General features: G+C 40.3%; 3 protein-coding genes and 1 long non-coding RNA gene across 7 annotated transcripts; 3 read left to right on the forward strand and 1 right to left on the reverse strand.

Moving 5' to 3' along the window:
* The first annotated feature begins 6273 nt into the window (after positions 1-6273).
* SLC38A1 (solute carrier family 38 member 1) lies at positions 6274-56866 on the forward strand. The gene is made up of 16 exons (XM_072146853.1): positions 6274-6473; positions 20337-20517; positions 25943-26021; positions 27161-27276; positions 34922-34995; positions 35290-35382; positions 35772-35850; positions 37601-37683; positions 41737-41795; positions 41888-42004; positions 46681-46760; positions 48027-48127; positions 49718-49836; positions 51151-51292; positions 51662-51759; positions 52935-56866. Exons 2-16 carry the CDS (start codon positions 20399-20401, stop codon positions 53022-53024), a joined length of 1449 nt encoding a protein of 482 aa, XP_072002954.1. The 5' UTR covers positions 6274-6473; positions 20337-20398; the 3' UTR covers positions 53025-56866.
* Positions 56566-60539, reverse strand: LOC140126883 (uncharacterized). The gene is made up of 2 exons (XR_011854918.1): positions 58229-60539; positions 56566-58100 (listed from the first exon to the last, which is right to left on the reverse strand). It is a non-coding gene; the product is annotated as an uncharacterized lncRNA (long non-coding RNA).
* Positions 60540-60604: 65 nt separating this feature from the next.
* Positions 60605-121459, forward strand: SCAF11 (SR-related CTD associated factor 11). 3 transcript variants are annotated; one of them, XM_072146844.1, is made up of 15 exons: positions 60606-60867; positions 68960-69031; positions 71058-71212; positions 83034-83111; positions 86862-86953; positions 88846-88898; positions 89782-89816; positions 92826-92920; positions 106401-106490; positions 110236-110330; positions 112648-115500; positions 115889-116235; positions 117875-118093; positions 120069-120188; positions 120747-121459. In XM_072146844.1, exons 2-15 carry the CDS (start codon positions 68971-68973, stop codon positions 120858-120860), a joined length of 4407 nt encoding a protein of 1468 aa, XP_072002945.1. In that variant the 5' UTR covers positions 60606-60867; positions 68960-68970; the 3' UTR covers positions 120861-121459. The 3 variants fall into 3 exon arrangements, with proteins under 3 accessions (XP_072002946.1, XP_072002945.1, XP_072002947.1); XM_072146845.1 differs by lacking the exon at positions 117875-118093 and having other exon boundaries at positions 60605-60867; XM_072146846.1 differs by lacking the exons at positions 60606-60867; positions 68960-69031; positions 71058-71212; ... (3 more) ...; positions 89782-89816; positions 92826-92920 and adding an exon at positions 100239-100398.
* Positions 77608-81042, forward strand: LOC140126879 (uncharacterized). Of its 2 annotated transcripts, XM_072146848.1 has the most exons (3): positions 77608-79873; positions 80160-80255; positions 80334-80528. In XM_072146848.1, exons 1-3 carry the CDS (start codon positions 77760-77762, stop codon positions 80383-80385), a joined length of 2262 nt encoding a protein of 753 aa, XP_072002949.1. In that variant the 5' UTR covers positions 77608-77759; the 3' UTR covers positions 80386-80528. The 2 variants fall into 2 exon arrangements, with proteins under 2 accessions (XP_072002949.1, XP_072002948.1); XM_072146847.1 differs by having other exon boundaries at positions 77608-80255; positions 80334-81042.
* Positions 121460-142724: the final 21265 nt, after the last annotated feature.

Consider the following 142724-nt stretch of genomic DNA (forward strand, 5'->3'; position numbering starts at 1 on the left):
TAATTTTGAAAAATATGGAATTACAAAAATATGCTTTGAGTATTTGTGATGATGCAGGTGAAATTCAATGTAATATTTAGTTTTACCACAAATTACTACATTTCTTTATGAGTGTGTGAAATTTTGAATAAAAAGCACAGAATCAAAACAGAATCACACATCCCAAAAATGATATGATAAAAACTTAACATGAAGGGTTAATACACGCTTAGACCTGAGATCTATCAGCAAGTGAGTTCAGCATCTCAGTTCAGTCCAGTGACATAAAGTCTGGGAAATCCCACTAACACACTGAGAGTTCTTCTGAGAACAAACCCGCTAACCGAACTTAGGGAGTGTGGGGAGAATGGAAAATCCACATCTTTAGGAAGTTTTGAAATGTCCTTGCAGAGATAGATGCAGATCACCTGAGTGTTTATATTCTCTGGGCAACATGTAACTGGTTAAGAGAAGCACAAGGGTTTGGTAATGGGAGAAGTAACTGGGCCTCCAAATTTATGAAATGCAGCAAAAGTGCAATCTGTCGAACAATAACAGGCTGGTCAAAATATAATAATAATAATTCCTTTATTTATATAGCGCACACTGATTACACAGCGATACACAGAGCTTGCCAGATCAGTCCCTGTCCCAAATGGGGCTCACAATCTAATTAACCTACCAGCATGTTTATGGAAGGTGGGAGGAAACCGGAGGACACAGAGAAAACCCATGCAAACACGGAGAGAACATACAAACTCTTTGCAGATGTTGACCAAGCAGTAAAACCTTACCAACAGAATAAAATGTATGAAATTGCATGCAAGACTGGATAATAAAAAATAACTTATTTAGAAAAAAAATGACCCACGAACAGTCAATTGCCCAAATTTATCAGCGAACTGCCTCTTTGTATTTCACATCACTCATGTGCAGGTTGTGCCTGCAGTGGCACACAGTGTTCCATTATCTAGCGCAGTCGGTGCTACTATGGAAATTGTGGACACAGTTGCACCTTTTTCTTTTTGATAATCTTTCATTATACAGCGCAATTGTGTTGAGACACAGTAATAAATGTGCCGCAAACTAGGAACACACACTACCATGCCCCTTTAGGTGAACAGTTTTTAAAGTGGCAGACAAAGTACAACTGCGACACAATTGTGGCGCAAACAATATATACATGTGCAAGCTCAAAAGACGTTCTTTTTAGTGCAAACTTAGACTTTTGCTTTCCCTATTCAGGTTTTTTTTAAAGATTTTTCCTACAATAGTGCTTTTCTATTGCCCTTAATGGCTCATTAGTTCTAAGACTAAATTCATAAGGAAGAAATGTAAGTGTAATCTTAATTCTGCAGAATGTTTTTCAGTGTAAATAAAGAGCACCTTTATTTTAATACAGTTACATTACTTTGTACATGTTTCAAAACTTTGTCTCTATTAGGACAGAAAAAATGTCTTTTCTTTGTGGAAAATGAAAGACTGATTCTAGCTGCTTCTAGTATAACTACAAAAGGGTTCTTACAGAATGGTTAACAGCTTCTTGAGAACTATATTGTAATGGAACATATGAATCATACCACTGGTAGCTCTCAAATGAAACAATAAAGGTCTTAAACTGGCAATGAAATATTTTTTTTTACTTTGGTGCCATTGTCTATAACAAACAGCCTTGCAGCCACAGAAAGAAAGATGAATTCTAAGATAGAAAGCAGACATTTTTGTAAATAGACATGATTCATTGATTTTTATAGGAGGAGGGACAATTCATCAGAAGTTGCAAATCTGATAAAACTACTCAAATGGATTGCCTTAGCACATTCTCTGTCTCTGGATGGGGTTTGTTATTGGATTACAGCAAATGGGGCTAAGTTGTCATAAAATAGACTGCCTGTGGACATCTGGGGTATTGCTTTAAATAGTTGAGAAAATGTTATACCACTATCCTCTCCATGGGTTATCTAACTGCTCCTGATCTGCTGTAAAAATCAGGAACGTTAAATCTACATAATATTTAAGATTTCTTAGATATAGTTTTGTCAGAGAGATTTTTATCTACAATATAATATTTAACTATAATATAATATATATATATATATATATATATATTTATATCTATGTCTCCTTAAAATTGTAATAGTAAACATTCCCCTATTTAAAAGCATGTCTATGCCCAATTATTTTCACTGACTGGTATGCACACATTTTATTGCAAATAAAGGTAGAGAATCCTCCAGAAACATTTACAAACCTAAGTCAAAGGTTTTTATAACAGCAATACATATTGACAGTGTTATTCTTGATGTTCTGGATTGGAAATTAGAAAACCTATATCGTATTTGTAGCCAAGTTTCTTGCCTCATTGACTTCACAGGAAAAATCTAATACAGTGAAAACACACGCATTGAATTTATATTAGGTACATTTCATACATGCACATAAATATACACACAGCAAAACAATATGATATGGCTGTGATGAATTCACTATGTATTTTATTACAGGGTCTCATCTTCTTTTATCTCTCTTTGGAAGTTCTGAGAACATTTTATTCTTTAAATATTAAACATTGTTAAATGTACTAGAGAAAGAGAGCAATATCCTGGCGGTGTAATTATAATCATTTTATTTTTATTATATTTATATCTGTATTTGTATTATTTCTCATTATCTGTGTAGACCCATAGGGATCAATTTCAACCTAGTTTTCTTCGCATGTATAAGGAAATGTAGTACCCAAGAAAGTTAGTCAGCTGCAAAACCATGATGCAAAATGACACTCCAATTTATAATGTTCATAGTTAGAATTATTTTACAGCAAACCTCGGATGTTATAATGATTTTTACCAAATTGTCATATGTGATTCTCCTTTTTCAAACAAACAGAAATATGCCCATAAAGTGCTGCTCGCCCTTTTCTTTCCAGAGTTTAGCAGCAGTTAAGTGGGTGGAGACTAAACTCTTCCTGTATCTTCCCCAAAGTCAAATTTAGGTTATCAACATGATGCATTGTGTTCTCTCATTAAAGGGCACCTACCACCACAAATCTACCTATAAAGGTAGATTGGGTGGTAGGTGGATCAATGGGACGTGAGGATAGCCCTTTTAAGGGCTAATCCACACGTCCCTGCACTTTTTTGATAACTTAAACTTGATATTTATTCAAATTTACTTATGCGGCTACCGGGGCGTGGAGTAGCCGCATATGAGATTACACGAGGTGGCTACTCCACTCCCCGGTAGCCACTTTACCCCTCCTACTCACCCATCTTCGGCGCGCAGCTCCGCGTAGCTGCACGCCCTCGTCCGGCGATCCTGCCGTCTGCGCATGCGCAGAAGAGCAGGCCCGCGCCTGCGCGGTCACAACTCTGAAACAGGCGCGGGCCTGCTCTTCTGCGCATGTGCAGACAGCAGGATCGCCGGACGAGGGCGCGCAGCTACGCGGAGCTGCGCGCCGAAGATGGGTGAGTAGGAGGGGTAAAGTGGCTACCGGGGCGTGGAGTAGCCGCCTCGTGTAATCTCATATGCGGCTACTCCACGCCCCGGTAGCCGCATAAGTAAATTTGAATAAATATCAAATAAAAGTTATCAAAAAAGTGCAGGGAATTGAGGATTAGCCCTTAAAAGGGCTATCCTCACGTCCCATTGATCCACCTACCACCCAATCTACCTTTATAGGTAGATTTGTGGTGGTAGGTTCCCTTTAAGTAATTTAGCACAAATAAATTCTTGCTATTCAGTGCAATAAACACTGCTTAGTGTTCAGTACTATAATCTATTCTAAACTGGCAGCTTTCATCACATGGAGGCATATACAGCATACAATAAGCAGTAGAAACCAGCAGTAAAACTCTTACATGAAGTGTATTGCCTGTGCTGTGTGAGCACTAAGGGTTAATAGCTCCGCTGTGCAAAAAGTGCTGGAAAGCAGAAGTAGAGGAAGAGGCTGCAGAGGAGTGCATAACACAGCATGAGGTGCAGAGAGAGAGACAGCAAAAGTTCTACAGAATCACAAACCTGAATGGAGGGAGTAAGAGGGGTAATCTTTTACTTCCCTATTCTGTGTAGGAGACTTCTGCATCTACAGCACTGAGTAGACTCAGAGTGCATTGTCACATGACCTCCCCCTCCTCCCTCCTGTGTGAGCAGGGAGAAGCAGCCCCTCCTCTTTGTGAAGCCATAACTCTCAACAACTCTACAGAATCACAGGAGAAATCAGCACAGCACAGAGATACAGCTAGTGCATAGCCAGGCTAAACTGTCGAGGATAACAACAGCCCTTCTGTACATAGGTAATTAAGTTAAAAAGCAAAGTTTAAAAGTTTAAATAGTTACCTTTCACAGTACACTTAAAGAAAATCAAGCATGATTAACCAAGGGCATACTCATAGATCAAAAAATATAACTCTAGTAATCTTCTTATATTTGTTATCCATGGCCTTTTTTATTCTACAATCAACTTTTATAACTATGCTAAGGAGCCAGAAGCACTCTGGGGGCATTAACAGAGCCCCTTTCTGCTACAGGCTGTGACAGTGTTATGGGGGAATAGGCTGAATCTGATCAAGAGGAAGTATATTTACCGCACAAGGAGACAATACAGGTTGTGTATGGTCAACCCTGTGGTATTCCTTATTAAGATCCAAGATTTCTTTCTTAAGATGAATATTTAAAAACTCTGGAAAGAATAGGCTCCTCTTTGGGTATACTCCTGTTGGGGATGGTTTCAGCCTTTCTTCCAGCAGTTAGTGATAGAACGGAAAGTAAAGCTACACCGGTCCTAAATGTGATTTGCCACTGGGGTCTGGGAATATGGGCGATTAGGACCAACTGTGATGGACAATCTGAAGTGTAGAAGCTTTGAGGAAAGGAGTTGTCCCCAGCAGGAGTGCAGTGGGCTGCTGGAAAGCATGCATTACTGCCTGCTTTATTGTACTTTTAATACAGAGGTATACAACAGAGTGGGTGGTGGGTGCTTCCATCCATTGGCCTGGTTCGCCGGCCTCTCCAAATTGGAGTGGGCCTTTGAGGCATTCAGAAGCCTGGGTGGCAGGCACTGCTGTACATTACTTCTAATTAAATGGGGCTATGCGGGGGGATGAGCAAGTGATTTGTAAATATTTTGTATATATTGCATTCTGTATTGTAACACCCTCCAGAGCCCATCAGGCTCATAAGCATAATTTTAAAAGTTGAATTTTAGAAGGAATGAGGCCATGGAAAACACAGTTCCTGGATCTATGAAAAAGTGTCACTGGTTTATTATGCTTGATTTTGATGTTAGATTTCCTTTAACATACAGTTTTATTGTATTATTTATTATTGTATTATTCCTTAATTTTCTGTGTACGCAATGCTTCATCAGCTGCAAAGTTATAATTATGGATAAATATTCCAATCAATAATAATAAAAAGGAGTCCTTCTCACATTTTCTATTCTCATACTAATATGCTGTGTAGTGGGAGACACATGTATTAATATTATGAACAATGGTTTTAGCACCTAACCTGTCATGGCAATTAATTAACAAAATACAGAAAAACATCCAACCACCGCCTTCCCGGGTAGGAATACCAAACATTCCAGTAGGTATACAAGGCATAGGGAATCTTGGACCCAAAAACCCAACGACATCTCAAGCACCTTTTCTATTCTGTTTTTTCCATTTGTTCTTTATTTAGTAATACTCACTCTGCTGAAAATGACAGCATACTATGACATAATATGTCTTTGTAAAATTTTGATATGTCAACATGTAAAATACCTTATTGAACGCATGGTAATTTTTTGAAAACCAAGAGTAAACTATGTACTGCCAGTTTTGATATTTTTCCATCTTACTTACACATACATAAAGTGGATGAGTAAAGCTTACTACACCTTACTACACCTATGAGTGATCTTTGAAAAAAATGGTTCTGACTAGGACATGCTGTATTTAACAAATCGGTTACACAGTACGTTAAAATTACAGCAGTGGGCAATGATCCATTGAAAAGTTTTGCTTTTAGTTCAACTGTATGTCAACCCTTAAAAAAACTAATGGGACACAATTTAACAGGGTAGAAAGGCTACTTTTACTTTACTGTTTTAGTTCATTTTTCATCCTGAAAACACTTTGAATTAGGCATAAAATATGCTGTATATTGTACGATTCAGATGAACGATTTTGAGAAAGTAAATACATAAGACTTTTCATACGAGACAAATTGGCAAATCATTAAAGGGCTTCCAATTCTGTTCATTATAGCTACCAGTATGGGGAGCTCTAACGTGCTAGCTGCCAGAATGCTTCATCCTTCTACTCACTCCCCTGCACACATGCTTTAAGTCTGATGCAATCCTTTGTCTGTTCAGTAGAGTACACACATCCACTTGGCCAGCTGGCTCTGACTCTTCTCCTCATCCACATCAGATTGTGATACAGGAATCTACCTTTGGATGTACTGCCCGGTCATCTCTGTTGGACTAGCTACACTGCTCCAGGATCCAGGTAACACCCTATCTCATCCTAAGCATCTAACATCCTAAGGTCTCTATCTTGTGCTGTATAAGAAATAGAGATTACTAGCATGTACCATTTGGTGTTTGACTGGTTTATTAACCTGATGAGTAGAGATGAGACGTTGATGCCTTTTTTTCTGTGTGTGTATTATTTTATATTTTTGTTACAGGTTGCTTTAGAGTTATATTTCCTCTACTAAGACAATAAGGCGGCAAATGTTCATGTGAGGTGCCTTAGCCTTGCTGTCAGCTCTATGTAAACAGCAGCACGTTTACATCCCATGATATCTTCATTGCACGGATGCTGGACTGATCCGTCCTTCAGTGATCCATTTTAGTGTACCAAGACAAATCCTTTATACATTGCAGATTTTATGATCTGTAGCTGATCTCGATTTATTGCATTTCCTTCAATGTTATAGCTATTATTTCGTATAAAGGTACTGCTTACATAATGGGATTATATCCATTGACCCAGAATACAGACTTATATGTTGTGACGACGTCTCACGTTCTATTTGTAATGATGATGATGATGACAACACATGTCATGGAGGGAAGTGCCCTCATCCTGAAACATACAATACATATACACAGGCACATTAATTGATACAGGTTATGATTGTTTTTCAGGGGGGGTTATTTGAGATGGTGATGTTTCATTCATTTGCGTCAGATAATAAGGCTTTATGTGGTGATAATGGAAGGTGCCCTTTAACAATGTGCTGCTATCACATGATACTGTGCAGTCACAATGTATTCATCACGACTGAAGGTGAGACTGACGTCACAGGCACAATGCTATGAATATGCACATGTCCCCAGGCGATTTCCACCTCCAGTCTGGACACTACGCATGCATAGAGGAGCAGTTGTGGTGTACTATATATATGTGACTTTGGGTATATTTTATAAAGCTTTTGGTCCCTTGGTTGTATTATATATGAAACCAGCAATAGCCTTTAGTAGTCATTTCTAGATTCTCTTTCACTGTTAGGAAGTGACGTTTCAGGAAGCCAAGTTTCTATCCACCATAATCCCCCTAGATCACACATAATAATCCATGGTACAGATCTGTGAGGCAAAGCAGTATATACTGTACATAATGACTTCAGTGATTTGTATGTTGAGCTGTATTCCCATATGAGAAAGCAACATATATCTTTGTGTGTCTGTGTATATGTGTATGTTCATATTTATATACAGTACACAGATCGGCTACAATACAGGCCTTTATTTGATATTATTAAATGTTTTAATTGCAAACAAATTATCTTACTGTCTGATATTCTATCAGATATTCAGTGTTTATTAATCTAGCCATAACTGGTCACCAGCATTTTCACGAAAAGAACCCACATGACCCTCAGTAGGATATTAAATATTCCATTTCAGCTTTGTTTTCTTTTACGCTATAAATTTCTATAAAATTTCCTTTAAAGAGAACCCGTCATGCAAAATAACCCCCCTAAACTAAATATATTTTCATAAACTGCCATTAGAAAGCATTGCCTCTATCCCTTCATTGTCCCTCTATATGCCTGTAAACCTAAGCAATGAGGTCCTAAAGCTGTATGCAAATGACCTGTGAAATGTCCAATGAAGCATTAACATATTCAAGCTGTCCACTCTATTCATGAGTGGGAGGTACAGCCACACCCCCAGTGCTTGACTGACAGCCTGTGTAATGATGTGAGGCTGTATAATGATGTGCTTCCTGGTGCTGGTGGCCACGCCCCCTGCAGCCTGTGTGTGCATGTGTGTGTTTAGGAGAGATACAGCAGATCCAGGCAGCCATGTTACCACAGATTCATGTGTAGCTGATGTCTGTGTATCACACATTTGTATTAGGAGGATGCAGCATGTCAGCAGATGCACTAACTATGCTTTACTATACATTACACACAGACATGAGCAGGGGGAGGAGAGGGGAGGGGGAACAGGGGTGACATCACTGCCTCTGACCATGTGACCAGCCTCATTTACATAATAAAAAATAGATGATTTTACAATGATTAATGTATGAAATAACTAGATAAAGGCTGGGATGGGATCCTTGTGAGCTGCTCCAACAGGTAGTAGTGACAGGGCAAGTGACACAGACCTGATGACAGGTGTCCTTTAAATAAATATGCAAATGAGAGTTGTCATATTGTGTCAGTTATCTGAGACATAAATCAAGCTGAGAGGCTACAGCTGGAGGTCCACTTCATTATCTTGGGCTCCATAGCACCATACAACCATCTTTCTGATGTAATTTTAAAGATGAGAATCTCAGTTCCATAAACATATTAGGATTGCAATGCAATAAAACCCCATCGCAAAACTTAGGTTTGGTCCACCTGCCTAAAAGAAATATTTACAGTTCCCCCTTAGTGAATCCCTCCTTTAATAAATATATATGTAATTTTGCTTTATAAATAAAGCTTTTGCTTTACAATAAACCTCAGATTCTTACCTTCTCCTATGGTCCTGCTCAGCCACAGAACAACCTGTTACCACCGGCCTCTGTTCCTAGTAGTTGCGTTTATAGGCTGGCACACAGTTGACGTTACCACCAACTTCTATGTGTAAATCGAGGCCGACAATAATAGGAGGTGCCGCAACAGCATGGGAGAACTAGTGAGTATGAGCTATTCCTCTATTCATACCTCCTACTGGCATATACTAACCGTTTTCTGAAGCTGGATAACCCCTTTAATGGATTTATATAAAGTGTCCCCCTAATTAATTCGCATACACCATATACTGCTTTGATGCAGGTCTGTTCCTTTGGTTGTGGATACCAATGGGGCCGCAGGTTCAGATGTACGCCACTGATATATTTTCAACATGCATAACCAAAATTGTAATGTTGAGATCTTAAATAACCCCAGGGGTACAGTTCTAGGTGCCATATATCCAAAGTTAGCAGCATCCTCTTCTAGCCTCTCAGCCTCAACATGACTCCTTCCCAAAGTAACATTTTTAGCTAATTTGCATATTTGATTTCATTTCGTTTAATGTCCAATTTTAAAAATAAAAGAGGGAATTATTAAAATGATGTATCACAACCTACCTGATGCACTGTCAGTTTAGTGTAGCATTTCAATTTGTACTAGAGCTTTTTTATTGAATTTCATTATGTTATTTACATTTTTGCAGCTAAACACACATTGGGAAAAGAAATCTCTTTAAATTTAGGATAAAACATATCTGTTCCTTAAAAGGTTCAATAATAGGTAAATATAATATGTTAACCCTTTAAGGACGCAACCATTTTATAGCTTAAGGCTCAGTCCCATTTTTTGGATTCTGACATGTGTCACTTTATATGGTTATAATTTTTGAACACTGTTACTTATCAAAACAATTCTGAGATTGTTCCTCACATGTTGTACTTCATTTTAGTGGTAGATTGTGGCTGATAAGTTTTGCGTTTATTTACAAAAAAAAAGAAAAATTATGAATTTTTTGGGAAAAATGTCAAAATTGGAAATCATCGGGTTTTCAGGCAGATAGATTTACCACCTAAATAACTTGCTGAATAACATTTCCCATTTGTCTACTTTACATTTTCAGAATTTTTGAAATGTCTGGATAATTTATTTTGATGTCACGCGGCTTACAAATTGAATAGCGATTTTCTGTATTTTCAGAATTGACTATTTTTGGGATAAATACAGTTTTGAATGAAATTTTACATATTTAACAATTAAAAAAAAACCCTATATAATCAATTTTCAAATCTGCACCCCTCAAACTGTCAGAAACATATTTTAGGAAGATTGTTAACCCAATGAGATCTTCATAGTAATTGAGTCAAAATTGAGGTGAAATTTAGAATGGTCAAATTTTGTCAGTTATACGTTCATTTAGGCCTAAAATTAACACATTTCCAAAAGATAAAAAGAGAAAACCCACCTTACAATTTTTTTATGTAATTTCTGCCGAGTACAGCGACCCCCCACATGTGGCTGTGACTTGTTTTAGGGGCGCACAGCGAGCCACAGAAGGGAAGGAGCACCCTGCAGCTGCCAGGATTTTAGCTTTTTGTTACTAGGGCCGTGTAATGGCAATTTTTTGCAGGATGAGAAGCTATTTCCAGTGTTACCATTTTGGAGTTGGTATCTCCTATTGCTGAAAAATTAGGAACATTTTTTTTTGAGGCCAGGAGTAGAAAAGCATCAATTCTGTACTGGATTTTTACTCTCTTTTTTTTGTGTTCACCGTTGAGCCTAAAAATCATGTTATCTTTATTCTATTGGTCGATACTATTTTGGGGATACCAGATTTGAATATTTTTTCTTATGTTTTACTAAATTTGCCAAATAAAACCCTAATGTGGAGCTGGTTTATGGCTTGATTTTTGAGGGACATGTTGTACTTTGCAACAGTATTCTGGAGTACATATGTTTTTGGATCACTTTTTATTGCATTTCTTGTGGGATTCAATAGGTAAAAATCATAATTTTTGGCTTTTTTTTTACGGTGTTCATTGTGTGGGTTCAATAATGATTTACTTTTATTCTACGGGTTGTGACGGACGTGGCAATAGTATATATGTGGGGTTTGTGTTATGATTTAGACTTTTTTATGTTATATGTTTCTTTATATGTTGTGGGGATTATGGACATTTTTTTTAAACTTTTTTACTGTTTCCACCATGGGACATGAACAAGCAATCATCTGATTGCTTTTTCATGATAATATCCTGCAATACTAATCTATTGCTGATCGGACCCCAGGGCTGCCATAGCAACCATCGGCACCCCCTGAAGACGGCGTGGGGGGTGGGGATCGTGGGGGAAAGACCCCCAAAGCAGGTTAAATGACACGGTAGCGCTGACCACGTCAGTTAGCAGGTTAAACACCCGTGATCGGAGCCCATTCCGACCGGGGGTGTTACACTGGGGTGTCGGCTATTAGTTACATACGGCACCCAGTGTATCCCAATGCCAAAGATCTGAGCCGAACCGGCATGAGCTCTGCGGGTGATATATATCGGCCGCTGAGTGCTAAGTCACTGCACTCAGCGTCTGATTTATCAGACGCACAGCGGGAAGGGGTTAGAAAGGGGATGTACCACTGCAGAAAATAGCCTGTGCGCCACAAAACTCCATATTGTGCTGCAGTAAACTAGACCAATGACCAACTAATAGTAGGAGCAAAGTACAACTCTCCAGTCTTGCACTGCACCAGATTAATCATCCAGCATGATTCTACTCTGCACTGGTCCAAAGACCAACACATTAATACATCGCCCCATATGTCTTTAACCCCTACGGGACACAGCATCTTTTGGCCTAAAGGACGCGGCCCCATTTTTCAAATCTGGCCTGTGTCACTATAAGTGGTTATAGCTTTGGAACGCTGTGAGATATCCAGGGGATTTTGAGATTGTTTTCTCGTGACACATTGTACTTCAAATTAGTTTAAAAATTTGGATGAAATCTTTTGCGTTTAGTTATGAAAAAAAACAAAATTTGGCAAAAATGTTGAAAAATTCTTTATTTTCAACGTTCTAAATTCTCTACTTTTGATTCAGAAAGTCATAGCACCCAAATAAATTCATAACTTACATTTCCCAAATGTCTGCTTTATGTTGGCATGGTTTTTTCAGATTCCACATATTTTACTAGAATGTTATGAAGCTCAGAATTTGGGAGCCATTTTTCACATTTTTTGTAAAATCGCCAAAACCTGTATTTAGATGGACCTGCACAGTTTCTAATTGACACTGAGAGGCCTAAATAATAGCGAGACTCGTAAATTACCCCGTTGTGGAAACTACACCCCTCAACGTATGAAAAACCACTTTTAAGAAGTTTGTTAACCCTTTACGTGTTTTATAGGGGTTAAAACAAAATGGAGGTGGAGTCTGCAAATTGTAATATTTTTTCACAATACACTCATTTTGGGTGGAAAATTAAACATTTGTAATGGATAAAATGAAAAAAGGCTCCACAAAGTTTGATACGCAATTTCTCCCGAGTACACCGATACCCTACATGTGGTGGTAACCTGCTGTATGGGCGCACGGCCGGGCATAGAAGGGAAGGAGGCGCCATCCGGAGCAGATTTGCTGTCACATTGTACAGGCTATAATTTTTTTCTTTTTTTTAATGAGGACCTATAGGGGCTTATTTCTTTTGCCACATGAGATGCACTTTTCTAATACATAATTTTGGGGCATCTATAGCTAATTGGTGAGATTTAATTAACTCTTTGTTGGTGGAGGAAATGAAAATCATCAATTTTTAGGAAAATTTTTATGTGTTTTTTTTTTTGGCCGTTAACCATACCATGAAAATAGTATATTATTTTTATTCTTTGGGTCGCCACGTTTATGAAAATACTTCATTTATATATATTTTTTTATTTTTTCCCATTTTTACTGAATAAAAAGTAATTTGGCAAAATTGTTGTTAATTTTAGCATCACCGACTTACATATGCATAACTTTTTTATTTTTCACCTCAAAAATCTGTTTAAGGGCTTATTTTTTGCAAGAATGATAGCTCTTTTTAGTGGTCTTATTTTAGATTGCGTAACTTTTTAAAATCACTTTTTTAGAGCATTTTTAAAGGGCATTAATAAAAAATCATCTTTATCAGAGAGAGTTTTTTTAGGTTGTTTTTTACGGGGTTCACTTTGCGGATCTAATAACGATTCTGTTTTATTATACAGATTGTTACGGACGCAGGGATACCAAATATGTGGGGGTTTTGTGTATTTTATTCAATTGTACTGAATAAAAACTAATTTGGAGAAAATCTTATTCATTTTAGCATCACCATCTTTTTATATGCATAACTTTTTTATTTTTTGGCAGATAAATCTTGTTAGGGGCTTATTTTTTGCGGGAACAGTTGTTCTTTTTAGTGGGCTTATTTTGGAGTGCATAACATTTTTTAAATCACTTTTTAGAGCATTTTTTATAGGGTATTAATTAAAAATTATCTTTTTTCGGAACGTTTTTTGCGTTTTTTTCCTCCGGCGTTTACCGTGCGGGTCCAGTAACAATTCTGTTTTATTATGCAGATTGTTACGGACGCGGCAATACCAAATATGCGGGTTTTTTTTGTGTTTTTATGTTTTTTATACTTTATTAAGTTTTTTTATGGGAAAGTGACATTTTAGGGGCTTATATTTTTATGTATTAATTTTTTATTTATTATAATGTGTAGTGTTAACTGTTTTTGCATATTTTTACTTATACATACTTGAACTTAAACCAGTGATGCTCTGATCACTGGTTTAAGTTCAATACACTGCTCTACAATACTATTTTATTGTAGAGCAGTGTAAACTGTCTGAGCAAGCTTGCGCATGCTCAGACAGTTTACAGCCAGACCCGGAAGGGGTCTGGCTGCCATGGAGACCGGGCAGCTCCGGGGCACATGCCAGTCCTCGGAGCTGCCCGGCAGAGGATCGGATCCCCCGGTAAGCGGCACGGGGGATCCGATCCACAGCGCTTACACCCTTACACGCCGCGGTCATGTTTGACCGCGGCGTGTAAGGGGTTAACACCCGCGATCGGAGCCGGCTCCGATCGCGGGTGTTAGCGCAGGCTGTCAGCTGTACTAGACAGCTGACAGCCGCTGCTTCTGGTACCGGCTCCGTTCGTGAGCCGGTGCCAGAAGCAGGACGTTATAGAACGTCCCCGTGCGCTAAGCATCTAGCCCCGGGGACGTACTATAACGTCCTGGTGCGCCTAGGGGTTAACTATCTATATCTCTGATTTTGTACCACAAAGAATAACAACCCTAATGCAAATTAAAAGATGAGATTATTGGCTCTGGGTACTATAGAGTTCAAGATATGGGCATCTGACATTATGCTCTCATTTCAGCCTTTAAAAGTGACTAAAAGTGACTCTTCTCACTGATGTGCAATCATTGCGCGAGTCTAAAATGACAGCAGCACATATAGGGCTTTCCCAATGCAATACATCATTATTGCAGTATATTAGTCTGAAAAAAACATCAGATTTGCAATGCAAAAGGGCATAGAAGGAATGTAGTGCTTTTTAGCTTCTAAAGCACAGATTTGGATGTTCTATATGATCACTCTACTCCTTAAAAAATCCTTGAGAGGTTTTAATTCTAGAATGGGTCATTTGATGAGGGTTACATCTTATTCATTTTCAGTGCCCCTGTAACTACTTGCAAATCCAGTGTAAATTTCCAAATTAGGCTTCATATGTGAATGGTCGACTGTCACATTTTCTTAGATAATGGCCACATTTTGGGTGTTTCAACAACATAATAACTAGAGGAATATTTTTTTTTTTTTTTTCACTTTGTGCCAATCATATATTGACTTTTTGAAATTACCTGTCGGATCAAAAAAAACTCTAGTACAGGCAATCACATGTTACATACAGAATATGGTCTTTAATTTTGTTCTAAAGTCCAATTTGTATGTAAGTCGGAACTGGTATATTTTGTATAGTGTAAATCCTATCAGAAATTATTGTTAACTAAGCAAGTTTGCCCAATTTCACCACTACAATTTCACTACAAGTGTCCTTGGTTTCCTGCATTCTAAGGCAGCAAAGGAAAAGAAAGAAAAGACGCTGCTATCGGAGGTCACAAGTAGCCAAGGACGCTTGCACAATCTCACCAGGACATCGGCCTCTCTGTCTTCCTGGGTGACTCCTCCTGCAAGCTACTTCTATCTCATAGCCATGGAAAGATTGCACAAGCGTCTTTGGTTACCCTTAATAAGTGATAGCAGTGGTTTGCAGGAGCCAACACTAGTTGCTGGGTGGAGAAATTCTATATAAGTGGGGATCACACCAGGATTTTACCTGCCGACTGGTGAGATCCCTGTTCATAACTAGGGGGTCGCTTGTAAGTTGAAACTGCCAGTATATACAGTGGGTATTGAAATTATTCGGCCCCTTTCAATTTTTCTTTCTTTCTTTCATTGCAGCCAAGTGGCAAGATCAAAAAAGTTCTTATTTTGTTCATTAATGTACACTCTGCACACCATCTTGACAGGAAAAAAACTGAAATGTAGATATTTTTGCTAATTTATTAAACAAGAAAAACTGAAGTATAATATGGTCATAAGTATTCAGACCCTGTGCTCGTTATTGAGTAGAAGTAGCTTTTTGAGCTAGTACAACCATGAGTCTTCTTGGGATGGATGTAATAAGTGTTTCACATCTGGATTTGGGGATCCTCTGCCATTCTTCCTTGCAGATCATCTCCAGTCCTCTCAGGTAGGATGGTGAACATTGGTGAACAGCCATTTCCAAGTCTCTCCAGAAATGCTAAATTGGGTTTAGGTCAGGGCTCTGGCTGGGCTGCTTTGTTAAGTGCTTAGGGTCATTGTCTTGTCGGAAGGTGAACCTTCGGCCTAGTCTAAGGTTTAGTAAGGTTTAGAGCACTCTGGGAGAGTTTTTCATCCAGGATATCTCTGTACTTGCCTGCTTTCATCCTTCCTTCAATTACAACCAGTCGTCCCGTCCCAGCAGCTGAAAAAAAAACCCTATAGCATGATATAGCATATAGCCTCTACCATGTATCACTGCTGGGATTGTATTTGGCAGGTGATGAGCAGTGCCTGGCTTTCTCCACACATTCCACTTAGAATTAACACCAAAAAGTTCAATCTTCCTCTTATCAGACCTGAGAATCTTATGTCTCATAGTCTGGGGGTCTTTCATGTGATTTTTTTGCACACTATATGCCACTTTCAAATGTCCTGCACTGAGGAGATGCTGTCGTCGGCACACTCTGCCATAAAGCTCCAACTGGTGGAGGGCTGCAGTGACTCTGTGGAACTCTGTGGACTAAGGCTCTTCTACCACAATTTCTTAGTTTGACTGGATGGCCAGGTTGAGGAAGAGTTGTGGCCGTCCCAAAGTTCTTCCATTTAAGGATTATGGAAGCCACTGTGCTCTTAGAAAACTAGAGTGCTGCAGAAAAAAAAAATTTCCTGTTGAAGAGAAAGCCCGTCAACGTTTCCAGACGCTCCTGTCCTCCAGCGTTTCCAGACGCCTCCATGTTTCCTGTGTGTCTTCAAGCATTTCCAGACTCCTCCGTGTTTCCTGTCTCCAGCGTTTCCAGATGCTCCTGGTGGCTCCCATATTCCCGGCGTTCCCAGACGCCTTCAAGTCACCAGCTCTCCTCCAAGGACCTGTCCATTCCTGTCTGCCAGGGTCCTGTGCCAGCTGCCTGCTTGCCTGCCCTGAGTTCCAGCTCATCCTTCCAAGCCGTACCCCTGCTGTCATCATAGGTTCGGACTGTGTCCTGCTACCCCTGTTGCCCTGGCTGCCACACACCTGTGGAACGACCTGGTGGCACCCCGCCGCAGCAAGACCATCCTGCTTTTTCGGTGGGCTCTGGTGAAGACCAGGTGCCACTTAGACTCTGGTCCCGGGTGTCGGCTAGTACCATCCACATCTCCGGCCGTGGTCCAGAGGGTCCACCGGTCCACAGACTCCTCCCTTCGGACTCTTCCCAAAGAGACTCTAGTTCTGTTGTCTGTGGACCATTATAGTTGTACAGTAAATTTTGGTTATTATATTTTGCATTTATTTATATTAAACTTTATTATATTAAAAAAACATATTAGAATCAGTTTTAGGAAGAATTGTTAATCCTTTGAGAGCATCTTAGTAATTAAAATAAAATGAAGGTGAAATTGTGTTCATTTGGCTCTAAAATTTACATATTCATAAAAGATAAAAGGAAAAAACTGTTATAAAATTTGTTATGCAATTTCTCATCTGTACAGGGGCATCCCACATATGGATGTAACTGTATTGGCGCATGGCTACGTGCAGAAGGGAAGGAAACCAATACAGCAGTCAGTTTTGCCAGGCAGGATTTAGAGTTTTTTAGTTTCCTTAACAGTGTACTTTTGGGAGCCATAAATATTTGTTTTTCAGTTACTGTGCCGGTGTGAGGACTTAAGTTTTGCAGGATGAGATATATTTTTCAGTGATACTATTTTGGGCATGCTTGATTGATAAAAATGTAGTGACGTTTTTGTTGGGGGAGGTAGAAAAAGTATTAGTAATTTTGGTGTTCACTGAATACCCTAATAAACATGTTACATTTATTCTATGGGTTAGTACAATTAAAACAATGGAAAAAATGTTAATAATTTATCTTACGTTTTATTCATTTTGCAGAATAAAACCTACTATAGATAAAAATGTGTAGTTTGTGTATTGCCTTCCAAGTGGCAAACATTTTATTTTTTCATCTACAGAGCTGCTGAGGACTTGTTTTTTGTGTGACATGTACTTTATACAACATGGGGGCTTGCCAAAGCCCGATATGGCTTTTTATGGAAATGCATGCGATTTAAACAATACAAGACACCAGTGCTGGTTACCGATTGCCTTCTTTTCCATAGAAACGCATATGCGATCGGGCAGTGCCATGTCCCTGTGTCAAAGCAGTATGTGTAACTGCACCCTCAGGAGATTAGACTTTCCAGGACTGACTAAAAAGAGTTATTACACACTTTATCTATTAGCTGTAAGTGCATACAGGTCAGAACGCTGATTTACACAAGCTAAATGAAAAAGGAAACACAGAAGATTCACATTTTGAGGGAAAACTCGGCTTTCAAGTGACTTTGAGTGGCCTAAATAATGTTAAGTAAATTTTTTTTATTGCTTTTTAGAACATATTTTGTGAATGTATTTGATGAATAATTATATATTATATATATTACATGATGTTTTCGTGTTTATTTACGCCGTTCATCTCGGGGGTTCAATGTTCCTTTAGATTTATTGTACAGCTTAATACGTACACAGTGATACCAAATATGTAAAACATTTTTTTTGCTGAAAAACCCGGCTTATACTCAAGTCTATGAAAAAAAAAACCTTTTCTGTCTTCAGCTCTGACTCCATCTTCAGCTCACTGTGTGGTCCCATCACACACACTATGACGTCAGCCATGACGTCACCATGAGGTGGAGCCAAAACTGAAGAGAACCTGCGGGGGTGTTGGAAAGGTGAGTACAGAATTTTTTTTTTTTGGGGGGGAGGTTTAGGCTGGGCAGGGGGCTCCTGACTATATACTAAGGGGGCAGGCACTGGCTATATATGAGGGGCAGGCCCTGTCTATATATGAGCGGGGCAGGCACTGGCTATATACAAGGGGGATGCTGGCCATCTACTGTGGCCAGGGGGCTGCTGGCTATATACAAGGGGGCAGGCACTGGCTATATACAAGGGGACTGCTGGCTATATACTAGGGGACAGAGAGCTGGCTACATACCAGGGGGCTTATGGCTACTGGCTTTATACCCAGGGGGCAGGGGCTGGCTATAAACTGGGGTGCTGCTGGCTATATACTGGGTGGCAGGGGTTAGCTGGCTAGCTATATAATGGGTATAATGCATTTCCCACCCTAGGTTTATACTCGAGCCAATAGGTTTTCCCAGTTTTTTGTGTTAAAATGTGTTAAGCTTATACTTTGGTCGGTTATACCCGAGTATATACAGTACTTTATTTGCTTTTTACATGTAACTGGTGTCTAAGGGACTTTATTTTTTTATTTACTTTTTTATTATAAAATTATTTTCACTTTTTTTTTTTAATTTTTACATTTTTTCCATACTTGGGCTTGAACAACCGTTCGTCTAATTTAAGCCCTTACACACTGAAATTTTCTGATCCCGGGTGTTAGTGCCAGGTCTGTGCTGTGATTACACAGCCCGGCACAGGCGCTTGTCCCACAATCCCGACCCGATGTCCCACAATCTTCTTCTGATGCACATAGAAAGTTTCAGCAGTAGAGAATTATATTACTTTAAATTAGAGAGTATTAGTAGAGAATTATATATTAATATATGATTGGTTTCCAGTCTTTTGTCTCCAAAATGTGCAGTGTGTTTTTCAAAAATTGTTGTGTGTAAAATCCCCCAAACTGAGATCCTTATTCTAACATCCATGCCAGCATCATCGTCTGTCTACAGAAGACAGCTTAGAAAGTGGTGATTCTCTTCTGTGTTTTGTGTGTATGTGTGTGTGAACTGTGGCTAAGATTGCTGCTGTGTTGGGATTGATTGAGTCACACCCAGCTCCCTGCAGCCCAGCCCTGTCCGGCAAGGGTTACAAGAGTGACAGATGGCCAATCACTTGCACCAGTCCCATTGCACCTTGCTGGTTCTACTAGTTTCCTTAAATCTGTTCCCTGTGATACTATATGATATTGATTGTTTTTATTTATACATGCATCATTCCTTCTGTATATATTCATGTAAATATTGTCAATATAACTGACTATACACTTTTTATTTTGGCTTATGTCTATGGTATATTATTTACATTAAATAAATATCATAATTTTTTTATCTTGTGTAATTTTTCTGGTTATACTAAGCCTTCTTTTCCTAAAGAGCATGTCCAAGATATTTGATAAAGGGCCTTTAAACATGAAATCAAATAAAAGTAACAATCTATACTTACCAGTTAAATGTTCCACATCTCCAGGTTGTATTTGTCCATTTTATCACAGGTAATGACATTTCATTCATCTTCACTTGACTTAGTGGTCATACACGTGTAAATAGCAGATGCCACTGCTTAAACCAGTTACCATCACACATTTCAAAAGACACCACTTGAGGGATCTTCTTGATTGCAATATCCTGAAAAAGAGGTAAAACAGGTTACTCACCGACCAAGTGAAAAATCTTTATTAAAGCCAGCGGGAAATACATCTTCTTGAATAACCTAACAGCGTGAAAGTTTTCACTATTTAGTATGTTTGAATGTCATATTAGGTATAGTAGTGCAGAACATAAACATGCTATGCTAACAATGGAAAAAAAATAAACATATAAATATATTTTTTGTATCCTTATAAATCAATCTTTTTTTTTCTTAAAGGTTTGCCATTGAGAATACCTTACATATTAAGTAAAAGCTAGCGGTTGGAAAAAGGGTGCAAAATGCCGTTTAGAAATGGCTTGGAACTGACTGAACTGCAGAATATGAACACCCCAGAGGATGACAACATTAGTAATGATTCCAATGAGCTCATTGAAGCAAACAGTAATCGTATAAGCAGGTGGGTAATGATTCCTATTATAATAAAAGGATGACTGATCAGAATTTTTATGACTTTACAAGTAACTAATATATCCTGGCTGCAACATATTCGTTGCTGAACACATCTTACATATGTCAAGGGAAAGTCATGCATGGGTGATAAAGAAATAAAGCCAATGTGTTGAAGAGACTCTAACTCCAATAAACACACAGGAAACTATCCAATATGGCAGTATTTGAGGCACTTTTAACAAAAAATATTATGCCATAGGGCTTGTATGTCCTGGTATTTCTGTCACTCTGTAGCTAAGCCCAACTACACCTAACCCTTTCCCAACAGGTAGCCAATAAACCTGTGGCTAGACCAGTTTCCATGCTTGGCTATGTTTTTCCAACACCTAGATCAAGTCTGCTAAAACCTTGAGGGAAAAGTTTTGTAGTCTGACGAGACCAAAGCTGCATATTTTTTTTGAACTTAACGGACCTCAACCATCAAAATCAAACATGATAAACCTCCCACTTTGTGCTGAAAATTCCTCTGCTGCTCAGATTACATCAGCCAGAGGGAGGGGGAACTGCTGAAGGAGCAGGGGGAGTGGAGACAATGTAACAGCCTGTGAAGCTGCAGTATGGAGGGGCTCTAGTAGCACTCCTTGGAGCCTTTTGGGCTTGTTAGCATAATTCTAAGAGTTTATTTTTATTTTAGAAGAAGGGAGGACAAGTATAAGAATATTACCACGTCATGTTATCTGCATATATATATGCGTTAGTGTCCCTGGTTTACCATGCTCTATTTTGACGGTAGATATCCTTTAATTCAAAAAGTTATGTTTTGTACAAAGTGAACATTGTGCATTACCAATAGTCTACAGTGAAGTTTGGTGGAGGAAGTAGTATGCTTTCAGGCTGATATTTTACAGCTTGAAATGGGGGTTACTCGATATAGTGGGACATATGACTGTTCCAAATAACAGAGAAAAGTTCTTCAACACTTAGTTTACAGCTTCAATGATTTTGTCAGATTCGCTCCTAATCTACTTTTCACTCTGAAACTGGACTGAATTAAGTCTTGGTAGCCATTTTAAATAGAGGTTCTATGTAGGGGGAGTGGGAACAAAGGGTGCTGTCAATAGGTGCGTTCTTGGACCATTTTTAGACCCTGTTTAAGCACACTGAAAATGCATGTGTTTTTAAACGCATCCATTTTTTTATGTTTACCAAGCGTTTGGTTGGTTTGAATCACAGCTGCTTACACTTCCAGAAATGAAGAAAAACTAATTGAAACCAGTCAAACGCATAGTAAACATACTTGTATGTATTTTCAGGGCATGTAAAACGGTCCAAGAACTATCCAAGAAAGGACCAGTGACAGCGCCCTAAGTCTTCTTCAAGCAGCTTTGACACCACTATTGGAAAATAAAGATTACAAATGACACAATTACCATATACAATGTTACCAGGGGCATACCTACCAGGGTAGTAGCCATAGTGGCTGCTCTGGGGCCTTGGGGGGTAGGAGGGCTCGGGTGAGCAGGAGGACATGCAGATACCATAAGGCCACAACCAGATGAAGACATGCAGATATCATAAGGTCCCCCCCACCTGTGTAGCTGTAGCCCCTTCCCGCAACCTGACGTAACTGTATGTCCCGGGCGATCACTGTGTGATCCCAGAAATATGTGAAAGCTGGGTTCTTGCAGTAATAACCCACTGAACCTATGTATGGTAAACATTGTTAAAAAATAGTGATATTTTCACATCAAAAAGCCCTAAAACAGCTCTGTAAACAAAAAAATAAAAATGCTATGCCGATTAATACAAGTGATTTTCTCACAAAATGAGTTCTATATTCTGCAGAACAAGTCACCCATTAAAATGCTATATAAATAAGTATCACTGTAATCGTGGTGACCCATAGAATATAGATAACATATTATTTTTATGGTATGTTGAACTGCCAATAATAAAACCCTAAACGAGAATAATTTTTTTTAATCACCACCAAGAAAGAATTTATAAAATCTCATTAGCTATTGAATACCCCTAAATGGTGTACCTGAAAAGTGGATCTCATCCCATGAAAAATAATCTACTATATGTCCGAATTTAAAAATGTCCAAAAATAAAAATGTTATTGCCTGTAAAATGTGACACTGCAAATCTGCACTGAATGGCGCTCTTTTTGTGTGGCGCCACTGTAAACATATATGTATATTACTACTTGTGGTAATTCCTGGCTAACATCTTTATTATATTTAGTTTGAAACTTCTCAAAAAATTCACCATCTTTAGACCCTTCTCAAAGGGTTACACAGTACTAACTAAATTGTGTGTTAAAGGACATCTATCAGGTTTACTGATGGTAGATGTCCAAAAGTACCTGCTTTAGGGGATGGAAACATCTTTATTAATTTCAGGAACGCCCCGCTCCGTACTTCGCTGTCTGTATGAGTGCCGGTGGGCCCTGGGCATTCACATGTTGATTTTGGACCATGAAAAACACAAAGGGGGTAATTTATCTTAGGCTTTTATCTTTTTTTCTCGTATATTTGCTACTTTTTCAGCTACAATGTTCAAGGGTTTGATAGCATCATCTTGCTGGAATGTGGCCATGAAACCGGCAAATAATTGCCCCTAGCTACTAGCCATACTGTAGCTTTGAATGGTCAGGGGGACTAAAGATAAATAGCTCCCATTGTGAATTTATGCTTATAGCTGATTTTATGTCTGTTTTAGCTATTGAAAAGATAACATATTTTACTATAGAATTTAAAGTAGCTCTTGGCCACAGAATGGTTAAAAAAACTAAAACATTGTAAAACCCCAATGAAAATAGCATGAATATATGCATGTAACAGAATGTTGTGTGATCTGCTCTGTATTTGTGTAGGCTGCCATCAGATATTCTAAGTAGATGTGACTCATCATTCTCTCGTCATTTGGCAAGCACAGTCTCACATCACTACCAAGGAAAAAAATAACATTATATAAAATCTGCCATCAATATCAAGCATGATAAGCCAGGGACACCTACTCATAGACCCAGGCACTGTGACTGTAGTAATCTTCTTATATTTGCTATCCATGGTCTCCTTCCTTTTAAAATTATGGCTGTAAAGCTGCAGCACAGAGGAACTCTGGTAATACCCATCCCTCTCTCCAGACCCCGTCAGTCTTGTTAATATCATTAAAAGTGGATTTTAGAAGGGAGGAGGTTTTGGAAGAATATTACCACAGTCATAGTGCCTGAGTGCCACTGGTTTACCATGCTTGATTTTCATGGTAGATTTGAACTTGTATGTAAGTCGGAAAAGGTATACAGTATTGTGTAATCGTATCTTCTGCAAAATTTTATTTGTCCCTCTGAAGGAACAAGGAATGACATTAAAGCTTCATTGGAGACACCTAGGACTAAAAGTTTGGTGAATTATTACCTCTGGAGAACTTGACCATAGATCACAGCAGACAAAAAGAACTCCCCAGCCAATCCTCATTAGATGAGCCATTAAAACCAGTCTAATAGTAGCTAGGTTGTAGGGTCCAATGTTTGGAAAGTTAATTGTGTTCTTGGAAGAGTTGCAGTCCAACTTGAGGTCTTTTGCCATAGGAATTTGTAATATATCATGCATTTGTTTTGTTTTTTTATTAATGTAAAGGTAACGATCTAAGCCTATTATCAGTGATTAGTGCATTACATTACTATCTATATTATAAATGAATATTATAAATGAATGTGAGAGGCTGATAACAGAGGTGTATAGAAAGTATACTGTAAGTAACCTATGCCCTGATTTTGATACCTGAGCAGATGTACTATAGTCTCAAGCAGAAGGTTAATCAATGGCTGGCTTCTTATGCTGGTAAGAAGATTTCCCCATGTGATCCTGGTTATCCTGATGCACAGGATTTGTCTGTGGAGTTTTTTTCAGGTTTGACAATAAAGGGCACTGTAAACAAATGAAATAGGTAGGAATAAGGTGATACTACGGATCTCTCAGTAGAGTCAGTACTATTCTCCCTGTTACCTTCTGTGAAACACTTTACAAATATAATCATTTCTTTTAAAGGGGATAACTTTCTGCAAATAATTGAAATTGCTTGCATAAAGAAAAGTTATACAATTTTCCAATGTACTTTCTATATTAATTACTAGATCTCTGCTTGCTTACATTCTGTAGGAAGCTTCAGCACTTTCTTCCTGTAAAACTAAAATCTGTCCATGGTCATGTGATATCCACACGTGTACAGCTGGATACAGCTCTAATCACTAACTAACAAGCCGTGGACTTGTGTAAAATCACATGACCATGGATTGTTTTTTATCCAATGGAAGCAAACAATAAAGCCAAGCAGAAATCTAGAAAATTGTGAGAAATTGATACAAAAAGTATATTGACTGACAGTGGACAACCTCTTAAATACATACATAATAACTTGGAAGCAAATTGAGACTACCATTGGGGCAGTAACTAGTAAACCAACAGAAGTGTTGGCAGATATGGTAATACTCGCAAAGCCAGGCCCTTCCTTCGTCCCTAGCAAGACAAACCTGACAATACTCCTATTGGCTTCTGTGAAGTCATTAATTCCACAATTATGGAGATCCCAAGATATCCCCACACACGCTAAATTAATCAAAGTCAATGAAATCTGCAGTTTGGAGGAACTGCCTAGTAGGATTCGTAGGAAACACTCTTCCTTTCTAAGACTATGGACCCCATGGCTACATCATATGACCAGATTGTGACCCAATTACTGATGTGTGAAACTGGCCTTTTGTTCTAGTAGGTCTTATACCTATGTTGATTAATTCTTCATTTATCCAATTTATCAGTTTGCTATAAATAATGACAAAAATCCATTCACATGCATTTACATGCATATGAACCAATCAAATGAAGGGGATTTCACTTTATTTAAAGGACATCTACCACCAGGATGAAGGATTGTAAACCAAGCACACTTACATGCTGGTGTGTGCCCCCTCTGGCAGGATCCACGCTTCTTTAAGCTTCTTCTGCTCTTGTTTTTAAGAAAAACAGGCTTTAGAAAGTATGCAAATGAGCCTGATGGGCTCCGGGCTCCATTATCACCTATGGAGTCTGGAGCCCCTCAGGGTCATTTACATAATTTTAAAGCCTTTTCTTGTAAAAACAAGGGCCGAAGTAACTAACGAGCAGATCCTGCTAGAGGGGGCACACACCAGTATGTCAGTGTGCTTGTTTTACAATCTTTGGTCCTGGTGGTAGCTGTCCTTTAAAGTGTACACAGATTCTGGATCTCAAATATAGCTGAAGTGTTTTCTTGAAATGTTTTGGATCCATGTTTTTGAATATGGTTGTAATATAATTTTCAAAAAGCCCTGGGATACATCTGTGTACAATAAAGCAAATAAAAATAAAAGTAGAGACATCTATATCTAATGGTTTTCATTTTCTCAACAGTAAATTTATTGCGGATCGTGAAAGCAGAAGAAGTCTTACTAACAGTCACCTGGAAAAAAAGAAATCCTGCGATGATTATGTAAGTATCCATGTTCTTTCATGAGATCTAATGAATGCTACTGTTCATGATCGAACATTCTGACTATTAATGCCTTCTTGTAAAATAAGATGGATAACATTCTACACAAGAGATATGCTGCATTGATACAAAAATATATACAGATGCAGACTTTTAGAGCAGCATGCATTTTCTCTGAAATTCCTCATGTGAAAATCACTAGATTCTATACATGGAAAATATATACTGACCCATAAATTTCAATTGACCCTTTCACATCAGATTGCTTTATACAGACCTTCTGGGGGCTGTACAAAACTCAACACAGGTCCTATTCCTGGCTGCACAGCCTAGGCCAGTGATGGCTAACCTATGGCACTGGTGCCAGAGGTGGCACTCAGAGCCCTTTCTGTGGGCACTCAGGCCATCACCAGAGATGACTCCAGGTATCTTCCTGCAGTCCCAGACAGCCCAGGACTTGCTGTGCATAGAGCTATTTTAAAGTGACAGCTCTACCTGGGACTATTTTCTGCTTTATTGGGGTCCTCAGGTGCTGGTATTAATGAAAACTGTGACAGAGAAGGGAGTATAAATAACAAATTAAATTTCTGTGTTGGCACTTTGCGATAAATAAGTGGGTCTTTGTTGTAGTTTGGGCACTCGGTCTCTAAAAGGTTTGCCATCACTGGCCTAGGCCTTCCCATAAAAGTCTATGGGAAGGTAATAAATATCGATGTCACACAGGTGTCGTCCATGTTTTATCAGTCTTAGTTAACACAATCATGTGACCTTTCAAGCGGTTGGAAAAAGCTAGTGACATCATTTGACTGCTTTCCTTAAATTTTTGCAAATCCACAAAAAAAGAATGACATACACATGATACATAGACTGATTTTGCAGATGTATGGCTCAGCAATGGATTATACACTGATGACACATGGACCATAAAAACTAACCACGGATCCGTTGTTTGACAGCCCCAGAACTACACATGTTCATAGCCTTACTCTGTGTTCATCTCATGTATAATGTTAATAAATGCTCACACAAAATACTAACGATAGTATAGCCATGTAAATATGGGCTTAATTGGGAATAATTGTTTCACGTTTAGAATATCTGTATCATGTTATCATTCTAAACCCTTTCATTTTCTACAGAGTCCAGGAACAACATCCATTGGCATGTCTGTCTTTAACTTGAGCAATGCTATTATGGGAAGTGGGATTCTTGGCTTGGCATTTGCTCTGGCAAACACAGGGATAGTGCTATTTGTGTGAGTATCCAAAAACTTATATATTGATTATATATATCCTAACTTGGTAAGTAAAAAAAACCAGATAATTACAGATAAACATTAATCACAAATAGGTAATTTTTTTCTAAATAAGGAAGAATGGTATTCTAAATTTTCCTATTTTGGCATAGGGTAGCCCATATTTTATAAGTTATATTTTATATAAGTGTAGATAGAAAGCTGTGAAGAAACTGTATTGTCTCTTTTGATACATAATATGATAATCATAATTTTTTTTGTTATGCAATAAGGGAGTAAGTTATGCAGTAAGTAAGCTTGGATGGCCTAGAGAACTGACAGTGACAGTGAACCCTAAGGCTAAACTCTCTTGCCAGCTGTCATTACCTAATTGCCCAGCCTACTCACGTGGTAGGTCACAACTAGTTGACATTTTCTTACTGGGACAAAGTGCAAACATGACAAAGACTGGGAAATACAAAGAAGAGTTGACAAATTTGGTCAGACGTAGAAGGAAGGTCAATAAATAGGAAAATGGTCAACATATCCAAAATACAGTTGAGATAAATGCCAGCTAGCACCAAAATGAAGATTTATAGCAAGCACATGGGAAATGATTGTCAAACCTCTTATGAGATGTCAAAGTCCCGCTCCAGAAGTGATTGGACCAGATCACCCAAACAAGGCAGACCAATAGGGGAGAAATTTCAGTGGAGAAAATTTCTGTACATCTTGGCTAACTTACCTGTTTGCACCCCACAGTAAAATCAACACGAGAAAAGACGGGTGGTGTGGTAGAAATCAAGTAAGACAGTCAGTAAAGGAATAAAGCAGTGTTCAAATTTATAAGGACAGAATGTAACCTAAGAACAAAATCACAATCACCAGCACCTCAGCCATAGTTTACAGGAAGAGGATGGAGCTGAAGACCAAAAGGACACACATGTTACAATAATACAATAATTATAAACCTAACACCATCTTATTCAACGCTGTACGCTGTACAGATCATGGGGGACATATACAAATAAAATATGACATTACAGAGTAATAACATAATCAGATGAAACAATAGGAGTGAGGGCTCTGGTGGCAAGAGCTTACAGTCTATGAGGATGAAGGGGGAGACAGAGCCCGACTAATAGAGCTCCAAGCCATAATAGTACATTGATGAGTCGTGAGTTCAGCTCTTTATCGGAGCTGAACTGGCATTTTGAAACACGTGATGTGAGAGGTAATCTACCGCTGACATCCCCATGCAACACCTGCGGTAGGATCAAGCTCAGATCAGTTGTTAACCCTTTAAATGCCTGCAGGGGGATCAGCACCCCCCAATTTTCATTGGGGATCCAATCTGCGCTATACAAGTATCTGATCAGGTTTTGTGCAACCTAAAATGCTACAGCAGTTTCTACAACATTTGGCTCTTCATTTGTTCTACAAAGATGGAAGACAACCAATTTAAAGAACAGGTTCCAGAAAAAAAATGTTAATAGACAGAACAATTGCTAGAATGGCATCACAAGTGTAGCCCACAAAGGATAGTGCACCTAATTAGCGTGCTCATAGAATTCTTGGATATCACAAGACGTTATTAAAATAAATCTGTAAATTATATCTACAGACAAAAAAAATATATTCCATACATGACCAAACAAAATGAGTTCAATATTTTTAAAATATCAAAAGTGCTTATAGCTAAAACTGTAAAGTACATATTATATAGGTTCTGAAAACAAAAACAAGTCAAGAAATAATTTGAAAATATTATCCAAATTGTATACAGGCGGTCCCCTACTTAAGAACACTCGACTTACATACGACCCATAGTTACAAACGGACCTCTGGATATTGGTAATTTCTTGTACTTTAGTCCTAGGCTACAATGATCAGCTATAACAGTTATCACCGGCGTCTGTAATGAAGCTTTAGTGTTAATATTGATTCTTATGACAACCCAACATTTTTAAAATCCAATTGTCACAGAGACCAAAAAAGTTGTGGCTGGGATTACAATGATAAAATATACAGTTCCGACTTACATACAAACTCAACTTAAGAACAAACCTACAGACCCTATCTTGTATGTAACCCGGGGACTGCCTGTAATAATATTTAGATTCTGAGTGTAGTTTTATAATATAAACTAAACATAAGAATGTGAAATCTTTCTTCGTAACAAGGCCAGTACACCAGTAGCATGGAGGTGGCCATTGAAGGGCAACATCCCAGCGGCAGGACTGCTACCTTCTCCTTTGTGGTAGGAGGAACATGAGGAGCAGTGCCAGAACCCTGCAAAATAATCTCTTGCAGGCTGCTAATAACCATGTGTCTGCTCAAATTGAAAGAATCAATGAGGGTCCATGAGGTTCGTAAGAGGCGGATGAAAGCAGGTTCACACTGAACATCTATGACAGATATGATAGAGTCTGCATAATGTGGAGAACGTTCTGCTGCCTGCAACATCCTCCAGAATTGGCAATGTGTCAGTAATGATGTGGGGATGCATTCATTAGGTAACGGGATGAAATCCATAGACCCACTGTGAGACCATTTGCAGGTGTAGTGAGCTCAGGGCTCCTTCTGATGCATGATAATTCTAGACTTCATGTGATTGTAGTGTGTTAGCAGTTCCTGCACGATGAAGACATTGGGGCATATTTATCAGGACCTCTGCGCACCGCCAGTGGCGCAGAGGCCCTGAAATAATTGCAAATGCTAGCTTATTGCTAGCTTTTGCGATTATTTTCCCCAATCCGCCACCTTCACGCCAGTCGGGCGTGAAGGGGCGTGAAGGGGGGGTGCGGCCGGCCGAGCGGGGGGTGCGGGCGGACGGGAGTGGGCCGGCGCGGGGCGCCGGCGTATGATAAATATCCCCCATTGACTCTATGGACTGGTCTTCCTGTTTCCCAGACCTGAATCAAATTGAGCTGCATGAGGCACATTTACTAAGGACTTTGTGCCAGTTTTCTGGCAGATGTTGCTCGTTCTTTTAGGTGCAAAATGCTTGCACAGGTATTTAAGAAGTGTCTGCTGCATTAGGCATCATGCAACACAAATTAAGGGGCGTTCCGGTGCTCAGTCGGACCATACGCCAGATTTATCATGCAAAGCCTGTTGCATGTCCTATGTTAAATGTGCACCACAAAAAAGTTGGTGAACTCTGTCGGGGAAGTGCATGGAGTGCCGGATTCATGAAGGACAGACACCAGAAATCATGAATCTAGCGCACCCAACATTATACAAAGGCAGTTTGCACTAATCTTAGTAAATGTGCCCCCTTATGTCTCGTTCATCATGCACAGTCTTGTTCATTGATCATTTTTATGATTTATTTTTAAAGAATTGAAATTGGAATATTCATCAATTGAGATATAAGATATGGTAATTTAATAATTGAATTAATTAATTTTGAGCAGTGTATATAGTTCTCTTTTCCTATGCTGTAATGTTAGTATGAGCAATAAGTCATGTTTTCTTGAAATGTTTTACAAGATAAAAGTATATCCATCTATCTATCTTGCATATAATTAACCCAAATCCAACAGATGGGGGAGCTAAGGATATGGGCACCAAATCCAAATGCCACTGCAAAATCCTGTGCCCCAAAATGTAAGTATCAAAAAATACAAATTGGTACTATGCTCACAAGCAATTATAAATATTAAATACATTTTATTAGTTATGCAAAAAATTATTAATAACAGCAAATTTACATAGCATGGTAGTTGTACAATGGGAATACATGATTAAAAACAGTGCATAGCCACATATAGAACAAGCAAAGCGCCATAGGGAATAAAATGAATCCGTATGGAGTAGGAGACCTAGTAACTAGAGGTAGAAGACAGCTATATACAAGCCTTAGCTTGCTAACATGGACGGCTCTAAAACAATACTATAAAGTCATTACCATACCAGGATACCGGGTGTGCACTGTGTAGCCCCAACACGTGTTTCGCACTGTACTGTTTTTAATCATGTATTCCCAATGTACAACTACCATGCTATGTAAATTTGCTGTTATTAATAATTTTTTGCATAACTAATAAAATTTATTTAATATTTATAATTGCTTGTGAGCATAGTACCAATTTGTATTTTTTGATACATATAATTAACCCACTAGATTGCAGTATAAGGAAACTTTCACTTAACCCATTAAAAACCTTGCCATTTTGGGTTTCTGTTTCCGCTCTCATAGCGGCCATCTTCTATGATTTTGTATTTCATATGTTACCAGGAACACTTGATTTGTTAAGATGATGTATGCAGAAATAGGTTGTGAAGATGTGTACAACCCTATAAAGCTTGAATGCTCACAGGCAAATCTTTAAGGGATTAAATAAAAAAATAGTAACCATAAACATTCAACATGAAAGAATCTTGGAGCTGGATCCCAGCTCTTAGCCGCGCTCTTAGGCTAAGTGCACACAACCAGGCTGCAAACCGGGGGTGTAGGTAACAGTTACCTCTCAAAATATATGTTTCTGAGATGGAATTATTGTAGAATACTATAGACACACTAGGCACAATAGAATTCGGGCAGAAGACCTTTCGAAAGGAAATTCCAGTTTAGGAGTTGCTCCTCTCATTGGAGAATGCCACACTTGATATCCTAGGAGTGATATTCCCACTTTGATACTATGAGTCTGTACTATGTTAGATGTACTTTGTAAGGTTATAAACCTTGTTATGTTTTGTTTCCACCAGTTGGCTCAAGAATTATAACTAGCTGAATCTAGAGCTTGTATGTGTAGCAAAAGTGAACTATAGAGACTGTGTATTACTCGTTGTAAAAGGACTGTAGAAGCATTATGCAACCGCAACAAGTACACGTCTATAACTTATGTATGATTTATGTTCCTCCACCTACTGTTTTTTATAATGTTGGAAAAAAATTCTTATTCTTATTCTTATTATTTAAAGTAGAAAGTATGGAGGATTGTAAAAGACCAACAAAAAGCTAAGGAAATTGAGCATATACATTGATCACATATTTAGCTCAATGATTCATCAAAATATATTTCAGTCAACCATCAACCCTTATTTCCTCATAGGTGCATGAGCTCTTTAGAGCCCTCATTCTTAGTGTTGGATTGTTGGTTAGTTTGTTTCCCATAGCCTCTGATTTGTAAAAAGCTTCAAGATATGTTTCTGCTCTGTTAACTAAAATGACTATTAATAGATTGGTTTTGTATGTATGTACAAATGTATTCTAAGTAGTTTTTTATAATTGACTTAAACCACATGAGTTCCTGGAACTATTTCAACAAGAAAAACTGTTAGTTTCACAAGTCTTCTGTTTCCTTTACACAGCTTCCTCCTAGGACCACACTCTTCTCTATAAATATTTGCCAGAGACATAGGACTGTTAAATGTTCTTTCCCTTTCGATCATTTAGACTTAACATGGTTGCTGTCCTTTTAGTGTTTACCTGCTGTTGTTCGTACCTGACTGTATTATGAAAAAATCACCAATGATTTTAGATGAATTAGGGTTATGGCTATTTCTCATTGACATTAGTGCAATGTGCATTGACAACGGATCAGTTTTGTCTCTGTTTTCACTTTCATTTTGTCTCAGTGCCTGCATAAAAAAAACGAAGGTTCAATGTTAATTGCTTAGAAAACATCACACCTGATTTTTCAGCCTCAACAGTGAAAAAAACTGATGGAAATCACTGAATTATGTTGTGAAAAACAATTCCGATGTGAAAGAGCCCTAAGTATTATAAAAAATTCCCTTGAATGTTATTGTCTGTGTAAATAAACCTTTTTGTGTCAAACCATAACTTCATAATAGATAAACTCATCTTTTTAAAGCATTTTTGTATTCTGACATGCGTTGCTTTAAATGGTTTTAACTTTTGAACATTTTTACTTGTCAAAGCCATTTTGAGATTGTTTATCCGTCATATGTTGTACTTCGTTTTAGTAGTAAATTTTGGCTAATAAGTTTTGCATTTATTTAGAAAGAAATTAAAAACTGATTAATTTTTTTTTTAATCTTACATTTTCAAAATTCGAAATAGTTTTAGCACCTAAATTAGTTGCTGAATAACATTTTCCATATGTCTGCTTTACGTTTAATTTACGCCATAATTTTTGAAATGTCTGGATAATTTAGATTGGTCTGATTTTGTTGGTAATACATTCATTTAGTTCTAAAATTTACACATTTCCAAAAGTTAAAAAGAGAAAACCCATCTTAGAATTTGTTATGCAATGTCTCCTGAGTACAGAGACTCCCCACATGTGGATGTTACTTGTGATACATTTACATGTAAACAAACAAAACCAGACTTTCAGACCCCATTGATAAGACCTCATTCACATGACCGAACAGTTTCTCAGTAAATGTCTGCTGATATGAACATTCAATTTTTTATGGCTAATTTGCATCTGCTGGCATCCAATTTCCAGCAATCTGTGTATTCGTTTTTAATAGATGAGTTGCATCCATGTGGCACCTATTTCTTTTTTGTACCTGAAAAATATCAATGAATTTTGCAGTGAACTTCGTGGCTCTCAAGAGTATATGAACAATAGCAACCATCTATTTTTCCATTTTTCCCAGATGGCACTAAAATACCATTTGAGTACTGTCCATTTTATTTTCATTGTCCCATTTGACTTTCATTGTACACACAGGTCAGTGAAAATGTTTGAGATGGGGCACACGATCAATAAAAATAAAAAAACAGATATGTGAATAGCTTCATAAAAAGTATTGCATTTAGTGCAATCTTGAGCTGTTAAAAAAAGGACATTTTTTTACTGTTATATAAAAGGCTTAAGGGGAACCTGTCACCAGGGGACCCATTTTGGTGGCAGGTTCCCCCATTCTGGTTACTGCTAATGCTAGTAATGGAGTAAAAAACAGGGAGGTAGTAGTACCTATTGTATATATTTCTCTCTCATTTTTTTTCTTCAAAAACTAAATTCAAAAGCCAGCAAATGCATCCTTTTGGCAGCTGCAAATTAAAGTTGTCTATGTGCCTTCATTTTCAAAAAGAACGCCACACAGCTGCCAGCGTTTATAATGTCCATGGCCGTTATTTAAGTTCTCGTCAGAAGTGTTTTTAACAGATCAGTCAGAGACTAGAGTTTATGAGGATCTGTGAAAAAATTTATTTTGTACAGTATCGTTTGGCTGCTACGGCTACTAGCGCTTATTTATGAAATTTATGGTAGCTATTTAGAGTCGGATGCACATGACTGCGCTTTTAAATGTTTTTAAAATGCTTGGCAAATATTGTTATAAGAACTATTAATAAAGATACATTTATTCTTTATTTATTAATGTATTGCTTTAGTACCTATAGCATGTCCCACTTTTCTGGTCTTGTATGGTATATTGTTTTGCAGTGTGGTACTATTTGTGGCCAATTGTTGCCTTTTACAGTACCTTGTAATGTGGATATGCCTTCTAAAAACAAATGGGGAACTGTAAACATATAAATGCACCCTACACCATTATATTAATCAGACTAGAATGGTAAATAAAGAAAAAGAAGCTATTTTTATTTACACACTTTCAAAGTGAATATTTGAACTATCACCTTTTTTGTTTGTCAGCTACAAATTGTAATAGCATTCTGTGTATACTAATCATTCATTTAGACTAAAACATATATTATTTGTGATTTTTCTCAATTTTCTAGGCTGCTCCTAATTTCGGTGACTCTTTTGTCAATCTACTCTATCAACCTACTACTGAAATGTTCCCAGGAAACAGGTGATTTTTACATAGATTTTTATTATTCTTTAATACATTGTATTAAAAATAATCATGCAAATAGGAGTAAAATGATGGCATAATAGTTATCGATGCTATCATTATGTAAACATAGTAAAATATGCTAAAAATTACTGTAGCTTCTGTTTTAAACCAAATACTACTGCCTTCCATAACAAATTAACAAACAAAATGCACAAAATACAAAAATTAAGCCATCATATCTCACACATATACTTGTGGTCTAAGTTGACAGTTTCTATTAGTATTAAATCACATTCTTTCATGTAACAGGCTGTATGGTGTATGAGAAGTTGGGGGAACAAGTATTTGGTACTCCAGGAAGATTACTGGTCTTTGGATCAACAACACTTCAAAACACAGGAGGTTAGTCCCTGACTGTTTTTGTGGAAAAAGTACACAACTCCTTTTACATTTTTTTACTATTAGCTGTTGCAGGAAAATTTGCTATAATGGTTTTTGTAATCATAAAAAAGTTTGCAGTCTGTTTTGGTGTTGCAAAACTGTATATGAGAAGGGATTACTTTTGTGTGCTGATATATAAATAAAGTAATTATTATTATTATTATTTATTATTATTATATATTTAGATGTCCATGTTTTTTCATTGACATTGGTCTGTGCAAAAAATAAACACACAGGGATGAGCTCTATTTTGGGTGCATCAGAACCCACCCTGAATTCCTATTATAAGAACTGAAAATGTTTCAAATGCCAGATTGTAACTTCAGATTTTCTGTCTCCCTTTCTTACAGCAATGCTAAGTTATCTGTTCATAGTAAAAAATGAATTACCAAATGTTATTAAATTTCTGATTGGAATGGAAGATGCTTCGTAAGTGGACCATTGGCTTTTATTGTATTGTATAGTGAAGTCTTTGCATTAGTTGATCTTTTAATAGTATGAACATGTCTAGAAATATTGTGTGCTTAAAGTGTACTAAACCTTTGACCTAAAAAAATCAAAAATTTTGTCATATACTTATATTGCTTCTTTATGTATCTTGGTCAAATACGGAAAATCTATCCACATATCTTCCTTTATTCTGTCATTTCTCATGATCCTAAATTCAATCAGTATTGTGAGATCACCCAGCACTCAACCCCTCCTCCTATCCCGTGCGCTGACATGTGCCCGCCGTTATACGACACAGCGGGCACACATTTGTGTGAGTGTAGCCTTACAAAGGCTGCAGCCAGGACCTAAACCGAATGCTTGCTCCAACTAAGAAAACAAGCCTGGAATTTAAACTGTTTTTAAAGCTTCTTTTTCCCAGAAGACAAGTTACATCTGAGTATGCATGCTTAAGGGGTAGTGAATGCTAATAATGATAATTATATGATAATTTAGTTTGCAGCTATTTTAGGAGTATGGATAGCTTCAGGTCTTTGTAGCTGTCAGACACCCTGAAGCATCTGTATCTAAAGTAATAAGTAATCACACAATCTCTCTTCATCAGCCCAATTTTGTTGTTTTCAGATAGAGATAAACAAGACTGGCTCCCCATCTCAATAGTCATTCATATGCGAGTTCAGTGGAGCCAAACAAGCATGATAATAGCAGAATTAGTAACGTTGGACAAAAGAGGTTTTAGTTGGCGGATTTCCATTGCTTCTTTTCACTTTAATCTTTTCCATCACATGTACGATATTCTTATCACATTATTACAGCTATACAGAGAAGCGGAAGATATCTTAATGTGTTAGATGTATTAATAGTAGTTTGAAGCATCATGGGGTAAATTCAGGGGATATTTTTATATTGGTTTAACCCTTTAAAGATGTGCTGTACTATTACATAGAATGGTGGTACCGCACACTCGTTGAGTAGGGGGTGGTGTACGATCAGGATTCTCAGTCCTGAACTAGTAGAACGGCGAGAACACCGCACACACCAATGTAGATTTCACTTCATTTAATTTATTTATTAATCACGTGCAGTATAAGAACACCAATTTGCCTTCACCAGGTTATTAAAAATCACATATTTGTAAGCAATATCATGCAAATCAGAAAAGGTACTACTGTTCGGTCTATCAAGATTGATCTGAGTCTGAAAAACACTTAAACTCACCTCCCTCTTCCGTCTATCTTCTCGAGATACACTGCAAAGATGAAGTGTGGTGACGTCATCCCCCCGCGCCTCCTGCTCTCGACCAGAGGGCTGCTTGGACCAGGAGACGCAGTGCAATGATGTCACTGTCTCCTGCTCTTTGAGCTGACAGCTCTGTGCACTATTACAGTATTCATCCCTATCTGCGTCCTGAGGACACGGGTAAAGTTGAGACTAGGGAGAGCTGCCCGGAAAGCGAGACAAGAGTCCTGCTGAACCGGGGACATCCAGGGCTCCATCCAAAACATCTAGAGCACAGGCCTCGATTAATTTGACCTAGTAACGCCCCTGTCGTCATTGATCATAAACGTCTATACAGGAATTTATTTAGAAGAACAAGTTTATTATAAGACAAGATAATTTTTAGAATAAAAAAAACATTTTCTGGAAATTCCTAAAAGCAAAGACAAGTGATTCACTTGAATTTGTTTAGTAGACTAACCATCACTATTTATTTCACTTTGCTTTACAGACCATGGTATCTTGATGGACGATTACTTCTGGTTGTTGTAACTCTTGGAATTATACTTCCTTTGTGTCTTCTCAAGAATTTAGGTAAGATAGAATCTGCTACTTCAAAACTAGATAGGTTCTGCAATTTTGAGAACTGTATAGGTCAGGGACGTAAGAGTTCTCCTTAAAGCGTAACTGTAAAGTATAAAAACTTTTGCCTAGCTGTGCACTAAGCCTAAGTTTTCATCTTTTTATTCCTATGCAGCTGTTTTATAGTGTTACATGTTTTAAGGTCATTAAGATGTGGCAGTAACGCATGCATTTTTAAACACATCAGAACAGCTGAGAATAGGAGATTTGCCTGATTACATAGTTGTTAACATTGCATTAACAATGTTAGTAAACACATGCATTAACATTATGTTAACACAATGTAAATATTATAGTAACATCATGTTAGCACTATGTTGACATATGTTAACACACTGTTAATAAATGTATTAACATTTTGTAAACTGTTGTGTATTGTAAACACAATGTTAGCAGCTATGTAATAAGGCAAATCTCCCCTTCTCAGCTGTTCTGATGTGTTTGAAAACACATGTGTTAATTCCACGTGTTAATGAACCCTTCATATGTTCTTTTTCTATAGGATGTAGTAGATTACTGTAGGATGCAGAGATCCAGTATTCTGTGTCTTCCCTGCCTTGCTCTTGCTCTAGATCACCGTACAAGCACTGATTCTGTATCCTGATTGTCTGAGCTGTTTGTGCACGTTCATGTGCTACTGGCCTAATTGCACATAGCTTATGTCACAACCAGGACGTTCTGCCCACTTCAGGAAAAGCTGAGAGTGTTTTATAGATAGCCTCATATATCTATTAGCCCTATATCTCAGGTTATGAAGAAGCCAGAAGCATGATACAGGTATCATTGTAATTGGTGCCAAAGGATCTCTGCAGCTGTGCTAAAACTATTTTCTATTAACTTTATAGTTACGCTTTAAGGAGACTTTGCTAAAACTATTTTTCAATAACTTTATAGTTACACTTTAACCCCTTAATGACCGCCCTATCGGGTTTTTACGTCGGTCATTAAGGGTACTTCTTCTGATGCGACGCCTTTCTACGGCGGCGCATCAGAAGAAGTTTTCGGGACACCGGGTCTCGCTGGTGCCGGTGTCGGGCTGTGATATCACAGCCCGGACCGGCACTAACACCCGGGATCGGAAAAACTCCGATCGCGGGTGTTTAACCCCTTGCACGCCGCGGTCAAGCATGACCGCGGCGTGCAAGTGTGTCCCCCGTGGATCGGACCCCCCCGGTGTGCTTACCGGGGGATCCGATCCCTCCTGCCGCTGCCCCGGGTTCCGACGAGGACCCGGCTGTAAGTAACTGAGCATGCTCAGCATGCTCAGTTACTTTCACTAAACACTGCAATACAAGTGTATTGCAGTGTAAAGGCTTGAATAAGCGATCGGATGATCGCTTATTCAAGCCAAGAAGTAGAAAATGTAAAAAAGTAAAAAAAAAAAAATTAAATCTTTTTATAATATAATTAAATAAAATAAAAGTCCCATAATCTCCCCAGTAACACATAAAATGCAAATAAAGTAAATAAAACACAAAAACACGTACATATTTGGTATCACCGCGTCCGTATTAATCTGTACAATAAATCTAAATCAATATTGAACCCGCTCGGTGAACTACGTAAAAAAAAAAACTCGAAAAACTTCCCATAATATACAATTTTTCATCAAACACCATCACAAAAAATGTTCTAAAAAGTGATCAAAATAAGTTACGTTACCTAATATGATACGACTGAAAAGAACAACTGTTTTCGCAAAAAATAAGCCCTCAACCAGATCTGACAACAGAAAAATACAGAAGTTATGGCCCTGAAAAGTTGTCAATAGTAAAAACAATGCGATTTTCTCCAATATTGGTTTTGCTCAGGAAAATTGAGCAAAAATAAGAAAAACTATATAAATGAGGTATCACCGCAATCGTAGTGAACCAGAGAATAAAGATAAAATATTATTTTTACGTTACGGTGAGCGGGGGGAAAAAATGCTAAAAATCCAAAATAAAAATTGATGATTTTGTTTGTGTCCCCCTTGAAATAGTTAATAAAATCTCATGAATAAGCTTTAGACTCCCAAAATAATGTATTTATACATTGTATCTCATCCCATAAAAAATAAGCCCTCATATGATCGCATTACCAAAAAAAATAAAAATGTATAGGTCGTACAATGTGACAATACAAATCCGCAGTGAATGGCGCCTCCATTCATTCTATGCCCGGCCGTGCGCCCGTACAGCAGTTTACCACCACATATGTGGTATCAGTAAACTCGGGAGGAATTGGGCATCAAGCGTTGCAGTGCGTTTCATCATTTAATTTATTCTGAAAATGTCAGTTTTGGCCTAAATGAATGTATTTCCAAAAAAATTCTAGTTTCTAAATCGCAGGTCCATATTTTTTAACCCATGTGAAACACTTAAAGGGTTAATGGACTTAATAGAAGTTGTTTTACATATGTTGAGGGGTGAACTTTCTATAGTGGGGTAATTTATGGGGTGTTACTATTATTTAGGCCTCTCAAAGTCACTTGAAAGCTGAGTTGTCCCTCAAAATGTGAGTTTTGGCAATTTTCATGAAAATAAGAAAAATCGCACCTAAAGTTCTGCGCCTCATAACATCCTAGAAAAATGACCGGAAGCATAAAATATCATCCCAACATAAAGCAGATATTCTGTAAATGTTAATTATCAAACTTTTTGGGTAGTTTTACTTCCTGTCTGGAAACCAGAACATTTCAAACTTGGAAAATGAAGAATTTTTACAAACTTTTGCCAAATTTTCACTTTTTTTCAGAACGAAACGCAAAACTTATCACTTAAATTTTATAACTAACATGAAGTACAATGTGTCACGAGAAAACATTCTCAAAATCATCAGGATATGTTAAAGCGTTCCGAAGTTATAACCAATTATCGTGAGACATGTCATTGAGTCTGGTCATTGAGCTGAAAACTAGTGTCGGTGATAAGGGGTTAAGGAGACTTTGCATTAAAGGTTGCATCTGCAGGTGTGTGGAGACTTACAGACATCGAGGCTCTACTTGGAGATTCTGGGAAATGTGCAAATACATTTTCCAGGATGGGATGAGGAAAACATTGCCTCTTAGCTACCTTGTAAGGCAGCCCCCTTAGGATCAAGCATGGCTTTTTAAGGAAGTCTTATAAAGTAGCTATGGCAATGTTTTCCTTATCCCATCCTGGAAAATGTTTTTGCATATTTCCCAAGAACTATTTCATAATTATGGCATATATGTACAGTAATATACTACTGTGAACAGTATAGGGAACATTTATCATGAGTAGACTATTTGAAGTAATTGGGGGACATATCAGGGTTTGCATGTTGTATATGCCCTGAAATAATTTCAATTACTGCCAAGTGGCCAGGACTTGTGATACCCCCTTTTAATAAGTGCAATTTTCCAGACTTTGGTTAAATTCTATGCCACACTGGATCAGGTGCAGAATTATACCTGCCGCAGCCGCACGTTTATGATAAATGTCCACCAGTTTATTTCAAGTCTCTGATGTCTTTGACATGTTTAGTTATTTAATTTAAATTTAGGGGCATATATAATTTTAGTGCAAATATTCTATTGTGTAGTGTAGTTTTAAACATTAATTTTCTCTAAATTAGACTTTCAAACATAACACTCATAAATGTGCCTATTTATTACATTACAAGATCTTGGTGAGAGGTTTCTCTGGTGTTTAGAATTTTTTTTTAATAATTCTTGGTTTGTCAGCAATTTTTTTTTTTTTTGTTTTAAAAATGATAATGCATTGAACTTGATCAACATATATGAAAATAATTTATAAATACGATGGAACAGGAAAATAAAATAAGTAATAAATTAGACAAAATGTGAGTCCCCTAGCAAGTTTTTTTTTATGCAATAAGTATTCATTAGATTGCCACCTGCTGGTGTACAGTGGTACTGCTGGTTACTGGTAAAGCAACATTTGTGGAACTCAACAGAAAAATTATGTAATTACAATAATAACTTAACTTTAACAGTTTATTGGCAGCTAGAGACCTAAACATTGTATTTAATCCTCCCAGGCTACCTTGGATACACCAGTGGCTTCTCCTTGACCTGTATGTTTTTTTTCCTTGTTGTGGTAAGTTCCAAGAATTAATTACTAGATTGTTTTACAATCCTAGATGATGCTTTTCTAATCATTTTTTATAATCTGCTTTTTAAATATTCCAGGTAATCTACAACAAATTTAAAATTCCATGTCCATATATTAACGGAACCATCAGTGATCATCACAATGCAACACTAGAAGAACAATGTGCACCAAAGTATTTCACGTTTAATTCCAAGGTAAACAGAATCATTTGAATTAAGCTATTGAAAATCCAGACGTTCCAGAAGATTAGAAACAGTAAAGTGATCTTTAATAGTAAATAAGGGGACTTGTCAAGTTAAAAAGCAAAGAATGGCTGGGTCATCATTGTAGAAGGTTACCACCATGAACGTACCAACAGCTAACCCACTGTGATGTACATTACCACCTACATCTTGTGGCTAAAATCTGTAACACCTATTGAACGTACCTCCCAGGGCAGGCAAAGCAGCTACAATGGATTCCAACAACCAAGGGGGTCCATTTCAACTCAAAAGCAGTAGGTAGTGAGGTCAATTAAAATTTGAATTCAAATTTCTACTTCGTTCTCCCAAATTTACTATGCTGCTGTGTGCATCATTTTTTGGACTATTCCTGTACTATAACATCATCATGTACATGAAGAAACGGAGTGGCACTCACCGATAGTGAAAACAGTCTTCTTTATTCATGCATTCATACAGTAAGTACACAGGGGGGCACACAGTGCCGCTTAACCGACGGGCCGTTTCGCGCCAGCCGGTGCTTTCTCAAGGCAGTGATGATGCATGCGCGCACCTCACCGGATATAAGGGGGAGGAGGCGCACACGCATCATCATAGTGACAATAAACAATCTGATAAAACATACCGTGCTGACAGTAAAGTCCTTAACCGGAGCAGTAGATCCATGCAACTCTAATGCTGGGCAGAAAATAACCGCCCAGATGGACGGAGATTAGATCGAACAGCAGGGTAAAGTGACGTGTAAGTAAATGAATGAAAAATCAATATATAGACCGGTGCTACCTGTTAAAAACACGCTTAATAGAGACACGTCATCATGTTGTAGACAAAACAGCAAAATATATATAATTTTCGGACATAAAGGAAACCTACCACTTAAAAATGGTAGGTTTATACACATATACATGGCACCAGCTCAGGGTGAGCTGGTGCCAGAGCATATTTTTGTTAGGGGAACAAAGCCCCTAACGCAGAATTATAAGTTATATTAACTTATAACTCGGCGCACCGCACTTGGGCACGGCGCACCATGCGCGCGCCCATGCGTGCGCCGGATTCTAAAGTGCTGGAGAGCCGGTGACGTCACCAAGCTCTCCGGCACATGCGCGCCTGCGCAACTTAGCACGGCCTGTTTCCCTGTGCTAAGTTGCAGCTATAGCCTCTGCCTGGAAAGGCAACAGTTAAATGGGTGTAGGTAGTTATCCAATTATGTGACTGTATTGTAAACTGGAGTGTGATTGGAGAGGTGCAACCACCTGACCAGGGGGAGTATAAAAACCCCTGTGCAGTGGGAGCAGGTGGTCTTAGATCTTAGTTCTCATGTCTTACCACATGGTAACAGAGAGTCAGTGTGTCCAGAACAACTTCAGTGCTATAACAGATACCAATCCCAGGAACTGAGTCAGAAGACTCTAACCCCGTGCTGCAGCTTCCACCATTTGGACACAGCTCCACCTCAACTATCCCAGACTGCATTTACTATCAGGCTAGTGAACTATTCATGCGGACCACTCCAGTAACCAGAATCCGAATCTGCTGTTTGACCGTTTTGGCCCGTTGCCTGCGGTTCAATAAAGAACTGTGAGTTGATTTGCACAATGTTGCCTCCATCTGATCCCTGTTTACCAACGCGGGCTTCCACTACTATTCATTACCCAGGGACTCATCTTACAGACACTCAGGGGTTGCCCCAGGGAGAACCAGTACATCAGCCTCTCCCTCCATATTTCTTGCACACACCACCTGCTGAAGACTAGGCTGTAGGACAGCCCTCCGGTCCCCATACCAAGCATCGTGACAACAGTGTGCCGTAGGCCGCAATAGCCAGCCACTTGGTATTCTGGGCCCCAGGTGACTCCAGGCCCACAAGAAAAGCTAGGCCCCAGTGGGGGATGTTGCACATCGCTGTGTGTATTATCCATGTACTGTGACAACACTGTATATTTGGATAATTCCACTGACTCAATCAGATGCACAGGAGTGTATGTCTTTAGTTTAATCTTGTTTCACTGTAGTAAACATGACATTTATGAAACTAGTTTAAAACTGTGAAGTCAGAATTGGAGGGTCAGAGTCAGTGACCATTTTGGTGAAATGGACTGATTTAGCAAAAATAGATTACATTATAATTATGAAATTTCCTTTAAAAGTTTGTTCTATTCTTGATCTAAGGATTTATGCCACAGGGGGGGAACAACTTTATTGGTCCATGGGTCATTTTGTCAAACTGCTCAACTTTAAGGGGTCACATCAGTAACCAGTATTCTAGGTGCACCAACAACGCAGTACAGCACAAACTGCCACCCCAGAAATTATAAATACCACAGTACAGCAATAAACACCACACCAGAAACCAAATACTGCATTTAGAGCAGACGATAATAATGAAGACCCCGGAGCAGATAATAATGGTACTAGGGATCCAAGCAAGCAACTATAATAATGGATAGACCCCCAGAGTAGACAATAATAATACTGGAGACCCCCAAAGCATACAAATAATACTGAAGATCCCATAGCAGATAATAATACTGGTAGACCAACAATAATGGAGACCCCCCAGATCATAAAACTTCTAATACTGGAGACCCCCACAGCACACAAATACTGGAAACCCCGTAGCAGTTAACAATACTGGAGACCCTGAGACCATAAAACTACTAATACTGGAGACCCTCAGGGCACAAAACTACCAATAGCAGAGAACCCCAGAGCAGACAAAATATGGAAACCTATAGCAGTTAATAATACTGGAAAACCCAGAGGATAAAAATAGAAATACTGTAGACCCCATGAGCATAAAACTAGCTATATTAGTCCAACTTTCACTTCCTATCATGCCTCAGGAAGTCTCCAAAGTCATCTCAACATTGAAATTTAACAAGTCTCCCGGCCCAGATTGGTTTTCTAATAAATATTACAAATCCTGTAAAGCAGTATTATCTCCTTATCTGGTGAGAATGTTTAATACTTTTATGTGTACAGGGTGAATCCCAGCTGAAATATTACAAGCATTATTATTAGTTACCATACCAAAACCAGGGAAAGCCTCAGATACTCCTTCAAATTTCAGCCCAATTTGGATTTGAAGCTATATACGAAATTACAATGTGACTTATGAGACAGGCTGTGGCATGGTGGCATTAGATCAGGTGAGATTTGTCCATACCACTGATGGCACACGAAGATTCATTAATATCATCTCTTTGGTAAAGACCATTGAACACCTTCTCTGCTATATATCATGGATGCTGAGAAAGAATTCGATTTGGGTTTATTGGGGGTACTTGTGGCTGACACTTTTGAAATACAAGGCCCATTTCTTGATGCAATCCTTACGCTATATTCTGTCCCATCTGCACGTGTTTATAACTCAGGTATGTTAAACCTATAAACCATATAGGCTTTCAAAAATATACCCAACAGCATCTAATAAGTGTTGGAGGTGTCATTCTGAAATTGACTCATTACTTCACGTTTGGTGGACCTACTCCATTTTGACTCCCTCCTGGAGTATTATTCTGTCTTTGATTTAAAAAGTATTAAGATATTCTCCCCCATCTAGATAATCTTCCGAAGGGGGACAGTTACATTGAGTTCCACTTACTACTGCAAGAATTAGCATTGCAAGACTATGGTGGTCCTCTCTTATCCCTAATCAAAAGGCCGTTATTCAGGAATTTCAGCATAACTGTATCCTTGAGTGCCTAATTGCCCAGAGGACAGGCTCTATACAAGCTCACAAGAAAACTTGGGGGAATTGGTTTGATTATATGAATCTGGAGATTCCAGATTAAGTTTGGCTGCTAATGCCCTTTTCTTTACTCGTATAGTCTGGGTTAACCCCCAGTTTTCTATTTGGAATGCCTTCTTTACCCCCTAACCCCTACCCTTCTCCACCTTCCATACATGATTCCTTTCCTCTTCCCTCCTCCTGGTGTTTAGACTGTTATTATAACCCTCAGTGCTGAATACAGTTGAGGGTACATTTTTGTAACTGCACTACTTTCTGAATACAAGACATGGTTGCCTAGATCACAAGTTCCGTTTGTGCTTTATGTTTATTTTATTATTTTATGTTGGGAAAATTTCTAATCAAAAATATGTTTAAAAAATACTGGAGACCCCCATAGCAGACAATAATACTGTATCGTATTGAACTTGTTTGTGCGACCTTTCACTTAAAAAGTTGCAAATCCACTTCAACGATTAACCTGCCATATACCAGCCATATCAAGCCACTGTTACATATGACAACAAAGCTCCTTAGACATTTTAAAAACTGTCGCAAGGAGCCTGCCTAATGATAAATCCCCACTTTATCTCTAGTCTTACAAATTATTTTATAGATACTCCTAGCCACAACAAAGCACTGTATGAAGAAGTAAGTTAATGGGATTTGTTAAATCTGGTCGACAGTGTTTAAACTGTAAGTCTCCACGTTAGCTGTTGTCAAATATGCCGCCGTCAACCTGCATCGATTCCACCTTGTGTGTCCCTAGCCTTAGCAAGGCTTTTTACCAGGGGTCATCACAATCATTGGATTTATTCTCCCTCTTTATGGTAAATGTTTAAAGCTGTTTGTTCACAGAGGGTTTTACTAGATTAAATGTGACCTAATTAAATGTGTCTCTTCTTCTCATCCACAGACTGCATATGCACTGCCAACACTTGCATTTGCATTTGTGTGCCATCCATCAGTCCTACCCATATACAGCGAGCTCAGAGAGTAAGGAAAAAATTAGATGTATTAACACAACTGTTTTGTTTAAAATAATGCATATAACTATACTCAGATTAAGTTTAGAAATCTTTAACCCTTTAATACATCATTAAATAAGAAAATATCATTGTGCTGCTAAGGGTGTGGGTTATATGTCAGATGTATAATATAACATGGCCGGCGTTAGGGGGTGGCAAACTGGGCATTTGTCCAGGGCCCCCTGCATGTGGACCATGTGGGCACAGGATGCATTGATCCTGAATGCCCAGGTGAAAATACTCATCATCTATCTCCTGTCTATATATCATTCTGTCTAGTTATTTATCTCCTAGAATTTATCAATTTCCTATCTATATATCTGCCTAACGATTCTATATCTATCTAACAATTTATACATCTAGCTTTTTGTCTATTTACCTGTATATCTTCTAACTACCTATATATCTCCTATCTATTATCTATCTATCTATCTATCTATCTATCTATCAATCAATAAAAATAAAATATATATGGCTTTTAATAGTTTTCGTTCCTATGGGGCATGAAGTTTATACTGACCCGACATTGGCACTCCGGTGCAGGATGGACCCCACCTGTTTGTATACGGAAGCTCGATTGGGCGTTCCAGTTCGTGGAAGAGTTATAGGCTTTTATTGATGTTTATTATATGAATAAAAGCCTATAACTCTTTCACGTACTGGAGTGACCAATCTGATTTTTTTGGAGCGAAGTTTCAGCCCCAAGCCCTCTTTTAGATGCTACAAAAAACCCATAATTTTGGGTTATCCAAGGCTACCCTGTGAATTAAGGCTATACTAAAAATGCTATAAGTGGTTGTGGCTTGAAAACAACTCAAGAAGGTGAGTGTACATTCACATTTTCATACCTAGAAGGAAATACATAGATTACTGCACTATATTAGTGCTTTCCGTTTTTTCTATTTTACTATTTGTCGATTTCAGCAATGCCATGGTTGTGTATGTTGGGCATTCCTGGAACCTCCGAAAGTATTGATGTCATGGGACAATGCAGACAATCAGCAAGCGGGAGTAAATTTTTCTAGCTGCTGCTAACCCCTGGCTAGAGTTTTCCTGCTATCCAAATTACCATTTAGGGCAAGGATGGACAAAAATGAGTATAGGCATCTTCTAATCAGGGACAGTCTTAGGTCCCATTGTTTCTGCACAAAATATTGTGCAAAAATATTTTCCAGTGGTGTTGATGGTGTAAAAAAAAGTTACTAAGTCCTGCTATTATCACTTTCTTTTCTAGTCGTACACAGAAGAAAATGCAGCTGGTATCACATATTTCATTCTTCTCAATGTTTCTAATGTATTTTCTTACTGCCATATTTGGATATCTGACTTTTTATGGTGAGTTCTAAAGTCAAATGCATCAAATTACAGTTAGACAATTGACACTATGCAATATTATCCTGTCTGTTTCTTCTAATGGTAACTTTAATTACAATAATATTAATAACAAGAAATTATTTTGTTTGTGTGGGATTAAGAGTTTTTATACTATAAAAAATGTTATAAGGTACAAGAACTACACAGAGATATTTCTTAAAATAATAATAATATAAAACAGAGGCTACATGTCTCCCCTTTACAATTGGTACCTACTGGTGTAGATTTCCATTCCATAATTCAGTTGTGCCGATCATTAAGACTGGTGCACAAAATGCCATTCTTAATACATAATGGATCTCAGCTTGACATCCATCTTCTATTCCCCTTCGTCACTCGGCAATGGATTTTAATTGTTGGAACTTAAAGTGTAACTGTCATTCTGAGCAGTAAAAACTAAAAAACATAATTCTGCTCTAGGTGTCCCTTGGAATCATTCCTCAAAGTATTTTGCCTCTCGGTCCTCATTTAGTCCCTTTTTTGGCCCATAGCAACCAGGGTTTCCAGCTCTCAAAAAAACTACAATAAGCAAGAAGGAGGGGCGGGACCTGCCTCCTGTCACCTGCTGCTGATCAATTACATCATATCTATCTAATATCTTCCTATCTATATCATATCTAATTATCCCATATCTGTCTATCTATTAGCTACTCATATCTATCATATATCTATCTAATATCTTTTTTATCTCCTATCTATCTATGTATATTCCATCTATATATCTATTAACTATCTATCTGTGTATATCCAATCTATCTAAGTAAAAGTCCAGCACAGCACATAAGGGGACAGCTTCAAGACATGGAGAGTCTCTCCTGCCACATCCTTTTGTGGAGTGTGAGGTGATGGGGGGAGGGGGGCTGTAGTTTCTGTCTGTGTGGATTATTTGTTTATACACAAGTGTAGGGAAAGCTGAGGGAGAGATAAGAGTGTAGGTGTTATGTTTCTATATTAGTTAGGGATTCTCTCTGCACATGACAGTGCTGGAGAAGTGAGACATGAGGTAAATCAGCTGTGAGCAGAGAGGACAGGTGGGTGTGTCTCTCCCTCCGTAGTCAGCTCCACAGTGCAGATGGAATATGCCTAGCAACAGCCATATGAGAGATCACTGACATCAAGGGGAAGTCTGCAGAATACAAGAGAAAGGAGCAAGATTTGGGTAACTAATCCAATTGCAAAAGGGCTTAAAATTACCTGCCCTACAACATATCAAAAGTTTTTTGAAATGTCGGTAACACTTTAATGACCTGAGTTATCGCACCATCTTTTTTGCTTTCCAGGATCCAGGAGGCAACCGGGCCCTAGTGTATACACAATGCAATACTGAATACTGTAATTTGTTGGTAGGTTAGATACACTTTATAGAAGCCAACAAGAAGCAAAGATGGGAAGTGTCACTATGCCTTTTCGTTTAATTTGGCCAAAATTCAGCAGAAGTGCACACAATTTATCAATATATGTATATATATTGTATATTTATCAATTTTTTATTTGTATTTTTTCTTTGATTAGTTAAGCTAACTAATCATATCCAACATCTTATTTCTTTAGATAAAGTGGAATCTGAACTTCTTGGGACATATAGTGATAAGAAGGATGTTCTCCTACTGACTGTACGCCTGGCAGTTATTATTGCAGTTATACTTACTGTGCCAGTGTTATTTTTCACTGTGAGTACACATTACCTTTTCATATAAGATTATTGTCACAAAAGTATCTAACAGCATCATGAAATTTATAACCAAAGCTTTCAACGGAGTGGTTATCCCAGCTAAAAGTAGCTTTGAAGCACCATATGCAATGTACCATAAATAACATGGTCATAGTTAAAATATTGGCATTTTGATAACAAATGTTCAGGGCTATGCATTGTGCAGATTACCAGGTTACACAAAGGCAGCCTGTGGAAATAAGATGAAAATATAAGGACAATATGGACCCTTGTGAAAGCAATTTCTTCTGATAGATACAGGTCAAAATATTGAATATCAAGTAACATAGTAGTATTTTAGTAAGTTAATAATTTAGCTTTATTTTATGAATTATTCTTTCTTGGTACACAGTGATTTTTTCTGTTTTATTCAATGTTGAGTTGGTTGAGGTGGCTTGTTTTTACACAAATTTCGTTAAGTTCTTTTGTGGAGCCCATAACTTGGAAGATGAAGCCACCAATTTTGACTTTTTTTAATTTTGGGGTCCAGTAAAAGTAAAACATTTACTTCACTCATTTAGTCTTTATAATTTGGTCAGTAACTTATTTAGGCCAAGGACAGAAGGGGTGGGTTCAGACTGTGGCAGAAAATATGAGTTTTACTTGTTGTTCTGAGCCAAAACCAAAGGTGCAGACTATAGAGAGATAGGGTTATCAGAAAAATGTCCACTTGTTCTTTGTGTTTAAGCACTCCTGTTTTTAGTTCACAATAACTGATGCAAAAAACCCTGAAGAATAACTTAGATTTTAAGTTTAACCAAGACTAATTTGAGGGCTTGTTTTTTTGAGGAATGTGCCATAATTTTAATTTGTATCATTTTGGGATGTGCAATTTAAACATTCAAACATTTCTGCCACTTTTTTAATTCAGTAATATTAAAGATTAAATAATATTTAACATTAGATTCATAGTCTAGGTTCTTATAGATTTGGCAATACCAAATATGTACGGTAAATGGGAAAAGGGGTATTCTGTTTTTAAGCATTAAGTTTTTCTTTACTTCTCCAGGGAATTGAATTAACAATCCCCTAATCACTTACATAATACACTGCAGAACAAATGTATAATGATGTATTATGACATAATCTTGACAGCCAGCTCATTAGATCCTGTCGCTTTCAACAGATGAACTTAGATGGAGCACATCACAGCATAAGTTATGCTAGCAAGGCCATCAAAAAAAAATGATCTTTTCCATAGCTATGCTGAACAAGAGACTTTGAATTTAGATTATAACCATCTTTAATTTTTTTTTTTTATTATTATTCAAAGGTTCGATCCTCATTGTTCGAGTTGGCTCGGAAGACAAAATATAAATTCTGGCAGCACTTGCTAGTGACGATAATCCTGCTAATTATAATTGACCTGCTTGTTATTTTTATACCAGCAATGAAAGATATTTTTGGTGCCATAGGTAAAGTATTTTTGTTTTTTTATTTTACTTATTTTACTATAAATATAAAAACAAAACAGTGCATAGTACATGTTGTTACTTTCTAATACATGGTGGTCTGCAGCACATACCGTACATTATTCTTAGTGTTAGACCAATTGCACAGCCTGTGGGGTGGTATTTGGTGCTGGGTTATAAAGCACTGAAGCACTGCATACAGCTGTGTTTCATTGTTATGAAATTGTGCTATAAGTAAAAAGTAACTCTAGTCATAATTATATCGTATTAAAAAACAATCTGTAAAATATAGTCACTCAGCCATTTTATTTGGATGTTTAACCACATAACTATATACAGGTACACTAACTGCCATTAAAATATAATTCCCAGGTGCCACATCTGCCAATATGCTGATATTTATTCTCCCCTCAATATTATACTTGAAAATTACTAATGGAAATGATGCTTTAGCCAAAGAGAGATTTTGGGTAAGTTGTTTTCCTCCACACATACTGTTTACTATGGTACAAATGTTCTAAATGCCTTTAAAAAGCTTGAAATGGAACTAAGGCTGTTCATTTGAATTTTTTTTCTAATATATGCATTCTAAAGCCAGATTACATATTGTAAAAAAGAGTGGTCACTTTAATCCACTTTCGTGGTATTCATTTTCATGCCCATCTTGCTAAACTCCCTGCACCACTCAGGTTGCAAAAGTGCAGATATGTATAACCAGTGAGCATTCTCACTAATTCTAATTCTGTTCTAGGGTCCTAATAAATATAAAATGTAGTATATACTGTTATTTTTTTTTGCTCCCACCACACTTTATAGCAAATTTTGTACAGAATAAACCATAAAATATCTGATAAAGGCAGTTTCCACTACTAGGACTCAACTGGATATAGCTTACAGTGACCCAACATCCTGGTTATGTAAGCTGAGAATCATGGGTAGAGTGGCCATTAGAATTGCCTACTATAGGCAAATATTGATGGACTGTGAGAAGCTAATGAGATAATGGGGGTCATTTACTAAGGGCCCGATTAGCGTTTTCCCGACGTGTTACCCGAATATTTCCGATTTGCGCCGATTTCCCCTGAATTTCCCGGGGATTTTGGCACACGCGATCTGATTTTGGCGCATCGGCGCTGGCATGCACACGGCGGAAATCGGGGGCATGGTCGAACGAAAACCCGACGGATTCCGAAAAACCGCCTCATTTTTTTTTAAAAAAAATGTGTCGCGGAGCTTGCACTTACCTTCACTAAGAATAGGTCGGTGAACTTGAGTGCGTTCCGATGCTCTGCAGCGCAGCAGCGCCACCTGGTGGACGTCGGAGGAACTGCCTTAATGAATCCCGGCCAGACCCGAATTCGATGGATTGCGAATGGACCGGGTAAGTAAATCTGCCCCATTGTCTATTATAAGCTGCATGCAATCATGTTACAGAACATGTTGTCGTCCTTTTGTATAGCATTTCTCTGTTTACCAATCCATTTACAAGATTATAGATTACCTATGGTGGGTTATATATAATGAACATTAATTTTCAATTTTGCTGCTTCTCACACAACTGCCGTTTAGAATTTGTTGAATGTGTCCATTGTGATTTCCCTGTCTTCTTTGTTTAATAAGACGTCTTGTTTTATTCTCATTGCAGGCATGTGCTTTCTTTGCACTTGGGTTGCTTTTTGCCATGGTGAGCATTCCTCTTGTGATATACGACTGGGTCCATTCAGGAAATCCATAAGACAGAAGCTGAGTTGTCTACAAGGTGTCTTCTTACCACCACCACCACCACATTAAAGGGCACATATAGACAATAGTTTGGGCAGAAAGATGTTACTATACCTCATTGGATTTTCCTACTCCATGTCTTTAAGTGTCACAATTTTGTCAATCAAGCAAATATTGTACTCTGTAGTATGCCTAGTTTTACTACCTTCATCCTGTATGTTTTGTTTTCAGTAATCATCTTCTGTAACCATCATCTGATCAGTTTTTTTAGGATTAGGTCTGTAAATTTCCTCAAGTACATCAATAATGTTTTTATTCATTTTCATTTAAACCTGTTGATAACATGTAAAAAAAAATAACATTTATAAGCCATGTACCTCTGACATATTGTTGACTCATACTGCCAATAACATATTCATTAATTACTTGTCTCTAATTCTGGGTCCATCTCCAGGGGTCACATATCCCCAGGGACCACAAATTCACCTGCAATTATTTTTTTATGAAATTTAGGTAGTATGTAAATCAGCCCGGTTCCAGAACAATCAACCATACTTTTGCCATTATTGAAGAAAAATAGGTGATTGGATCTGTAATGTTAGAATCCAATAATGGCATCCAAAAAAGTAAAGTAAAATAAAAAGTTTAATATGTTAAACTAGAATTATCAACTACACCACATAAAACTACACCACATAAAAGATATGTATATTAATAATTAGCTGGGCTCAAAAAAATACTTAAATGAAAACAACCATTAAGAATAAAACAAAACAAACCAGAAACACTCACCTGTACTCCTCCTTCATTCCGATAACGGCACTGGTCTTCTTAAACGTTGACACTTCGGGATCAACTAGAAAAAAAGACAAATAATTAGCAGAGCGGAGGCAAGATGTCCGGCGCTCTGGGGTGCTAATCATGCATGCCCTCGCCACCTTTCTGTCCCATGCTGGGAGAGGCAGGTGACATCACGTGAAAGCATGGGAGATGGAAGTGATGACATGGAGGAGGCGTGAATTCATGCATAATTAGCAGTCTAAAGCGCTGGACATCTTGTCCCTGCGCACTGTGCTGCTAATTATAAATTTCTTTTCAAGGTGATCCCAGCATGTCAACATTAATGAAGACCAGTGCCAGGATCGGAATGAAGAGGAGGTATGTCTGCTTTGTTTTGTTTGATTCTTAATTTTTAATTTCCTTTAAATTTCATTTCGTATTTTACATAGAAGACGCATGTCAAGCACCAGACCTGAAAGCAGTCCCGCACCTCATTTTATGTGGCACACTAGATCTGCTGATGCAGCCTTTACTTGTAGTACACAACAGCATGGGCAGATATTCGGTGACATGTGTTACACCAAGCTCCAAATGTTCCAGCCCATGGTGAGTAAGGTTGGTTAGGAATAAACAAAAAGACACACTGAGAGAAATGGATATTTTATTGGCTAACCTAAAAGAAAATGCATTGTCCAGATTCTGTTACATGGGATCTAGTTTTTCACAAAAGCAAAATTTAAAGATGAAATATGCACAATATATGGATCATTATAAATCTGTTCATAGTTGGCCCCCAATTTTACTAAATACAGCTACCATAATAAAGACCCAGATATGTAGGAAAGAATTGTATCTGTCGACACAGATTTAATATAGCACACAACAGATTTTGTTTTTGTTTACACTGCATTACTATCGCTTATTTTTTCACTATGGAAACATAAACCAAGATCTCTATGCTAATGATGATGGGAGTATATGCTGCAGATGCTTTATTTTTAGACTTTGATATTGCTATTTGTACAATGCTGCTATCTTGTGTAGTATTTCAATGTTAAGTCCTTATTGATAAAACCATTGTCCTTATCTGAGCACAACCACAGAGCACAGAATTTAGAAGTTGAGATTTTTTATGTGTTTGTTTATTGAACAATATGTTGTTTAAGTGTATTTATTAAGAACTGAACAAGAGCACAGGTTTGTAAAAAAATGTGTGTATTAAAGTATTTAGTGGGTAAGCAAGTAGTCTAGTACAAAATATCTAACTTTCCAAATCATTTTACTGTTACAGCAGGGCATATGTTTCAGCAGATTGGCTTCTCCTATATAAGTGTAAATGTCAAGTGTATGAATATGGAACATTGGTTTATTTAAAAATAGGATAGATTATCCTATTTAATTATTAAATATACTATTAAATATATTGGATTAATGGGGTCCAATACAGTTCCCAAGGATAGGCCATCAATTTTAAAGAAGCAATGTAATCACCAATGAAACATTAGAATTTATATTAGAGAGTCTGCTTTACCTTTCCGACAATTTGTAATTCTCTGTCCTTGGTAACTGTGGATGCAGCTGCAGTTTCTGTTTCATTTCATGCTGTGAGAGGGGAGGAAAGCAGGATTATTCAACAGCTACCTAATATTTCTTGGAAGATCTCCCAATCACAAACCAAAGTCTGATACAGCAAATGAACATTTCAATGCAGCAGCAAATACAACATGTTACAAGGCTTTGTGAATGTTGCTTATATGAAATTCCTTCCCTATAGTAACTCCAGTTATTATAAGGTTTTCTACTTTATTATTATTTGTTTGTTAAACTTTGTTTTTTACACAAGCCTAGTATTGATTGTGTAAATGAATTTGTTCAACCTACGCACAATCTTATATAGATCAATACATATCTTTCTAAATAAATTAAATATTGATGGTGACAATGTTAAATGTAAAAGTCATCCAAGTCCGTAAAACAAAATCCGTTTTTCCCACATGATTATCAGCTTGTTCTTGTGCAGGTAGCCTTAAAATAATACCAGCCCCACTTCCAAAGTGTAGCAGTTTACATTCTCCACACTTTAGATCCAAATCTTTTGAATATTTAATGCAAAATAAAATCATGATGTTGGATTAGGGATAAAGAAACAGATACACAGAGGTGGAATCATGATTGTAGTACCATCATGCCCAATATTGTCACTTGATCCATCAGTCATTCTCTGTTCAGAGTTATTAATGTGTTTATATGTACATATGCTGTAAATAAATAATATGCTATATATTTTTGCAATGGTTTCTTTTTAGTTGTCAAGTTAGAATAAACATATTTTAAGTATTTTCATAGATGTAGTTAATGGGTTAGATTTCAGAGTAAAATAAATAATATTAAAATTTGCTCTTAAACTAGATGTGAAGAGGACCAATACACCATATGTTACCCTTTACCATCAATAGCTACCTGTCTACCTGTCAGTATCTGCAAAATATAGTTTGTTTTTTTTTTGTATATCATATAAGAGTATCCTGTCAAGCCTCAAAATCTTAACTCAAATAGCGGACTACAGTTTATGATCGTAATGTACCAATAGGATTGAATTTATAAAAACTACATATGGATCTTAATTCTGACAATACTGATTAACTGAGTCGCCATAGATGTGAAATGTTTTCTGTGATCTAAAATGTGATATAAATCAGTATTTATTATGATTTCACACAGTTGCGATTTTTGAGTCTACTGATAAAGGGTGTGGTTTTTTTTAGGGGAATTAAATTAAATGAAACATATTTTTAATGTGGAATTCATGCTGTAAAAACATCTTCCAGTTCCTATTGCATTGTAGTTTGAGCCATTGTTTCTTTTGTTAAAATTTGACCTATATATTTATAATATATACTTATAGATTGAAAGGCCATGCGGCCTTTGCTATTATAGATATCGCCACTTCAACATAAATTGTCATCGGTGCAGATTTGATAGACTCTGTATTTGTTACTTGATGTCAACATTAAGTGTGATGCTTCTGAAACTGACACATACTGATGTTTTTAATAAAGATATTGAGCTACAGTAGCTTTGTGTTTTAATTTTTTTTGTACCTACACTGATTCAGAAGAGGAAAAACTGCCTGATTTCATAGCTGTTTTCTATGATGTGTTACATATGCCACTGTGTTAAGCCTCTGCCTCTGCATAGTACTTACAACTGAGGGATCGATCTCCTCGAAGGCTCTGAATGGGTGTTCAAGGAATGGAGATATTTCTTGAGGGAAAACCTGCTGTATTTCGATAATGCTAAGCAAGTTCCCCCAGACAGATTTGCTGGGCACTGTTCTTTACCTGTTTTTTCTTTTGTTGTCACATATCCGCCTTAATATTCTTAGTGCCAGGGCAGTGCCCTGTCACGCAGCTTTGGTAATGACAGCACCCCAGAGGTTGTCCTATCTTATATGTCTTATATCAAGGTATTGTGATTTCCATTATTGATCCTGATCTGGTCACCTCTACTGCTACCTTTTAGGGTCTAACGCCTATAAATACTCCTGTAAGTAAATTATTTGTACCTCCCAATCTCTGCCTCAGTGTTCATTGCTCTGTTATCTGGATATCCTTGTGTTGCTGGCACTAAATATCTAGTAGAAAGGTTGTACTGGTGGTCCTAATTGTCACGTGATGTTCAGGAGTTTGTAGCAGCATGTGAAGTATGTGTAAGGTCTGAGGTGCTCCGAAGGGTACCAGAGGGACACCTCTAACCTCTCCCTCTGCCTAAAAATACCCTGGGCCCATATTTCTAAGGATTTCATTACAGATTTACCCATCTCCCAAGGTAAAACTGTCATTTATGAACTGTAGTTCATCTCTAAGTTCTGGAGAGATTTTTTGGGATAATTGGTTATTTCTATGGTCTCAGGATGTAATGCAGAAGAAAAAGACAATGGGCAGACAGAGAGACTCAATCAAAAGCTAGAGTAGTTCTTAAGGTGTTTTGATTCCGATACTCAGAAGAAAGGGAATTCCTATCTCCCTCTCGCTTCTTTTGTCCTTAACAACAGGATTAACATGTCTACCAAAATGTTGATCAGATCTTTCCATTATGCTTTTTCTCTGGTTTTATAGATAAAAGTTCAAAGAAATCCCTGCTTCAACTCCATAAATGTGTCTTCAAACTGCAGTGCAATGAAGATCAGTCTCACAAATCTTTAGGCATCAGTCTTTATAATGAGAATAGTCAATAATAGAGCTATATAGATCCTTGAAGTACTATCTTCCCGTGTTGGAGCAGATGTTCCTGGTTCAAAACTGTCCTCCTTATGCAAAGCAAAATACACAGAAGATGGTTAAAATCAAAGCAGATCCATAGTATAACATCACTCAATCAGGTAAGTATTTTAAAAAATATATTTATTATATTTATGTAACACTCCTTCAGACCAACCTCTGCATGAAGGCTTTATTGTGACTTCAAACTCAAATTCAAACATAGGTTAGCAGGTGGGTTTTCAGGCCTGGCTAAGATAATAGTGCAGAGGGGTTCCTTAAAATATTGAAGTCTGTGCGCAACAAAGGGTTAAACTAAATGTATTTTCATAAACTGCCATAAGAAAGCATTGCTCCTACATACATGTAAACTTTAAACAATCAGGTACTAAAGCTGTATGCAAATGAAACAAGAGAGGTCCAGTCAATCATTATCATATTCAGCAGTCCAGCTTATTCTTGAGTGGGAGGCACAGCCACACCCCGATTGCTTGCACTCCTGGTGCTGGATCCTCTCTATACTTCCTGGTGCTGGCGGCCCCTGCAGCCAGAGTGTGGATTCAACTGCTCCAGGATGCAGCCATGTGTATAACAGAACATGTCAGGTACTTGTGTAGCTGATGTCTGTGTCTCTCACATGTGTACAGGAGGAGAGAACATTTCAGTTTCATGTGTAGATGATGTCTGCGTCTCACACATGTATAGGAGGAGAGAGCATTCCCACGGATGCTCTTGGTGCCGCGGTCCCCACTGTCGCTGTCCCGCTCCCCGGCCCGGACTTACCTCTCCAATGTTCCTGCTTTCCAACTAGCCCGCGCGCTCCTGCTCCTAGGGCGCGCTTACGCCGGCTCTCCTGGACTTAAAGGGCCAGCGTCTTCCTGATAATCCGGCACCTCCCTTCCTGCCTCGCCGGATCTTCAGCATCATTTCCTGCTAAGTGAAAGCCCTCTAGAGTTGCTGTACTACCAGTGTTCCTCCGTGTTCCTGTGTTACCAGTGTACCTCCATGTTTCTGTGTTTCCAGTTTTCCTCTGTGTCCTGTCATCCGTTCCTGGCTGCCTGCTCCATGTACCAGTTCCTGCCTGCCTGTACCGTGTGCCAGCTCCTGTGGTCCTGCCACGAGTTCCAGCTCATCCTTCCAAGCTGTACACCTGCTATCATCCCAGGCTTGGACTGTGTCCTGCATCTCTTTCCTTACTACCTTGGCTGCCACCACGGGCCTAGTCACACCCGTGGAACAACCCAATGGCACCCCGCACAGCAAGACCATCCGCGGCGGGCTCTGGCGAAGACCAGGTGCCACTTAGACTCCCGTCCCGGGTGTCGGCTAGTACCATCATCATCTCCTACGATGGTCCACGACTCCAGAACCCTTCTGCCAGTTACACTCTCCTACTCCAGAATTGTGACAAGCAGATAAAGTACAGACACTAGCAATGCTTTACTAAACATTACCCACAAACATGAGCAGGGAGGAAAGGGGAGGGGTAACAGAGGGGACATCACTTTCTCTCTCCATGTACCCAGCCTCATTTACATAATAAAGAAAAGATGAATCCTTGTGAGCTGCTCCAACAGGTAGTGGTGATAGGACTAGTGACAGAGACCTGATGACAGGTGTCCTTTAATGCTCTCCATTCTCTCAGGAATGATTCTCTTGCAAGCTCCTTATCAACAATATAGTCTACTCACAAACCCCAGGCTTCAGCTCCAAATAGGGTTGGGAAGTGAAAGTTCTCCTTACGGAGACTGCCAATTAAGCATGCCTCACTAGAGGGATTCTGGGAAAAAATGCTAAGTTTTTCAGGTTAGGGAAAGGAAAAATATGCCTCTTTAAGCTACCTTGTAAGGCAGCTCCCTTGACATCAAGCTTGACCTACAAGAAGCCTTATGACATGATGCGTAGACATCACTGTTTTCACCTCAGTACAGCCTAGGGAACTGGTTTGAGTGAGAGGCTTGTGTGTTCGCTTCTCCTAATAAGTACTCTGGGAATCTGGAGAAATAACCTTCTTTTTGATTGTCTGCTTCTGCTTTTGGCTTTCAAATACTGAAGTGAAATACTGATCAACTACTGATTGTGTGAAAATGTCAATAGACTAGGAAGAAGTTAGATCTCATTTCTGTTTACACAAGCGAGTGCATCTGCGTTATTATTGTGTATGTTACACAATGGCACCTTCAGCCTGCTTTCGGTCAAGAACAGGCTTCCTAACGTAGTTTACCTGTAGTGAAAAGCAAAGTCTACTACATTTCTGTTTCTCTATTGGAGGGAAGGAAAACTGAATTAAAACCAAAAAGTTGTAATTCCATTTGTGACCGGTAGGAGGCGCCATGTGCACACAAACACTGCCAGGTGCCTGCAGAAATGCAAAGCAAGGGGAGAAAACAAACAAAACTTCCAGGGAGATAGCGTGACCCACTACAGCTCCCGTAGTGAGGCTTTCCGGAAGACGACGTCAGAGATCTTCCCCGTCCCGCCCCTCCCCCTGTGGCGAGTCCTGTCTATCAATCACTGAACATCGCCTAGATGGTGGATGCTGATTGGTTCTCTCCAAAAAAATTGTCCCCTCATTGGCAACCAAGATGGCGGGGGGCTGTTTTTGTGCTGTGCATTAGGCCGTCGAGCGCCGCCGTGCGGTTGTGTCGTACTCCAAAACTACTGGACCTAAGGACTGGCATGTGGCCTGTGTGAGGTTCGGCAGAGAGCGAGTGTTACCCGGAGGTAGATGAGGCCCGAGTCTGCCGCGCACTGACAAACGGAAGGCAACGGCCCTGATAAGAAGCGCGCAGCGGCCGGGACGGGCTGTCATAGCTGGTGAGTTGTGCGCGGCCTGCTCGGGGATGTCCCCTTCTGTGTGGGGATACAGCGTGGGCCGCGCGTGTCCCGCCATTCCCCGCTCCCAGCGTGTAGCCGCGTGTGTGCTGCGTGACTGGCTGTGACACTGAGCAATGTGACATTACCATTGGGCATGGCTGCGGCCTCCCGTAGCGCTCCATGCGCCGCGCTTGTTATTGTCTTCAGGACTGTTCGGCTGTGTTCACACTGGCACGGCTGTAAGTATGTAGTAATCTAGTAATGGTATGCAGGCATCGTGCATCGTGCTCTTTCACCCTGCATTGTATGGACCCCGGTAGCCTTGACACATGTCATCTCTGTGGACATCCCTATACAGTACTTTATTCTTGATGCTAATAGGGGCTGCTGCCCCTGTGGTGTTTGTATGGGCCTATGGATGACACAAGGCGGATACTATAGAAGATAGTAGAGGTATCTGTAATATTTGAGGGATTTCCCACAATGAAAATGGACCATATCCTAAAGGCTAATTAATTTTTATGGATAAATAGACTGAAGACTGACATTTGATATCACAACGGTGATCAATGGGTAACCCTTCCCTCTGACCAATCAGCTTTTCACCCTATGGACTGTTCCACAGCTCCGTCTGTTATATAGTGGGTAGTGGGTGTCCAGGCTCACTGCAGGGTCATCTCCCATTCACCTCAATAAGAGCTAGGACGATATACTAGGAACCATAGTGTAAAGCAGCTGGTCGACGGGTGTCTCGTGTCGCTAGGTTATTTAATGTTCTATAGATGGGACATTAAGGGAGCCTAAAACTCCTTTTAACCCTCTCCAGGACCAGACTCTTTTCCGTGGGTTTTTTTGCCTGTCACCTTCTGCATTCTTGTGGGCTTTGTTTTTACAATTTTCATATTATATTCTGACGCCCAAACCTTTTTCACATTTCAGCATAATGGTTTTTTTTTTTTTTGTGCTGTTTCCTCAGACTCTCCTTAGATACTATGAACAATACATTACACCTTGTCTATTAGAGCTGGAAGCAGGCCATACAAGTTGCAGGTGCCAGTGTAGCTCCTGGCTGTTATTAACCAAACAGTCCCTTAATATGGCAGCATGGATTCTGTTTAAGCACTCTTATCGTGTTTGACCAGTATAATGGTTAACAGTTGGTACAAACGGCAATTGTAATTAATGGCAGGTGTCTGCTGTATCATACACTAAGGAGAATGCACAGGTTTTCAACACTGTATACATCCTTAACTACACTACAAGGTACAGTTATGTTATGGGGTCAGGAAATGGTTAAATATGTGCATAATTAGAAAAAATACCTGCTCTTTTACCCTATCCTTTTGCACGTTACTCTGGGGTTATGGGTTGTGCCAAATATTGACAAAACATAATTGCTTGGGTATATACTGTCATTTTTCAGTCTACAAGCCACACAGAGTTGTGCAGTTCTTGCCAAGCTTCCAGCTCTCTCCCCACTTTTCTTTACCCCGGTGACTGGAAAGATAGCAGCAAGTAGCTGAAACTGGCTGATGTACGATGGGTGAATAATGCATGTAGGATCCCATGGACACTAGTTTGGTTAACAGGAGCTTATCAAATGTTGAGCTAATAAAGTTGCGTTACTAATGCAGGTATCTGGGCAAAGGGTTTGAGGGTTTAGATTTTTTATTTATGGCCTCCTGTATCAAAAATTAAGTAAAATGACCACTCTGTCTGTAGCTGCATCGGCTAATGCATACCTCACACAGCCGTACTACATGACCACCCTCCATCCTTCCTGCCACCTTCTGACGACGTGTCTTAATTCTCACTTCTGCTCCCACAGCTTCAGTGATGCAGCCACAACCAAAGCGGTTGGAGAAACAGAGCTACTGGGCAGATGTGTCGGAAGGAGGCGGCAGTGAAGTGCTCCAGGGGGGCGTGTAATACCCTGTGAAGCTAAATCCCAGAGGGGCCTTCTTTTACTCCTCCAGAGAATGCTTCTATTGTATTTGCATATTTTAAAAATGAATTTTGCATAAAGGAGGCCCTGAATAGAGATTATAAAGACAGATTCATAATCGCTGTACTCTAATACCCCCATAAGTGCTTTATCAACTCCCTATTTGATGCACAACTGGGACACATAAATGGTGGCATTCCCATATTGAAGCCTCACATGATGTTATGGGGGGAGGCTTGCTGGCTTGTCATTCAGCTGCATCTATTAGTCTTCTTGAGGCAGGATGAAATAGGTGAGCAATATATTCACAATATAGTAGAATTGCTCTATATTGTGTAATTGATCAGACCCTCTAGGATTCAACACTGTAGGGACCCTGAAAGAATCATAAAATGTGTAATTTCACATCAACCGATTCCCTAGAATTCATAAATAAATATAATAAACTTATTAGGTTCCCCAAAATGCTTGCTCTATGACAATATAAAAATGAATGGTGTAATGGAAAAGATTGAGCAAATGTCCAGATGCTGCTTTTTGTTCTCATAAAAATAAGTGATACAGAATGATACAATTTTGGAAATTGTACAATGAAATGGTCGGCTCGGCCAGCACAATTGTCCCCTTGCACAGTTCTGTACACCGAAGTAGCAAAAAGCTACTGTTGACAGAAAATGGTGCTACAAAGAAACATTTATTACTGTATATCTTCAAGTAGAAGCCAAGGCTTTCGGCACAAAAATTTGCTGAATGTCCCAAACTCTCCTTTCTGCTAGCTATATACTGGGGCGTATGGGCTGGCTATATACTGTTTCATTTCATTGCATTCCCCCATTAAATATTTAATTAAGCCACTAAAAAAGTTCCTTTGTCCTGGAGAAAACGAGCCCCACAAGTACAGTATGTATAAACAAATATGAAAAAAAAACTTATGGTTTTCGGAAAGTGGCCTGTGACACTATACAAAAAAAAGTCTCTAAAGGTTAAACTTTCTCTGTGTAGCTATCACACAAGGTTTTGATACTAAAAAAACTAAAGTAAAAAACTAACTACAGTGCACCTAGCTTTTTCAACTTTTTTCCAAAAGTAAGGAAAAAGATTTGTATTTGCATCTTATACTCTTATCCACGCTGTGGTTTGCACCAAAGACGATATAAAAATATTTCAAGGTTTGCAATGTTTATACATGCCAATCCTGAACATCCACAAGAGCTTGTGCTCTCAGAAACATTGAAGCAAAAGACCTTAAATATATGAGTATTATTCACAGCTGATACAGAGTCGGATGTGCTTTGGGATCAGTTAGACAAGTTTTTGTCGCTTTCCAAGTGAAAGGCGTAGACAGTTCTTGTAGGGCCCTGAATTGTCAAGCTTTCCTGCACAATTCTGAATTGTGATATAAATTCCACAGCACTGATTGCAGCAGGATACACGTGGATGTAAAAAAAAAAAAAACTCCAGCTGTGTGTAGGAAAAAGCAGCATTATAAGATCTCCGGCTCGCTCATAAGTATATTTTTACTTGATTTTGCCTTTTTAGTTTATAGGATAAATTTACAATTACTTCGGCAAGGCATGCAGATAGATACAAAAGGAAATGTATGCATGGATCATTATGTTACATTTAAAAGGGAATCTGTCAGCAGATTTGACCATATAAAGAAGCTGATCTCTGTAACCATACCCTAGATCAGTGATGGCAAACCTTTTAGAGACAGTGCCCAAACTACAACCAAAATCCAGTCCTTTACCGTGAAGTGCCAACATGGAATTTTAAGCAGTAACTTATGGCTACCTGTTCTTCCACATCTTTCAATTGTATCGGCCGCCTGAGGCCACCAATACAGTTGAAAGGAGAGCAAATTCAGACTCTCATTGTAGCTTCTCTCCAGGGTGTCTATGTAGAGGAAGAAGAGTGGGTCTAGCAGGAGGACCTCCAAAGATAATGCAATTCTTCTAATTCTGCTAACAGCTTCTCCCTTTTCCCACAAGTTCTAAACAGCCAAAGTGTCACTTTTAAATAACGTTGAGAGCAGCATCTCTCAAGTTGCCTGGGACTGCAGGAAGATTTGGTGTTTGAGTGCCCGCAAAAAGGGCTCAGAGTACCACCTCTGGCATCCGTGCCATAGAGTCGCCACCACTGCCCTAGAGTGTGTTCGTAGCAGAAGGACTGTGGAAAATTCATTTATATTTCAGGACTGTAGCTGGATTTGCAGTGCACTGCTGTGTGAGATCTCTACTCTATACTGTTGCAGTTCTACAACGGGTCCGGAGTTTGCAGTGACTTCTTTCCTCTACTCCCGTGCTACAAATAGGGGAAAAGTAGAAGTAAAAAAAATTGTCCCCCAAGGGTCTTTTATGAACTCACGGGGGGGGGATCTATAAAGTTAAAACTCATACAGACTTATTGCATATAAATTAAATATTTAGGAATGAGCATTTTACTGGTATTGCACAAAAAAGGAAGTTTAAGGGCTGGGCAGAACGGGGTTAAAGGAAATCTACAGGCAAACCAGGAACACTTACTGGTCGATCTAGGCACTGTGAATGTGGTAATCTTCTTATACAGTGCCTACAAGTAGTATTCAACCCCCTGCAGATTTAGCAGGTTTGATAAGCAGCAAATAAGTTAGAGCCTTCAAACAAGAGCAGGATTTATTAACAGATGCATAAATTTTACAAACCAAAAAGTTATGTTGCTCAGTTAAATTTTAATAAATTTTAAACATAAAAGTATGGGTCAATTATTATTCAACCCCTAGGTTTAATATTTTGTGGAATAACCAGCTAATAATCGTCTTTTATAAGACCTGATCAGGCCGGCACAGGTCTCTGGAGTTATCTTGGCCCACTCCTCCATGCAGATCTTCTCCAAGTTATCTAGGTTCTTTGGGTGTCTCATGTGGACTTTTGAGCTCCTTCCACAAGTTTTCAATTGGGTTAAGGTCAGGAGACTGACTAGGCCACTGCAACACCTTGATTTGTTCCTTCTTGAACCAGGCCTTGGTTTTCTTGGCTGTGTGCTTTGGGTCGTTGTCTTGTTGGAAGATGAAATGACGACGCATCTTAAGATCCTTGATGGAGGAGCGGAGGTTCTTGGCCAAAATCTCCAAGTAGGCCGTGCTATCCATCTTCCCATGGATGTGGACCAGATGGCCAGGCCCCTTGGCTGAGAAGCAGCCCCACAGCATGATGCTGCCACCACCATGCTTGACTGTAGGGATGGTATTCTTGGGGTCGTATGCAGTGCCATTCAGTCTCCAAATGTCACGTGTGTGGTTGGCACCAAAGATCTCGATCTTGGTCTCGTCAGACCAGAGAACCTTGAACCAGTCTGTCTCAGAGTCCTCCAAGTGATCATGAGCAAACTGTAAACGAGCCTTGACGTGACGCTTTGAAAGTAAAGGTACCTTGCGTGCTCGTCTGGAACTGAGACCATTGCGGTGGAGTACGTTACTTATGGTATTGACTGAAACCAATGTCCACACTGCCATGAGATCTTCCCGGAGCTCCTTCCTCGTTGTCCTTGGGTTAGCCTTGACTCTTCGGACAAGCCTGGCCTCGGCACGGGAGGAAACATTCAAAGGTTGTCCAGGCCGTGGAAGGCTAACAGTAGTTCCATAATCCTTCCACTTCCGGATGATGCTCCCAACACTGGAGACAGGTAGGCCCAACTCCTTGGAAAGGGTTTTGTACCCCTTGCCAGCCTTGTGACCCTCCACGATCTTGTCTCTAATGGCATTGGAATGCTCCTTTGTCTTTCCCATGTTGACCATGTATGAGTGCTGCTCACAAGTTTGGGGAGGATCTTAAATAGTCAGAAAAGGCTGGAAAAACAGATAATTAATCCAAACATGTGAAGCTCATTGATCTTTGTGCCTAAACTACTTCTTAATACTTTAGGGGAACCAAACAGAATTGTGGTGGTTTGAGGGGTTGAATAATAATTGACCCACACTTTTATGTTTAAAATTTATTAAAATTTAACTGAGCAACATAACTTTTTGGTTTGTAAAATTTATGCATCTGTTAATAAATCCTGCTCTTGTTTGAAGGCTCTAACTTATTTGCTTCTTATCAAACCTGCTAAATCTGCAGGGGGTTGAATACTACTTGTATATACGGCCGATATACGTCCCCCATACACTCCTATGGGCGCACGGCACCCTACGGGAGCGGTACGGTGCAGCACACGTGCGGCACCGTACCGTTCCGTACCCGGGAAAAAGATAGGACCTGTCCTTTCTTTTCCCGTAATACGGGGCCATGCGCCATAGGTTGCTATGGAGAGGGGCGGGGGTGAGCTGCGCTCACCTCCTCCTCCTCTCCCCGTACACTGCCGTTGCCCGCTACGGTGCGGGCAACGGCAGTGTGAATGTAGCCTAACAGCCTGTGAATCTGCAGCAAGTAGTGGCTCTGGCAACTACCCTAATATCCTTTCAGACTCATTAGCATAAATATAAAAGCGGATTTCAGAATGAAGGAGGCCATGGATAACTAATATAGATTACCACAGTCAGTGTCTGGATCGATGAGTAAGTGTCCCTGGTTTATCATGGTCAATTTTGATGGTAGATTTCCTTTAAAATATTAATTTGCCACTAGCTTTCCTCTGTCTCTTGAGTTTGCTGCTGTAGTTACACTGCTCCATAGAGCTTCTTTGTTATCTTGTACCTTACTGAGCTTCTATCTATCAATCTTGCTAGATATTTCAGGGAGAAAAGCAGATGAGGAAAAATAGAGGTTAAAGGACATCTATCGCCAGAAAACCAGATTTTTATCACCAAAGCAATACTTGCTACGTTAGGTGTTAAGAGCCAGTGTTTGCTACACCGAATAAAGTACTTCATAAAAATGTGCATATGAGGCGGAAGAACCCCAGAATTACAGCATAAAGAATTGTATTAAACCTCAACAAACGATATATTTTTTGAAAGCAAACATTTACCCCGTTTTCAGAATTGCAGTAAACTGTTTATAGACCTAGGCACCGTCATGTAATGTTGATTCAAATTATTAAAAATGGGCTTTGGCAAAACAAATGCCCCAAACCGAAAATAATTGGCTTCAAATCTCCTAAATATGATATAAGCATGTGTAGATTTTCACAGATTTTTCAGTCATACCTTCACATGAATAAATCATCATAAAATCAACAAAACTGAAATATGGTAGCTGAAATTTTAAGACTGTCACAACCTGCAAAATATAGCAATTAAACAGAATAAAACAAACAGGAACTCCTAAAACCTATAAATCTATTTATTTTTGAAAACGGACAACCATGAGATTGCCTTTTTCTTGATTAACAGTTGACAGCCCATACCACTATCGTGCAACTTTGTGGCAAACCTAAAACTTTGACCATTAAACAACAGGACTTCCTGTGGCATCCCATGTCCTTCTGGCGAGTGGAGGGATCTGTGTGGTCATTGTTGCCTTCACGCCCCCTTCAACATTACCACTCCCGTAACACTGGTTGGAGGTGCGTGCCGAGTATTTGTCTAGATCTTTTATGGTGTATTCCTATGCCATAAATATGCATGCCTGTTTCTCTTTTCAGTTCTCAGCTATGCATATCTAATTTATTAACTGAAGAGGAGAGGCTTTGCTCAGAGGTGCCATTGAAATGTATGTGAGCCTGAGATTGGGGGTAACCAGTTCTTAACATTTTACATGGCTCCCTAAGGACATTGTGTTAGCGTGAACATGGCTTTTCTGAATGGTAAATAGTATTTTCAGCAAATCTTTGAGCTTTTCCAGCTGTCCTGATTCCAGGGTTATGTAAACTTTGTACAAAGCAGAAGCCAAGATTCAAAGTACATTTGGGGTGTGTAGAAACAGACTTATTCCGGAAGTCCACAAACACTAAACCGTAAATGCACCCTCCTGCTTTCATCAACACATTACATGTCCTGAGAATAGAAAGTGTAACCTTGGGCCTCATGCATACAAACATATGGGGGCTGTTATTTTTATATTTAGCTGTGGGACTTTTTTGTGTTTTAGGGAGCCTAGTGGGATCATTTTATTCTTGCTTTTACTTTTACATTTTTCCTACTATTTTAAGCACCTCAAGGAGGTCTGATAACTTCAGCACTATGTTGTTGTGCTGTTTTTTTTTTTAATATACTTTTTTTTTTTTCAGATTGAGGAAAGATGAAGAACAAGAGTTTATGCTCCTCTTCTACCAGAAATGATCAGCATAAAGAAAAGGATGGTAAGGAATGGGTTCATCCTGAAAGTTGGATATTGCTGTACATACTTGTGTTGAACTAAATGGAATCCACAACTGAAAAGTGATGAATTAATGCAGGTTTAAACTACTTTATGGCGGTCTCTGCCCCACAATCGCACCCTATCCACGTGCATAGGCTGACGCAGTTTATACCATGCAATACATCAGTATTGCAGGGTATTATCATGAACAAGCAATCCGATGATTGCTTGTTCATGTCCCTTGGTGGAACTAATAATTAAAAAAAAAAGGTATTCAATTAGAAATCAATAAAAATGCCCATAAGCCCTATACCATATAAAGAGACATATAATGCTCAAAAAAATCTAAATCATAACACAAACCCCACATAAATAGTATCACCGTGTCCGTAACAACCCATAAAATTAAATAGTTAATGAACTCGCACGTTGAACGCCATGAAAAAAAAAAACAAGCCATTAACCAGCTCCGTAGCCAAAAAAGTCAAAATGTTATGCCACTTGGAAGACTGTGATATACAATAGATTTTTTCCCCAAATTAGGGTTTTATTTGGCAAATTTAGTAAAGCTTAAGAAAAAATATTCAAGTGTGGTATCCCTGTAATCTAATCGACCCATGGAATAAAGATAACATGATTATTAGGCTATTGAACACCAAAAAAAAAGTTAAAAATCCTGTGCAGAATTGATGCTTTTCTACTCCTGCCATTAAAAAAAATCATTAATTTTCAAAAATAGGGGATACCAACCCCCAAATGGTAACAATGGAAAAAGCATCTCATCCCACAAAAAGAAAATGCCATCACATGGCCCCAATAATGAAAAATTAAAATTGTATAGCCTACAAAAGGAGCAAATGAGGAAACTAAAATCCTGGCAGCTGCAGGTCCCTCCTTCTCTTCTGCGCCTCGCTGTGCGCCCATAAAACCAGTAACGACCACATGTGGGGGGGTCTCTGCACTCAAGAGAAATTGCAGAACAAATTGTAAGATGAGTTTTCTCTTTTTATCTTTTGGAAATGTGTAAGTTTTAGGGCTAAATGAACGTATAACAAACAAATTTGAAACCTCCATTTCTAAATTTCGCCACCATTTTGACTTTACTATGAAGATCCGAAGGGGTTAACAATCTTCCTAAACGCTGTTTCTGATAGTTTTAGGGTTGCAGATTTGAAAATGGGTTAAGGTAGGGTTTTTTTAATGTTTTAAAATTTCAGTCCCCGCATGCAGAAATTTTCAAGCTCCATGGAGGAACTGAAACATTGTATGTGTCTCCCTGTTGATGAGCAAACCTCCATACTTCATTGGTGTGTTGCTTTCTTGGATTCTTCATTTGTGTGCCACTGTTATAGATCTTTAGGATTGACAGGTCCTGCTGTCATGGGAACTGATCACCGCTCACCAATGATGTCACTGGTCACCACACGCAAAGCTAATATAGTTTTGCTGCTGACTGTTCACTGCCACTGGTGGCTTTACAAGCAGAAGTTTACGGGTTGAAACCCGCGTTCTGTGCCTGCACTGATCATGGGTGTTTGCTGCAATATGCATCAACTACCCAGCTTGTATGGAGAGGGCTCAGCTTGTGAGCCCTCTCCATACTCTGTTAATGGACTCCTGACATACTAGTATGTAGCAAGTTAAGGAAGTCTGTTCACTCTATATAGTCTTAGAGATGGAGCCAAGCCAACTCAACATTTATAGCATGTCCTGTGGATATCTAGTAAATGACTGGCATGGTAATAGCCCTATAAGAAGCCCTCTTATCAGTTGTGCAGAGTAATGGCAGCTGTCACACAGTACTATCTAGAACAGAGCTGCCTTTTAATGATTACTTTATACCCCAAAAATATGTCCTAAGCAAAAGGTGTTAATGCTAAACAATATCAGTACAATCTACAGTACAGTGCAATATAATGAGCAGTGAGTCAAGTACATGGCAACTTAAGATGTATAAAATGTTGACTTATTTTGAATATATTGGGTTAGATTTACAATTGATTAATGTGACTAATGTTGTTTCACAGGTGAAGAAAATGGTGATGGTGGTTGTGCCAGTCCTGAAATATTAAGTATGCCTGAGAGATGCCCTATATGTCTTAACATTCTTTCCTTAGAAGTTGGCTTTCCAGAACAGTGTTGCCATGCATTTTGCATTTCCTGCATTCTTAAGTGGTCCGAAGTAAGTTTAAAGCCAATATGACATTTTATGGCTTGCTTTTTTAATCCTGTTTTAATGCAAATACAGTTTTCCTTATTAGTTGTGGTAAAGGGCATCAATACAATCCTATTCATCATTTATGTTCATTTTTATCTATTTGATTTATTATATTTTATCTCGTGTAGATGTTTTATTGAACGTGATTTTAGCATGTGGCATTATTAAAGGGAATCTGGCACTGTTGCCAATTCTCAAAAAGGATATATGTTTTATTCTAAAATTAAAAACGGATATTCCTTTTTGAGAATTGGCTACAGTGCCAGATTTCGGCAAATTTTTATACAATTTCTCAGGGCAATTTCTCAGAGCATGTTCCAAACAAGTTGGAGCCAATATTTAGTGCCACCTCTTCTAACTACACTCACCGGCACTTTATTAGGTATACCTTTCCAACTGCTCGTTAACACTTAATTTCTAATCAGCCAATCACATGGCGGCAACTCGGTGCATGTAGACATGGTCAAGACAATCTCCTGCAGTTCAAACCGAGCATCAGTATGGGGAAGAAAGGTGATTTGAGTGCCTTTGAACGTGGCATGGTTGTTGGTGCCAGAAGGGCTGGTCTGAGTATTTCAGAAACTGCTGATCTACTGGGATTTTCATGCACATTTTCACAACCATCTCTAGGGTTTATAGAGAATGGTCCGAAAAAGAAAAAACATCCAGTGAGCGGCAGTTCTGTGGGCGGAAATGCCTTGTTGATGCCAGAGGTCAGAGGAGAATGGGAAGACTGGATCGAGCTGATAGAAAGGCAACAGTGACTTAAATCGCCACCCGTTACAACCAAGGTAGGCAGAAGAGCATCTCTGAACGCACAGTACGTCGAACTTTGAGGCAGATGGGCTACAGCAGCAGACCGGGTGCCACTCCTTTCAACTAAGAACAGGAAACTGAGGCTACAATTTGCACAAGCGCATCGAAATTGGACAGTAGAAGATTGGAAAAACGTTGCCTGGTCTGATGAGTCTCGATTTCTGCTGCGACATTCAGATAGTAGGGTCAGAATTTGGCGTCAACAACATGAAAGCATGGATCCATCCTGCCTTGTATCAACTGTGCAGGCTGGTGGTGGTGGTGTCATGGTGTGGGGAATATTTTCTTGGCACTTTTTGGACCCCTTGGTACCAATTGAGCATCGTTGCAACGCCACAGCCTACCTGAGTATTGTTGCTGACCATGTCCATCCCTTTATGACCACAATGTACCCAACATCTGATGGCTAGTTTCAGCAGGATAATGCGCCATGTCATAAAGCTGGAATCATCTCAGACTGGTTTCTTGAACATGACAATGAATTCACTGTACTCAAATGGCCTCCACAGTCACCAGATCTCAATCCAATAGAGCATCTTTGGGATGTGGTGGAACGGGAGATTCGCATCATGGATGTGCAGCCGACAAATCTGCGGCAACTGTGTGATGCCATCATGTCAATATGGACCAAAATCTCTGAGGAATGCTTCCAGCACCTTGTTGAATCTATGCCACGAAGAATTGAGGCAGTTCTGAAGGCAAAAGGGGTCCAACCCGTTACTAGCATGGTGTACCTAATAAAGTGGCCGGTGAGTGTATATTAAAGGGAATTGTTTAGTCAGTAAAGATTTCTCATATCCCCTCATTTCTCCCAGGAGTAAGTGCTGTAGCAGGATTTGGGTTGAATACTATAGTACAAAGCTGAGTTAAGGGGTTGTGAGTCATTTGACAGCTCCTCAGGCTGAAGGACCCACACAGAGCCCTTGCAGTGGCTGCAAACCTGGATTTAGAAGTTCACTTTAAAGGACACCTGTCATCAGGTCTCTGTCACTAGTCCTGTCACTACTACCTGTTGCAGCAGTTTACAAGGATCCCATCGCAGTCTTTATCTAGTCAATTCATTCATTAATCATTGTAAAATCATCTTTTCTTTATCATGTAAATGCGGTTGGTCATATGGTCAGAGGCAGTGATGTCACCCCTGTACTCCCTCCCCTCTCCTCCTCCTGCTCAGGTCTGTGTGTAATGTATAGCAAAGCATTGCTAGTGTCTGTGCTTTACCTGCTGACATGCTGCATCCTCCTAATACACATGTGAGAGACAGACATCAGCTATAACATTCTGCTATAACATGGCTGCCTGGAGCTGTTGTATCTCTCCTATACACACCTATCTTTGATTGCATGTGGCTGCCAGTCTGACAATACGATTTGGTCCTTGAAAATGCTGGATGCAGCCCTCTCCACGTTCATAAGTACAGTAGTAATATGGTGGCAGTCGTGAGTAAAACGGATTAAGGCTACCTGCACACACAACCGCTTGGTTCATGGAAAAGGCCGCTGTGCAGTCGGCCTAAGATTTTCCAAACTGTTACTCCATCACTGCTCTAGTGCCACCACCACATATGTCGAGAGGGTCGTAGCTAGTGTTTAACTCCAACGGGACTTCTTCTGACCTTAAGGACGCAGTCCCATTTTTCAAATCTGCCCTGTGTCACTATAAGTGCTTATAGCTATGGAACAATATAAGATATCCAGGGTATTTTGAGATTTTCTCGTGACACATAGTACTTCAAATTTGTTTAAAAATTTGGATGATATCTTTTGTGTTTAGTTTGAAAATAAAGAATTTTTTGCCAAATTTAGTTTTTTTTCATAAGTTCTAAATTCTACTTTTGATGCAGATAGTCATAGCACCCAAATAAATTCATAACTTGCATTTCCTAAATGTCTGCTTTATGTTGCCATGTTTTTTTAAGATTCCACATATTTTACTAGAATGTTATGAGGATCAGAATTTGGGTGCCATTTTTCAAATTTTTTGAAGCAGATGGACCTGCTGAACTTTTAATTGACTGTGAGAGGCCTAAATAATAGCAAGACTCATAAATGACCCCATTATGGAAACTACACCCCACCAACGTATAAAAAAGCACTTTTAAGAAGTTTGTTAACCCTTTAGGTGTTTTTTAGGGGGTTAAAACAAAATGGAGGTGTGGTCTCCAAATTGTAATATTTTTTGACAATTTTTAGAAAATTAAACATTTGTAATGGATTTAAATGAAAAAAGGCTCCCCCAATTTCTCCCGAGTACACTGATATGTGGTGGTAACCTGCTGTATGGGTGCACGGCCGTGCATAGAAGGGAAGGAGGCGCCATCCAGACCAGATTTGCAATGTCACATTGTACAGGCTATAATTTTTTTTTTTTTTTGACCTATAGGGGCCTATTTGTTTTGCCACATGAGATGCACTTTTATGGTATATAATTTTGTGGCACCTATAGCTAATTGGTGAGATTGTATTAACTTTGTTGGTGGAAAAAATGAAAATCATCAATTTTTGGGAACATTTTTTAGTTGTGTGGGTTTTTTTTTTTTTTTTTTTTTGGTTGTTTACCATACCGTAAAAATGGTGTATTATTTTTATTCTGTGGGTCACCATGATTACGAAAATACCTCATAGTTTTTTTTGTTTTTTTTTTTTTAAATTTTCCCATTTTTACTGAATAGAAAGTAATTTGGCAAAAATATTAGTTTTAGCATCACCGACTTTCATTTGAAGAACTTTTTTATTTTTTCGGCTTACAAATCTGGTTAGGGGCTTATTTTTTGCGAGAAGAGTCGTTCTTTTTAGTGGTCTCATTTTGGAGTGCATAACTTTTTTAATCACTTTTAAGAGCATTTTTTTTAAAGATGTTAATTAAAAATTATCTTTTTTCGGAGCATTTTTTTTTCCCCCTGGCGTTTACCGTGCAGGTCCGATTCTGTTTTATTATATAGATTGTTATGGACACGGTATTACAAATATGTGGCTTTTTTTGTGTGTTTGTGTTGTTTTTTTAGTTTATTAAGTGTTTTTATGGCAAAGTGACATTTTAGGGGCTTATATTTTAATGTATGTATTTTTTATTTATTCTTATGTGTTAACTTTACTGGTTTTTTTTCCCTTTTTTTTTTTTACTTGTACATAGTTGAACTTGAACCAGCGGTGCTCTGATTGCTGGTTCAAGCCCAATACACTCAGACTCGTGCTCAGACAGTTTACAGTCAGTACCGGAAGGGATCTGACTGCCTCGGACATCGAGCAGCCCCGGAGCATTTTTTCAGACTTTGGGGCTGCCCAGAATAGGATCGGATTCCCCGGTAAGCGGCACGGGGGATCCAATCCATAACAGAAACACCCTTACACGCCTCGCTTAACACGCCGCCGTAACGGGTTAACAACCGCGATCTGAGCTGGTGCCAGAAGCAGGATGTTATAGATACTTAGTGCGCTAAGTATCTAGCCACTGGTAACGTCCAGGTGCGCCTAGGGGTTAAGCATGCTACAATGGGTTATAAAGTAGGTAAACCATACAAAGTTCCCAGTTATCAGAGGTCGCAGAAACATTTTTCTAGAAGGCTAATAATACTCCCCTTACTGTTTTTGAGTATTTTTAGTCAAGGAGGAGTAAGTGAAAATTTCCGCTTCGTCCCCCATGACGGCCCAACCTGGAGGATGCCCCTTGACCTCTGCAGGGACAGGAAGAAGAGAGGTTAAATGCTCCCCCCCTTGCATCCTCCCGCCAGTGTTCTTCCTGTCCCTGCCGAGGCAGGACAAGAGAGGTGCCCTCTCTCCTCCAGGGGGGGGGGGGACGAAGTAAAACTTACGGGTAGTCCTGGCTGGCTAAATCCCGGCGGGCTGGGGCGTTCGGTCGGCCTTGTGTCCTCCCTTTCGCCGCCCTTCCAGTCCGTTCGTCCTGGCCGCCGCTCCGCGATCCGTGTGTGAGCGCGCGGCGGCCGAAAAAACTACAATTCCCGGCGTCCTCGAGGTCCGATGACGACTTCCGGTCGCGACCGGAAGTGGCGGCTCACAGGACCGCAATGCATCCCTGGGAACGGGAGCACGGCGCAGGCGAAGTCTACAGGGGGATGGGCTCCCCATTAAGGTATTTAAGGTCACCTGGAGCAGGTAGTCACGCTGATCTCAGGTCTAAGATCTGTGTGTGACGCTGCGGTGCTGGTTTCCTGTGCTGTGTATTTCTGAATTTTCCTGTGCGCTTCCACGGCTTTTATGATGGCTGACGAGGCAGACCCTACCTTCCTGCATCCTCCGGTTTCTGTAAGTGGGATTTTGTGCAGGTTTGGGTTTTTTACTGTGTGTAAAATAGCGGGTCATTTATTATCCTCCGCTTGCCCTTTCAGGAGAAAGACCAAGGGTCTAAAACGAAAGGCAAGGAGGATAAAGGGGATAAGACGAGCAGGTCTGAAAAACCCGAGTAAAGCCGGCTTAGAAAGTGCAACATGTGTGCCCACTCTATGTCCGACTCTTACAAAAAGCCGATTTGCAAGTCTTGCATCGACAATTTTATGAGAGAGGAAAAGACATCCTTCTTAGACGAATTAAAGGGGTTTATCGAGGAGAAAATAAGCTCTTCAGTGGCCGCTGCTACGTCCAGGCCTCCACCGTGTAAAAAACCTAGAGTGGAGCCGGATTCTTCTATATCTGAGGGGGGGGATGATTCTGAAGCTCCCTCATGCTCATACGTAGAAGAAGATGATCCTGCGGACTCACAAAAAACAGAAGATTCACGTCATCTGTTTCAGTTCGAGGAACTCGATGGTCTCTTAAAAGCAATTAGACAGACCTTGGAAATCGAGGAGATTCTTCCCCCTAGATCTAAGGAGGAGGAACTATTTGGGGGATTGAAGGCAAAACGCCAGAGGGTGTTTCCCCTGAATGACACGTTAAAGGAGCTGGTTTCTGAGGAGTGGCAAGAGCCAGAAAAAAGGGTTATCGTGTCCAAAAACTTTAAAAAGAGACTTGTTTTTGAGCCCGAGGAGTCTAAAGTATGGGACACTTGTCCAAAGATGGATGTGCAAGTTACCAAAATAGTAAAGAAGACCGACCTTCCTTTTGAGGACGCGGCCCAATTAAAGGACCCTATGGACAGGAAGTCTGACTCCCTGTTGAGAAAGGCCTGGGAGACCTCCATGCTCAGTCTGAAAACTAACTTGGCTTCCACCTCAGTCGCAAGGAACTTGCTGTACTGGCTGAATGAGTTGGAATCCCACATCAAGGAAGGGACTCCGAGATCAACAATCTTGGAGAACTTTCCTTTGCTGAAATCTGCTACAGCCTTCCTCGCAGATTCTGCTGCCGAGGGAATTCGTTTCGCTTCAAAGGAGGGAGCACTTACTAACTCTACCCGACGGGCGCTGTGGCTAAAACAGTGGAACGGGGACATCAGATCCAAGGCAAAACTGTGCAGTCTTCCCTTCTCAGGGGAGTTTGTGTTTGGCCCAGAGTTGGATGCTATACTTGAGAGAGCATCAGATAAGAAAAAGGGCTTTCCTGAGAGATCGATACCCAAGAAGCAGCCCTTTCGAGACTTCAAAAGGGATTCCTACAAGGATAAAGGGAAAAGGGGACGCTGGAGCTACCCGAAAGGAGGTAAAGGGAGAGGGTTTCTGTTCTCCACCCCAACAGACCCTAATAGAAACAAAAAACAATGATGCCATAGTAGGGGGAAGGTTGCTAAGATTCAGAGGAGAATGGACAAAGGTCACTTCAAATCCCTGGGTCTTAGATATATTACTGCATGGTTACAACATCGAATTCCTCAGACTTCCCCCTACGAAATATATGCCACCTTCACCTTCCATGTCACTTACATCCCACAGTTTAATATGGCAAGAAGTAACTTCTCTTTTGTCTTCTGGAGTGATTATACCTGTTCCACAGGATCAAGAGAAATCCGGTTTTTACTCTTCTCCTTTTTTGGTAAAGAAACCGAACGGCACAAACCGACTAATCATCAACCTGAGAGGTCTCAACGAGTTTATCGTCTACCGGAAATTCAGGATGGAGTCGGTAAGATCAGCCACACACATTATTCACCAAGATGCATTAATGTGCACTATAGACTTAAAGGATGCATATTATCACATCCCTATACACCATTTCTCACAAAGGTTTTTAAGGTTTTCTGTCTTGTCTCCAGAGGGTGCTACACTACACTTTCAATTCTGTGCACTCCCCTTCGGAATATCATCTGCACCAAGGACCTTTACAAAGGTGATGGCAGAGGTGGTGGCGTCTCTCAGACTACAGGACGTACTGATCGTCCCGTACCTAGACGACCTACTCATTGTTGGCCAAGACAGGGGGAGCTTACTCTTCTCCAGAGATCTCACCCTAGAAACCTTAAAAAGACTGGGATGGATAGTAAACTACCAGAAGTCAGAACTTTCCCCAGCTACTGTGAGGAAATTCCTGGGTGTAAACCTGAACTCAGTTTACCAAATGTCGTTCCTTCCACAGGACAAGGGAGACCACATCAAGGATCTGATAACAAGGTTCAGGAGAAAATCAGTGATCTCTATCAGAGAAGCTATGAAGATTCTGGGCTCTCTAACAGCCTGCATCTCCTCGGTAGCCTGGTGTCAGGCCCATTCCAGAATACTCCAGGGATGGATCTTAAGATCCTGGAACAGAAAACAGGAGGATCTGGACAGGAAAATCCCAATCCCACCTGCCGTCAAGGAGGACCTGCTATGGTGGTTGGAAGACGGAAATCTGAGGAAAGGGATCTTCTGGTCAAACAGCCCTTACATCCCAATCCAGACAGACGCGAGCCAGAGGGGCTGGGGGGCAGTGATGCCTCAGCAAATTTCCCAGGGTACCTGGACAGAGGAGATTACAAGAAGGTCCTCAAATTTCCGAGAGTTGCAAGCAGTATGGGAAGCACTCAGCGCGAACACTCCTCTTCTTGCCCACCAACACCTCCTAATTCTATCAGACAATACAACTACGGTCTCCTACATAAAAAGACAAGGAGGAACCAGGTCTCCTCTCCTGAGTACCCTAGCTCGGAAAATATTTTTGTGGGCAGAACAACACACTCTGTCAATATCTGCCACTCATCTAAAAGGCACGGAGAATTCAAGGGCGGACTTTCTAAGCAGAAGAAAGATCCTACCAAACGAGTGGAGCCTCAAGGAGGAGATCTTCCAGCGGCTAACATCTTTGTGGGGTTATCCTCTAGTGGACTTGTTCGCAACAAGGGAGAATACCAAATGCCTGCATTATTTTTCTCTGGAAAAAGGGGAGAACAGGGAACGGCTGGACGCCTTCTCTCACCCCTGGGACATTCCACTAGTCTACGCCTTCCCCCCAATTCCCCTGATCGCCAGGGTCCTGAGGAAAATATTTCAGGAAAATACCAGAGCCATCTTCATCTGCCCGAACTGGCCGAAGAAAAGCTGGTACCCACTCTTGAAGAAGATGTCACCAGAGAATCCAGTCATTCTTCCGCTATCAGAGGACCTACTACATCAGGGTCCAATCCATCATCCAAACCCAGGGAAATTACAGCTGTCTGCCTGGATCCTGAATCCAGCTTCTTAAGCTCTCAGGGACTCTCATCTGAAGTCATCAAGACCCTGAAGGCAAGTAGAAAACCAGTCACCTTTGCCATCTATCATAAGATATGGAAGAGGTTCTGTTCCTTCTGTAAGGACAGTCCACCTTCCCAAGCTAACCTTAATATTTTGCAGGTGCTTGAATTTCTTCAAAAGGGTTTGGAGTTGGGTTTGTCTACCAGCACCCTGAAGGTCCAGGTGTCGGCGCTTAGTGCCTTCTTCGACCAGCCTCTCATCGAGCACAGGTGGGTCAAAAGATTTATTAAAGCTGCCTCTAGGTTAAAGCCTCAGACTGTTAAAAAATCATCAGCATGGGACTTAACTCTAGTTTTGAATGCCTTAATGAAGGAACCATTTGAACCTATTGATTCCTCCAGTGTTAAAAACCTGACACTTAAGACAGTTTTCCTGATAGCCATCACTTCTGCTAGAAGGTTAGGTGAACTTCAGGCTATATCGATTAGGGAACCCTACATGAAAATTCTAGATGATAGAATTGTGTTGATGTTGGATCCAAATTTTGTTCCCAAGGTGGTTTCCGACTTTCATAGGAATCAGGAGATTATCCTACCCTCCTTCTGTGAGAACCCTTCTTCGGCAAGAGAACGCGAATGGAGTTCTTTGGATGTAAGACGTTCTGTCCTAAAATACCTACAAATTACAGAGGCCTGGCGTATTGACTCTAACCTTTTCATCCAATTCCAGGGGAAAAATAAGGGGAGGAAGGCGTCGAAGGCGACTATTGCAAGATGGCTGAGACTGGCAATTGCCTCATGTTACGACCTACAGAAAAGCCCGATACCAGCAGGAATCCGAGCTCACTCGACCAGGGCTATGTCCACATCTTGGGCGGAAAGAAGAGGAGCGTCACTAGATCAGATTTGCAGAGCTGCAACGTGGTCTTCATCCACTACATTCTCCAAGCATTATAGGCTGGACTTGCACTTGTCAAAAGATCTATCTTTTGGACGCAAGGTGTTACAGGCTGTAATCCCTCCCTAAAAAAGCTTACTAATTTTGTAAGTCTCCAGGTTGGGCCGTCATGGGGGACGAAGCGGAAATTGTGAATTAGATTACTCACCGGTAATTCTATTTCCGTTAGTCCACCATGACGGCCTATATATTTTCCCCCCCAGCTGGATTTCTTCCTTTCTTTGTATTATTATTTCCAGATAATTTTCCTTTGTATGTGGAGCAAACATACTAAATAAATCTGGTTGTATCTTCCTCAGCATGGTTATTTTGTAATCACTGGCGGGAGGATGCAAGGGGGGGAGCATTTAACCTCTCTTCTTCCTGTCCCTGCAGAGGTCAAGGGGCATCCTCCAGGTTGGGCCGTCATGGTGGACTAACGGAAATAGAATTACCGGTGAGTAATCTAATTCACAATTTCAAACTTGTAGCTTTATAAAATGTTGATAGAATCTATTTATATAAGAAAAACATGTCAGTATCTTCTGTGTTGAAAAAGCAAATTGAGCTAGTTCTAATGATCTTACATCGTGCATTGACCAGACATGAGCTGACGCTACCAACCCCCAACCAAACTGCAGCCGCTGATACCTCCCACCACCAGACTGTGGCTAACGTCGCTGACACCAAACGCCAAGGCTGCGGCTAACACAGGCGTTTAAAAAAAAAAAAAAAAAAAAAAATTAATTGAATTTGCGTCTGTCATTTTTGTACGTGTTTTTAGATACTGTTTATGCAGATCACATATAACAGTGATCTTATGGTGATCCCATAGGATCACTGTTATCAGTTCTCCAGTCACATGACCTTCTAGCGAGGCCACGGGCTGCAGGAATCTGCTGCAGCTCTGCAGGCCAGGATAAGGGGAGAGAAAAGAAAACTCTTAGGCTGATTTATACACCAGAGTTGCTCAAGTTTGTATAGGCATTAACGCGATCTCTGGGAGAGGAGATGTCATTTGCTACCCCCTTCAAGACATGCAGTCCCATGTAACATGCACCTCATGCCACCACAGCACCCGCCAGACATGCAGTCTCATGTAACATGCACCTCATGCCATCTCGGCTCCCGCCAGACATGCAGACGTATGTAACATACACCTCATGCCACCTCTGCTCCCACCAGACGTGCAGTCCCATGTAACATACACCTCATGCCACCTCAGCACCTGCCGGACGTGCAGTCTCATGTAACATACACCTCATGCCACCTCAGCACCTGCCGGACGTGCAGTCTCATGTAACATACACCTCATGCCACCTCAGCACCTGCCGGACGTGCAGTCTCATGTAACATACACCTCATGCCACCTCAGCACCTGCCGGACGTGCAGTCTCATGTAACATACACCTCATGCCACCTCAGCACCTGCCGGACGTGCAGTCTCATGTAACATACACCTCATGCCACCTCAGCACCTGCCGGACGTGCAGTCTCATGTAACATACACCTCATGCCACCTCAGCACCTGCCGGACGTGCAGTCTCATGTAACATACACCTCATGCCACCTCAGCACCTGCCGGACGTGCAGTCTCATGTAACATACACCTCATGCCACCTCAGCACCTGCCGGACGTGCAGTCTCATGTAACATACACCTCATGCCACCTCAGCACCTGCCGGACGTGCAGTCTCATGTAACATACACCTCATGCCACCTCAGCACCTGTCGGACGTGCAGTCCCATGTAACATACATGTCTTCCCTGACCCTTCTACAACCATCATATCCACTCCTATTAAGCCCAGTCACCTCCATACACATGTATACACTCAATACCCCTATGAGGTCTACTTGCAGGCAGCCATTACAGCTCTGCTTCCTGCACTGTGAGGAGACTGTGTAGAAACTTTCCTTTCCTGGAGGCTCCGCCCCTCCCTTGACATCTCTGCTACCCTGAGCAGCTCCATTCTAGACACTACCAACGATGTAGCACACTTTTACGCTTGGCAATTATTCTGGGGAGTAATGGCGCCTCATCATGCGTCTCTGACACTTGGTGAGGTAACTTCATGGATGCAAAAGCTCTTTGCTGTTTTTGAGAACCTCAAGCACCAGTGGTTGTCACTAGATGAGTTTACACTCCTGTCTCGCATTTTCTTTGCATTCCCCATTTTAGATGTTTGTAGTGGGACCATTCATCTTCCCTTCCCTTTTTTTTTTTTGTTCCATTATGAACTTCCAAAAATGGTGGTTCTAGTGCTTTTTGGAAGTGTTCCCTATAAACTTAAATTTACAGGAGGTCACGTTCCATTATACTGTATTTCCATTATTTACAATTGGGGGAGGGGGGAGCGGAGTGGAGCAGCCTTGTTCCTTTTATGAGAATGACGCTTAATGTTTTTGCTTCTGAAAAACTGTGTAAAGGATTATTACATCAGTCTTTAAAACAGCTTGACATGCTAATTGAATTTACTAATCTGTTTTCCAGACATCCACTTCTTGTCCTGTTGATCGTAAACCATTTCAAGCTATTTATAAAATGGACTCCATCGGTTCATGGATTAAAGTAGGTTTTTTTTGTTTGTTTGTTTATTCCTTGTGGTAAAAAAAAAAGTTGCTGCAATATATTAACATAAATCTACATATACCCTTTTAATGAATTAGTCTATATACAGTGGTATTAAACTCCTTTTTCCAGTTTTTTTTTTCCTGTAGTTGTGTTTGATACCATTTATTTAAAACTAATAATAATTAATTTATTAATACAGCGCACACAGATTACGCAGCTCTACAATGACTATACTCTGTAATTGATGTATTCATGCAACTATCCATGTATACTGCACAATTTACTACTATGTATATGCTTGAATAAATGAAATCTGATTTGGTTATGAGAGAGACTTACAATTGCGTTTTAAGTTTGATGGATTAGCTGCATGTATTAGGATTGTGAACTTTAAAATTTACCAGAAACTGTTAAAGGGGTATTCCGGGAATATGAACGTCTCATACAAAAACCCATGATGCTTTAACCCCTTACCGACATGTGACGTAATAGTACGTCACATGTCGGGTCCCGGTACATGGAGAGGGCTCGCGGGCCGAGCTCTCTCCATAGCCGGTAAGTCTTTGCTGCATATTGCAGCAACGGCTTACCGGTAACACCCGCGATTGGTGCCGGCACCGATCGCAGGTTTTTTTACCGCTGATTGCCGCCGCCAAAGGTGCCGGCGGCTTTAAAAAGACGGCGGCGCACGGCACCATCTTTCCGTGGATCGTCTCTCCCCGTGACGTCATCGGGGAGCGGCAATCCGTCGCCATGGTAGCTTCGGGTCTCACGAGGACCCGAAGCTACTTCGGGTTAACCCATTCATTACCATGTGCTGTCAGCACATGGTAATGTATGAGTAGTAAAATCCCCATATACTGCCATACTGTAGTATGGCAGTATATGATAGGATCGTACAGACAACCTAGGGTTAAAGTACCCTAGGGAGTCTGAAAAATAGTAAAAATAAAAGTTAAATTATAATAAACCTAAAAATTCAAATCACCCCCCTTTCCCTAGAATGGATATAAATAAACAGTAAAAATCATAAACACATTAGGTATCGCCGCGTCCGAAAATGCCCGATCTATCAAAATATGATAACGGTTTTTCACTACGTTTAACCCCGTAACGGAAAATCGCGCCTGAAGTAAAAAATGGCACTTTTTTGCCATTTTAAAAAAAAAAATTTAATTCTATAAAAAGTGATCAAAAGGTCGTACAGTCCTAAAAATTATAGCATTGTAAACGTCATCAAAATCCGCAAAAAAACGACACCACCCACAGCTCCATACACCAAAGTATGAAAAAGTTATTAGCCCCAGAAGATGGCAAAATCCCCCCCAAAAATATTTGGTATCCCGTAATCGTACCGACCCAAATAATAAAGTAGACATGTCATTTGGAGTGCACAGTGAAATCCATAAAATCCAAGCCCACAAGAATACGGCACAAATGCGTTTTTTTTTACCAATTTCACTGATTTGGAATTTTATTCCCGCTTTCCGGTACACGGCATGGAATATTAAATACCACCATTTTGAAGTGTAATTTGTTACGCAGAAAATAAGCCATCACACAGCTCTGTACATGGAAAAATAAAAAAGTTACAGATTTTTGAATGTGGGGAGTGAAAAATGAAAACGCAAAATCGAAAAAGGGCCGTGGCGGGAAGGGGTTAAATAAATGAATGTAACAAAACTCAATGTCATTAGTCACAAAATGGAGCTTAAATAGTTTGAGTTTATGATTTACTAATTTTTATGGCCTCTCTAAAGTATGCAGAGTTATCACCAAGATGGCCACCACTGGAAACTACAAATCCCAAGATTCTCAGTAACTCCTCCTACCTCTTATGCTCTGCTCCCATTGATGATCCAACAGGTTGTCTTGCTCTTTTACCATAGTAATGATACCGTGTTTCCCCGAAAATAAGACAGTGTCTTGTATTAATTTATGCTCCTAAAGAGGCGCTAGGTCTTATTTTCATGGGATGTCTTATTTTTCCATGAACACATATTCAAATTTATTGTTGAACAGAAACCCACTTCTCTAACACCCTTAACTCTCCAAACTCTGATTTTCATGCTGAATTTCTTTTGACTCCATTTCTATTGGAATCTTTGGCCCCAATCTCTCATGTTTAGCAAAAGCATTTTCCTTAAATGAGACTTTTCTGTCAGGTTAGTTGCTTGTATAGCATTTGCAGCACAATGGTCAGTGATTTTTATCCCATGAATTTTTCACCAATGTCAGCTAGGTCTTATTTTCAGGGCAGGCCTTATGTTTCTAAGCTTGAAAAAAAAAATTGTATTAGGACATCCCCCAAAAATAAGACCTATTTTAGGGGAAACAGGGTAAGTAACTGCCATCACCAAAACACTGGCCATACTGGATGCACTGCAACCAACCGACTACAGCCAAACATAGTGATGATCACATGACCTGCCCAGGCAGGTGCAGGACATGTGATGTGGACATGTGACTAGTGGCCATCTTCTGATCTGTTTCTTCTTTGCGCAGAGGAAATTAACAGACTGATTAAAGGGCCAGTAGCATTTTAATTCTTCATTACATTGTATGTCTACAGAATTTTTCTGCTAAGGGAAGCAACATTTTAAATAACAACTAATTACATATAAGCTTATATTTTAAGGACTTAAATTTTTCAAGAAGGGTAAAAATACTCCCCTTACCATTTTGAGGAGTATTTTTAGCCGAGGAGGAGTATGAAAATTTCGGTAATACATATAACTCCTAGCCGTATATAATGTTTATAGACGCTATTTGTACAAAAAAAAAATCTTCTGTTCTGCACTGCTCACCGCGATCACATAAACGCTGGCCGCCGTGGGCAGGGAGAGCTGGAGGGTGATGAGCAGCAGCTTCGCGGCCCACGTCTCCCCTGGGGCTGGCAGCCACGTAGCTTCCAAAAGATCGCTTTATCTGGCGCGTGCTGCGATCTCGCTATTGACATTTTGCAGCGCCGCACCGTTCATGATGCTAGCTACTTTACGCATGGCAATTATTTGTGGGGGGGGGGGGGGGGGGGTTAAAGGCGCCTCATCATGAGTCTATGATGCATGGTGAGGCATTAATGCATTCTCTGTTAAGGACCCATTTGTATATGAATTATTCTGATTTCTGGAATACCCTTTTAAGGCAATAACGGGCCTGAGCATTGTTGTGAGACTAGCACCTGCCAGACTTTTATGGCAGATCTAAGATGAGAATAATCCTTTTTTTTTTTTTTTTCAGCTTTCTATTGCACATGTGCCGGAGTAGTGTAACTTGGCTGTCACACATGTGCAATGTTATTTATGAGCAGTAAACCTTGTTTTATAGAGGATACATACCAACACGGAAAAGATTTGTACATCACCCGATAAATGTAATCTTCCAGTACATAAGGTGCTTGGGATGAGAGCTTGGAGCACAGCTGAGAGCAGCTGTGCCTTCAGCCTGTATGTTGGCTCTGTCCATCTCTAGACTGCTGCATTCAGATGTGCCATAGCAACAGCTACTCGCTGTGTGTATAGGGTCAGTTATTCACATGCTATTATATACATAGAGTAATGTCACAAATATTCATAAAATGACTTGCCCAGAAAAACCTTTGAATAAAACTTAAATCTCTCCACTTTGGGCTGTTGAGTCTAGACATAGCTGAAATCTATATATTTTTGTTATTCATTATAGCATGTCTACTACACTGATTTGATTTTTTTTTTTTTTCTCCCACCACCTTCCTTTTGGACTGTAAAGATTAGTGTAAAAGAAAGAAGACCCGAAGACAAGATGAATTGTGTTTGTGAGCAAACTTTATCATATTGTGCAAAAGGGAAGCTTTGTCTCAGGTCAGTGTGAATGAGCAAGTTGAAAAACCTACATTTCCATCAAATTTAACACGTTTCCCCCCTCCCTCCCCCCTCTGTCTTTTGAATAATGGTTAGCTACAGGAAAAAAATCAGCTAGGCATACATGCATAAAAACTCATATGCATGGGTATTGAACACAAAGCTATGAGCAGAATTGATCACACTTGGGAATTTTGCTTAATAATGGAGTTGTAATCTAAGTCTGGTAGTTTCTAACCTGTCTGACTTCCTTTGCCCCAATTGTCTCATTTAGGGCAAGTAATGTGGAGGAAAAGCCCATATATGTCAATTACAAATTTTTTCACAAAAATCTGAAGGTTCCCAAAATGGCATCCATGAAAATTTCAGATGTTCCTGGAAAAAAGAATCTAATTTATTAGGTTAAATTGTATTAGGTTATGGGCCTCTGAATCTGGCTATATGGAGATGTATATTTTTTTAAAAAAATTGTTAGATTTTTAAATGTTTTAATATATAATAAACTATATACATTTGTTATATTTTAGATCATAATGACCCATAGAATAAAGGTGACTTGTCACTTGGATTTCAGAGTGATAGACATAAAAGCAAAACCCATAAGAAACGGCACAACTGCCTATTTTTGGGCAATTTGAATGCATTTAGCTTTTGGGGGTTTTTTTCGAGCTGTACACTACACATAATATGATATGGTGCCATTAGGAAGTAAAAAAACAAAAACAAGCCCTTGTACAGCCAAAATAAAAGCGAAATTTAAAGGAAACCTACCACTTGAAGTGGCAGGTTTCAGAAGAAAATACCGAGCACCAGCTCAGGGTGAGCTGGTGCCGGAGCTTATTTTTGTTAGTGTTTTAAACCGCGGTATCGAGGTTTAAAACACTTTTTTAACTTTGTAGCCGGCGCAGGGAGGTACGCGCTCGGCGCTTACCATGCGCGCGGCTACATAGTGAAGGAGAGCCGCGCATGGTAAACTCAAGGGGTTAAAGACAATTGAAGTCTGAAATCGCTAATCATTAAGGACAGTGCTATGTAGGGGGCTATAATAGAGCAGAAACTAATCGGAGGCTGAGTGATACAGTTCACTAGAAAAAGCTCCATATTCGGCAGCTGTTTTGCATTATATGGTTGGAGGGCCCAGACCCCCTAGGGTTCAAATATCCTAGTGGAACTAAAAAATTGAAACAAACGGAAATTATCTGCCACTGAGGCATTGTACCTTAATCACAAAGGTTTTCCGATATGCAAATGAGCAGGCATGAGTCAATTTATGAAGAGAAGTCACGTTTTCTACAGGCTACAAATGAACCAAGCTTCTTCCTTCTGATTGACACTTCAGGCTCTCTAAAAGGGAACTTATCATCAGTAGCCCTTTTTCTGGCTCTCCCATGTCCCCATAGAGAATAGTGTACACATTGCCAAAAGAATGTGTACACTATTCTCTATGGGGACTTGGGGGAGCCAGAAAAAGGGCTACTGATGATAAGTTCCCTTTTAGAGAGCCTGAGGTGTCAATCAGAAGGAAGAGGCTTGGTTCATTTGTAGCCTGTAGAAAATGTGACTTCTCTTCATAAATTGACTCATGCCTGCTCATTTGCTTATCGGAAAACCTTTGTGATTAAGGTACAATGCCTCAGTGGCAGATAATTTCCAGTGATATGTAAAGAACTATTAATCCTTTACCAGCAACTAGTATAAAAGTCTGATTACAGATAATCTTTAATAAAACTTCTATAAAGTTGGTATCTGTGATCATACTGACTCAAACAATAAAGCTGTATTTTGGATTAAAGTGAATGCCTTAAAGACAGAACCCTAAGGGAAATGGTGGAAATGTTTTGTTTGTTTTTTAGTTGTTTGAGGAATAAATCTGAACTTTTTATTTGTTGCAGAATCTGTATGAAAGCAGAAACCAGCATGAATACAAGAACACCTAAGGACAACGGTAATGGTTTTATTTCTTTTTGTTTGTTTGTTTTTGTAGTGAATCCCAGTAATGCTGCTGCACTTACATTGTACAAATTTCCAAGTTGTTAAAGAGGACCTGTCACCAGATTTTGCCCCACCCTGACTAACAATGTCTGCTGATAAAAGGGTTAAAGTCCTCCCTATATCACCTGAAATTAGCTGCCAGTGAGGCACTGTACCTTAATTACAGCCATTTTCTTGTATGCAAATTAGCTTTTCTGACTCATCTCTGCCAGCCTGAGAGAAGAGTCAGAGATACCAGTGAACCACCATCCATCTCACTAACGGCTCTGTGTCTCTTCAAATCCCTGCTCTGTACTTGTACTTGGGGACCCTCTGCTAATGTTCAACTACAGACGTATAAACCTCTATGTGCAGATGGGAAATATTGTGTCAATTTTTTTACACAGTGCCTTGTGTTACAGCCTTCTAAGAATAGCAAAATATACACCATGTATGTGACTTCATGTGATAAGATACATGCATGGGGTACTGTTTGCTATTAAGACTAAAGGACCTGAGATGTCACATGACATGAACTGTGACCAGTAAGGAGGCATAAGACATGGGGAGGATTAGGTGGGAGGGGCCTGCTCAGCAGGACACGCCCTCCTCTGATGCAAGGTAATACACTCACAGAAATCACCTTTTGTCTTATAAGCCAAACAATTTTTAGCTAAAAGAAGGGTGTCGGGCAATTATTAGAGGTCTGGCTGTATATGTGCAAATGTGCTGACAGGTTCCCTTTAAATTTGTGATGAAACAGGACAGTTTGGCTCTATATTTAAGCCAGCTTCTGTCATGTTGGCTGCTTTATTTTCCCGGTGTGCTTCAATTTTAATTTCTTTGTTTTATTGTAGACTGTCTTGCCCATAAAGAAGAGCCTGAAATGGAGGTGAGTCTTTTAATTTTTTTTTTTTTTTTTGTAGCAGTTCTTCACCTCCCACACCTTCAAATGTAACCTGAAATATGATCTGTTTAGTATTGCCTACAACATTTAATAACTGCACTCGGCTCCCTCCCCTTGTTTCTTTCTACCTTACCACATAGATTGTGAGCCATCACAGGATGGGTCCTCCCTTCCACTTGTTCCAGATCACTGCAGTTTTATATTTTTGTTCTTCTAATGTATGTTAACCCCTTATTAAATGTAGATCACTATGGAATTTATAATATGTTGGCGTGTTTTAGGTGAATACATTTATTATAAATTGAAAATGGGGTATGAATTTATCGAATTGGCACAACGGTGCTGATATGAAAACTTATGCAAATTAAAACCCCAGTTAAAGTTGCTTAAATAGTTATTTCATTTTAACAGTAATTCATGCTTATATATATTAGTGTGTTTTTTTTGTTACAAGAAAACCCTTTTTGTGACTGAGTGGCATTGGTCTCTAAATGTGCAAGACAATTTTTGTAGTTCTGCTATTTAAAGAGGACCTGTCACCCTGTATAAGCCAGCTATTTTCTGCTTGCTAAAGTAAGCAGGTCCTAGCAGTAACCCAGATGTAGCACTGTTAAACTGCTAGCTTTGTCTGAACCTTCCAATAAAGGTAGCAAACGCTGCAGTACGTGGTGCTGTTAACGAGGGGCCCAGCTTAAAGCAGTCTGAGGTATTCATGAGGAGGCGGTGCCAGAAGATGACAAAATCCCCCAAAAAAACTTTGTACAGGAGATTTTAATTTTTGTAAATATATGAAACCATTAAAACCTATACAAATTTGTTATCCACCTGATCGTACCGACCCAAAGAATAAAGTAGACCTGTCATTTGGGGCGCACCGTAAAATCCAAGGCCACCAGAAATGTTTATTCACAATTTTCACTGCATTTGGAAATTTCTCCTGCTTCCCAGCACATGCCATGGAATATTATATACAGTCACTATGAAGTGCAATTTATTCTGCAGAAAATAAGCCATCACACAGCTCTTTGTGTAAAATGGTGGGGAGTGAAAAATGTCGTTAAGGAGTTAAATGACAATATCTTTGAAAAAAGCTTAACATGTCAAAAAAATTTTTACTTTTTCCGTGAGTTTAAATATGATAGTTTTTAGAAAAAAATTGAATAAATTAGCCGCTAAATGACACTATATATCTGGAAAAACTAAGGTTTTTTTTTTCTTTGTAATTTTTCCGATTAACTGGAGGGAGGCACATTTCAAACTCCTATATCTCCTGAACCCTGGCACCTAGAAACACAATTTGTGTGTCATTTATAATAATAAAAAAAAATACCCCTTAATAATGAGAGGTATCCACTTTTAAAGAGAACATGTCAGGGAAATTAACTCCCAAAACTCAATATATTTTCATAAACTGCCATTCGAAAGTATTGTTCCTATCCCTACATTGTCCCTCTACATGCCTGCAAACTTAAACAATGAGGTACTAAAGCTGTATGCAAATGACCTGAGAATCTTATTCCTGTTCAGCTATCCAGCTTATTCATGAGTGGGAGGCACAGCCTAAACCCTTCCCACCCTTCAGTGCTTGACTGACAGCCTGTATAATGATGGGACACTCCTTGGTGCTGGCTCCTCTATACTTTCTGGTGCTGGCAGCCTCTGCTCCAGGATGCAGCCATGTGTATAGCAGATGGTGTATGTCAGGTACTTGTGTAGCTGATGTGTATAGGAGGACACAGTATGTCAGCAGATAAAGTACAGACACCAGCAATGCTTTACTATACATCACACACATGAGCAGAGGGGAGGGGGTAACAGGTGTGACATCACTTTCTCCATGTGCACAGCCTAATTTGCATAATAAAGGAAAGATTATTTTAGAATGATTAAAGTATGAATTGACTAGATAAAGGCAAGGATGGAATCCTAGTGATCTGCTCCAACAGGTAGTGACAGAATTCGTTAGTGACCTGATGACAAGTGTCCTTTAAAGTTGCAGTATGAAAATGCGAAAATAGAAAGGTAAATGTAAAAATCAAAAACCTTTTTAGTACAACTTTAATAGTGGATATCTCCTGATTCTGTGAAGTATCCATACATAATCATGTTAAAAGAGGACCTGTCACCCTTAAAAATGGCACTAGGAGTTGCGTCATGCGACAGTCCCCCTAATCCCGCCCTTTCTAGTGTACAGCACGGCAGTGTCTGCTAGCGTTACATGCAGTCCCCGGGTTACATACAAGATAGGGTCTGTAGGTTTGTTCTTAAGTTGAATTTGTATAAGTCGGAACTGTATATTTTATAATTGTAATCCCAGACAGAACTTTTTTGGCCTCTGTGACAATTGTATTTTAAAAATGTTGTGTTGTCATAAAAATCAATATTAACACTAAATTTTCATTGCAGAAACATTTGATAACTGTTATAGCTGATCATTGTAGCCTAAGGCTAAAGTACAATAAATTACCAATATCCAGAGGTCCGTTTGTAACTAGGGGTGGTATGTAAGACGAGTGTTCTTAAGTAGGGGACCGCCTGTATTGGAGGTTTCCGATAATGCTAGCAGTGTAACACTGCTGGGACTGTTGTAGCACTTTAGTAAGCAGCTCCTAATGCCGTTTTTAAGGATGACAGGTCCTCTTTAATATGACATCTTGATTAAGTTAAAATGTGCCAGGGTTCAGAAGATATCACTGTTTGAAATTGGCCTTTTGTCATGATGTTTATAAACGTCCTTTCTGCACCAGGCATGTGCAAATAGGACATATATAGCTGTATGGCAGCCGTGAAGGGCTTAAAGGGGTTGTGTTTTCTTCCAATAATATTTCCACACACCTCCACACCTGGCCGTAGTTTGTACCAGTATTGTGTATAGAAACAAATGGAGCTTAGTTGCACTACAAAATGCTACCTATGATCTGGTATGGAGCTGTTTTTGGAAGAAAGCAGTCATGTTTACAATGTATATAATAAAATATTTTCTTATTTCAACAGACAATGCAACGTGGTTGGCGTAACTGTTTTACTGGAGATGTCATTGCTTCTTGTCCTTCCAACCTCTCTGAAACAAGTTCACCTTGGTATAACAGGTAAGCAAATTGTAAAACTTTTAAAACCATGTTAAATGAATGAACAGAAATAATTAATAGAAGAAATAATTAATAGTTTGGTTGGTACAGTATATTATACAAGTGATAAAATATTCTCATTTTCATGGCTAAAGGGTCTAATTAAAGCTAAACAAAAGTAAAATAAAAATGCAAGGGAGTTTAGCAGCAGTTTTGGCCATGCAAAACTACAGCTAGTGTTGGGTAGCAGCCATCAAGCGTTGGTTTTACCTTGTGTATTTTGGTAGCAACAGGCCCTAGAAGCTCTGTAAAGTCTCCTGTGCCAAAACACCCCATTGAGCGGCTAGCCCCCTGAGGTCTTGAAATGTCCTTTCTAGAATTGTGTGACATTTCACCCTTTTTACATGAAAATGGGCAGAGAAGGGACATATTTGGCCTGAGATGAGGTAAGTTTATAGTCTACAGGGGGCTGTCACTTTAGACGCCCCTGAGTTCTATAGTAGCTATGAATATGCAGCTTTCAGATTGCATAAGGTTTGTGGTTCTATGAGTTATAGAACCAGGGATACAGTTACAGATTTGGGGGATATTTATTATGGCGCTTCATCCAGTTTTCTGGTGGCAAAATATGACTCTCCTCCTCTGCTCATTTTCACATAACTTTTGAGGAGTTTATTTCACATAACAGGGAATTATAGTAAGTACACTTCAAACGCTACCTGAGGGGCTGCTGGTTTACTGGGGTAAGATCTAGTGGCTGGTTCCAATCAAGGGACCAGGGACTACAATGGATGTGTGGAGGAGAGGAAAGACTGAGGCTAAATTTGTTGCAGCTGGTCCTCACCAGAACTTGCCACATGTTGCTGGCAGGCTGTTGGGTAGTGCAAAATAGTGTTATAAAGTACTGAAACAATTAATAATGCTGAAAAAGGCATTTTAAAAATTATAATGGCATGGGCTATAGGAACCATTCACCTGCTAAAAATGACATTCCTGATGACAGGTTTGCTTTAAGCTACAGTGCTTCAGTGGCAGATAATCGGGTACTACTGGTGTGAGGGGTAAAATTCTGGTGACAAGTCCTCTAAGTGTAGTTTTTTGTGAGGATTTCACGTATTGCATTGACATGGACATTCGTTTGTCATGAATAAATTCACTAGTCGGTTATGACCGTAAGTGTCTTGGAGGAATAATAAGCATGAAAGAAAATAGTTGTAAAACTTCATATGCTGTTTTGGGCCTCATCACAAAGCTGCGGTGGCCCTTTCCTGCAGGAATCTGCTCCATTCCTTGTCTAATGCACTGTGCATCCTCTAGTACGCATTCAGTCTTGTGCTGACTTTTCAGTAACATATCTTTAAAATTTCAGTGTGTATATTAGGGTAAAAACTGAACTCATGACAACTAATTGTATGTTGACGCACCCGATCTTGTCCAGTTTGCAGCATTGTAGTTGGCTGCATCAAGGAAAATTGCACATTAAAAGAAAAATCCATGATCAAAGACTGGCTTGCTCCCCAGTGCAGTTTCAATTTTTTCATTTGTATGGAACAGAAGGTTATCATTGTGATCCTGTTACCATCCTCCATAGTCCCTTATGACAGCATCCTTTTTTTTTTTAATTGCAGCAATTGTTTCATAGTTGTGTTCACTTTAAGATTGTGGGGGTAAGTGGTTACACCACCTATCCTCCTATGAACACTGACTTGTTATACATTTATCATCCTGCTATTCTTGTCCTAAGATAGAACTAAGTGCACAGTAACCCTGCGCCAAAACATAAGTGTTATGGCAAACTAAAGGTGGGGTAAAATGTGCAGATCCACTAGACTGGAGTAGTGTCAAAGCATATTTGATGGCAAAGGCAGAGCCACCAGATGTGGGGAGCTTTTTTTTTTTTCACGCTTATGGTATGGTTGATCAGATGTCCACATTTTCTGACATGGGTACAGAACTGACCTATTTTCAAATCTCCTTATCTTTTGAGGTTTAAATGGTTTATTTTAATCAATTAACAAAATGCAAAGTGAATTTAGAAATGAGAGATCTGGTTCGCATCAATGCCATGTAAGCCCCTTCTTGGCTTCAAGAAGTAAGAATCTAGCTGTATTTCTCAGCATTGAGGACTTCATTACTCCTGACTAAATTACCAACTCCAGGTCCTTAAAGGGAACCACAGTTTCACATATACTGACAGGTTCCCATAGAGCCCTATTAACTGACCCTTCTGATTAGCTATCAGAGGTTAATATTCTCGGAATACCCCTTTAATATCAAATTGTCACATTTTCGACATCAATTGAGAACTCAAGCTCATGTTTTTCTACACTGCAATATTCTTGTGCATAGTCACTGGTATGGCACTTTGAATGCAATTCCTCCACTTTTTAGCCAGAATTTAGAAACCATATATAAGTGTACCCAAGTCTTGCTGGTTTTAGCAGTTCTGAGCTGATGGTAATACGAAGTCTTTCATCTGCTACACGGATTTGCCTTGATGGTGCACAGTCTAAAACCCTAAATGTTGTCTGCTTGTTTGTACCTGTAGTTTTTGGTGGAAAAAAATCGCAACCTAGCATCTAAAAACTCCAGTATGCTATGAAATATTTGTCTAGGAGAGACCTTGCTGATGCACTGTAACTACCATGCGTCTACAAAATCCCTGACTTTTGTCAAGTGTACCTAGAAAAATTGGTCAGGGGCTTGAACGTTGCTTGTGAGGTACTTGGTAGCGTGTAACACCCGTTTTGGGTAAAATTATTACTTGTACTTATTGTATAGCCCTATTTTGTATTTACCTGGAGGTCTACAGTGATGATACATGTATATTATGGATTGACAACCACCATTTTTGTTTGTTTGTTGATTTTAACATGTTCTATGTTTTTGATTGCCTTTGTGTGTACAAATAAAGATTTTCAATACTTTATTGGTACTAATTATAGGATTTATGAGCTATTCTCTTTTGGTCCTGCATACTATTGTTGGTACTGTTTTTTTTTTTTTTTTTTTTTTTTTTTTTTTTTTTTTTTTTTTTTTTGCATTTTCTTCATTTATAAAAATGAAAAGTGCACAAACCCTCTTATGTTAATGTGTATCATTTCTCCACACCGGCCTAAATCCTTTGCTTAAGGTTATATTGTACCATAAAGGGTCCGCAAAGACCTGGTAGTTTTACTATTTTTATAATAGCATTAAAGTATTCTTCAAACAAAGACCAGTTTTCGTGTGTGTGTGTGTGTACAAAAAATTAAAATAAAAAAATATATTTATTTTTTTTAACCGTGAACTCATTGGGCATTATCATTTAACAGGCTTCTTGCGCCACCTGTTTAGACTTTAAAGGGGTATTCCCACGAAGACAAGTTTATTTGTACTCGGGATAACAAATTCTCTAATTCACTGTTAGCAAAAATGCAGCATTTCACAGATATAAGTGAAACCTGTCTCTATCAGACCTGGTGTATACAATTTCAGTTTCGCCTAGACACAACCCTGTAAAACTTCTCTTGGGGTCAGGCCCCCATCTTGGATGAGACTGTGGAGCTGAGTCTGTCTATGCTCTGTGGCTGTAGCCACACCCTCTGCACGGATCTCACAGACAATCACTGATTCACAGCCTGTCAGCACATGGTGAGCAGAAAGCGGCTAAGGAGATAAGTGATCTAGGGGCAGGGGAATACAGGCACATGTCAGTGAGAATTAGCAGAGTCCAGAGTGTAACAGTGTAGTGATCTGTCAGCCTCTGTGTAATAATCTCATGCATCTCTGATCTGTCTCTTCTCTCTCTGTCAGTGTGTTAGTACAATATCAGTAGCCAGATGAAAGTGCATATACACCTTGTACTCGAATACAGGCAGTCCCCTACTTAAGGAAACCAGACTTACAGACGGATCCCTCTGCTCACTGTGACCTCTAGTAGAGCATTCAGAGGGCTTCACCAAAGTCGGTATGCAATTATCAGCTGTAAGGTGTCTGTAATGAAGCTTTATTGATAATCCTTGGTTCCATTACAGCAAAAAATGTAGGAAATCTAATTATCACTGGGACAAAAAGAAATTTGTCTGGAGCTACAATTATAAAATATACAGTTCCGACTTGCATACAACTTGCGTACCGGATAGGTTCCTTGGGTTTGTACTTAAGTTGGGGACTACCTGTAATCTAGCCACATTATCACCCCACAGAAATAGATGGATAATACAGTAATGTGTCTGCTTAGAGATGCCCCACCCTCACCCTGGGAAGCTAATGGTGGGAGCTAAAACCGCAATGCAACTGAGTAAAATTGCAAAGTAAGGGGTTAAAATTATCTTTGTGTTAACATCCCTAGGGGATTGAATTTTCTTTTGTGGGAAAACCCCTTTAATGAATTTGCCAAAATTTGTGACTTTTTGGAAAGTCACACCTGATGAAGTGATCTAACAAATCTGGATTCACTTGATGAATCTGCCGTATGTAGGCTAAAGTGGAGTCAATTGGCAAATGTCCCAAAAAAGTCACTTATTGAGAAAATTGTGCAACATGTGAAAACAAATGTAACTGCAATAACATGGTCTCCGCCACATCAGTTGTGTTGATTTACATAAAACTGAAGCAATTGCTTGTTCTCACACTCAAGCTCAGAGCTTTTGGGACACGTGAACTACAATTTTGCGCTGCCAGAAAGGTTAAAGGGTTTTCCCACCTGGGCATTCACATTTAATTGAATTCATCAACACGATCTCATAAATGTAGCCATGTTGTTTCTTAGAAATAAGATAGTTGCCCCTGGATGCGATCACAAATGCACAATTCTGGTGTCTGACCACTTGGATTCATTGTTCCCTAACACAGGATAGCTGTGGTACATGCTATAACTCTCAGCCATTTCCGTTGCAAAAACCATTTGTTTCCTTGTGCAATCACTCCAGCAGCGGTGGTCGTATGCAAGGTCAACAATCTCATTCTAAGGGACAACACAATAATTTCCCATAAATCTAATCATCTTTTTTTTTTTTTTTATATCCAAGAATATGTACACAGCAGATAAATTAAACATGAAAGCCCAGATAAGAATACGACTTCAATACTCTTCTCCGCTGGTTGTAACCCTTTACTCACCCGGGGTCAAGCATTCCGGCTACATATATTCTACTTGGGTTCTTGTAAATTTCCATCTAGAAGCAGCCTCCCTAAATACAATTGTTTAAGTCAGGTTTTTTTTTTTTTTAAAAAGACATTTAGTATCTCTGTGTTTGTAATAATCGGTACAATAAATCTGAACCTTATTGTATTTGCATGGTGAATACCATAAAAAGAAAAACTTGCCACATTTTTAATTAAAAAATAAATCACAAAAAAATATTTAAGTTGTGGCCTGTGATGATGCCACTGAACAAAACAGTTCTCTCAAATGATGACCCCTTAAAGGGAACCTTTCACCTGTGCACTCTTTGACAGGTTCCAATAGACCTAAATCCTTATCAGACATGTTTTTACATAATCTCGAAGTTAGTTTTATTAATATCTGAATATAAAATTTACCTGGCTTTCTGCCAGCTCAGGCATCAGTCATGAAAGTTCTAATCCTCCTAACTTCCTACAAAAATGAGAGCCCACATAAAAGGCCATGCTAACCTATAACAGACATGTTGGTTATCAGGCTATTTTGGTGGTATGACTGCAAAACTTAATGTTCTGCTTTTTCATATGAATAGAAAATTCTTCAGAATTTTTGCCACATTTCCGTTTGGTCTCCCAACTAACATGAGTTTTGACATGTCAGAAGAAAATAAATTGTAACCACTTTTAGTGGCACATGTCAGATTTGAATAAAGGTGCTGTCTTGGGAAGGTGCAAAATGGCCAAGTCATAACTGTAAAGTTGCTGACAAAAAATTGTGTTAGCACAGCTGGAGAGAGCCTTTGATTCCAACGATACCTGTATCATGATATTGGCTTCTTCCTAGCCCGAGATATATCTGGTGTATATAAACTAAGATTCATCTTATTCTGATGTGGGTGGGCACTTCCTGGTTGTGACATCAGCTCAACTCACTGAAACCAGAAGAGATCACGTTTGTAACTGGCCGATCTGAAGCATGTGAGGAGTCACATGCTTGTCACATAACTGCAGGTCCTTTTAATCAAACGAAGTACTTTCAAATGCAGGACAGCTTGTTTATAATAGGCCGGCCTGAAGCATGTGATGAGTAACATGCTCATGACATCACTACAGGCCCTACAGACAATCTCAACAAGCCTCCTGTCGTGTCTCTAGGTGTACTATATGGTTTCCCATGGCAAATGGAGATTAGCCTGAGGGGCAAGGTAAAACCTCTGCTAGCAGCTAAACACCTTCAGATGGCTAATTATAGTAAATTAGAGTTGCTTATTTTTGCTTACTGCAGAGTTAGGCAAAAGTTTTTATACTTTACAGTTGTACTTTAACAGGTTAAAGGACATCTACCTGCTGGATGAAGGATTGTAAACCAAACACACAGACATACTGCTGTGTCCCCCCTCAGGATCTGCTTTAAACTTCCTATGCCTTTGTTTTTAAGGGTAAAAAAGGATTTAGGAGATTTGCAAATGAGATTTTTTTTTTTTTTTTTTAAATTTAAAAACCAGGGTACAAGAGATGCTCTGAGAACTTGCATGCCTCAGTTCTTTGAATGCAGATTCTGATCAAGTTGTGGATTTAACAACCATATTCCATATAAGTTCATGGAAATGCATAAACTAGAAGTATGTTTTACATACAAACAAGTTTGTGCTTTTGCTTATTTTCATTATTTCATATAATAATTTCATTTGCTTAAAGGAATAATCAGTTGCGTTGTATTTTCCCATTTTCTTAATTAAATGTTAATATTTTGGCATGTATTATGTAAAGGCTTCTGTCCGCATCTATGTGGGAGATAACAGATTGATTTAGATTAAGAAGTTAACATCTTAACCATAAAGTGGAAGTGGTATAACTTTGGATACATTTAATTTTAAATTCCACTGTAATGTACATGTAACCATGGAGGCTGCCAGAGCCCAGTCTCACCTTGAGACATGGTGGAAATGAAAAATTCTGGTCAGTTTGGACATGCAGAATGTTTAATATGTATATTGCATGTATCTGCAATATTTTGGCATCTCTATATGTTCATTATGCCATTTTCATAATTTGGGATTTAGTAGGGCTAAGTTGCATATTGAGCCACCCGCATTTTCAGCACCTTTATTATAAAGCTATGATTATTCAGATTCTACCATAATATTGGTGTTACTTTATTATTATAGCAAGAAATTCAGATATTAAGTCTGTTACTACAGCGGGTTTTAAATCTGTTTTGCAGGCATTAACCAGGCCAACACATGAGCTTCTTGATGATAATTGAAGACTTCCTCGCACTTAACGCTCCATCGGTTGTGAGCAGATCCTCAAGAGTGTGGAAGACCTTACATGCTTTAATTTACAAGCAGCTCATTATAGCTTTTTTTTTCTCTTCTTCTCTGATAGCTGAAGTAAGAATCAACTTCTCAAGAGTTACTTTGGTTAGCCCTGGATACATTGGCAGAAGCCTTGAATTCGATCTATGCAATGCCAATATATTAACAATTGCATGTGATGCGTGTTCCTGTATATATCTTTTTTTGCAGGTGTATAAATGGCAAATGCTTGATTTCGATTGGTTGAATTATACTGTACCTGTGCTTCAGCAGACTTCCATATAGAGAATGTATGAGCATAAGCCATCAAAAGCTGTGTAAACACATAAAACTGAGCTGGGCCCACAATGTATGTAGTCTGACTTGTGTCATAATTGCAAATTCTCCAAGGATGTTGGGGGGGCGTCCACAGTACCGGAAGATTGGACACATCAACTACCCTAGTAATTTTGTGACATGAACAGGTTATATAGAAGTCATCTCGCTCCATAATAATAATTCCTTTATATAGCGCACACAGATTACGCAGCGCTGCACTGAGATTGCCAAATTGGTCCCTGTCCCCAACTGGAGGACCGGAGGAAACCCACACAAATAAGAAAAACCTGTTTCACACTCCAGGAGGAATGGGTTTAGAACAGCGGAGACCTATTGCATTGTCAGCCAGAATAGCATATTGTTACTTAAAAGTTTATAAGTATGCTTGGGGCCTGCTCACATATGTTTAAGGGGGTTTCCCACAAAGACAGGCCTAACTTGCTGATCAGTGGGGGTCTCAGTGCTGAGAACCCCCACAAATTGTGAAAATGAGGAATCTGACCGACCCCTTGCCGCTCCTAGGACTAATGGAGCAGACGGGCGCGCGTGACCATTCTGCTCCATTAATCTCTATGGAGCCAATGGAAATTGCAGAGCGCCGCATTTTCGTGGGAAAACTCCTTTAAGTCTTCATTTATTCCCTTCATTGAACCAAAACCGGGAGCTATGGAACACACAGATGAGGTGCAAGTCTTTCCTTGCTGGAAAAACTTGCACCTGTACTGTGTGTTCCTGGTTTTGGCTCAAAATATCTAAAGAACTGTGAACTGGCCCTGAGTATAATTATATTTAATTTTATAATAATTTGACTCTTTGATGTAAACAATGAATATGTTACCCTTTAAAATGTATCATTTTTATTTAAAAAAATTGTTGCATGAAACTAAAGAGAGACCCATGACAAAACACTATAGTGCCTCACATACATGGGTAAACTATTTAGCAGGTTGCTGCATCGCATGATTCCGCACAATAAAAATGGACCAATTCCTGTTTCATGGGAGGACTTTTCAATACCTCAAAGATTAGGTTGCCACCACCATCTATTATCACCTGCTCTTTGAGATTTTATACCAATTTTAGTCAGTTTTCTGACGTGTCCAGAAATGGGGCATGTCTTCTGTAACTAGGGGCCGTGACCGGACAGAAAATAGCATGAGCACAAGAAAATGCAATACTCTACATCTCCTATTAGTTGGTCTAGCTTGCTGCAAAGTACAATTAGCCAGTTTTATACTGCACCAGATTAAAGGACACCTGTCATCTGGTCTCTTTAACAAGGATCGCATACCAACCTTTTATCTAGTTAAAGAGGTATTCCCACGTAGACAAGTTTCTTATATGTACTCAAGATAACAAAATAACACATTCTCTAATTCACTGTTATTCACAAAAATACAGCATTTCCTGTGTCTGTCCTGCTGTACACAATTTTAGTTGCCCCTAGACACGACCCTGTAACTTCTGGCTTGGGGTTGGGCTGCCATCTTGGATATGTGTGAGAGATTGTGCAGATGAGGTTTCTGTCTCTGCTCTGAGCCTGTAGCCACACCCCCTGCATGGAGCTCAGAGACTCGCTGATTACTTTCTGCCAGGATAGAGAGGAGCTGCAAACTACAAGGAGATGAGTGATCCGGGGGAAGAGGGAGGCAGGCACACATCTGAGATGTAGCAGGGTTAAAAATGTAACTCTGTAACTCGTGTAAAAGTCTGTCAGCCTCTATGTAATGGGCATCATGCATCTCATCACTTTCTATGTGTCAGTGTGTTGGTACAATGTCAGAAGCCAGATGAAAGTGTATATAAACCTATGCCCTGATAATGTAACCACATTGTCACCCCACAGAACTAGATGGGTCATAATGTGTCTGCTTATAGAGTCCCTGACCACACCCTGGGAATTTGCACTAAGCAGCCTGGGGAGTAATGGGAGCTAAAACGGCGATAAAACTGAGTAACACTGTAAAGTAAGGGGTTAAAATTATCTTTTATTGCGTTGACATTACTAGGGGATTGAGATGTGAGAATTTGCTTTCCTGCATGAGAACTCCATTGCTAGTGTGCTAGAGACAGACATCCGCTACACAACTGCCTGATCTGCTCTCTCTTCTCCTTTACACGTGTGAGAGACACAGCATGTCAGGCACTTGTGTAGCTGATATCTGTGTCTCTCATGGGTATAGGAGGAGAAAGACATCAGCTACACAAGTACCCAGAGTGCCCTCTTCCAATACACATGGTGCATCCTGTAACAGTTGACACACACACGCACGCACGCACGCTGCAGGGGACATGGCTGCCAGAACCAGGAAGCGCATAGAGACGCCAGGACCAGATGTGTCACATCATTATACAGGCTATCAGTCAGGTACTGCGGGGAAGAGGCTGTGCCCTGACACTCATGAATAAACTGGACAGCTACCCTGTTTACCCTAAAATAAGACCTAGTACAATTTTGCTCCGGTTAGAAATAAAGGCCTCCCCTGAAAATAAGACCTAGTGGCGGTCATTGCAGCAGCTTCCCCCCACACCATACATTAATATTAAGAAATCTTCTAGATGCCGCAGAAGGTTGTGACATGGGGAAGAATTCATGGAATTCCAAGACTGGTTTCCAATGATTCTAATAGAAATGGAGTCACAAGAATTACAGCATAAAATTCAGAGTTTGGAGGGTCATAAGAGGATGTTGGAGAAGTAGATTTTTTGTTCAGCTGTAAATGTAAATTCTTGTTCTTGGAAAAATAAGACATCCCCTGAAAATAAGACCTATTGACTGTTTTTAGGAGCAAAAATGAATACAAGACACTGTCTTATTTTCGGGGAAAAGGGGTTAATATGAAACGTATTCATTGGACCCATCTCGGGTGATCTGCATACAGCTTTAGGACCTAAATGTTTAAATCTATAGGCATGTAGAGGGACAATGAAGGGATAGGGGCAATGCTTTATAATGACAGTTTATACAAATGTATTTAGTTTTGGGGAGTTAATTTGCCTAACTGGTTCTCTTTAATCATCCAACATCAGACACAATGGTTTCTAGTTCTAATCCGCCAGATTAATCAATCTGCTGCACCAGATTAAAGACCAACACATTAATACATCTCCCACTGTGTCTGCTTAGAAAACTAGCTGTGTGATCTTGTCAGATACATCACACTGATATCACAGTCTTCCAATTGGTGCATATGAAAGAGATAATTGGAAATTATTGTAGAACATTATGGCCGCCTTGAGACAAAAATTCACCTTTTTGAAGGAAGTTTGACCGTATATGAAAATGACTGTAAGTGGCCTACATTATTCTTCCTGAACATTTCTGGGGACTCCTGGATATGTGATATTGCTCCACATCCGGCCCAACCACTCAAGAGAAACACTGAAAAGAATAGGATAGAACATGAAAGTTGTTTCTGTAGTTGACGTTTAGGACGTTTAAATGTGATAATGGTAAACTTTGCAATACGGAGGTGGAATTTTTCTTATGCACTCTTCCCTTGTAGTGAGCAGTTACCTTAAAGGGGTATTCTTATCTGGGCACTCACATTCAGATTAATTAATCTGCCATATATAAAAATTTCTTCAATTGGATGTTAATAAAAAAAAATGTTCCTGTGTAAAGATAATTTCTCAAATGTTGCCATGTTGTCCCTTAGAAACGAGATAGCTTCCTTGGATCCGGCCACCTCTGATGGATTGAGTGTACAAAGAAACAAAAGGTTATTGTATATAAAATGTCTGGGAGTTACTGCAGGTCGCACAGCCGTCCTGTGGTAATGATTGCCGAATCCTGGTGGTCCGGCAGGACTCTACAGCGCATGTCTGGCCACTGCTGCCATAGTGTGACGTGGTCGTATCCGAGGAAGCTATCTGGTTTCTAAGGGACAACATGACTACATTTATGGGAAATTATCTTCACACAGGAACATTTTTTTAATTAACATCCAATTGAAGAAATGTTTATATAAGGCAAATGAATTCAATTAAATGTAAATGCCCAGATGGGAAAACCCCTTTAAGTCCTGTGTGGGCTGTGCACAGACTTCTTTACTTTCCTAGAGAATATATTGCTTCATTCAGCTCTAAGGAGACTAGTCGGTGTCAGCCAGCTTCTTTTATCTCTACACACTGTTATTTGTAGGGAAGGTGTCTGTGCGCAAGAGTAGGAAGAGGAGCTGCTAAGCAGTGGACCAGTGATGCTTTGAGTGGAGCTATTCTGTTTGGGGCTGCATACACGGCTTTGTCTGTGTCTCTAGTGATCTGCAGCATTCAGGTCAACATGGCAGAGAACTGTGTAGAGTCTTCTATGTTTTCAGAATATGTTCTTCTGCTTTTTAAGTTTTGTGCCTTGCGTTGATACAGTACACAGGTGATTCTGCCTCCGGTTATGGCATTCAAAAACTTGAAGGTGGAAATCCGCTCTGACTGTAATGGGTTTGCATATCAATCACATGTCTATAGCTGAAATGGAAACCCCATCCACACAAAAAGGTTTAACTTCCCTTTTTTGTGGTACAGTCTGGATCTTTAACAGCCCCACCATCCCAACCTGGATCTCAGAATGAAAGCAGTTGTTGCTGCTGCTCTTTCATTTTTATCCTTCACTGCACAAGGCTGGTGACTAGGAATTGGACACAGTCCTTTAGATTTGTAGGAAATTGCTGCAGTTCTTCAGAGTTGGTCACCTCAAGCACCACAGTTTTGGAAAAGTCTAAATGGCCATGGATGCTGTATTCTAACAATTTATGGAAAATCAGAAGAATGTGGAATGAAATGTTGTTTGTGTACTAGATGACTTCATTATTGGCTCTTAAACAATTGGAAATGTCTGCACAAATGCAGTGACCCACTGGATTTCTGTGTGCATTTCCTGAGACATCGGCATAAAGGCCCTGTGCTTCATCGATTAATGTAAGCCACACTGCAAATGTGACCAGACTTTTGCGTCTGTCAGGTTTGTTTGTTTTTTCCCCAGGAAAGAATAGTGCAGTAGACTACACTATTCTTGACATTAGGGTGACAGCAGAGGAGGAAAACAGGGCATCACCGGACAGGATATGGAGGATAGTGGATACATAAATGGAGGGGTATGCAATGTATCGTATGCAATAAAGTTTTCTACATTGGTATACTTTTATAGTTTGGCTTTCTTTTCCTGAAAGGGATTTCCCCTTTTAGGACAATTAGTTTCATGTATAGATATTTAGCCACACTCTTAGGTGCAACATCTATGGATCCACACTAGTGTTAAATAATATTGCAATGATCCTATCTTCCCTGTTCTAATATTGTGTCTTTGGATTAACTATTCTTGAAAGCAGAAAGCACCGGAAATCTGAAAAAACAAAGCCAAAATTACATCCCCCTGAAACCCAATTAGCTATGCCAGTTATATTCGGGCAGTCAATGTGTGTAGCTTGTAACTTAGTAGTAAAAATTGTCTAAATTGTATGTGGGTGTGAGAACTAGGTTAGCAAGAAACCGTTAACACTCAGTTGTTAAAGAGCGCTGCCAAGCACTGTGCCTCTTGGCTGCTTCAAAGCCACTCTAATGGCTTACTATTTACAGGGTTTTGTTGTAGCCATTTAAAGGTAACCCCCAATTCAGAGACCGGGATATCCGTGGGCACCTTACAAATACATTACTACTCTATGGGAGGGCAATTTTTTCCGCCCCGTTATTTGTTGTTATGTATTTCATTATGTTCTTGACCTTCAATATTCTACATTTGCTGATTGGTATGATATGTATTGTAGGACAGAGGAAAATGAAGTATGTTTGATACGTCAGAAGAGGGAATCGCTGAAGCACTTGAGGATTCCGCTTGGTGTGGATGCAATTACATGGTAAGCAATCTTATAATTGTTAATGTCCAAAGTTATTTTATATTCATTTTATAGCCAGTGGCACATTGTAATGAATGCTATGTAATAACTCCATATACTGCAATATAGTTGTATTGCAGTATATGGTAGGAATGATCAGACTATGTAGGGTTCAAGGGTCTAAAAAATAGTAAAAAAATAAATCAAACCACCCCCTTTTCCGTAGCCTGATTTATCAAAATATAAAACCAGTTATTGCTGGCGGTGAACTATATAACAGAAAATAGTCCCCAAATATCCAAAAAGCGGCTTTTACATAATTTTACAAAAGTTAAAACATGTTATAAGTGAGCAAAAGGTCGCACAGTCCTCAAAATGGTTTCAATAAAAACGTTATCTCCTCTCGCAAATATTGATGTCTTACGCAGCACCTGGTTATGAAAAAGTTATTAGTCTCAGAAGATGGCAAAGCCATTTTTTCCATACTTTTTCATTTTTGCAACTGTATTAAACCTGTAACAATAGATTAACACTAAAACATATGTAAATTTGGTATCACTGTGACTGTACAGAACCAAAGAATAAAGTAGACCTATCATTTGGAGCGCACAAGGAAAGTCGTAAAAATAGAGCTCACAAGAAAGTGACACAAATGCGGTTTTTCCGCCCATTTCGCCACATTTGGCATTTTTTTTTCCAGCTTCCGAGTACATGGCATAGAATAATGTCACTGAGAAGTAAAATTTGTTACGCAGAAAATAAGCCCTCACACAGCTCTGTAAAGGAAATAAAGAATGTATAGCTTTTTGAAGGTGGGGAGCAAAAACATAAACAAAAGAATACTGCGATCCGAAGGGGTTAAACGTCTGGGGAGGGCTAACGGAGTTTTTTAATTGTAAATTTTTCTTAACTTTTGGGCTCATTCCTGAATTAAATAATTTTACTTTTGCTGTCATGGCCTGTTTCAGATACAATGTGGGATTGTGTGTGTTTTTAAATTTCGACCCAACTGGTTATTCAAACTGCTTTAGACTGTTGAGAACTGACTCTCCTAAACATAGAACCTGCAATGACAGCAGAGAAATCTGACTGGAATGGGGAAAAGAACAGCCTATACCACAAATTTAACCCCTTAGCAACCCTACCTTCCAAAATCTACAACTTTTGTAAAGAGCTGCGTGATGGCATGTTTCCTGTGCAACAAATTTTACTTAATAGTGACGGTTTTTTAATATTCCATGCTGTCTACTGGAAAGCAGAAAAATTGCATGAATTTTACAGCTTTTACTGTGTGCCCCAAATGTACTTTTATCCTTTGGGTCGGTAAAGCAAATTTATATAGGTTCTATAATGTTTTAATACATTCACAAACATTAAAATAGAAAAAAAAATGTACCCCCCAAAAATTAATTTTGCCATCTTCTGGAGCTAATGATCTTTTCATACGAGATGACGTTTTCAATGCTGCCATTTTGATCACCTTTTTTATAAAATTTTTTATTTGTTGCAAAATGGCGAAGTGGAAAACTTGACTTTAACCCCGTAACGGAAAATAGTTCCCAAATGTCTGCAATGACGGTTTTATACTTTGGTCATTTTTTGACGCACAGACAGTAAAAATCGTAAACATATTTGTTGTATTGCCACTGACACATTGCAACAAATGGCCAGAAATCATACAGCCTCAGATCTTGCAAAGAACCGAGGTTGTCGTAGAGACTTATCGTCGCTTCCCACTGACATCATGGGGGCTAACAAAGCCAAGCTGGTGGTGCCCGTGAGCCCTCTCCAAATACCTGCAGCATACATGTCACGTATAGTTGCGAGGTTAATTTACTCAGTTTTAAAACTCAGTTTAAAACTTACTCAGTTAATTTACACAGTTTAAAACTCTCCAGTATGTCTACCAGCTGGCAGTCCTTGTTCAGCTCATTCTGAATTTGGGGTCTTCAGAGTATTGACAAATTTCTCCTGCTTACTTTAACCATGTTGTACTATACCAGCACAAATTTTAGCAGACTTTGGCAGATGCCACGCTGCTACAGCATGGTTTTTATATCGGTAGGGGAAGATCCAACCGTGAAAACTGCTTATGCTTGGAGTCAGTAGCATTTTGCATTTTTTCACTCACTTTTATTTTGTGTTTTCAGTGTATTTTCCACACCCAGGCAATACACACAATAAAAGACTCATCGCTGTGGTCCATCTATTATATAGCAATTGATCAGTGAAAAACGCATGTCACTTGCGTTGTACTTGTAGGTGAATGCGTGCAATGCATTTTTGATTTGTCTCCATAGACTTTGGTGCGTTTTTTCATGCGCATAACTTTCAAAAGTAGAGCATGCAGGTCTGTACAAACTTAAAGAATACAATGGGCCAGAGTGCAAAAAGTGTCAGAAGCATGCTTTAACCAATGTGTATATACACTCACCGGCCACTTTATTAGGTACACCTGTCCAACTGCTCGTTAACACTTAATTTCTAATCAGCCAATCACATGGCGACAACTCAGTGCATTTAGGCATGTAGACATGATCAAGACAATCTCCTGCAGTTCAAACCGAGCATCAGTATGGGGAAGAAAGGTGATATGAGTGCCTTTGAACGTGGCATGGTTGTTGGTGCCAGAAGGGCTGGTCTGAGTATTTCAGAAACTGCTGATCTACTCGGATTTTCACGCACAACCATCTCTAGGGTTTACAGAGAATGGTCAGAAAAAGAAAAAACATCCAGTGAGCGGCAGTTCTGTGGGCGGAAATGCCTTGTTGATGCCAGAGGTCAGAGGAGAATGGGCAGACTGGTTCGAGCTGATAGAAAGGCAACCGTGACTTAAATCGCCACCCGTTACAACCAAGGTAGGCAGAAGAGCATCTCTGAACGCACAGTACGTCGAACTTTGAGGCAGATGGGCTACAGCAGCAGAAGACCACACCGGGTGCCACTCCTTTCAGCTAAGAGCATGAAACTGAGGCTACAATTTGCACAAGCTCATAGAAATTGGACAGTAGAAGATTGGACAAACGTTGCCTGGTCTGATGAGTCTCGATTTCTGCTGCGACAATCGGATGGTAGGGTCAGAATTTGGCGTCAACAACATGAAAGCATGGATCCATCCTGCCTTGTATCAACGGTTCAGGCTGGTGGTGGTGGTGTCATGGTGTGGGGAATATTTTTTTGGCACTCTTTGGGCCCCTTGGTACCAATTGAGCATCGTTGCAACGCCACAGCCTACCTGAGTATTGTTGCTGACCATGTCCATCCCTTTATGACCACAATGTACCCAACATCTGATGGCTACTTTCAGCAGGATAATGCGCCATGTCATAAAGCTGGAATCATCTCAGACTGGTTTCTTGAACATGACAATGAGTTCACTGTACTCAAATGGCCTCCACAGTCACCAGATCTCAATCCAATAGAGCATCTTTGGGATGTGGTGGAACGGGAGATTCGCATCATGGATGTGCAGCTGACAAATCTGCGGCAACTGTGTGATGCCATCATGTCAATATGGACCAAAATCTCTGAGGAATGCTTCCAGCACCTTGTTGAATATATGCCACGAAGAATTGAGGCAGTTCTGAAGGCAAAAGGGGGTCCAATCTGTTACTAGCATGGTGTACCTAATAAAGTGGCCGGTGAGTGTATGTATGTATGTATGTATGTATGGGATTTGTGCCAGGCTGGTTACAGTTCAAAATATGATGCTATTTTTTTTTTCTATTGCTTAAACTAATTTAATTGCTTTTAACCTGTTTCCTAGCAACTCCAGTTTACCTGCTGATATACTTATTTATCAACCATTATCTTTGGATGAATATATCTTGCCATTAAGCCCAATTTCTTTAAGGAGCGAAGGTAAATATGTTTGTACTTTTTCTTCCAGGCTACTGTAACCATCAAATTCAAGCTTGATAAACCAGGGACACTTGTTTATAGACCCAGGCACAGAGACTGTGCATTGCCAGAGCCTTTCCATGTTGTAGCTTCTGTCTCCCTCTCTCCTGCTCTCCCAATACTTCTCCACTCCCTCTTTCTGATGTAATCTTTCTGTAGTAGAGGAAGTTTTGGCACACAGTGGCAGGGGGAAAGTGCTCCTGCAAAGTGTACGCTACATCTCAGATTGGACTCATTAGCGTAATTTAAAAAATTGATTTTAGAAGGAAGGAGGCCATGGATAACAAATATAAGATTACCCCAGTCACAGTGCCTGGATCTATTAGTAATTGCCCTTGTTTATCATGTTTGATTTTGGTAGATTTGTTTTTAATGTTTTATCTATTTTCCCCCAGAAGTAAAATATTCCTTCCTGCACACGTTTTCTACTGAGAATTTAAGACATTCTGTAAACAGGTGTTGTAGAAAGAGGAAAAGTAAAGAAAATTTCCTAAATCTCTTCGTTGGTAACTCTGTGACTGCAAGTTGGCATGGAAAAGTTATACAATTTTCCAATATACTTTCTGTATCTGTTCCTCAACATTTTCTAGATTTGTTTCTAGTTTACAGTGGAGATCTGTCCATGCTAATGTGATGGAGGTGCAGGTGCACAAGCCGTTAGTATCACAGAGAGTAATAGGAGTTGTGTGATTCTAACGGCTCGTGCACCTGCCAATCACATCGGCATAGACAGATTGTTACCTCAGGAAGGAAACAATGACTCTTCGTATGGAATGACGGCAAGCAGAGTTCTAGAAAACCATGAGGAATTGATATAGAAAGTATATTGAAAAAGGGTATAACTTGTCATTGCACAAATCTCAATTATTTACTGAGTGTGGCCACCCCTTTTAAGTGTACGCAGCATGTATTATACAGACTGAGAATGGATGTGATTAGAGATGAGCGAGTATACTCGTCCGAGCTTGATGCTCGTATGAGTATTAGAGTACTCGAAACGGCTCGTTGCTCAGACGCTCGTCGGCTCGAGATCGAACATTTACTTAAAGGAAACCTACCACTTGTAGTGGCAGGTTTCTGATGGAAATACCGGGCACCAGCTCAGGGTGAGCTGGTGCCGGAGCTTAGTTTTGTTAGTGTTTTAAACCGCGGTATCGCGGTTTAAAACACTTTTTAAACTTTATAGCCGGCGCAGGGAGGTACGTGCTCGGCGCTTACCATGCGCGCGGCTCTCCTTCACTTCCTATGTAGCCGCGCGCATGGTAAGCGCCAAGCGCGTACCTCCCTGCGCCGGCTATAAAGTTTAAAACGCTAACAAAAATAAGCTCCGGCACCAGCTCACCCTGAGCTGGTGCCCGTTATTTCCATCAGAAACCTGCCACTACAAGTGGTAGGTTTCCTTTAAGGAAACCGTGAAGAACAGTGAAGAATACAACTAACAGTGAACACAGGATCATTTCAAGTGAAGAACAGATTGCAGATGTTTCCGTACATCTGTTAACTTATCGGAAGACACGCGCGGCGAACGGTGTTCTTCACAATAGTATGTGAAGAACAGTATGTGTGAAGAACACATTGCAGATGTGTTGCAGTGAAGAACACATCTGCAATGTGTTCTTCATGGTGTTCTTTCAATGTGTTCTTTCAGCCATAGGTGGGAAGCTTTGTAACACCCCCCTACTTTTTGTTATAAGTGTTGAGAACATATTCTAACTTTTAAGTTGACGCCTGCTTACCAAAAGCCATTGGCCCTGTAAGGGTTCACAGAACTCTCACACTATCCCTAGAAGGAGCTGTTAGTCTGGTTCTTTATCACAATGTTTGGATATTTTTTTGCACTGAAACTTTAAGAGCTTTTCAAATACCCATTATGACTCTTTTCCCCTACAAATGAGATACTCTTTAAGGTCTCCAAATTAGTGGTAATCCTCCTACTGTTTGTTGCCGCTGTTATGTAATGCATTCAAAGTAGCAACAGCAGTAAAAAGCAATTGTTATGTTGACAAATCCTTTTTTTCCATTGCTATATTTCTAATCGTTACATGAATTTATTTAAAATGTAACTCTGCAATTCATTTGACAAGATTATTATTATTATTATTATTATTATTATTATTATTATTATTATTATTATTATATTATTATATTATTATTATTATATTATTATTATTATATTATTATTATTATTATTATTATATTATTATATTATTATATTATTATTATTATTATTATTATTATTATTATTATTATTATTATTATTATTATATTTTTTTTATAGATAATTCAAGTAGAATGTGTCCTCACACTGGTGCCCAAGAAGGCACTGAAAAAAAGCAAGCTGCATCTGGCACATCAACCAACAGAGGAACAAGAAAAAAGTCGGTACAATCAAGTACTAGACGGAGATCCACAAGAAATAGTAAATCTGATACAAGCAATCTCCAGAGCTCGCCAAAATCTAGTGGCTCAGATCACGATACTCCTGGTAATGCTACTGCTGCTGCAAACGCTCCCTCATCAGACCGCCCTGGTAAGCAAACATTAAAACAACGAAAGCAAACTCCAAAAAAGGGATCCCAAGCGAGAAAAAGACTCCGCTCAGCAACACCACTCCAAGATGAACCCAATGATGATAAAGAGTCATCTGAAAGTGAGCCAGAGCAAGAAAAGAAGTATAAAATGTCAGATGATCTATCCGAAACAGAACTGTACAAAACAAATCAGTCTCCCAACAGTAGCAACGATAAAAAATATGAGCACTCAGATCCATCCTCGCCTCTCGAACAGCCTGAGAAACCTTTGCTAAGCTCTTCACCTGCACACAATTTGTTGTCTGTCGATGAGGAAAGTTTGTCTAGTCCTGATTTGCAGAACAAGCATCAGTCTTGTATAGAACATTCATCTCCTTCACCAGTCTTTAATAACGGTCAGAATGATTTGGAAGGCTGTCAAGTGGAATCCCCAAAATCTGTAAATGAGCCAAGTAGTATGGGTTCAGCTGAAAATCAGATGGAGACAAACAAAAAATGTGTTTTGGAAGCTGAGAATGTCACTGTTTCGGGTAGAGAAAGTTCTCCTGCCTCAGCTAATCACGTCATTTCTGACGATGGAGACTTGGCACATTTGTCATGTGATAAAGAGCAGTTGCATGTTGAGGACGTTCCCTCTTCACCTTTATCTTGCACAGAAATGAAATCTCCTAGAGAAGATTTGCAAAACTTGCCTTCTGAAGAGATTACTGTTAATGAAGAAAGCCAGTTGCACTCCAGCCAAATAGATCTGCAGTCTAATGAACGTGATTGTGAAAATATGGATTCCAACACCACACAATCTACACTTCCACCTGATTTGGGAAAACCATATGATTTGGACTGTACCCCACCATCTCCAGATGCATCAGACGAACAAAGTACACGGCAACCCCCAGATCTACAACTACTCAGTCCTGATGACTCTCTAGAAACTGTGGAGCGAACACTTGAGCAGGAAAAGGTTGAAGGGAACTTACAGGTAGAAAAACCAGAAGAGTGCATTGAAGAACAAAATGCAACAACAAATACAACCCCGGAGTTAAAATGTCATAACTCTGATAGTTCTGACAATAGTTTAGAACTTTCTAAAGAGTCTTTGACTACATCAACAATTTCTGTTGCTGAGGAAAGTCTAAATACTGATACTAAAGCAAGTAATGGCAATACATTATGTATTGAGGAAGTAAAGAGTTCCATTTTAAGGGACAGTAAAATAACTGAAACCGATGAAAAAAAAGCCCTAGAGAAACCATTTTGTGATGACATTGAACCGGTGGCAATGGAGTGTGATTTATTGTGTAGTGATCATAATGATTCAGAAATTGAGAAACCAGTGGACCCTACTGAAGCTAACAAAACTGAGTCTGATTTGGCTGAAAAGAAGGAACTTCAGACTTCTCCAAAGCAGTCATTACCACCTAATGATATACAGAAAAAAGAATCCCGAACAAGAAAATCTAGGTTTCATTCCCCATCAACAACCTGGTCACCTAGTAAAAACGAAGTTAAAGAGAGGCCGAGATCACGCTCACGGTCTAAAGTGAAAGACTCTCCCGTTAAACGTAAAACTAGATCGCGCAGTAGAGAAAAGGAAGGAGAACATGGTCGTGGTGGTCAATGGAAAGGGAGAAGCAGAGACCGTCACCATAGGAGACATTCAAGATCTCGAAGCAGACATTCTCGGTCCAGGAGTAGGCATTCACGATCAAGGAGCAGGCATTCGAGATCTAGAAGTAGACATTCAAAGTCTAAAAGTAGATCACGCTCCAGGTCTGGATCACGTAGCAAATACAGAAATAGAAATGAAAAAGATTGCAGTTCTCCACCATGGAAAGAAAGACATATAAGTGAAAATTGGAAGAGTCCCCGGGGTAGTGAAAAACTTAGAAGAAATGAACATGAGAAACATGAAAGTTTCAGGAATGAGAAGTATGACTCTAGAGATTCAGCTGAGGCATATCCTGACAATAAAAATGATTACCCTGATTGGGTGGTGGAAAAGATGAAATCTGTAGATAACAGAGGAAGAGGGGATACCTGGATGAGGGGGGAAGGTCGAGGGAGGGGAGATCGTGGTTGGGGTGAGACCAGAGGAAGAGGAGACAGAGCCAGAGGAAGAGGTGATTTCAGGGGAAGGGGGGAGAGTCGAGGCAGGGGGGATAGAGGCAGAGGTGGTAATAGAGGAAGAGGTTCCCATTGGGACGATGACCATTATGGATCTGGAGATTCTTGGAATAGAAATGCAAATATGGACTGGAACTCGCCCAGAAGTCGTGGAGGCCGTGGAAGAGGAGGTTTTAGAGGTGGATTTAATTATGGAGACCAAAATGAGAATAATTGGAACAATAGACAGCCTTTCTCAGGAAACTCTATTACTTCAGGGCAAGAGTCTTCAAGGTTCCCAGAAAGTAAAATGAAACCTAAATATGAAGATTCGTATGACGCTCCTGCTGATCGATCAGGATGGTCCTCTGCATCAAGTTGGGCTGTTAGGAAAACCCTTCCTGCTGATGTTCAGAATTACTACTCAAAAAGGGGAAGAAACTCCTCGGGCTCCCAAGGCAGTGTCTGGCCTAAACCAGAAGAGACTTCAGATCAAGGTGAGTTATAGTCATTACTTGGAGGCAGCCAGCTACAGTATCTTGACTAGAAATATACTTTGCAGAAAAGTTTTTATATTAACAAGTTTAATGTATTTTAATAATAAACTTTCTATAGTGCCATCATATTCCATATTAACTTCTGGTCCAATGTATGACTACAGGACTAGTAAAGTGTCTTTTATTTTGAATATTTGGCTCTAGTTGTGGAGCCTACATTGTTGTGTGGTATGTTCATACTGGTTTATATTTCTTGAGACTGTACTGGATGTCAAGGCTTTGTTCAATTTTGTAAAACCGGCAGTATAGTTTTGTATGTGGTGGGAATAATGCTTAGTCAGAATCTAGAAATGTTTTTTAGTTTCTTTCGTGTTCTCTTTTTCAACAGATCAAGCTGCAAAAGATCAAGCAAGTCAACAAACTGAAACTACTCCAGTCCCTGTAAATATGGTGCAGACTCAAATGAATGTTGTGCAACAGCCCATTGCTGCACCTCCTCAACCAATGAATATGTTTCCTTATCCCGTGGGGGTTCATCCACCATTGGTGAACATCCAACACAATCCATTTAATCTTCATCCACCACTTCCTATTCATCTTCACCCGGCACTACCGCTTGTTCAGGTGTCTGCACCATCTAGTGTACCTCAGGGATTACCTCCACCACCACCGCCCCCTCCACCATCACAGCAAATGAGTTACATTGCTCCTCCGCAAGATGGAAAACCACTGCAGGTATCCATTTTTTTTTAATATGCTATTTTATGGCACGTTAATTATTGCAAAGGCCGGCTGCAGACAAACGTATGATGGTCTGATCCCAAGTAATGCACAAATTGCATAAGACAGGAGTGAGGAATATGATCCAAGCACTACCTGTCTATAAGAACTGCTATAGTGCCGGAACTATAGTCCTATTCTATGGTATCAGACCAACATGCGCATCCGTTTTCATGGGCTACACAAATTCATCTGGTTTATGAGTACTCTTTAAAGGTGTGTTTCAGAAAAAACATTTTATTGTGTGTAACTTTAAATATGTTCTATTTATCAGATCCTTACGGTTTTCTAGATCTCTGCTTTCTGTCCTTCTATGGAAGCTACAGGGTTTCCTTCCAGTGAATAGAAATCTGTCCCTGGACATGTCACACAGGTGCATGGCTCATTATAACAAACATCTCTGATTACTCAATGATACTAACGGGGCGTGCGCCTCTGTGACATCACATGACCATGGACTGGTCTCATTATATAGGTGTTCCGTTTTCTATATCTCTAGATTGAGGGTTGCTGGGAAGCATAAATACTGCTCCATACAAGGAAATGCCCGCTCAGTGATATGGAGGTTTTTTTTTTTATCGGCATTACATACACCCTTTTGATCTCACTCTGTGTGTTTGTAATGTGTATGATTGCTTTTAAGCTCTTGGCAAGTATATCCTTGCAAATAACCCACAATTTGAACTGTGAAATTTTTTCCAGTTTTATATACACCATTCATACTGCTTTGAACTCTTTCTTCACCTGGGGTCATTTGAAACTGAATGCCCAGGTCAATGTTTGTGGTTTTGTTCTGCTTTTCTTTAAATGACAATTACTCTTTTGGAAACCCTTTACATTTTCTTTCATGAAATTGTTTTCCAAAATATGCTAAAAATATTTGCAGTGTCGATCCATCACCCTTGCACAAATTTAGCTACAGGTGCGAAGGGTGCATGTAAATCTGATCTGGAAAACACTTATATCTTTTGAACTGTGACTCTGTTCTGGTGTCCAGTTAGATAGGTGAATCTCCCCTTTAATATCATGCACAAAATCCATTTTTAGGCATCTTTCACATGAACGCATGCTCGCCCCGCTGAACCTCTAGGTAAACTTAGAGCAAGCTCTTTTTTTTTTTTCTCTCCATGTATCATATGGTACAGTGAGCAATACGTCCATTTGAATGGATGGACGTATTACCCATTTTAATGAATGTGGCTGTATTCTACCTGTACCGATGCAGTAAAAAAAAACCTGTACTGAAAAATCAGGTTGTGTGAAAGAGGCCTTAAACTTACTCAGGAATGGAAAGCTGTGCATAAAAATCACATATTTTAATTCAACTTTCTCAGTGGATATCTCCTGCTGAAATTTAATGGGGAGATGCTCCAGTTTAATAGGACAACAGAACTGTGTTTCTAGGTGCCATAGTTCAGTTATGACCATTTAAAGTAATCTACTGTCATGATGTCTGTACACGTGCTATCTGCATAGTGTATGTGCAAATAGCATGTATGTAACTGCATGAAGTAGTTTATGGAGAACTTGGTTCATAAATTTTATTATTGTATTTTTGTTTCAAACGTTGACATTGTGTTAACTTTTGTGACAGGGTCATCTTGGTGCTTCTTATGTAAGTAACAATGTAAATGCACCACTCTTGCCTGCTCCTGCAGCAGTTCAAGGAAGCATTGGGGCCGTTCTAGGACCAAATTCAAGCAGTGTAGTGACATCAGGACATAGCAGATTTCCATATACTCCTGTCAAATCTACGACTAGAAAGGAAAGTGTGACAGTGGAGGCGAGTGCAGATAGCTCCAAAAAGGAAAAGGTAACCATGTTTTCTGAGACTTATCAATGATCGTTGTTAAAGGGGTCCTTTCATCACCTCCATCAACTTCTACTTTTTGCATCCATGGGGATACCATTCGGAGTTATTTAGGACACTAAACTAATCACAGGTTCTTATGGACCAGTGTATCCCAGTGATCACAGTCCAAAACTGCAATAACTGTAAAAAGGCAAAACAAAAAAAACTGTGTATTTACCCACCTTTATTACAACACAGACTTTAGAAGTAGCAAATAACACACTAAGGCCTCATTCAGATGGCCTTTGGGGGACGTATATACAGCAACGTATATTCTTCAGATATACGTCCCCCATAGCCCTGCAATAGACGCGCGGCGCCATATGGAGTGGTAACGTATCGTACCGTTCCATGGCCGTTAACATATAGGATATATCCTATCTTTTCTCTGCATACGGCGCTGTGCGTCATGTTCCTATATGGAGAGGGGCGGGGTGAGCAGCACTCGCCCCCTCCTCCTCTCCACAGCGCCGACGTGTGTTACAGTACGGCGGGCACAAGTCAGTGTGAATTCAGCTTAAGAGAGGAGTCGCATGCCGCTCAAAACTTCAAAAAGAGACCTCTGTTGTAGAAAGGAAAAAAGTTATAACTGATGAAAGCTGATGACTGGTCCTTTTGTAGGGTATCCCCTACAGTATCCCTGAAGAATGTCTGAACACAGCAAGAACATTGGCATTGCAAAGATGGACTTTTTTTTTTTTACATTGTTGCACCCTCCACTTCCTTACATTGTGCCTATGCCAGCTGTCATGCCAACCTCATGTCATGCTCCACCCCATCTCCCCCTAGTTGCAGTTATACCAGATATCCATCTCTCACCTTCCCCCTGCATCAGTCTTCTAAAGCTGCCAGGCGGAAGGACATCATATGATCATGCCTGCCTGCCTCAGTACAGGCACAATGATAATGCAGAACGTGGAGGGATCACTGCATTCCACTAGAGCTCAGGTCTTGGGATGAAGCCTGAAATCCGCTACATTGGGAGGAATAGTAACCCGCAGTGATTACAAACTCACAAAAACACGCACTTACAGATAGGCCAAATTTATAGACTTCAATTTTTTAATTTTTGCTTGTTAATAACATGAAATTTCTCAAAACTACGGCCATCTCTTGTGCTTCTATGGGGTGCGCTAGTAACTAGTGCGTGTTATTAAAATTACTATCCACATTAGGTTTAATCTGGAAACTTGTGTAAAGTACTGCATATACCCCAAGAATATTTTGAAACCATTGTCCTCCACAGATATCCTTTCAATGACAGCATCTGAAAGCTGTACTTTGTGTTTGCGTGTGTTGGACTCAATTCTCCAAGATGTGTACACGCACGTACACACGCACGTACACGTACACACGCACGTGCACGTACACACGCACGTACACACGCACGCACACGTACACACGCACGCACACGTACGTACACGCACACGTACGTGCACACGTACGTACACACGCACACGTACGTACACACGCACACGTACGTACACACGCACACGTACGTACACGCACACGTACGTACACGCACACGTACGTACACGCACACGTACGTGCACACGTACGTACACACGCACACGTACGTACACACGCACACGTACGTACACACGCACACGTACGTACACACGCACACGTACGTACACACGCACACGTACGTACACACGCACACACACGTACGTACACACGCACACACACGTACGTACACACGCACACACACGTACGTACACACGCACACACACGTACGTACACACACACACACACACACACACGTACGTACACACACACACGTACACATGTAGTCAGTACAGAGGTGTAGCTGTGTGTACAGATACATGCTGAAAATACTTTGGTGACCATGTCCATTACTTCCCTTATATAAAGAGGTTATTGATCACAATGTTTTGCTTCTGTGTTTTTAATTCCTTTTTTCTCCTTATGATAGAAAATTCTGATTCAGGAGCGGGCAGCACAAGAGGTTAAAGTGGCCATAAAACAATACTATCAAAATAAAGATATCACAAAGGATGAATATAAAGAAATAGTGAAGAAAGCTGTGGACAAGGTGAGAAGACCAGTAACTGCTGAATGTGCGCCTCCTCCAGCTACACAGATATGGGGCAAACAGTCTTTCTGGTCCTAGTTGTCAAATTTGGACCACATTCAGCCCTTCATCAGTTCCCATGTCCTTTTAACAATCGCCAAATATTCAGCTCCACTCTGCAAAACTGAATGGGGAGGCCCCAATCTCCTGATACATGAGCGATTCATCTCTGCTTCACACGTGGCACATATGGACTTACGGCATATCCAGTAATGTGATTTGCACACTTTTTCTAGCATATATATTATGCGACCACTTGAAAGTAAACTGAATGATCTGCTATCACTTACACCATAGACTTGTGCACATAGCTGATAGCAAGCTCACAGCCTTTTCTAGTTCTTACAGCTTTCTTTAGAATGTTTCACATACATTCTTATTTTGCTTATGGCTTCTATGATCCAGAAGTTATGATTGTTTGTCTTTTGTCTTGTAAAATAGTGTGTATCACTCCATAAGGGTGGGACAGGAGTTGCCTGATGCAGTTTTAAGATTCATTTTTATTTATTTTTCTTCTAGGTTTGTCATAGTAAAAGTGGAGAAGTCGATTCAGCTAAAGTGGCAAATCTTGTTAAAGCTTATGTAGATAAGTATAAACACTCTCGCAAAAAGGGGACTGACGACAAACTGTGAACCACTTTCAATCACTGGAATGACCCCGGCAGACTAAGAACTGCCACCGTAATTGTCCAAGTGCAATTTGTGTCTCCACAAACTGGTCACAACTGCGATTGGACCTGGGTTTTGATAATTTTTCATTTGGAAACCTTTTGATTTAGAGCTCTTTACCCCCCTTCCCGTTCATAAAATTTAATGAATTTTTGTTTTTATTAGGGTGAACATATGAATAATAATGTACAGTTTTGACCTTCTCAATGATGTGTGTAATATTAGAGATGTTGATCTCACTACTTGGCTATCAGCTGGTTATTGTGTGTACAGTACATGTAATCTGTTGGTTAAAAAGTCTGATACTAAGATTCTTTTGATTGTGTTTTCTTCTAATAATGGTAAGATGTTTTTTCTTGGCTCCTTTGTAGTCTAACTGGACACGCTGGTCTCTAAGTGTACCCAATGTATGCAGGTCTCTGTATCTTGATATAGAATCTGTTTAGAAATAAACTTTCAGAATAACAATATGCCTACTGCAAAATATGTCCGACAAATATATATATTTTTAAGATGGACATGGATCTATGGAAACACCAAATAAATAAATATGCTGCTTGTTTGGTCGTCTTTCTTTATTGATTATAAGAACAGAAATCTGCAGACCTGTCACAACAAGTGAATACTTCATGAAATAGCAATTCACACAATCTTTTCTTATGCTGCATCTATACCATAGGGCGAAGTTCTCTTGGAAATGTGTAACCATGATGTATGCCAACATATAAAAATGTACACTTGTGGAAAAAAACAATTTGCAAGGGTAATTATTCCTTCATTAAGAGGGCTATGGGAAATTCGCAATCCCTCTCCATACAACTGCCCTTAACAGCTTAAATCGTAGCCAAAAGGTTATAGGGAAAAATGATATACACCTATTGCTGTCCTAGTGGGTTTAAAACAACCTATTAAAGTATCCCATATGCTAAATGCTGTAATGGGGAAGGGGAGGGGGTGCCAAATTGTGAAAAATTTAGGCCCTGTGGTAATTCTTGGAGAATGCACCTTGACCTCCGAAAAGGACAGGAAGTTGTGAAACCATATAAGCACCACTTCACCTCTCCTTCCTCCAGTGTCTTCCACATAAATTTCCTGAGGGACTTCCATTGAAAAATATAAATTAACAGAAAACGTTATAGTGAGGGAATATATGGTCCATGGTGGACTTATGGAAACTGAATTACCGGTGAGATGAATTCAAATTTTCCATCACGTCTCCTATGATGGCCCACTTGGAGAATTGCCAAATAAATACCTTAAGGAGGGGCCAACGTCTGTATGACCTTTCTTCTGAAGCTTAAGTTTTGAGAGGAGGTCACTTCTAAACGGTAATGTCTAATCAATGTGGAGTTGCTTGACAGTCTCGCTGCTTTACATATCTGATCTAATGATGCCCCTCTTCTCTCTGTACAAGAGCTCTAGTGTAGTAGGCTCTTATATCATCAGGGATAATCAAAATGTCTCTCATAGCATGTTTGAATGGTGGATTTAAGCCATCTAGCAATAGTGGGTTTTGAAGCAGAAACCAACATCTTTTAGGCCACCATCGAGGCAGCAGAGGAAATGCTGATGAGTGAAATGGATGCGGCTTCAAAGCAAGGTGACGTACTTATCATGGGAGACTTCAATTACCCAGATATCAACTGGGGGGCAGAAACCTGCCGGTCCTTCAAAGGCAGCAGGTTCTTGTCAACAACAAAAGACAATTACCTGTCGCAACTAGTCCTGGAGCCAACAAGAGGGGGGGGGGCACTGCTGGACCTTATCCTGACCAACAGACCTGATAGGGTATCAAAACTACAGGTTGGGGGGGAACCTGGGGAATAGTGATCATAATGTCATTGATTTTGTATTACGCTTTACTAAGAGCGTTAGTGAAGGGGCAACCAACTCTCTAAACTTCAGGAGGGCAAACTTTCAGCAACTAAGGGAAGACCTTAAAGGCATAGACTGGGATAATGTTCTCAAAGACAAAAGCCCCCCCCCCCCCCCCCCCCCCAAAAAAAAAAGGGACTTTTTCTCATATATTCTGAAAAGTCCTGTGAGAAACACATACCTTATGGGAAAAAAGCATAAAAGTAACAAGAAAAACCCTATGTGGCTAACTAGTCTTGTAAGGAAAGCAATAAGCGAGAAAGATAAAGCGTTTAAGGTGCTAAAACGTGAAGGTAGCGATGAGGCATTACAGGATTAGAGAGAAAAATAAATCCTGTAAAAAGCAGATAAAGGCCGCAAAAATAGAGACTGAGAGAAATATTGCCAAGGAGAGCAAAAATAATCCCAAATTATTTTTCAAGTATATAAATGATAAGAAACTAAAAACAGAGTGTGGGTTCCCTTAGAAATAACATGGGGGTCATGGTGGAAGGAGATGAGAAAAGGGCCAATCTACTGAATTTTTAAGATGGACATGGATCTATGGAAACACCAAATAAATAAATATGCTGCTTGTTTGGTCGTCTTTCTTTATTGATTATAAGAACAGAAATCTGCAGACCTGTCACAACAAGTGAATATTGCCAAGGAGAGCAAAAATAATCCCAAATTATTTTTCAAGTATATAAATGATAAGAAACTAAAAACAGAGTGTGGGTCCCCTTAGAAATAACATGGGGGTCATGGTGGAAGGAGATGAGAAAAGGGCCAATCTACTGAATGTCGCCTTCTCAACTGTCTTTACCCAGGAAAATCCCCTGGTGGAAGACACAATGAGGAATAATGTAAATTCTTTTTATAATGTCAACAGTTTAAGCCAGGAAGAGGTACGGCGCCGCCTCGCAACCACTAAGATAGATAAATCACCTGGGCCAGATGGCATACACCCCCGGGTTCTGCATGAATTATGTACGGTGATAGACAAACCGTTATTTTTAATATTTGAAGATTCACTGAGGACTGGTTATGTTCCACAGGAATGGCGCATAGCAAATGTGGTACCAATATACAAAAAAGGATCAAATAGTGATCCTGGAAACTACAGACCCGTGAGTCTAACTGCTGTGGTGGGGAAAATATTTGAGGGGTTTATTAGAGATGCTATCCTGGAGTATCTCACTGTGCACAACCTTATAACCCAGCGTCAGCATGGGTTTATGAGAGATCGGTCCTATCAGCCTGATGTGTTTTCTATGAGGAGGTAAGTTCAAGACTGGATCTGCGGGACGCTGTAGATGTTGTATGTTGTAGTGGGTTTACACAGTCAAGTTTCAATATTTGCAGATGATACTAAGCTGTGTAAAGTAATAAATACTGAGGTCGATAGTTTAGCATTACAGAGGGATTTGTGAAAGCTTGAGGGATGGGCAGAGAAATGGTTGATGAGGTTTAATGTAGATAAATGTAAAGTTATGCACTTGGGCCATGGAAACAAAAAGTATAATTATGTTCTAAACGGTCAATTACTTAGTAAAACTGAAGCTGAAAAGGACTTGAGGGTATTGGTGGATGGTAAACTTAATTTTAGTGACCAGAGCCAGGCGGCTGCTGCTAAAGCAAATAAAATAATGGGATGTATCAAGAGAGGAATAGATTCTCATGATAAAGACATAGTTTTGGTCAGACCACACATGGAATATTGTGTACAGTTTTGGGCACTAGTGTATAAAAAGGATATAGTAGAGCTGGAACGGGTGCAGAGGAGAGCAACCAGGATTATTAGGGGAATGGAGGGATTAGAATACACTGACAGATTAAAAAATTTGGGATTATTCAGTTTAGAAAAAAGACGACTGAGGGGAGACCTCATTACATTGTACAAATACCTGAACGGACAGTACAAGGATTTCTCCAAAGATCTTTTTATACCTAGGCCTGTGACCAGGACAAGGGGGCATCCTCTACGCCTAGAGGAGAGGCGATTTTATCATCACCATAGACAAAGGTTCTTTACTGTAAGAGCAGTGAGACTATGGAACTCTCTGCCGCAGGAGGTTGTTATGGCGGACTCTATATACATGTTCAAGAGAGGCCTGGATGACTTTCTGGAGAGAAAAAATATCACGGGTTATGGGGATAAAACATTTATTTAATTCTTAAAGGTTGGACTTGATGGACTTGCGTCTCCTTCCAGCCTTATATACTATGATACTATGATGGAACCATCAGAATCACTGTGGCACGGCTTGGCTGGATCTTCTGTATGCCTTTTGAGAGTTAAGGGAGGAAAAGCATATGTGAGATCAATATTCATCCAGACCTGTGGGATTGTTCTCAAAAAAGAGAAACGTGTGTGTGTCTGTGTGTGTGTGTGTTTTTTTCCTAGTTGCAGACCATTGACGGTTGACCCCAGGTTTTGTTATGGATCTAATTTTTCCCTGACCAGAAAATCTGATACTGCTGACAAATATTCCAGGTTCTTCTCGGCCCAGATGAATATTTTTCATTATTGTATATGATCCAAGGAGCAAGTACACCTCCCTGTCGACGTAGATAAGCTATGGTGGTCCTGTTATCCATGAGGTTTCTGATATTTTTTTTTTTTTTTTTTTTGCTGGAGACACTAATCGGAGCCTCTTTAAAGTCTCTCAGACCACTGTCAATTCCCTCAGATTTGAGGATTGTGTACTCATACAGGTTACTTTACTCATTGGCCCTGAGTAAAGTAACCTGGAAGGACTGCTCCCCAGCCAACCTGGCTTGCATCTGTTTGAATTGACAACACCGGGTTGGATTCCAAGCTACTCCTTTCCCCAGATTTAGACTTTGACCACCAATCTAATAATATTTTTTACTTTGGGAGAAATCTTTATCCTGAAGTCTAGGTGATCTGGACATCTATCCCAGGAGTCTAGAACCCATTTCTAGAAAACTATTAAATGGTTTCGGCACCATACTATGCATAGGAAACAATGTTATTAGTTTTACAGTAGAGTATATACTCGAGTATAAGCAGAGTTTTTTTTAACCCCCAAAAATGTGCTTAAAAACCCTAACTCGGCTTATACTGGAGTCTGTTTAAAAAAAAAAAACTATTTACCTTTCTGACTGGAGGTGGGGAGCTGCAGTATATAGTCAAAATACCCCACCCTCCTCACTGACTGCTAAATCAGCCGAAGGTTGATTTCCAACGTCTCTCTCAATCTTTTCCTTCCTGAGGGAGTGAGAAATGATGTAGCAGAGCGCATATCCATTGCCTCTCTCAAACTTCTTTCTCTTCCCTCAGCAATTCTCTTTTGTGTTAGAGGGGACCCTCTCAATGTCCTCCTTCCTGAGCTACCTGCCTCCAGAACTGGATCAGAGGACATCAATAAAAGTTGCTTTATTATGCACAGTACAGCTTCAAAACATATTATTGGTTGTACCTATAATGGTCATTTGTTGAATATGCAGCATTAGGAGGTCACATTCACTGAAACTAAAAGCATCCAAAGTCACCTTCACAATTCTCGCATCCATTGAACTTGTGAGTTTTTGGGTAATTTCTGCTTGAATTTCTTTGCATGATGTCAGAATAGCCCAAACAGGTGGGTGTGGCTAAGCACTGTCTAAGATGGCCGCTTGCATCCTCAGCTCTGGGTCCTAGATGCTAATTTTGCCTGTATACAGCCACGCAAACTGGCGCCGAAGCTCAGGAAACGCTCCGATAAGGAGCAGAAGTCTATAGCCCTGCACCGACAAAAGTTTAGGGAGAAAATCCCACCATTAGACCAGTACCTGAAGCTGATCTCTCAATTGGCACTTCCCTCCTCGCTCGTGCAGGTCCCATCTTCCACAGTAGGTGCAGAGACAGAGCGAGACCCAGAAGAGACACAGATATGTCTCCTACAGCAGCAGCTGGACGCTCAGGCACCACTAACTTGCCAGCAAGAGGTGATTCCAATAAACGGCAACCACCGCAGGAGGACACTAACATGATGGCCACAGGTGGACAGGCAGATATAGTAGTACAAGAGACATCCTCAACAGAAGGGCGCTTCTCCTTATCCCCAACCACACCAGGGAAGGTGGCTGATAAACAATGTACCCCTCAATCAAAGGGATCGCAGAAGATGAAGTACGGAGCTAGGGATACATTGCCAGGTGAATTTCCCCCAAAACACGGAGATATAGAGCCCCCACCGTGAGAGGCATCTTCCTACTTAAGGAGGGCTTTAAGATGCTTATAGCTGAAGTGAACGATGCTTTCAAGTCGAGGTGGGCCAGGATCTCCAAAACATAGCGAGTAGAATGGAAGTACTGGAGACGGCAACGGACGAAACCGGTTCACTATGTCACAAGTTCAGATGACTATGGCCTCACACTGATGTTATGCAAGAAATGTCCACACACTTGGAAGATTTAGACAACAGGGGCAGAAGGAACAATGTAAGAGTGAGAGAGGTGCCAGAAGTGAATGGTAGACAAGACGTGAAAGCCACCCTAGTGTCCTTGTTCATATCTATCCTGGTGGACAACTCAGTACAGATTAAGTTTGATAGGACATACAGAGCTCTCTGACCTAAATCATATAATCCCAGAGACATAATATGCAGTTTACAGGATTTTGAATTTAAAGAGAATTTCCTGTTGGCGACCAGGAAACATCGAGAAGTGGGATTCAGGGGGGCTTAAAGGAAACCTACCATTTAGAATGGCAGGGGTAAGCTGTAAGTACCGCGCACCAGCTCAGGGTGAGCTGGTGGCGGTACTTACTTTTGTTAGTGTTATAAACCGCGGTATCACGGTTTTAACACTTTTTAAACTCTAGACCAGAACAGGCTTCGGCCCTGCGTGCGCACGATCGTGCGCGCACCTACATAGGAAATAGCGGAGATGTTGCGCGCGCACGGTCGCGCGCAGCGCCAAAGCCTCTCCTGCTCTAAAGTTTAAAAAGTGTTAAAACCGCAATACCGCGGTTTATAACACTAATGAAAGTAAGTACCGGCACCAGCTCACCCTGAGCTGGTGCACGGTACTTACAGCTTACCCCTGCCATTCTAAATGGTAGGTTTCCTTTAAATTCAAGATCACGATCTTTCCTGGATAACCCTGCAAAAAGGAAGACACCGCCGCCCTGTAGTGGGGGCCCTGAGGCAGCATGGCGTCCTATAAAAGTGGGGGTTCCAGTTCGCCCTTTTGGCAACTAAGGATGGACCTTCTACCATGTGCTCCCACCTTTAGACTCCTTATGCAGCACATGGGAAGTACCAGTACTAGACAAAAAAGGCTAGGAACTCGAATGTTGTGAAGTATAATTGACATTCTTGGAGGGGCCTTGGTCACATATACCTCCATTCTTGGGTTTATACATAGGCTCCCCTTAAATCACTAGGAGAGCATGAGACAACTGGTTGTTTTCCCCTGTTACATAAACCCCTGCCCCAACTAGAGGGGAAGCGATATAACCTCCCCTTTGAGATAGTATTGAAATACTTGTGTATTTTGTCCCGTGTCTACCCCTCCCTTTTTTCTATTTTTTCCTCCCCTGCCTCCTGCGCAACCTAGCTGAGACACAGCTGAAGATTTGACTGGCTGATTCCTATTTGCTGGACCACAGACACCTAGCCAAAGCTGATCACGATAACCCTACATCCACATCTAGGGTAAGGCAATAATTCCCCTTACAAAATAGTAAAATGGAATCCATGGATAGGCTAGTGATTGCAAATACACTGGCAAGCAGATCTGAAAGCGGTTAAGCTACTGATTTTTGCAAACTGATCAAACTTTGTGCTCTATATGATTTGTGGTGAATTTGCAAAACTAGAGATAAGGCATTTACATTCTTCTCTGCACCACACACATGGGTGGGAACCATCTCATGTTCGGACAATCACACACGTGCCTGTTTTTGGAGACTGAATGAGGCTTTACCGAAGTCTCCACATAGAAGGGAGGGCCTTACTTTGGCATTGACAATACTTTCATTTCAATGTAGACGCAGTCACATCTTAATCCATATTGTGTGAGGCACGTAAAGCGCTAATGCACAGACATTGTATTGACCATGGAGTCAGGACTAGAGATAGACCACGGCAGGAGCTGGAAATTAGGGGACCATTCAGAATATGGTAGTGAACATGGCTACTAATCCCACTACAGGAAAGCTGAGGAGACTGGTAGAACTCCTCAGGGAACTTCAGCTTAAGCAGGTAGAGAAGCTGTTGACATTCTTTAGACAAATCTTCTATGAGAAAGGTAATAAGGCTCATACACTCCTAGCAAGGCAGCTGCAGGAGAAAAGGGTTAATCACACCGTGCATGTTATCAGAGATAATAGGGAGGGCTACTGCACGACCCAACAGCAATAGCGGATCGGTTCCACAAGTATTCCATAAAAAGCCTTTGATAGGCTTCCATGTTTCAAGTTCTGAAACATGTGGGCATACATGGGATGTTTTTACATGCACTACAGGGTCTCTACACACCAGATTAGGAATGGCACGAGGCAGGGATGCCCCTTATCCCCCCCTCTCTTTTGTTCTATGTATTCTGTAAGCCATTTGCAGACCTTATCTGCCAAGACCTTGACATACAAGGAATCCACATAAAAGACAGAGAATTCACACTTTTGCTGTTTGTCGATGATGTGCTACTGACTCTAACCAACCCCTTGATATCTTTAACCGGTTAAGGACCAGGCCCTTTCCTGTTTTTTCATTTCCATTTTTCACTCCCCACCTTCAAAAAGTGAAAATGGTAAAAAAACGTATTTGCGCCATTTTCTTGTGGGCTTGGATATTACGGCTTTCACTGAGCGCACCAAATGAGAAGTCTACTTTAATCTTTGGGTTGGTACGATTACGGGGATACCAAATTTGTATAGGTTTTATAATGTTTTCATACATTTAGAAAAATTAAAACCTCCTGTAGAAATTTTTATTTTGCCATCTTCTGGCGCTAATAACTTTTTTTATACTTTGCTCTACGTAGCTGTGGGTGGTGTCATTTTTTGCAACATTTGATAATATTTTCAATGATATCATTTTTAGGACTGTACAACCTTTTGATCAACTTTTTATAGATTTTTTTTATATTTTTCAAAATGGCAAAAAAGTGCCATTTTCGAATTTGGGCGCTATTTTCAGTTACGGGGTTAAACACATTGAAAAAAACGTTAATATTTTTTGATAGAACGGGCATTTTTGGACGCGGCGATACCTAATGTGATTTTTACTGTTTATTTATATTAATATCAGTTCTAGGGAAAGGGGTGATTTGAATTTTTTTGTTTTTTTATTATAATTTTTTTTAAACTTTCTTTTATTTTTACTATTTTTCAGACCCCCTAGGGTACTTTAACCCTAGGTTGTCTGATCGATCCTATCATATACTGCCATACTAGAGTATGGCAGTATATGGGGATTATCAGCACATTGTAACGAAGGTGCAACATCCCCCACCGGGGCCTAACCTTTTCTTGGGGCCTGGAGTCAGCCGGGGCCCACAGTACCTGAGTGGCTGGCGGTTGCGGCCTAAGCACGCTTGTGTCACGGTGCTTGGTATGGGGAACCGGAGGGCTGTCCTACAGCCTGGCAGGTCTCCAGCAGGGTGGTGTTGGCAAGAAATGATGAGGGAGAGGCTGCTATAGCGGATCTCCCTGGGGCAACCCTTTGGTGTCTAGAGTATGAGTCTCTGTGTGGTGGACAGGGTGCCCGTGATGGTGACAGCCGGAGTAGCAGGGACCAGACGGAGGCAGAGGTTGAACAGAAACACTTACAGTTCTTTATTGGAACCGACAGGAACATCAGCAACGTGCCTTTAACAAGATGTTGGAGTACTGAGATGCAAGTTGGAGGGAGCCACAGGAGGTAGAGCACCAGCCTGGATGCAGATGGCAGGCTGGGAGGTAGCTGTGTCCTAGTAGGATGCTTCAGCTTTCTCCTGGATTGCTTCAGGTATCACCCTTAAAGGTAGGATGATACCCCTTTCCTCACTAACTCTTAGCTATTAGCTACACTCTTCAGGCAGGGGCTAGGCTCTTCCTGCTCTGGTCTGGTATGCTAGCTGTCTAGAGTTTAGACTGGAGTTACTCCAGTCTGCTTGCTGCAGACTCCTAGTCTGACTGCTCTCTTCTCCCTCCTGGGAGAGACTCTTCTAATTCTGGAAGTTTCCTGACAGGGTCTTGTAACTCCCCTGGTCAGGTGGTGGCTGCTCCTCCAATTACATCTCAGCTTACATAGACAAATTATAACAAAGGTGATTGGCTGACACATCTTACATCAGACAAAACAGTTTGCATCGGCGAGGGTGTTGCAAAGGTGTTAAAACAAAATAGCCTCATGGAGACGGATCGTCGCTCCCCGATGACGTCACAGGGAGCGACAATCCTAGGCAAGATGGCGCCCATCTATTATAACAGTTACCGGTTATGCAGCAAAGACTTACCAGCTATGGAGAGGGCTCAGCCCGTGAGCCCTCTCCATGCAGCGGGACCCGGCCGCCGCCGTGAATACACGGCGGGTGGTCGCTAACCAGTTAACTAACTCACAGGCCAGATTGACAATTTGATGTTTTAACTGGGTAAAAACTTAACACATCCAAGACAGAGGCTTTACCAATTAATGCTTCGGATGAAACGGTAACGCTACTGAAGCCTAGCTATAAGTTTGCATGGAAGAAAGATGTAATAAAATATTTAGGAGTGCATCTTACTGCTTCATACAATACAAAAGTTGTTCTGTGAGATTTGTTTGCTATTAAACAAGTGGAATGTTGACCCTTTTTGGGAGGATTGCATCTGTGACAATGACAATTATGCCCAAAATTATGTACTTTTTTGAAACCCTGCCCATCCCTGTACCCCTGAGACAGTTAAAGGCCTTGCAGGCAGCCCTCATCCATTTTGTTTGGGCACAGAAACATCACTGCGTTGCTAAATCTGAATTGATCTCACGTAAGATGGAGGGATTGTCTATGCCTGATCTTATCAAATATTATTGTGCAGCACATTTAAGACATATACCAGCATTGTTACAGCTCTTGGCCTATTCGAAGTTGATGGAAATTGAAAATTTATGGCTGGCTCAATTCCACCACAACTCATTATTGTGGTCCCCAGGGGTCCCTATACCCAAGTCCAACACTGGGTCCCAAAGCATTCACACTAAGTATATGGGGCCAAGTTCCCGCTTGTTTCTTCAATGCAGTCGTTTCTCTACTCACCGGCGGCGGAGGGTATAATGGTAGGGTGAGAAGCAAAACCTTGCCATAAGCGCCCGATTCGATTTGCAGTAAACCACTTAACTCTAAAGATCTTACCATTTGCAACACACAGGGAAAAATTCAACATTCTGCTATCTTCCCATTACCACTACTTACAGATACGTAATTTACTACAAAACTGGAGCAAATCGAATACATTTGTAAAACAACAACTCACACTGCAGGCTTAATCTCCAGAATATACTCGCTACTACTGCACCCAGACCCGAGAACAGAGCATTCATGGCCAAATGGTAGGGCATAGCCTGGGCTCCTATCAGGAGACTAGGCAGCGCAAAAGGCGGCTTGCAGCACAAACCTCACTATGTACAACATACAAAGAGAACCAACATAAAATTGTTGCTCCATTGGTACCAAACACCCTTGCTGTGTAATACCGGCTTTTCCCAAATGTACTGGATAATTGTTGGCATGTGGGTCAGGGAGAGGCTCCCTACAGCATATTTTGTGGACATGTACGTCCAGCCAACCATTTTAGTAGAAATTAAGGAAATTGCTTTACGAAACAGTACAGGAATCTCTCTGGTGGAAAGGCCGGATAAGCTGGCCAAGGTTAATGTAATTGTGTTTGGTTATCAAATTTTTGTAAGATTTACACAAACCTGTGAAAAATGTAAACATACAGTTCTATAAAAAAAAGAATAGCCCAGACATACATGAAGACTAATTTTCAAACAGTCTTGTTTACTGACGAGTGTCGTGCAACCCTGGATGGTTCAGATGGATGAAGTAGTGATGATTGGTGGATGTCCACCATGTCCCAACAAGGCTGCAACCTCAGCAAGCAGGAAGTTTTAGCACAGTGCAAGGGCTCCTTGCACACTGTTACAGTCTGTCAATCTGCTTGCTGAAAGGGGCCCTCGAAAAACTGAGTTGCTGTGTTCTAACAGTTGATTTTATAGAAGGAAGGAGGCCACGGATAACAAATAGAAAAATTCGACAGTCACAGTGCCTGGATCTATGAGTAAGTGTCTCTGGTTTATCATGCTTTTGATGGTAGATTTCCTACAACCCCTTAATGCTCTGCGTCCTGATGCCGGCCCAGTTCGAGATCGAAGCTGAGCCAGCATAGTGATACACAGGGTGGCGGCTGTAACGAACAGACATCACAGTGTAATGCCCGCTGTGCCCATGGCATTTAAACTGCGTCCTGGGGGTCTTTCCCCCACGATTAGCCCCCCTGCACCGTCTTCGGGGGGACGCTGATCATTCCTATGGCAGTCCTGTGGTCCGATTAGGACCCCAGGGCTGTCTGCAGGCAGTGCGCATAAGATGGCGTCTGCAATACTGATGCATAGGCTGATACCGTGCCTTTAAGATGACGTCACATTGTATTATCATGAACTAGCAAGCAGATGATTGCTTGTTCATGTCCCATGGTTAAAAAAAAAAAAAGTTATTCAATAAAAAAAATAAATGAATAAATCTATAATGCCCATAAGCCCCATAACATATAAAGCGCAAAAAAGTCTAAATCCTAACACAAACATCACATATATAGTATCACCGCTTCCATAACAACCTGTAGAATAAAAGTAAATAATTATTTAACCCTCATGAACATGTAAAAAAAAAGGAAAAAATCCTCCAAAAATTATGATTTTTACCTATTTAATCCCACAAACAAATACAATAAATAGTGATAAAAAACATATGTACTCCAGAATGATACTGTACAAAATGCAAGCCATCAACCAGCTCTGTAGCCAAAATAGTAAAAATGTTATGCCACTTGGAAGACAGCAATGAACAAATGAAAGATTTTTCCCCACATAAGGGTTTTATTTACCAACTTTAGTAAAACATTAAAAAAAAAAAAAAAAAAAAGTTCAAGTGTGGTATTCCCGTAATCATATTGACCCATAGAATAAAGATAACATGATTTTTAGTCTGTACGGTAAAGAAAAGAAAAAATTAAAATTCCACTACAGAATTTATGCTTTTCTACTCCTGCCCTCAAAAAGAAGTTCATAAATTTTCAACAATAGGGGATAAAATGGTAACAATGGTAAAAGCATCTCATCCCGCAAAAAGATGCTGACACAGGGCCCCAATAATGAAAAAGTAACAGCCACATGTAGGGGGTCCCTGTACTCAGGAGAAATTGCATAACAAATTGTAAGATGGGTTTTCTCTTTTTATCATTTGGAAATGTGTAAATTTTAAGGCTAAATGAATGTACAGTATAACTGACAAAATTTGACAATTGTAAATTTCACCATTTTGATGTAATTACTATGCAGATCTTAAATGGTTAACCATCTTAATAAAAGCCGTTTCTGATTATTCAGCAACTTACTTAGGTGGTAAATCTGCCTGAAAGCGCAATTTCGAAAATGGCAAATTTTTCATATTCATAATTTTTCAATTTTTTTTGTACCGTAAATAAACTCAAAACATATCATCCAAAATTTACTACTAAAATAAAGTTCAACATGTGAGTAGAGATGGGCGTCCCGATTTGGCGAATTTTTTTTAAAAATTTGATTCGACACGAATCGAATCAAAACGAATCACGTTAAAAACAGGCATTTCCTGGCTGCAGAGAGCCTGTAGGGTGTTGTAGAACGTTGTGCCATGCATAAATATGCATAGGGAGCGTGGTTTGGTCTTCAAACAATGCTGTGTTTTAGTATGACACGCACATGACAGCCGCTGCTCTTAGAATCGCTTTACTCTTCACTTCCATGTGCACTTACATAGGCCAACTTCACCAAATAAGCGAAGCGGGAACGCAGCCTGACAAGGTATCGTCTGTGACAGCTCGAAAGGACCGAGCTGAGGGCCAAGATCCCACTATAACATCAAAGAGTGCACTCTTTTTACACTGACATCAGATGATTCCATAGATTACGACAGAACCTGTTTTGTTAAACGCGGATACATGTGGAAAGCCCCCCAAAAGAGTGCAGAGGATGTCGGCAGTAATTTTGCATTGACGTCACTGATCATTTTGGCCTTCTTTTCACGCGTCAGTGTCCTCTTTCAATCGGTCAATAATCCATCAGTATTGCTAAAGCCAAAAACAGGAGTTGATCCAGAATAGAGATGAGCAGCAAATGGGATACTTGCATGTCCTCTGTGTTCTGCATCCACTCCTGCTTTTGGCTATCAATCCTGAAGCTTTTCATCTTTCTGACAGATGAAATGAAGGGGAAAACCAAACATAGTGGCAATGTCATAGAGTGATGGAGGGTGAAAACAGCATTATGGAAATCACAGGGTGTTCCAAAGAGACAGCGGTCAGTTGGCAGCAGCATGAGTAGGCTGCAGAGTGGCACAATGACAAATTATGGAGGTGGCGGAAACATGGTAGGCCACAAGGTGGCACAATGATAAGAGTGTGGAGGTGGCAGCAGCAGCAACAGGAGGCCACAAAGTGGCACAATGATAAGAGTGTGGAGGTGGCAACAGAAGAAGCAGCAGCAGGAGTCCACAGGTGTCAGCAACATGGTGTCAGCAACAGGGAAAGCCACAGAGTGGCACAATGATATAGTGCGTCGGTGGCATCAGCAGCAGCAGGAGCCCGCAGAGTGGCACAATGATATAGTGTGAAGGTGGCATCAGTAGCAACAGCAGCAGGAGGAGCCCACAGAGTGGCACAATGATATAGTGTGTTGGCATCAGAAGCATCAAGAGCAGCAGAGTGGAACCATGATATAGTGTGTTGGTGGCATCAAAAGCAGCAGCAGCCCGCAGAGTGGCACAAAGATATAGTGTGTTGGTGGCAGCAGGAGCCCACAGAGTGGCACAATGATATAGTATGAAGGTGGCATCAGAAGCAGCAAGAGCGGCACAATGATATAGTGTGATGGTGGCATCAGAAGCAGCAGCAGGAGCCTGCAGAGTGGAACAATCATATAGTGTGAAGGTGGCATCAGAAGCAGCAGCAGCAGGAACCCACAGAATGGCACAATCATATAGTGTGAATGCGGCAGCAGCAGGAGCCCGCAGAGTGGCACAATCATATAGTGTGTTGGTGGCATCGGTAGCAGCAGCAGGAGCCCGCACAGTGGCAGAATTATATAGTGTGAAGGTGGCATCAGAAGCAGCAGGAGCCCGCAGAGTGGCACATTCATAGTGTGTTGGTGGCATCAGAAGCAGCAGGAGCCGGCAGAGTGGCACAATGATATAGTGTGAAGGTGGCATCAGTAGCAGCAGCAGCAGGAGGAGCCCACAGAGTGGCACAATGATATAGTGTGTTGGTGGCATCAGATGTAGCAGGATCCCGCAGAGTGGCACAATGATATAGTGTGAAGGTGGCATCAGAAGCAGCAAGAGCCCGCAGAGTGGCACAATGATATAGTGTGAAGGCAGCATCAGAAGCAGCAGGAGCCCGCAGAGTGGCACAATCATATAGTGTTAAGGTGGCATCAGAAGCAGCAGCAGGAGCCTGCAGGGTGGCACAATGATATAGAGTGAAGGTGGCATCAGAAGCAGCATCAGGAGCCTGCAGAGTGGCACAATGATATAGTGTGAAGGCGGCATCAGAAGCAGAAGCAGCAGGAGCCTGCAGAGTGGCACAATGATATAGTGTGAAGGTGGCATCAGAAGCAGCAGGAGCCTGCAGAGTGGCACCATGATATAGTGTGGAGGTGGTGGACAATTCCAGTCCCTGGTAAAGATGGTGGCAGGCAGATGGTGAAACTAGCAGCAGATGTGTGGCATCAGGCAGGTGGCAGCATCAGAATAGTAGCTGAGGCAGGTAGTTAGAACCCCCGACTCATTTCTCAACGTTTGGAGGAGGCGTCATGGCTGATCTAATCTGATGCATTAGGCATTGGTGAGTTGAAATCCTGGCCGATCCAAGCCCGATTCATCTTGACAAAGCTCAGTCTCTCCACATTACGGGTGGACAAGCGGGTTCTCCTGGGGGTAACGATGGCCCCCGCCGCACTGAACACCCGCTATGATGCCACACTACTGGCCGGGCAGGACAGCTTCTCTACTGCAAACTCCGCAAGTTGCGGCCACGCATCAAGTTTGGCTGCCCAGTAGTCCATGGGATCCTCTACCTCAGGTGGTAAAGTGCTGTCCAAGTAGGCAACCACCTGCTGGTGCAGGGTCAGCTTCATGTCCTGCTGCTACTGCTGGTGGCGGCTACCCTCCTCACTAAGCAGGTGAAGGAAATTGCTCATTAAGCAACTGTTGATGGAACTGCTACTGCTCCTACCCCCCAGCAGCCGTGGTAGTAGTACGTGAGCAATGACTGCCAGGAATCCCCCGGTCATACCTGACAGAGGATGGACAATGGCGCACATAGGCAGCGGCCAACTGTGTTCTCAGTATTTCTCTATAGTATGACAGTTGTTCCTTCCTCTCAGCAGCAGGAAAAAAAAGTCACCCATTTTGGACCAGTAGCGAGGGTCCAAGAGGGTGGAGAGCCAAAAGTCATCCCTATGCCGGATGTTGACTATTCGGCTGTCACTAGATAGGCAAAGCAGCATGCTGCGGGCCATCTGCGCAAGAGACTCTGAGGGACTCCCGGCCTCCATATCCACAGTATACTGCCACGGTGCTTCTGGGTCATCTGCCTCGCCTTCTACCTCCTCCGGATGCTCCTGCTCCTCCTCTCCTGTCACCTGAGTAGAAAAACCACAAATTGCACCAGACTCTGCTTGTGCTCCAATGTCCTACTCCTCCAGTTCAGCCCCCACCTGACTCATGTGGCCATGAGATGTAGTCTCCACTTCTCCAGTGCCCTGACCAGACAGATTTTGCAGCATGAGTTCCAGCAAATGAAGCAGTGGAATGATGTTATTCATTCCACAGTCCTGGCGACTGACAAATAATGTGGCCTCTTTAGAAGGCCTGAGCAAACGGCAGGTGTCACACATGAGCTGCCAGTGGCTGACATCAAAGTTACACAGGGGAGTACTACGGTCCGCTTGCATCATCAAAAAATCATTAATGGCTTTTCTCTGTTCATACAGGCGGTCTAATATAAGGAGGCTGGGATTCCAACGGGTGGAAACATTGCATATCAGACTATGTTGGGGTAGGCCGTTCTGGCGCTGCAACTCGAGGAGGGGGTGCTTGGCTTTGTAAGAATGGCTGAAGTGCGTGCACAGTGTCCTGGCCATTTTTAGAATGTCTAGCAGATGGGTGTAAGACTTCAGGAACTTGTTGACTACCAGATTGAACATGTGCGCCATGCAGGGCGCATGGACCATCCCTCCTCGGTGCAGCGTGGACACCATGTTCCTCCCATTGTCTGTCACCATGGTTCCGATTTTTAGTTGTCACGGAGAAAGCCACACATTGATTTCTTCTTGCATGACGCGGAGCAGTTCCTCCCATGTGTGACTTCGTTCGCCCAGGCAAACCATGTGTAGAACTGAGTGACACCACTGTGCCCTGCACATGTGGTATGATGGAGCAGCACTTGTGGAGGCTGAGGTGGTGGTGAAGGACGAGGAGGCAGCGGACAGTGGCGCAGGAGCAGCAGTTTGACTACGTGGAGGAGAAAGAGCCGTCTCTTGTGGAAGTTGTTCGTGTGGCTGGGCGGGAAGCACATTCACCCAGTGGGCCGTAAAGGACATATACTGGCCCTGACCATAATTACAGCTCCACACGTCCGCACTGCCATGCACCTTGGAAGAAACTGATAAGCTCAAGGACTGGCCCACCTTCTGTTGTACATATTGGTGAAAGGCTGGCACAGCCTTTTTGGAAAAAAAATTGCGGCTTGGAACTCTTCACCTCGGTTCGGCACAAGCCATTAGTTCTCTGAAGGCTGCAGAGTCCACGACTTGGAGAGGGAGAGACTGCAGTACCAACAGCTTCGACAAGAGCACGGTCAGCTTCTGCACCTTAGGATGGCTGGACGCATAGAGTTGTCTTTTTTGTAATCGCCTCGCTCAACAACTGCTGGCGCCATACGTAGCGAGGAGCAGGAGCATCTGGACCGGGAGATGATGTCAAAGACAAACAGCTCCCTTTGGCAGAGGTGCTGGAGCCTTGACTTGCTGAAACAGCATGTGTGCCACTAGGTGCTGCTGCTGTTGCTCCGCCTGCAGGATGGACCGCATCTGACACCCGTTTCTCCCAGGCCATTGGATGGTGACGCTGCATGTGTTGGCACAGGGCCGTGGTGCCAAGGTTAGCTCCCTGGCCACGCTTCACTTTCTGCCCACAGATATGACATATACCCATGCTCGGCTCCTCTGGGGTCTTTACAAAAAAATTGCCACACCGCTGAGGTGGTAATTTTACCGCCAACACTCTGCACTGAGCGACTACTACCGCCGCTACCACACTGAGCCCCTGTGCCACGGCTTATTTGGGCTTGCGAATTGGGATTTGTACCCCACGGACGTTTGGCTCCAGTCCTCGCACTGCTGCCACCCTGCTGACTCACAGCCACAGTAGCGACTTGCTGCCTGCTCCGCAAGCTGACACTCTCTTCGCCCGACGATGATAAGTCCCCTGCTACACCCGGCTCCCAAGTGCGATCGGCTACATCATCGTCAATTTGCGTTTCCCGGTCACTGCTACTCTCCTCAGCGGTGTCAGTATGCACAGCCTGCCTACTGCAGGAAGAAGCGGAAGTCTGCCCCACCTCTTCACTGCAAAGCAGCTGCTGACTATCCTCAAACACTTTGTCCTCGCTGAATAGTGGCGCTGAGCCTAGACCACCTAGTAGCTCTCTGGCTGCCGGAAGGGAACAGGACAGAGCCTGGTTGAGGACAGATGAGGGCTGCTGACCTGCTCCTGGGCCATGCCAACTAATTGTTGTATGAGAGGAACCCACGGACTATATTTGAGGAATTGGATGACCTAGTCAACCATTCAACAACCTTTGGGTTGTTGATCAACACACTGCCACTAGATAACAACGGCAGTTCTGGCCTCACATAGTTACCCCTGCTGCGACAGCCCCTTACTGTGCTGCCACCTCTGCCTGCCATAGTGGTTTATAAACTACGAGGATTTGACACGTAAATCTGGCTGTAAACTAGAGCCCCCAAAAGGTATTGCAATGTGTGTTATACAGATACCCCACAACTAAGTGTAATTTCAGCGAAAATCACTGTATAAACTATGTGGATTTCACACGTAAATATGGCTGTAAACTAGAGCCACAATAAGGTATGGCAATGTGCGTTATACAGCTACCCCACAACTGACAGCTCACTACTGCAGATGCACGAATGTCAAACATTTTTTTCTATTCGATTTTGTCACTAAATAGAACTTCTATTTGGGGAAAACAGATCCCCCTTAAAGAACAACCAGGGATTGGTCCACCAATCGCTGCTGCAGATGCATGAAAGTCAAACAGATTTCTTCCTATTCGATTTTGTCACTAAATAGAACTGCTATTTGGGGTATATAGAACCCCCTTAGAGAACAGCGAGGGATTGCAGCACGAATCGCACAGTACAATAGCAGCAGCTGGACGCTACAACATGAAGTGTGAAGTGCTGAGATAGAAAATGGCTGGGTTTTATAGGGCTGTGTGACATCACATAAGCCTGCCGGTCGCTGATTGGCTTACAGGCCTGCAGATGTCATCGGGGGTGTTCTTTTCTCCTTCCCAGAGTTCTCTGACCCATGTTACACGTTGTTCTCGCGCCCATTTAGCAGAAACATGAGGGGGAAAAAACCAACTTAGTTCCCGCGAATCAGCATAAACTTGCTTAGATAGGTGACAGTTTTCAAAAGTTATAACCATATAAAGCGACGCATGTCAGAATACAAAAATTGGGGCTGAGCCTTAAGCTACAAATAGCTACGTCCTGATGTCCTGAAGGGGTTAACCCCTTAAGGACACAGCACTTTTTAGTTTCTGGGTTTCCATTTCTTATTCCCCATTTTGAAAAAAAAAAAAAAAAATTCTATAACCTTATTTTTCCATGTACAGAGCTGTATAATGCCTTCTTTTCTGCATAACAAATTGCACTTCCTAGTGATGGTACATACAATGCAAAGTTCTGTCCTCTGCACTGTGGTCAGTCTGAATTCTAGCCTGTGCACATATATGTGCTGCTGGCCTAACTCTTCTACTCTACAAGATAAGATGGTGCCTCGGCCCATGTCACAAAGCTGACAAATAAACCATCGGAAGTGTCAATCTATGATGGCTTCTCATGTGGGCAGGATGAAAAACTGAAGTCACAATTTTTTTCGTCCAAGTACAACCAAAATATATTTTAGGAAGATATACAGTACTTATAAACAAGCTGTCATTTTCTGATGTTAGCTTCTTAGCTTATGCAAAATGACAAAGTTAGATTATTTAAAATTATTATCTCCAATGTAAAGTCAAAAAGCAAGTACATTTTCAAGAAAAATGTAAATCTCTATATATTTTTTAGGACATTTAACAAATTTTGTAGATTTGTTAGTGATTACTTTTATTAGTCATAGGTTTCTCTCATTTCAGTATGAGTGAAGGTTATACAGAAGTGAGGTATAATGCGAAGATATGCATCTGTTCAGAGGTTCTGACCTCTACTCCTCCCCATCCTCCAAGGAGGCATGCTGTGATTTTATATGATCAGATACATACATGGGCTAGTCGCTGCACATACTAAGTAAACGACCAGGACCAGTTAAAGATGACATCATCCTGGTCACATGACATAAAGTGCTCAATAATGTAACAGAGCTCTCAGTGTTCAAGCAAGGCACTGTCTAAAACATGTGACACAGCTTTTTCTACCCCTAATTAATAGAGCTCTATGTATGTCTGTAGGTGATTATTGGCAGACAGTCCCCATACAGCAGCATGTCCTAGCAGTGATTCCTGTCAATCAAGAACAAGGAGGTAGGGCAATGCAAGTAAAATTTAATATGCAGGACGCAATTGACTGATTTTTGCAGCCATTGAAAGGAAACACTTAGGGATAAGGACAAAAAGCTTTTAATCAGTTTTTTATGAAGTATTAATTTTGGGTGGGTTCATTTAAATGTCAAGTTCTCTTTAACCCCTTCACGCTCCGTGGCGGATATATCCGCCACGGAGCGCAGTGACTTAGCGCTCAGTGGCGGATATATCCGCCACGGCGCTTATGCCGGCTCGGCTCTGGATCAGAGCCGAACCGGCATCGGGAGACACGGGGTGCCGGCTGTAACTAATAGCCGGCACCCCAGTGCTTAACCCGTTAAATGCCGCGGTCAGCGCGACCGCGGCATCTAACATGCATCTGGGGGATCTTTCCCCCACGATTGGCCCCCCCGAATCGTTTTCGGGGGGGCGCCGATCGTTGCTATAGTAACTCTGGGGTCCGATCTGGACCCCAGAGTTACCTGCAAGAACTGCCAGTAAGATGGCGTCTGTGACGTCATCTTACTGGCACAGTGCCAGCCTATGCAAGTGTATAGGCTGACACTGATAATACTCTGCAATACATCAGTATTGCAGAATATTATCATGAAGAAGCAATCAGATGATTGCTTCTTCATGTCCCATGGTATAAAAGTGAAAAAGTTAAAAAAAAAAAAAGTTATTCAATAAAAAAATAAAGTCATAAATCACTAAAAATGCCCCAAACCCCCAAAACATATAAAGAGACATATAACTCAAAAAAAAGTCTAAATCATAACACAAACCCCACATATATAGTATCACCGCGTCCGTAACAACCCGTAGAATAAAAGTAAATCATTATTGAACCCCCACGATAAACGCCGTAAAAAAAAACTGTTATAAACCCTCCAAAAATTATGATTTTTACCTTT

Source organism: Engystomops pustulosus, chromosome 4, assembly GCF_040894005.1.
Source record: "Engystomops pustulosus chromosome 4, aEngPut4.maternal, whole genome shotgun sequence".
NCBI lineage: Eukaryota > Metazoa > Chordata > Amphibia > Anura > Leptodactylidae > Engystomops > Engystomops pustulosus.

Coding starts and splice junctions, on each gene's coding strand:
- SLC38A1 (XM_072146853.1), top strand. CDS start 20,399: ATGCCGTTTAGAAATGGCTTGGAACTGACTGAACTGCAGAATATGAAC. Junction 27,277..34,921: donor ACAGGGATAGTGCTATTTGT/GTGAGTATCCAA, acceptor TCAATTTTCTAG/GCTGCTCCTAATTTCGGTGA. Junction 35,851..37,600: donor ATTGGAATGGAAGATGCTTC/GTAAGTGGACCA, acceptor TTTGCTTTACAG/ACCATGGTATCTTGATGGAC.
- SCAF11 (XM_072146844.1), top strand. CDS start 68,971: ATGAAGAACAAGAGTTTATGCTCCTCTTCTACCAGAAATGATCAGCAT. Junction 69,032..71,057: donor TCAGCATAAAGAAAAGGATG/GTAAGGAATGGG, acceptor GTTGTTTCACAG/GTGAAGAAAATGGTGATGGT. Junction 106,491..110,235: donor GGTGTGGATGCAATTACATG/GTAAGCAATCTT, acceptor CCTGTTTCCTAG/CAACTCCAGTTTACCTGCTG.
- LOC140126879 (XM_072146847.1), top strand. CDS start 77,760: ATGGACAAAGGTCACTTCAAATCCCTGGGTCTTAGATATATTACTGCA. Junction 80,256..80,333: donor GCGAATGGAGTTCTTTGGAT/GTAAGACGTTCT, acceptor ATCCAATTCCAG/GGGAAAAATAAGGGGAGGAA.